At 43.8% G+C, this 128,915-nt stretch overlaps 1 protein-coding gene across 3 annotated transcripts; it reads left to right on the plus strand.

The window, feature by feature from the left end:
* The first annotated feature begins 58,831 nt into the window (after positions 1-58,831).
* On the plus strand, positions 58,832-117,532 carry TSPAN8 (tetraspanin 8). Of its 3 annotated transcripts, none has more exons than XM_073331310.1 (8): positions 58,832-58,994; positions 71,746-71,808; positions 73,909-74,037; positions 75,350-75,424; positions 75,517-75,624; positions 83,350-83,499; positions 85,584-85,667; positions 117,491-117,532. In XM_073331310.1, the coding sequence occupies exons 1-8, from the start codon at positions 58,935-58,937 to the stop codon at positions 117,497-117,499; spliced, it is 678 nt and encodes a 225-aa protein (XP_073187411.1). In that variant the 5' UTR covers positions 58,832-58,934; the 3' UTR covers positions 117,500-117,532. The 3 variants fall into 3 exon arrangements, with proteins under 3 accessions (XP_073187411.1, XP_073187401.1, XP_073187421.1); XM_073331300.1 differs by lacking the exon at positions 117,491-117,532 and adding an exon at positions 88,994-89,227; XM_073331320.1 differs by lacking the exons at positions 71,746-71,808; positions 117,491-117,532 and adding an exon at positions 88,994-89,227.
* Positions 117,533-128,915: the final 11,383 nt, after the last annotated feature.

The raw sequence follows: 128,915 nt of genomic DNA on the forward strand, positions 1-128,915 counted from the left end.
AAACCAGATCACTGACTTCAGATTTCTGGTCTCAATTGCAGTTTGGAATGATATCCTGTTCCATGTAAACATTGTAAGCAAGACATTACAAACTCAGTTGATGGACAGTGCAATCACTATTTCTTTGATGAGAAGCTGCCTTGATTTTATTGTGGCGTACAGAGACAACAGATTTGAAGATGCCATCACTGCTGCCAAAGAAATGGCGGAAACCTTAGGAGTTGAGCCTATCTTCAAGGAAACTCATGTTCATTGGAAGAAGAGACAGTTTGGTTACGAGGGCAGAGATGAGGTAATTGGAAGCTTGGAAGAAAAATTCAAGAGAGAGTTTTTTGGCTTGCTCATTGACACTGTTTGAGTGTCCATAGAAGAAAGGTTTGGACAAAAGAAACACCACGAAAAGAGCAGTGGGGTTTTGTATGACCATAGTAAACTGCTGGCAGACAGGAAAACACTCTTGAACAATAGTACAGACCTTCACCAGATGCTGACACATGGGGAATGTTCAGATGTCAATGATAAAGACCTCTATGTCGAATTGGACAACATCCGTTACATTTTGCCATTTTACATTTTTACATGGGAAACACTCTCCACTCCAAGTTCTCCAATTCATTCATGATGCAAAGCTGAAGGACTCTTTTCCAAATGTGTGGATAGCTTTGAGGATTCTGCTCACGTTGCCAGTCACAATTGTGAGTGGTGAGCGCAGCTTTTCGAAGCTCAGGTTCATTAAAACATATCTTTGATTAATGATGGCCAGTGAGAGACTGACATTGCTTGCTATTTTATCACCTGAAAATGCCATTGGCCAATCTTTGGATGTCTCTGATTCTGTGCTTCAGTTTGCAAAGGCAAAGGTGAGAAAAGTGACCTTTTGAATTAAAGGACTAAGGTTAACATTCTAAGGCTGTCACCTACTGTAACACTATTTAATACTGGTCCATCCAGTGTTGGTGCACAGTTCAATTTCTTGATGTTAGTACATTTCAGTTATTCTTAAAATTAAAAAGTTTCTATAAGCTTAGAGGAAACTAATTTCTTTATTTGCTTATGTATGGCATGAATAAATACAGATTTATGGATCCTAGTTGCAAAGTTATTGTCTCATATGACAGGAATAAATCATGCATGCAAATAATGCATCAAAGTCATGAAATGGGCTACAATTACAATAAAAATAAGGTATTCAAAAGTTTAACAAATGAAGTTAAAATGGGGTGGTGCTGAAGATGCTCCTCATCTGGCATGCCATTTAGTCTAGGACTGGCCCTGCCTGACTGGGTTCCTCTCTGAGATCAGGAGTTCTCTGCAAGTGCACAGAGTGTACATTGGTTAATCTGGGCCTGAAGATTAGGCTGTAAATTCAAACAACTGGGAGTAGAAAGAAGCCCATCCCATCCCTATAGTCATACATGTATCTATTGTGACAGGGTCAGACCAGATGACTATGGGAGAGTGATAGAAGATAGATATATTAGCCCCAGATTAAGCAGATCCCTTTTCCCTGAGTAAGATAACGGGCTGTTCCAGAACAATCAGGAAGTTGCTAGAACCAATTAAGACAGGCTAATTAGGACACCTGGAACCAATTAAGAAGCTACCAGAATCAATTAGGACAGGCAGGCTAATCAGGGCACCTGGTTTTAAAAAGGACCTCACTTCAGTTAGTGAGGTGCGTGCGAGGAGCTGGGAACAAGAGGCACGCAAGAAGCAGAGAGTGAGTAGGAGTACTGCTGGAGGACTGAGAAGTACAAGAGTTATCAGATATCAGGAGGAAGGTCCTGTGGTGAGGACAAAGGTGTTGGGAGGAGGCCATCGGGAAGTAGCCCAGGGAGTTGTAGCTGTAGCGCAGCTGTTACAGGAGACACTATAGACAGCTGCAATCCACAGGGCCCTAGGCTGGAACCTGGAGTAGAGGGCGAGACCGGGTTCCCCCGATCCTCTCAACTTCCTATTTGATATAAGAGGAATTGATCTGGACTGTGGGTCCCACCAGAGGGACTGGCCTGGCCTGACCCCCGACCCATTAGGTAGGCCAGCAGAGACTGTGGGGATTGTTCTCCTTTTCCCCATGCTGGCCAGTGATGAGGTTAGCCAAGTGAATGGCAGATTTGTGCCGCTAACAAAAGAAGCCAAACTGAGGACTGCTGTGAACCTCTGAGGAGAGCAAATCCACCAGAAAGCGCAGAACCCACCAAGGCAGAGGAGGAACTTTATCACAACTGGTGTCAGCAGTGGGATCTAGGTGCACAGCGTGGTGGAAGAAGGGTGTTAAAAAAAGGAGAGGTTTTTTTCCCCTCACCACCACAATGGATGACATAGTGCAGGCACTGATACAAGCCACGGCTGCCCAGCAGGAGGCTACCCATGTCCAGGCAGCCACCCAACAGGATGCAGTGTGGCTGCAGCAAGAGACTAATGGCCTGCTGATGGACTAGACTGCTGAAGACCGTGCTATGTTGTGGGAACTGGTAAACTAGGTAAAGGCCCTTACAGAGCTGAACCGCGGCCATGATGGGACGTGGATCATACGGGCCAGCAATTGGCTGCAGAAAATGATATGGGAGGTAGAGGCATACCTCCTGGCATTTGAGAGGACAGCCTTGCGGGAGGCCTGGCCCTGAGAACAGTGGTCTGGCATCCTCGCCCCATTCTTGTGTGGGGAGGCCCAGAAGGCCTACTATAATTTGCCTGAAGAGACAGCGGCAGATTACCCCCAGCTGAAAGCAGAGATCGTGGCCAGATCTGGGGTAATGACTGCAGTGCGGGCCCAGCAATATCATGAGTGGAGGTACCAGGAAAACAAAATCCCGCTGTCTCAATTATATGACCTCCTCCATCTTGCACGAAAGTGGTTATGAATGGAGTCCCAGAGTCCAGAGGAGATATTAGAGGTTCTGATCATCGACCGGTATATGAGAGGACTACCGTCAGACCTTTGTGCCTGGGTAAGCCAGAACGAACCCTCCACCTATGATGAGGTTGTCACACTGGTAGAGAGGAGAAGGATGGCAAGGGAGCTCACCCAACCAGTTAAGGAAGAGGCACCCTGGGTTAAACTAGCATCCCCAAGCCCCAGAGCTCGGGCAACTGGGCCACCAGGAGAGTCCAGGTGGAAAAAGAGAGGGGCTGAAGGCCCATCGGAGGCCACAAAGAGTCAGAGTACTGAGGGGGAAGAGGATAGTGTCATTAGACTGCCCAAACCAAGAGACCGGGGAATGCCTAGGGCCCCAAACAGATGTTACGCCTGTGGGGAGTGGGGACACATAGCTGCACAGTGTCCCAATGCTGAGGAGCCTATGCACTGTAACCTGGGGAACTGGGCAGACCCATGCTCCCTAATCCACCTGTTGGGGGTCGCACTAACCCCGCATATGTACACCAGACCAGTAAAACTAAATTGGGCAGAGACCACGGCATTGGTTGATTCAGGGAGTGCGATCACGCTTATTTCAAGGAAGCTTGTGAAACATAGTCAGCTGCTGCAGGCAAAGCACACGGGGTGACATACGTCCATGGGACAGTTAGTTACTACCCCACCATCCCAGTAAAAATTGAAATCCAGGGGAATACCACTGAGGTAGCAGCAGATATAGTCCCTAAACTCCCATACCTGGTGATCATAGGGAGGGACTTCCCAAGATTCAGAGACTTACTCCCAGTATGGGGATTGGAGAAAGGGGGAAACCCTGAAGTTAGGGAGACATCCACAGTAGACTGTCAACCCCCAATCTTCTCTGAAATATCCCCAGATGTGTTCTCTACTCCCAGTCAGGGCAGAAAGATGAAAAGGGAAAGAAGGGCAGCTAAGGCCTGGGGGACCTAGATCCTGTCCCAGGGACAGAGGGTCGCCCTTGTGGGCAGGCGGACCAGGGTAGCTGGAAAGGAGGCTTCCCCCGAGGAGGAAGCATCCGAGTCTGACCCCCCACCCTAATGTCTTTGAACCAGGAGAGGCAACAGAGACTGGCCCCCTAGAGCTTGGGCAGATTAGCCCTGGGAGAGATAATTCTGGACGGGACCAAGCTGAAGACCCAAGGTATGACAACATTAGGAAGGAGGTGACAGAAATAGATGGGGTCCCTGTGGAAGGGAAAACCCAGGGACCAGGACCCTACTTCATTATGAAAAAGAATCTCTTGTACCGGATTGCACCAGTACAGGGGCAGAAGGCACAGCAGCTTCTAGTACCTCAAAAACACCAAAATGCTGTATTAAGCCTTGCCCATAGTCATCTTTTTTGGGGGCAATGGGGGTAGAAAAGACCCTGGCACAGCTCCTACGACGGTTCTTCTGGCCCGGAGTACATGAAGAAGTGTGGGGATACTGTGCCTCCTTCCCAGAGTGTCAGCTGCACAGTCCCCATCCTCACTTGAGGGCACCTTTAGTTGCTTTTCCCATCATAGAGGTCCCCTTCAAGCGAATAGCCATGGATCTAGTGGGACCCCTGGATAAGAGGGCCTGGGGCCACCAATATATACTTGTCGTTCTGGATTATGCTACTTGCTACCTGTGACAAAGTGGGAATGTTCTTAATGTTTTCTCTGAATACTGTGTGGGTGCCTCAGTTTCCCCTATGCAGTTCTTAAGTATCTAGGTGGTGGGATAAGGGTGTGTTATTGTTGCAGAGCCCAAGAGGGCCAGTGTGATGGTGTCTGCACAGAGAATGGCTGACACCTTGTCTCCTGGCAACTGATGGCCTGGGCCCCTCCTCTGCAAAGGTGCCAACTGAAGGTGTTGGAGAACAAAGAGATCAGGTGGCCTCCTGGCCTGGGAAAGAGACAAAGGCCAGAGGAGGGGAGGGAGAGTGGCTGGGGAAATGGAGGGAGGCCTAGATGTGGCTCTGGCCTCCCTGCCCCTCAAGACAGACCTGACTGAGGGGTCCTGTTCTTTGTACCTACAAGCTCTGTTTTAGACATGTTCCTGTCATCTAATAAACCTTCTGTTTTACTGGCTGGCTGAGAGTCACATCCCACTGCGGAATTGGGGTGCAGGGCCCTCTGGCTTCCCCAGGAGCCCTGCCTGTGTGGACTTGCTGTGGGAAGCGCACAGTGTGAGAAGGGGATGCTGATTGGTCCGAGGTCAGCCCCAGGAAGATGGAAGCTGTGTAATCTTCTTGCCCTGGCAACAGTCTGCTCAGAAAAAGGAGGCTCCCCCAGAGTCCTGACTGGCTTCATATGGAGTAGTTCCAGAGCATTGCCCGGTGACTCCATGACACTACCCAGAAGCCATCCCCCTGCCTCTAAAATGATAGCCAAAGAGCTGGTGGGGATCTTTGCCCGAGTGGGGCTACCAAAGGAAATATTAAGAGACCAAGGAACCACATTTATGTCAAAGCTAATGAAGGACTTGCTCCATATACATACCCTGAGAACTTCAGTATATCATCCACAGACCAATGGGCTGGTAGAAAGGTTTAACTGAACCCTCAAGGCTATGATAAGGAAGGTAGTAAGTCGGGACAGGAAGGATTGGGACACCCTACTACCTTACCTTATGTTCGCCATCTGGGAGGTACCTCAGGCCTCAACTGGGTTTTCCCCTTTGAATTATTATATGGGTGCCACCCCTGTGGCATATTAGATATCGCCAAAGAGATCTGAGAAGAGGAACCCAATGAGGGGAGAAGTATAATTGAACATTATTGCAGATTGCCCGGGTCACCCTATCGTATGGAACATTTGGAAAAGGCGCAGAAGGCCCAGCGAACCCATTATAATCGCCAGGCAAAAGTCTGACAATTCCAACCAGGGGATCGGGTGACGGTGTTGGTACCCACGGCAGAAAGCAAGCTTTTGGCCCAATGGCAGGGGCCCTTTGAGGTGGTTGAACCCGTCAGGGAAGTAACCTACAAGGTGTAGCAGCCAGGATGCTGGAACCAAGAACAGATTTATCACATTAACCTCTTAAAGCCTTGGCACCAGCGAGAGGCATGTGTAGTGGCCCAAGAGACCCCAATCCAGGGAAATAACCTACAGGAGCCGATCAGGATATCCACTGATCTGACACTGAACCAGAAGAAGGAGGTAACTGAGATGATCAACCGGTACCAGGACGTGTTTTCAACCAAACCAGGCCGGACCACCGAAGCATATCACCACATGATCACAGACCCTGGGGCAAAGGTAACTTTAAGGCCCTACTGGGTCCCAGCGGCAAAAAGGGAGAAGATCAAGACAGAGATAAAAAGGATGTTGGAGCTGGGGGTCATCGAAGAGTTCCACAGTCAATGGTCGAGCCCAATGGTGTTGGTGCCCAAACCCGATGGCACCACTAGGTTTTGTAATGACTTTCGCTGGCTGAACAAGATATCCAAATTCGATGCATGCCCCATACCCCGTATCGATGAGTTAGTTGACCGCCTGCGCGATGCCCGATTTTTGACCACTCTTGATTTAACAAAGGGATACTGGCAGATTCCCCTTGCCAAAAGATGAGACAGAAAAGACAGCATTCTCTACCCCAGAGGATCTGTTTCAATATACTGTTCTTCCTTTTGGACTGCATGGGGCATCTGCCACCTTCCAGCGTCTTATGGACAAGCTTCTGAGGCCCCATACCAGTTATGCAGCTGCGTATCTGGATGACATGACTATCCATACGCCCGGCTGGGAGACCCACTTGGAAAAGGTGGAAGCAGTTCTGGACATGCTAAGACGGGGTTTTTCGCCTCCTTTTCCCCATGCTGGCCAGGGATGAGGTTAGCCAAGTGAATGGCAGGTTTGTGCCACTAACAGAAGGAGCCAAACTGAGGACTGCCATGAATCTCTGAGGCAAGCAAATCCGCCAGAAAGCGCAGAATACACCAAGGTAGAGAAGGAACTTTATCACACTACATATATATATATATATATAATACATACACACACACAAACCCAACTAATCTGCGCATTGCTCTCACAGTTAGTGAGAACTAGAGAAGAGAAGAGTTGTCTTAATGCTGGTGTTGGGTTATAAGCTAATTAAAGGGCTAAAGCTGCTATTTGCTCATGGGATTTTATGTTGTTAGTAAATGTAGTTTGCTTATTAATTTTGTTTTACTGAATATGAACAACACCTGAGATTTGTATAGAGTGCTAGGTCTCTGGTGTGTGAAACGGGTGTTCTGGAACCATTGTTCTCATCATGCAGGTGGCAATGTCATGAACCTGTGGTGATGGCTCTGGCCAACTTTTTCTTGTCAGTACTTCCTATTTTCATGAGGTTGTAGTCTTAAGATTCTGAGTTTTGTGCCAGATTCTCTCACACATTTTTCCTTCCTGTTCTTTCTAGGACTCGCCTCAGGCAGCATAGAGCTCAGAATATCTGTTAGGAAACATAACAGTTAAAAGCGATGCTTCCCATCTTTTTTAGACTCAAACAAGTTAATTTCTCCTATTTCCTAACCAGTGAGAACACAGAACTAGAGAACAGAACAAATCAACTTTCAAGGAAAATAAACAAAAAATAGTTTCCTGGGTGCTTCTCGTGTGGAGGTGCAGGTGTGGGGAGGGCGAATGAAATTTCCTAGTGGCTTCAAAATTAGTATATTTTAAGTTACCGGTAAGTCATGACTTTTGGCATGTTTCTCTTCTCCTTGTTCTTTATTCTTTAATCTCCCAGACATGTCCTATTAGGAATACAATAATTTATTTGATGAAGGTTAAAATTTTCAGCTCCTTTACATTGCACACATTGATCCTGGTTCTTTACTGCCCTGGATTCTGCACAGTGATTTAAACTTCTGCAAATTGAATATAAAATGCTCCAGATCAGAAAGGTAGTTTTTTACACCCTCTTTTGCACTCACTTTCCACAGGTATAAGTGACTATGGCCCTGATCCATAAAAAGTACTTAGGCACATACTTAACTTTAAGCATCAGGAAGTTTAAATCAAAAGAGGAGGTTCATTGTATTGTGTGGTATATAAATATAAAATAAAATGCCAACCCTGCTGTGACGCTGGCAGCCAACTAAAGCCACAAGGCAATTTACTTGTGGGGAATGTCAAAGAAATGTTAAAAGGCCATTGTGTGTTCAAGCCAATTCATTTGTTAGTATAGATCAAAAGAAAATGTTGAAGATATTGTATTCATTTATCTGTAACTTGTTAATTTATATTATGTATATCCTGATATTTAGTTAGCCTTAGATCAAAAGGGATGTTAGTCTCAGTATGAGAATTTACTTAATGTGTAAAACTGCATGAAAACTAATGAAGAATTGTTTCTGGCTATCACATTGTTCATGAAAACTAATGAAAGGTTGTCTGGATGGCTGTAATTAAATGCATTATGTGTGTGTCTGTAATTACATTTCCCATCAAACAGGATTGAAGCCTTAGAACTGCAAATGAAGAAGCATGCTAACTTCATAGTATGGGTCATTGTGTTCAACAATGGGAAATCTACAGACCTATATTGTGATGGGAACACTGGCCAGACTGCTTTCTGGGGAAAACAGCTGTAAGAATGAACTCTGGGAGTGATGCTGTGTCTCTGGACTGACGGATTCTGATCGGGGGCGGACAGACGAATTCTGAACAAGTGGACAGAGATCTCCAAATTTATTTTGGGTAACCCTGAAAGACTTATGGAAATATAGGAGATCACTACATCTCTGCTATGGACTTATAGACTTTCATTCACCTATTAATGTATTTTGCCTGCTTTAACCTCTCAACAACTCTTTCTTTTTTTTAGCTAATAAACCTTTCGTTAGTTTACTAGAGAAATTGGCTCCCAGCATTGTCTTTGGTGTGAGATCCAGAGTATCCATTGACCTGAGGTAAGTGACCGGCCCCTTGGGGTTTGGAGTAACCTAATGTGAGGTGATTTTTTGGTTTTAATAACCTTTCATCAGGTATGCTGGAACAATTTGTACAGTGAGGGTGCTGAGAGCCATTGAACCAAACTGCAAACCCTGTATATGATGGAAACCACTTCAAGCCAGGGGGTGCGACAACACCCCTTGCTCCAGTACCTATGTCTTTCATCACAAAGTCCAGTTTGTCTGGGTGGTAAAGAGGGGCTGCAGAGCCTAAGGGGACTGTCTGTGGCTCCATGGCAAGACTAATAAGTAATCCAAGAGTGCACATTTGTTACTGGCTTGGTGAAATCTAATTATAGAATATACCACCGGTGCGGAGTGTCTGCCCTGTTTTCTGACAATCTGACCTGAGATTGGCACTCTCAGCTATAAGCCATACCAGACAGTGTGACACCTGCACCTAATATCTTAAAATAAAAATAAATGTAATATAGAGGTTCTCATGAAATGTTACATGAAATTAATTCATATTGTCTGGGATAGGAACACTCATATATTTAAAACGAGCTACAAGACTATAAATAGCAAGTGTATAGTGATGTATTGTGGTGGGGTAAGTGTCTCGTGAGGATTGATGTAAGGGTTGATTTTATTTAACATCTTCATTAATGCTCTGGGAGAGTGAGTAAATAGTATTCTGGCAGAGCCTTTGAAACACTATAGTTAAGCTTGAAGCCTATTTTGCACTTAAAGTGGAAATTTGATCTTTTGCTTTCAGTATGAAAAACAGTGTCTCTGTTCTAAATTCTCTGCACATTATCTCAGAGTAAAGCATGAATTTTCTAAGGAGTTTCAAGAAGTTCTAATCAGTTAAAAGTTGGCCCAAAAAAAAAAAGTTCACATTCTGAATCTTGTGATTTTGGGATTTTTTTGGCCCCCATTAGCTTAAAAAACTACAGGCTGGCCAGAATTAATCTGATTTTTCAGAATGGGGAGAAGTCTGGGGGAAGTCTAATATGTTTCTGGTGATGGGGAGCTTGAGTGGGAGGGATGCTGGAAGCCTACAGGGCAGAGTTAAGATTGTGAAGTGGAGTCTGTGGTGTATGCTGGCGGTCTCTGGATGAAGGAAATTTGCAAATGATACTTAATTGGGATCTGTTGTGAACATCAACTAGGAAAATAAATGTAATCTACTTGGATTTGATAGAGGAACTCATGAAACTTTACATAGAGTTAATTGAAATTAGCTGGGATAGGAACACTCACACATTTAAAGACTAGAAGAAACAACAAAAGGGACTGAAAAAATAGAAATGCACAGGAAATAACAAAAAAGGTTCAGTTTATAAAAATACAAGTTAATATATTTAATGTGTGGGAGTGGGTGTGTACAAATAACCCAAAACCATGACATACTCAATGGGAGAGAGGAGCCTAGGGAGCAGATATACTGAACATGAACCATGATAGGATCCTTAGGGCTTGTCTACATTACCCTCTGGATTGATAGGCAGTGATAGATCCAGCGGGGGTTGATTTATCGCCTCTAGTCTATACGCAATAAATCAACCACTGAGAACTCTTGTGTCGACTCCGGTACACCACCAGGGCGAGAGAAGCAGGCGGAGTCAACGGGAGAGCATCAGCCATCGACTTACCGCAGTGAAGACACCACAGTAAGTAAGTCAAAGTACATTGACTTCAGCTATGTTATTCACAGAGCTGAAGTTGCATAACTTAGACTGATCCCCCCCACAAGTGTAGACCAGGCCTTAGGCTATGTCTACAGCAACTAGACACTCACAGCTGGCCCATGCCAGCCGACTTGGGCTCCCGGGGGTTGGGCTGCAGGGCTGTTTCATTGCTGTGTAGACTTCCAAGCATGGGCTGGAGTCCAAACTCTGGGACCTTCCCACCTTACAGGGTCCTAGAGCCCGGGCTGGGGAGCCTGAACCTGGAAGTCTACACAGCGATAAAACAGCCCCACAGCCTGACCCTGAGTCAGCTGGCATGGGCCAGCTGCAGGTGTCTAGTTGCTGTGTAGACATAGCGTTAGAGCACAAGAAGCTAGACATGCATTTGCAATGCAGTATGGAAATAATAAAAGCCAGTGAAATTTTGGACTGCATACACAAAGGAACATTACATCACAGAGTAGTGAGATGATCATTCCAATCAGGTTCTAATGGGAATACCCCTGGAATATTTGTTTAGTTTGGGGTACTACATTATATCATAGGTATTGACAACCTGGAGGCAATTCAGAGAAGAGTAACAAATTCCACAACTGGAGGAATCAATTTGTGAAGAAATATTAAAAGAGCTACATATGTGTCGCTTGGCTATAAGATGACAAAGCATGGACAGGTCCACAGTTTGCAAATATTTGAAAGATGTAACTGTCAGGGATGGAGAGGAAAGTGCTAGGTGCTCTACAGACATGGCACAAAAAGGTAATCCTTGCCCCAAATTGCTCACTGTCCAGGTTATGACAAGATGCCGTAGGTGAATGGGACAACCAGCAGGGGGCGGGGGAGGGGAGAGGAGATGGATAGTGGACAAAGTAACCGTAAAGGGTCCATTTCAATCCCATTAGTCAATAGAAAAACTCCCATTGACTGCAATGGGAGCTGTATCAAGCCCAACATGCACAAGCTATCATGTGGTATGCAAAAGTCTCAGCTGATCACTTGCCTCGCCATTGTAGTTAGCATAACACATGGGGGTAAAACTAAAATCAATTAGCTTAAAAAATGAAAAAATGGTTTGAGGAGTAGGAAACATTTCCTGCCAATGGGATTCATTAGGCTGTGGAACAGTCTTCCAAGGGAAGAGTAGAAGCTTTGTGACTTAAGATCTTTAAAATAAGATGAGACAAAAGACTAGAAAATATACTGTAGGACAGTGGTGCCCAATCTTATTTCACAGGAAGGCCATATAAATCTAAGAATAAGCTTGTCCGGCCAAACAGATTTTACATATTTTAATAAGATATAAAGTCACTTCTATTGATTTATATTTTAAGTTCAGCTTGTTAGATTTAGATAGGTTGTTTCTATGTACAGTATTGTCTCTTTAAAAAAAATAAAGAAATCAGTGCATAAAACGTGTCAGAATTATAGCAAACAAGAAAAAGTTGGCCGTTAGTATATTGTGTTGAAGCAGGCCGTGGGCCTTATGAAATGCTCTGGTTGGCCGTATATGGCCCGCGGGCTGTAGGTTGGGCACCCATGCTGTAGGGAATAATGCTGTCCTGGCGGAGAGATGGATTGAAGCCCTAATAGTGTAGGTCTTTTCCATTGCTAACTTCTGTCATGCTATATAGCTTTGATGAACCTGTTGTGAATTTCCTTACTTTGACTATAAGAACCCCAGTGCTGTTTTTCTTCTGAGACCAGTGTCACGGTTGTAATCTCTGCCAATGTTATCAGAATGTGTAAAGTAAGTTTTAAATTCACCTTCCTGGACCAGAGATATTATTCTTATCTTGGCTTCCTTCGTTAGTTCAGATGGGGAAATATAACTGAGTTTTGGAGACCCTTTTCATGAGATCCAGCTGTGTTCTGTACACAAAGTCCCCTTCAAAGATAGCATTTGGGGCCAAGTGCTTCATTTTGTAATCAGGCACAACTCCCATTGACGTCAATGGGAATTTTGCTTTCGTAAAGCATTGGGACTCAGGATTTGGCCCAGAGGTCTTCATATGTCGGCTCTTCCTAAAACAGTGCCAATATTCTGAAGATCAGTAAGGGACCAGCAGAACTCTGGAGTTGCGAAGTGATCAACATGTCCTTGTCATGGTGCAAAAGGAAAAGGTGGGAGACTTAACTCACTAGTTCTTTCCTGTATTACAGCGGCGCACACTCCAGAGGTAGGTATCTCCACAGAGTGAACATTTTGAATCTCATTTTTTAGAAATGGACTGTAAATCAGACATCTGGTAACAGCTTGTAAACAATAGAAATGCTCATAAAAGCATGATATTCAAGTATATCCACAACGTGAAAAACTTCCTCTAACTCAAGCCTAGAGAAAGTAAATGGTATCCATTTTCACATAACATTTTTTTAGCCAAAATCTTTTAAACATTTAACTTTACAACTTTCATTTAAAAAGGGCATAAAGATGACAAATGTGTTTTGCAATGAATCTGCCACTGATATGAGTGTTCAATTAAATGGACTGTTCAAGAAAGAAGGAAAGATTTGCTACTGGGATGTTGCCAGTGATATCCTTTGACACTTCTATAGTCTCATGTGTTCTTGATCAAGCAGCAGAGAGCTCTGGAAAATCCCAAAACTATAAGTCTGAAACCAGAGTAGTCTGCACACACTTGATACGCAGTCACAAGAGGTTGATTTGACTGGCACTATATTAAGGTGTTATAATAATGCACCCTAAAATAAACCACTTCTGTCCTTTTGCTGAAATAGAACTTCACTAGCTGTATTTATACACTGGCTGGTTGAGTGTTTTTGCTATAGGTAATGGAATCAAACTGGACATTCATAGGGGCAGCCATTTAGAATTCATTCTTACCACTGAGATTCATAGACTTCAAGGTCAGAAGGGACCACAGTGATCATCCTGACCTCCTGCACCTTGCAGACCACAGAACCTCACCCACTTCTGAAATAGAACCCTAACCTCTGGCTGAGTTAAAGATTTCAAGTGACAGAGAGGTCACCATTTACACTAGTTTAAACCTGCAAGTGAGCCATGCCCCACGCTGCAGAGGAAGGCAATTTCCCCCATACCCCAGGGTCTCTACCAATGTGACCCAGGGGAAAATTCCTTGCCCACATACTTAGTTAGACCCTGAGCATGTGAGCAAGACCCACCAGGCAGATACCTGGGAAAGAATTCTCTGTTGTAACTCAGAGTTCTCCCCATCTAGTGTCCTGTCTCCAGCAGTTGTGGATTTTTGCTACTGGTAGTCATCAGTGGGCCACATGCCATAGTAGGCAGTCCCATCAGACCATCCCCTCCACAAACTTTTCAAGCTCAGTCTTGAAGCTAATTAGGTTTTTTTGCCCCCCACTGCGCCCCTTGGAGGGCTGTTCCAGAACTTCACTCCTCTGATCAGGGCCGGCTCCAGCCTTTTTGCCACCCCAAATGGTGAAGGAAAATAAAAAACCAAGCCTGGTTGAGCTGCCGCCAAAGTGCCGCTGAAGAGGATGAGAGAGACTGCAGGCCCGCTGCCGAATTGCCGCCAAAGACCCGGACGTGTAGCCCTGATGACGGACGGAGTGCCGCCCCTTTCTATTGGCCGCCCCAGGCACCTGCTTTCTTCGCTGGTGCCTGGAGCCAGCCTTGCCTCTGATGGTTAGAAATCTTGGGCTAAGTTCGAGCCGAAACTTGTTGATTGCCAGTTTATGGCCACTTGTTCTTGTGTCCATATTGACACTTAACTTAAATAACTCCTCTTCCTCCCTGGTATTTATCCCTCTGCTGTATTTATAGAGAGCAATTATATCTCCCCACAGCCTTCTTTTGGTTAGGCTAAACAAGCCATGCTCTTTGAGTCTCCACTCATAAGGTGGGTTTTCCATTCCTCATATCATCCTAGTAGCCCATCTCTGTACCTGTTCCAGTTTGAATTTACATGGTATTCCATTTCATTTTTTTAAAGCTTCTCTTTTGGGTACATTCAATATTCAGACTTCTGTGAAATCTAAATACAAAATTTGGTAATTTACCATTGACTTAAAGAATCCAGAGAAATATGTTGCTGGTTGTCCAGTTTCTAATTGCCATGTGTTTTGTCCATATCACAAAAGCTTCTTTACTCTTGACACTACTTAGCATTGTTGCTTTCAGTTTAAGGGCCGAATTCACTGGGTGATACAGAGCAGCTGTAGAGACAAGAGTACCAGCTCTGTCATTTGGGCCCCTTTACCTGATGCCTTTCCTCTGTTGGGAAGGAGCTATGTAGCGGTATTGTGGGCCAGAGGGTGTGGGATCAAGTCTGGAAGGATGTCCACTCCTCATTGCTCTGCTCTGCTCCGCCAACAAAGTTGTGGAGTGTTCAGTAGATAAATGAATACTGACACTCTCTGCATTATCTTAGAGTTTGTCTACAGGGTGCAGGAATGCAACCAGTGGGGTGCGAAGTCTAATGCACACCAATGTGCTGTGCACTAACTGGCCCAAGTAGACTCTGTTGGTGTGCACTAAAATTTCCTTAGTGCTCTTAACTGTTTGAAATAGTATTATGTTAACACACACTGTGGAATTTTAGTGCACACCAGTAGAGTCTACACAAACTAGTCAGGGTGCACCACGTTGGTGTGCTTTAGAAGTCAAACCCCACTGGTGAGCATTACTGCACCATGTAGAGAAACCCTTTGTCACTTTCCTCCTCCATGGTGTGGCAGCCCATGAGAAGGGTTCAGGGAGTGGCCCAGGGATGTCCCCTTGCAAACACAGTGCCTACAGCAGCTAAGGAGCCTGAGGCCTGGTCTACACCATGAGTTTATATCAGATTTAGCAGCATTAAATCCGAATTAACCCTGCACCCATCCACACAACAAAGCCATTTTTTCGACGTAAAGGCTCTTAAAACCGATTATTCCTCCCCAACGAGGGGATTAGCGCTGAAATCGACATCGCTGTTTCAAATTAGGATTAGTGTGGATGCAATTCGAAGGTATTGGCCTCCTGGAGCTATCCCACAGTGCACCATTGTGACCGCTCTGGACAGCACTCTGAACTCAGATCCACTGGCCAGATGTACAGGAAAAGCTCCAGGAACTTTTGAATCTCATCTCCTGTTTGGCCAGGCGAGCTCATCAACACAGGTGACTATGCAGAGCTCATCAGCACAGGTGACCATGCAGTCCCAGAATTGAAAAAGAGCTCCAGCATGGACCAAACGGGAGGTACTGGATCTGGTCGCTGTATGGGGAGAGGAATCCATGCTATCAGAACTACGTTCCAAAAGACGAAATGCCAAAACATTTCGAAAAATCTCAGAGGCCATGAGGGACAGAGGCTACATCAGGGACGCAACACAGTGCCACGTGAAACTTAAGGAGCTCAGACAAGCGTACCAGAAAACCAAAGAATCAAATGCATGCTCCGGAACAGAGCCCCAGACATGCCGCTTCTACGCTGAGCTGCATGCAATTCTAGGGGGGGCTGCCACCACTACCCCACCCCTGTCCGTGGACTCGGAGGATGGGATACTCTCCGCCATGGCTGAGGATTTTGCAGATTGGGAAGATGAGGAGGAGGACGAGCTTGGGGAGAGCACACAGCACACCATTTTCCCCGACAGCCAGGATCTTTTTATCAGCCTGACTGAAATACCCTCCCAACCCAATGAAGCCGGAGAAGGGACCTCTGGTGAGTGTACCTTTTTAAATATAATACATGTTATAAAAGCAAGTGTTTTTTAATGATTAAGTAGCCCTGAGGACTTGGCATGCATTCGTGGCCAGTACTGCTACTGGAAAAGTCTGTTAACGTGTCTGGGGATGGAGTGGAAATCTTCCAGGGACATCTCCATGAAGCTCTCCTGGGGGTACTCTAAAAGCCTTTGCAGAAGGTTTCTGGGGAGAGCAGCCTTATTCCGTCCTCCATGGTAGGACACTTTACCACGCCATGCTAGTAGCAAGTAATCTGGTATCATTGCATGACAAAGCCTGGCAGTGTATGGTCCTGGTGTTTGCTAGCATTCAAGCAACATCCGCTCTTTATCTCTCTGTGTTATCCTCAGGAGAGTGATATCGTTCATGGTAACCTGGTTGAAATAGGGGAATTTGATTAAGGGGACATTCAGAGGTGCCCGTTCCTACTGGGATGTTTGCCTGTGGCTGAAGGGAAATCCTCCCCGCAGTTAGCCACGCAGTGGAAGGGGGTCCATTGGCGCTGAGCTGTTCGCATTTGGCTAGCAGGGATCTTCCCTGATACCAGCCATGAGGTGGGGAGAGGGGAAAAGCGATCATCCTAGAGAATTGGATGGGGGGAGGGGGTTAGTTTGGTTTCTGCTGCTGCACGTTAACAGGAAAACTGCAGCAGTAAATGGCCAGCTCAACGGGCTTTGCTTGATATGGGAAAGGAGGGGGCTGATGTTATAGATTCATAGATTCATAGATATTTAGGTCAGAAGGGACCATTATGATCATCTAGTCTGACCTCCTGCACAATGCAGGCCACAGAATTTCACCCACCACTCCTAAAAAAGACCTCACACCTATATCTGTGCTATTGAAGTCCTCAAATTGTAGTTTGAAGACCTCAAGGAGCAGAGAATCCTCCAGCAAGTGACCCGTGCCCCATGCTACAGAGGAAGGCGAAAAACCTCCAGGGCCTTCCAATCTGCCCTGGAGGAAAATTCCTTCCCGACCCCAAATATGGCGATCAGCTAAACCCTGAGCATATGGGCAAGATTCATCAGCCAGATACTACAGAAAATTCTTTCCCGGGTAACTTGGATCTTGGATCTTACCCCATCTAAAAACCCATCACAGGCCATTGGGCCTATTTACTATGAATATTTAATTACCAAAACCATGTTATCCCATCATACCATCTCCTCCATAAACTTATCGAGTTTAATCTTAAAGCAAGATAGATCTTTTGCCCCCACTACTATGAAGGTTGCAGAAGCCGAAAGACTATGGCTTACCATTGTTGCCTGCAAGCTGAATTCTGTTGCCCGGCCCTGCATGTGTGATCTCTAACACCAAAGCCACAGGCTCAATATAAGATGCAAAATGCGACCTTGTACCAAAATCTCATGTGCTATGTAATGTGAATAGTGTTGTTCACTGTGAAAGAGTATAGCCATTGTTCTGTAAAATGTATCTTTTAAAATACTTCACTCCCTTTTTTTCTTCCAGCAGCTGCAAATGTTTCAAGCCTCCCTCCTCCATCCCAGAGGCTATCTCAGATAAGGCGGCGAAAAAAATGCATGCGAGAAGACATGTTCTCTGAGCTCATGCAGTCGTCCAGCATTGACAGAGCTCAGCAGAATGTGTGGAGGGACACAATAGCAGAGTACAGGAAAGCGGCCAATGAACGTGAGGAGAGGTGGCAGCAGGAAGATCAGAGGAGACATGAGGAAACACTGGGGATACTGCGGGATCAAACGGACATGCTCTGGCGTCTGATGGAGGTTCATGAATGGCAGCAGGATCACAGACTGCCGCTGCAGCCCCTGCTTAACCACCCTCCCTCCTCACCAAGTTCCATAGCCTCCGCACCCAGATGCCCAAGAATGCGAGGTGGGAGGCTCCAGGCACCCAACCAGTCCACCCCAGTGGACAGCCCAAGCAACAGAAGGCTGGCATTCAACAAGTTTTGAAGTGGCCTTTTCCTTCCCTCCTAGCCTCCTCCCACACCCCCCCAGGCTACCTTGTGAGTTATCTCCCTATTTTTATAATCAATTAATAAAGAATACATGTTTTTTAAATGATAGTGACTTTATTTCCTATGCAAGCAAGCTGTGATCGAAGGTGGGAGGGCAGGTGGCTTACAGAGAATTAGAGTCAACCAAGGGGGCGGGTTTTCATCAAGGAGAAACAAACAGAAGTGTCACACAGTACCCTGGCCAGTCATGAAACTGGTTTTCAAAGCTTCTCTGATGCGCACCGCTTCCTTCTGTGCTCTTCTAACCGCCCTGGTGTCTGGCTGTGCGTATTCAGCAACCAGGCAATTTGCATCAACCTCCCACCCTGTCATAAATGTCTCCCCCTTACTCTCACAAAGATTGTGGAGCACACAACAAGCAGCAATAACAATGGGAATATTGGTTTTGCTGAGGTCTGAGCGAGTCAGTAAACTGCGCCAGCGCGCCTTTAAACATCCAAATGCACATTCTACCACCATTCTGCACTTGCTCAGCCTGTAGTTGAACAGCTCCTGACTACTGTCCAGGCTGCCTGTGTACGGCTTCATGAGCCATGGCATTAAGGGTAGTCTGGGTCCCCAAGGATAACTATTGGCATTTCAACATCCCCAACAGTTATTTTCTGCTCTGGGAAGTAAATCCCTTCTAAAGACCAGAGTTCCTGAAGATGCGAGCGTCATGAACCTTTCCTGGCCATCCCATGTTGATGTTGGTGAAACGTCCCTTGTGATCCACCAGTGCTTGCAAAGTACCCCTTGCGGTTTATGCACTGGCTGCCCTGGTGGTCCGGTCCCAAGATAGGGATATGCGTTCCGTCTATAGCCCCACCACAGTTAGGGAATCCCATTGCAGCAAAGCCATCTAGTACGACCTGCACATTTCCCAGAGTCACTACCTTTGATAGCAGCAGCTCAGTGATTGCGTTGGCTACTTGCATCACAGCAACCCCCACAGTAGATTTGCCCACTCCAAATTGATTCCTGACTGACCGGTAGCTGTCTGGCATTGCAAGCTTCCACAGGGCTATTGCCACTCACTTGTGAACCGTGAGGGCTGCTCTCATCTTGGTATTCTTGTGCTTCAGGGCAGGGGAAAGCAAGTCACAAAGGTCCATGAAAGTGCCCTTATGCATGCGAAAGTTTCGGAGCCACTAGGAATCATCCCAGAACTGCAACACTATGCGGTCCCACCACTCTGTGCTTGTTTCCTGGCATTCCATGGCATGAGCCTGTCCCATTAACACCATGATCTCCAAATTGCGAGGGAATGCGGCTTTAGAGAAAAGTGTGTTCAGGACCTCATCACTGTGCTGCCGTCACCTCCTTGCCTGGTCTTTCAGGTGCTGGTTCTGCATACACTGCACAATAATGCGCGAGGTGTTTACAGTGGTCATAACTGCTCGGGTGAGCTGAACGGGCTCCATGCTTGCTGTACCATGGCATTTGCTCCTGCCGGGCAATCCAGGGAAAAGGGCGTGAAACGATTGTTTGCCGTTGCTCTGGCGGAGGGAGGGGTGACTGAAACATGGCTTACAGGGTTGGCTTACAGGGAATTAAAATCAACAAAGGGGGTGGCTTTGCGAGAAACAAAATGGCCCCCTCAAGGATAGAACTCAAAAGTGGGTTTAGCAGACTGTTGATTTCACGGAGGGAGGGAGGAGAAAATGAATACAAAACAAATCTGGTCTATTTCTTGTTTTGATCCACTTCATCTATCTTTATACATCTTGCTGGCAGCAGACTGTGCAGTATGACCACTAGCCATTGTCATCAAGTGGGTGCTCGGCAGAAGACGGTGCAGTAGGACTGCTGGCTATCGTCTTCTGCTGGCTGCAGATTAAAAGACCGTGCACTGCCGGTAGAAATGAATCACCATGAGACGAAACTTAAAAGGGAAATGACCTGGCTGAGTCACTCCCATGTTTGCCCAAGCACCCCTGACCTCATGGAGGTCGGTTAAAAGAGCACCCTGGACTACGTCGACGACAGCTACCAGTCATACTGCACTGTCTGCTGCCAAAAGGCAATAAACTGTTGCTGTGTAGCAATGCAGTACTGCGTCTGCCAGCACCCAGGAGACATACGGTGACAGTGAGCTGAGCGGGCTCCATGCTTGCCGTGGTATGGCGTCTGCAAAGGTAACTCAAGAAAAAAGGTGCAAAACGATTGTCTGCCTTTGCTTTCACAGAGGGAGGGAGGGAAGGGGGGCCTGACGATATATACACAGAACCACCCGCGACAATGTTTTAGCCCCATCAGGCACTGGGATTTCTATCCAGAATTCAAATGGGCGGCAGAGACTGTTGGAACTATGGGATAGCTACCCACAGTGCAACGCTCCAGAAGTTGACGGTTGCCTCGGTACTGTGGACACACTCTGCTGACTACATGCACTTAGAGCTTTTGTGTGGGGACACACACAATCGACTGTATAAAAACGCTTTCTACAAAACCGACTTCTATAAATTCGACCTAATTTCGTAGTGTAGACATAGCCTATGAGAAAGAGGGAGCTAGTATGGAGTCGACTTGTCTTCAGACAGCTCATGCCACCCCTGAAAACTTGAGCCTGAGGGATCCACTGGGTTGGGAAAATTAACCCCTCGCTGATACTTCTCATTGGGACAAATCACACCCTTACCCTGACTGAAGAAGGAAGAGAAAACTCCATGAATAGGAACTTATGAAGTGTTAACCCCCTATTCATGGGATTAGCCCATGTAAGGTAAAACAGAACTTTCTGCAAAGAGGCAGTGAAAGAAAAGGGGCACAGAGACCAAGCCCTCTTGTTTGTCTTAGAGGTGGCCCCTTTGGGTAAGTTTTGAAATACAGCATGAGGATATTTGCACCGCTGCCCCCCAGGCTGTACCTTCTATAAAAATGATGGCTTTGCTGGAAATCTGGCACCCTCGACAAGCATTACATTCACTGTGGCCAGGAAGTATGTGAGCTACTAGAAGAAGGATTTGTGACAAGTTAATACAAATTAACACAGAAAACATGCCAATCTTCAGGACAAAGAAATCAAGGAAAAATTAGCTGTGTACTATGTATCTGAGCCATCTGCATTTCTGGTACACCCAGTGTGCCGCTAGGTAGGCACCAACCACACAAGTAAGAATCATACTTATTTTTTGTGTGCAAAGGGTCCTACTCTCCACCACTTCAAGATTCATTTGCTGTTACTTCATAGAGTGATTCTTAATTTTCTTTTCAGTGAGGCAAGAAGTGTCATTTTTAAAATGAAGGACGGTTTGTACAAAGAGATGGGGCTGGCACTGCATCCCCAATGAATATGGCTGTCTCAATGGGTGGTGGATGGAGGGGTGGACTCTAAAATAGCTAAGCCGTAACCCAAATAGGTGTTAAAGATTAGGACTGGCCTTAAGTTGGTCTGGAATTGGGTAGGAGTGAGTGGTACTCACATATTTCAGTGTGAAATGCTCTCATTGGTCTTTCTGGCTTAAATGGTAACCTTCTGAGTATTGTTCCATGCTTGAAATGAGGAAAGTGACATATCAATATCCCTATATATAGGTTAACTGAGGATAGAGAAAGATCTGCTAAGCACAGTTTAGTACACCATTTAGCAAATAAACCTGGTTCCTTAAAAATGTGAAGAAATATATCTCTAATTTTTAAGGTAAAATCTCCCTACTTTCCTTCCATAACTCTGATCTCTTATCTAAACATGAATAATTTACTACAGCTTCCACAAAATGACCTTAATTGAAATGGAACTGGGACTAATTCCAGTGGAAAATTTGCCTTCTGCTAGCCAATGATTTCAATACAATGATTCATCTTAATTGCATCAGAAGTATCCATAAAATTTTCTGTTTTATTGATCTGTTGCAAAAGTGAGGGGATTTTATGGGTTAAATTCTCTTTGTTTCCTTTCTTGTTAGAATGTGTATATGTTTGTCAGTATGGAATTTTCAAAATCCCTGGGTAGGACAATGCATTTAACATTGATATTCAGAACAAAGCATGGAGACTGACAATCACATAGTTCCAAAATAGTGCATCACAATACACAGAAATGACATTAAGATCAGAAAGGAAAACTATTTGTATTTTGCATGTCATTATATAAAACACTCATAGAACCTATAACTTACAAATCCCTGTTCAGGTTGAGTGATGTTAATAAAAAAAGAAAGAAAAGAAAAAAGAGAGAAATTAAAAAGAAGGTCTATTAAACAACTATCCATATATGAGACTATTATTTTTTAAATTATTGCTGATTTCTCATCCATTATCTCACAAATTTCATTAGAGAACACAAATACATAATTGTGTCATATAATTTATGTAATGTCATGGTTCTAGTTTCCCCTATTGTGAAATGTATGAAAAATTATTTGGGATCGTGGTTGCAGCACTTTTTTTTGGCAAAGATTTAATTGTAGAATAGTTTCTTCAACAATTGACTTACCAGTACAGTGAAAACATGGAGAAGCAGGAGGAAGAATTCTCCACTTTTCTCATGATGGAGCATTACCACAAATCATGAAAACGGAATTGCATATACAGCAATCCTGCTCAATACAAAACTCAATAATTAAAAAGTTGTATTTGCATTTTAATAAGTATATTTTCTACATCCGCTGTGGTTTGTTTTTATGTGGATTTGTCTTGACATTTTCCAATTTTGTTAAAGAACATTTTTGGATAAATAATTTAAAACTTTGCAAATACTGGGATTTAAGAAGTAAGGCTCCAGATCTCCAGGAGAACCCCCAGGGGGGACTCCACTCTGCTTGAGAGTGTCTCTGCCACAGCAGGGCCAAAGTGTAACCTGAAATCATGCTCAGAGAAGAATAGTCTTTTTAGGGAATCACTCTGATGGTTTTGGTTTTGGGGACAAATAATTGATGGTGAAATTCACCCATGTGCAGTAAGCTTGCGCAATGCTTGCCTATCACTTAAGCCCCACTTTAGCCCTATTTGACTTAATTGATGCATGGGTCTTATTCAGACCCTCTGCACAGGGGTCAGTTTCCTCTTAAAAATGGAGCCACTGTACAGAGTTTTGTTTACTTTTCAGTAGAGTTATTGAGAAAACTGCCACTGAATAACCAGAATTGAAGGGTGGAAATCTCCATATACTATAGCCACACTTTGAGACTCAAAGACTGTGGGCTAGATCTAAAGCCCATTGAAGTTAATTGGAGCCTTTCAGTGAACTTCAATGGACTTTGGATCAGACTCCGAGAGAAGTGAGGTGCAATGCAGATACATACTTGTGCTTTTTAAATTGGTTTGAATTCAATAAGAACAGACTTGAACTCTCACCCAGAAACTGAACTGAAACAAACTTTTTTCTGAGGGCTGGAAAAGTTTTGATTAATTGTATAATTTTCACATTCCCCATCATTTCCATTTTCAGCCAGGAGCAAAAGTGTACAAGAGACTATTCTTGTGGTATTTTTACTGGCCTCACTGTAACCAAGAGGTATGAGAGGTAATATCTTCAAGGACGTTTGATCTTGCAAGGTTTCCAACTGATTTCCAGAGCCAAGAGAGGCAGATATGTTCAGAAAAAATTTGGATAAAGCAACAGAGTTTCTGCAATGCTAATTCTTTACTAAAAATAAGTAATTGCAAAAAATAACCTCAAAATACAACAGAAAGTACATTCTGAAAATAGTTTGGCTACACACAAGCTTCAGCCTCATTAGGAAGTAAGAATGAGATGGCACAGAAAATAATTAACTTGTCAGAATAGCAATATGTTTCAAAAAAGCACAATGGGAGCACAAGATGTTGCACCATACACTCAGATAAATCAGAAAGCTGTGAATTGTTTTAAAGATTTATTGATTTAATTACCACATCTAACACAATGTGTCTGTGCTAAAACAATCCTGTAAAAAGGCTAAGCAAAATGTATTTATGTGGCTCCTGGATAGAAAAGCAGGTTCTTTGAAACTGGTTACTTATATGGAGTGATCAATGGCTCCATATAAGTTGATAGTGATCAATGGCTCCATGTCTAGTTGGCAGCCGGTATCAAGTGGAGTGCCCCAAGGGTCGGTCCTGGGGCCGGTTTTATTCAATATCTTCATAAATGATCTGGAGGATGGTGTGGATTGCACTCTCAGCAAATTTGCGGATGATACTAAACTGGGAGGAGTGGTAGATACGCTGGAGGGGAGGGATAGGATACAGAAGGACCTAGACCAATTGGAAGATTGGGCCAAAAGGAATCTGATGAGGTTCAATAAGGATAAGTGCAGGGTCCTGCACTTAGGACGGAAGAACCCAATGCACAGCTACAGACTAGGGACCGAATGGCTAGGCAGCAGTTCTGCAGAAAAGGACCTAGGGGTGACAGTGGACGAGAAGCTGGATATGAGTCAGCAGTGTGCCCTTGTTGCCAAGAAGGCCAATGGCATTTTGGGATGTATAAGTAGGGGCATAGCGAGCAGATCGAGGGACGTGATCGTTCCCCTCTATTCGACATTGGTGAGGCCTCATCTGGAGTATTGTGTCCAGTTTTGGGCCCCACACTTCAAGAAGGATGTGGATAAATTGGAGAGAGTCCAGCGAAGGGCAACAAAAATGATTAGGGGACTGGAACACATGAGTTATGAGGAGAGGCTGAGGGAGCTGGGATTGTTTAGCCTGCAGAAGAGAAGAATGAGGGGGGATTTGATAGCTGCTTTCAACTACCTGAAAGGGGGTTCCAAAGAGGATGGCTCTAGACTGTTCTCAATGGTAGCAGATGACAGAACGAGGAGTAATGGTCTCAAGTTGCAGTGGGGGAGGTTTAGATTGGATATTAGGAAAAACTTTTTCACTAAGAGGGTGGTGAAACACTGGAATGCGTTACCTAGGGAGGTGGTAGAATCTCCTTCCTTAGAGGTTTTTAAGGTCAGGCTTGACAAAGCCCTGGCTGGGATGATTTAACTGGGAATTGGTCCTGCTTTGAGCAGGGGGTTGGACTAGATGACCTTCTGGGGTCCCTTCCAACCCTGATATTCTATGATTCTATGATTCTATGATATACGCATCCATCTGCTATGCAAAGCTTCTATAAAGTTTCTAGAAAGAGTGGCAGCATTGACAGAGAATGTAAAAAGTGATTCTACAGGAATATTATAGAAATCCCAATAAAGTTATTTTTGATCTCAGATTATATGAATGTTTCCCTCTGTTTTTACTATTTTTCTCTCTATAAAAATGCTATTATTGAAATCTGCTTAAGCAGCAAAGTAGCATGCTGACCAGGAAAATGATGTGAGATTTATTGTGGAAAAATCTTTGAAACGTTCAGGCTTATGCATGGCAGCATTTAAAAAACAACAACCCTGCAAACCATGTATAAATAGAGAGAGAGGGAAAGAATATAAAGAAAAATATTTGATGAGACTATATAAGTATTTGCTAGTGTTTGGATAGAGTAAATCAGTTAAGCAAATGTTGAGCACTTGCTACATCATAGCCTGTGTCTATGCAGCATCTAGCACACTATGCAAATAGACACGAAGAAGTGGAAAAGAAAGAATGAATTTATTGTTATGCCACTTGTCTCTCCTTCAGCATCTGTGCAAGTGTGGGTTACACAATGGTGGTGGTCACATACTTTTGATGTCCCAACATTTGATTGAACTCAGTGAATGTGGTGAAGCACCTGGCACGTTGAGCAGAATTGGAGGACTCTTTGCCCAGCACCCAAGTTATGCTAGTCATCATGCATAGTATTCCATAGATCTTAACATGTTTTGTAATGGAAAGTGTCTCCATTTTACAGACAGAGAAGCTCAGAGGTGAAGTGACTTGCCCAAGGTCACCTTATGACAAAATCAGAAGAGAATCCAGGTCTCTTGGCTCCTAGTCCTGTGCCAGGCTGTTCACTGGCAAATTAACCCCAAAACAGGGCCTTGAATTTAGTTCTGCCTGATTTTTATTGGTCCTGTCGTGATGTGGTTAACATCATCTAAACCAGTTTAATCCACATCTCCCTCAGAGCAGGAATAAACAGAAATTTTAACAATCTATGAAAATTTTATGAGTGACTGAGCTTTCGTCAGCCGTGTTTGATCAGGATTCTTAAAAACATCAAAAGAACACGAATCAAAACATAACACCATTCCACTCAGTGGCTTGGAGTTAGTAAAGTTAAAAACATCTCCCATACTCCCCTGTAGTTAAAATGGGACTCCTGCCAAGAATACACACCAGTGACAGAGACACAGTCATGTATGAACAATGGCTGAAAAGATCATAACTTCATGGAGCCAAATAGCTCAGATAGCAGCTGTTAAAACTGGGAGGTCATTGCAGCCCATGACTACAACAGGCCTCCCCGTATTCTGCAAATGTATAACAATGAGAGTGGCCATTAATAACCATTAGCTGTCTCAAAGCCCTATGCAATTTAGTACTGCAACCTATACCAAGGCATACCAGGCCGACATTGATTCCTAAGACTTAAGTAGGCATGCAGTAATATTAATAACTCAGCATCTGGGAGGAATACCTTTTCTCAGAAAAAACAGTCAGTCCGGTGCTCGGGTCTCTGACCAGACCATTAGCTCAAAGATGGAATGTGAGCATGACTCATGAGCCATGGTAGTGGCAAAGTTCATACAAAAAAAGGGCATGAATTGATCCCTTTTCATATCTGATGTAAGCAGTGTCAGGATGAGCTCCACCCTGACATCTGGTGGTGAGGTGTGGCAAGTTGTGGAAAAGAACTTCAGGGGCCGATCTCATTTGCATAGGCACACCCACCACGCCTAGAATGAGAACATAGCTGCCCAAATGGTCACTTTGGCTGCTGTGGGATCCCCAGTGTCTCTGTTATTGGGGCAGGAAGAATAAATTGTTATTACCCTGATTATGGGAACTGTGCTTGGAACTGTACGTGACCTTTTGTTATGATGGAGGGATTCACCATCAACTAAGTAGCACTCGCTAGGCAAGGGTCATGGGTTCCAAAACTGTGTGAAGGGAGAGAGGCTGGGGGACAAGTAGTAGTACTTGGTGGCATGGGCCCCTTGGTGAGGGCCTTACATGCTGATTGCACTTCCTCCTCTCTCCACTGTGGAATATCAGAGCTAATTTTGATTTCATTAGAAGTCTAGTTATAGGCTGCTGAGCTCACTTTGGGCTGACAGTGCACCAGCACTGGGGCTCCCCTACTATAAGCTGAATTCACCTAAGAGCTGAAATCACTGAGTGTTGTGTTAAGTAGTGGGGGAGCCTGAAGATATATTGTGGAGCAGTTTGCGGGATGGCTGGTGAAGCAGTTCGACGCGGAGCAGTGTGTGGATGGCAGGAGCTGCTTGTGGGCCGTGGAGCTGAGTGAAGGAGTTCGTGGGGCAGCTGGCGGAGCGGAGCGCAGCTGAGCGAAGGAGTTCGTGGGGCAGCTGGCGGAGCGGAGCGCAGCTGAGCGAAGGAGTTCGTGGGGCGGCTGGCGGAGCGGAGCGCAGCTGAGCGGAGGAGTTCGTGGGGCGGCTGGCGGAGCGGAGCGCCGCTATGGAGCTATGGGGCGGTCAGCTTCAGATCACGTAAGGTGCCTCTTACCCCCGTCCCATTTCCACCCAGGTTGGGAGGTAAAGCTCCGCCGATAAACTTTCGAACTCTGGGGCTGCCCTGACCAGGGACAGAGACTTTTGGGGCATTGGACTTTTGGGACTTTGGGTGATTTGGGGTTGCTGGACTCAAGAACCAAAGGGAAAAGGGCATGCCCCAATTTGCCTGGGGTGGGGTTGTTTTTGCTCATGGGTTGTGTTATGAATCCTGTTGGTGGTGTTTCCCCAACATAATGCCACATTGTTTCTCTCTGTTATTAAAAGACTTTTGCTACACTCAGACTATGTGCTTGCGAGAGGGGAAGTATTGCCTCTTGGAGGCGCCCAGCGGGGGTGGTATATATTTTTCCCAGGTCACTGGGTGGGGGCTTGAGCCGGTTTGCATTGTGTTATTGGAATGGAACCCCTAGATATTGAACCCGGCCCTTGTTGCTGCCAACTCTGACGGGCAGAAGGGTTACACTTATAATTGGACTAAGTGAGATGGGGCCTACCAGATGACAAACCATTTGGATCCATGGCATCTGCCAACCGCTTGCTTGTGTGCCCAATGAATTATACCATGGCCATCGACACTGCTATTGTTTGGAGGCAACAGAAAGGCATTCAGTGTTCTACAGAAGAAAACGAGAGGAGAAAGTAGATACCTGAACCGAAGGTAGAGAACACTGGAAAAGACAGGAGAAATCGCAAGCTAATCTGTCCAGAATTTGGTGAGGACAGCAACTCTAATTCAGGCTGTTCCCTGAGACTCAACCTCAGTTGGCTGTAGTTATGTATGATTGGTGCCTAAAGATAGATACCTAAGTCCATATTGAGGCACTTATTAAAAATGACTTGATTTGCATGAGTGCTGAGTGCCTGCAGCCCCCACTGAAACCAATAACAGTGTGAGTGCTCAGTACCTCTGAAAATCAGATGGTGATAATGATTAGGATAAGTAGTAGCCCCTAGGCATCCCAGTCAAAGATCAGCATCCCAATGTGCTAGGCACTGTGCATTGTACAGGCAAATAACAAAGAAGACAATTCCTGCCCTCTGATGTAGTGGAAACTTGTTAAAATGACAGGCTATCCCTGTAAGGGTGAGGAGTTTCCTGGTGCTACCTGCAGGCAAGGAGGCTCTGGAGGGAAGCATGCAATCTGGGTCTTTTGCAGTCAGTCTGCAGAGAGCCAGACTAAAGTAAAGGGTAAATTGTGCCTTTCTGCCTTAGGAAGCAGCCTGCTTTCTCGGTGTATTTTGGTCCTGTGTGTTAAGGTTCTGGATTTTAAGAAATTGAAGTTGCAACCTTTCAGAAGGAGTATTCTATGTTTTTCTCTAACTTCTCTGTTTGCATGTGATGAACGTAACATGCCCAGAGAGATCACAATCTACATGTCAGTAGGGACATAATAGGTGGATGAAATGGACAAACAGGGCAGAAGCTAAGTTGGGAGGACAAGGCAAGAATAAAGCAAACATAACTTAACGGACGAACAGAAGTCCCAGCTTGCCAATTGCCAATGCAAGATGGGAGTCAATAGATAAGGCGGGGTTAAATGGTTAAGGCCCTAAAGGCAAAGACAGGCTGCTTGTGTTTGATGAGGTGGAGTCTGTGGAAGGATGCAAAGAGCAAGGTGATATGGTCATAGTGATAAGCCAGGAAGATGCTCCTAGCAGCAGTGTTTTGATTGGACTTAAAGGGAGCAATGTGGCTGGCATCAAGGCTAGAGAACAGGTTATAATAAACAAGGTACAAGATGTTGAGGACCTGAATAAGAGCATTGGCAGGCTGGAGAGACAGAAGGGGCTGAATCTGTGAAATATTATGGAGGACAAATCCTAGATGTTTAGTCAAAGATGACCCCTGCAGATTGTGGGAGGGTGGTGGTGTTGTCCACAGTGATGGAAAAATTGTGTCAGGAGAGGAGATCAAAAGCTCAGTTTTAGCCATCTTGAGTTTACGTTGCCAGTTGTACATCCATGAAGAGATAGCACAGAGACAGACTGAGATACCGAGATTGGATAGAGGGAGACACGTCTTTAGTGGAAAGATAGATTTGTAAGTCATTGCAGAAAGATGGTGTTTGAACTGATGCTTTCAGATAAGCAGACCTCAAAATAAGTGGTAGGGAAAGAAGAGCAGGGGATCAAGGCTGAGTCTTGGGGCATGCCCACTGAAAGAGGATGTGAGGAAGAGGAGGAGCTACCAAAGGAGCAATCAGAGTGATAACCAGGAGAGGAGGATGTGATGCTGGTAGACCAGGGACCAGTTCATGCCAAAGCCCAGGGCCTCACTAAACACTGACAAATGCATAGCTGGAAGCCAGTCTGTCTTACCTGTGGATTAGCGTAATTAAAATAGATATTCAGATCATAAGAATGTGTTCAGTGTTTAGACTTTATGGAATGCTTGTAGGATGCTGCATGCATTAATCCTACTTATATCTGTATCCCAGGGGATAAACTTACACTGAGTGTTTACATTGTAAACCTTTGTAATTGTGTAACTCACCAAACCGGAAAGGAAGCATTAATTGAGGTGAAGTGCTCATCCTGCACGCAAGATGGCCCATTGAAGGCAAATGAGGCATTGTGTAGCATCAAAGGACAGAGACCTTGTTGATTGCATTCCTCACTCCCTCCAGGAAGGGCCAGCCTGTGCATGAACTCATCCCACCAGCTTGGATTCTGAGTTGAAGGGGATAAAAATCCCTGACAAGGAGAAACTGGGATCTTTATGCTGTCTGGAGTCTGAGCGGCAAAGTTTCCTAAACATAAGCTAGAGATCGCCATGCTGCTTGGCATGGGATAGCCCTAAAGGACATATAGAGCTATTTATATAGACACTTATATTACCTTTTTATATCTAAGACTGTAATTCTTGTGTGTGTGTGTTTCCTGTTTTAACCTTGTAAATAACTCTCATTTCTTTTCTTAGTTAAAAAATCTTTAGTTAGTTTATTACAGGATTGGCTACCGGCATTGCCTTTGATTTGAGATCTGAGTACAATTGACCTGGAGTAAGTGACTGGTCCTTTGGGACTGGGAGTAACCTGAATATTGTTGTGATTTTGTTGTAAACTGACCATCTATCACATATTCCAGCTTGCCTGGGTGGCAAGATAGACTGCAATACCCAAGGGGACTCTCTGTGACTCCATGATAAGACTGTTACAGTGCTTTGGGAGTTCATACTTGTTACTGGGTTTCTAAAAAAGAACAGGAGTACTTGTGGCACCTTAGAGACTAACCAATTTATTTGAGCATAAGCTTTCGTGAGCTACAGCTCACTTCATCGGATTTCATAGCTCTCGAAAGCTTATGCTCAAATAAATTGGTTAGTCTCTAAGGTGCCACAAGTACTCCTTTTCTTTTTGTGAATACAGACTAACATGGCTGCTACTCTGAAACCTGTTTCTGGATTTGTGAAATCTAATTGTAGAACATACCACCAGTTTGGGGTTTCTGCCCTGCTTTTTGAGAGTCTGCCCTGAGCTAGGCACGCAGAGTCATGAGCCACTCCAGACAACATGTCAGAGGGCACCTCAAAAGCCAGTGGAGGACAGGATTTCAAGAAACAGTGAGTGGGCGAGGGCATCAAAAGCCACTAAAAGGTCAAAGAGGATCAGGAGAGTTGGTAGGCTCTGGAATTTGGAGAGAGCAGTTTCAGTGGAGGGTAGAGGGCATAAAACAGATTGGAGATAGAATTAGAGGAAAAGAACTCAAGGCAGTGATTGTAGATGGCCCTTTCAGTAAGTTTGGAGGTGAACAGGAGAAGGGATATGGGACAATAGTTGGAGAGGCAATTGGGTTAAGGATGGGACGTTTCATGATGAGAGAGTCTAAAGCATATTTGTATTGCATGGGGAAGGCACATCAACAGAGTGTGAACCTGAGAAGAACAAGGGAGGAGTGGTTGATGAGGGAGGAAGGGAGGTTACATCAGATTTTGTCAATTTTCTTTTTGAAAAAGACAGCGAGATCCTGAATGGATGGAATTAGGGGAAATGGGGAGGGCTAAATGGGGGAATCAAATACAAATACATGCTGGGGTGGTGAGATTGGCATTCAATCATTCTTGTTTAGGTGCATAAATATGGAGTCAGGGGCCTAACTTTAGGCACCCATCTTTGAACATTTTGGCCAGAATGTTTAATATACTGTTACAATGAGTTACAGTGATTGTTTTGATTAAATGCATACTGCGCTTAGACCTCCTGGTAATAGGCACCTTAGAAGTACCTAAGATAGACACGTAAAACTGCAGCAACAGTAAATAGGGCTGGCTGGAAAACAGAATTCCATGTCACAAAAAGTTTTGCTTTTCACAAATCAGCATAAAACTTTGAATCTGTCAAAAAATTCCAGACCATGAAGGCAGAGCTGGCAGACACTATGTCCACGCCAGTCCTATCTAAGCCATCTGCTCACCAGCCGAGTTGGAATCCATCGATACGGGACCCTAGGCAAACCATGTCACAGCGACATCCTGTAGGCCCGCTCCCACATCCTACCCCTATGCCATGATTCTGCTCTTCAGGGAGTGACGGTGGCAGGGGCTTCCTGGGAAGCAAGGACAGCAGCATGAGACCCTCTTGTGCTCCCAAGCAGTGGCAACAGGCTCTCCCCACTTACCTTAGGAGAGCAGAAGCAAAAAGCTTATGCCCTCTATAAAGGCAGGAGTGGTAGCAGGGGGAGTCTCCACAGTACTTACCCCAGCAGTCAGTATCTACTTGAATGGTTCAGCTGGGTGTGCTGCACTCTTCTCCTCCTGCCATACACACAACTATCTGCTGGTGTGGTGGTGTGGGTGGAGAGGTGCTCACTACAACACAGGTCTTGGAGTTAACACTTCATTGGGATATATGCAGCAGTTTACCTCTCTCTGAGCCCTTATTTCGTGCTGTCTGCAGACTCAGGCAGACATCTCTGCATTGTTTACATTGGGTCATGTTCTGGAGATTTTCTTTGCAACCATAAGTGCTGGGAAATTACTGGGATTTTAAAATTAAATTCTGAGATTCTGATGTGACCACATAACTCAAGGATCTGAGGCCCCTAGACATGGGCCTATAATGCCTGTGCCTTAATCCTGCTCTGCTTCCCAGAAGTCAAGGCAGTGCTCAGTCTCAGGGTTCCATCATTGCTTCTGGATACCCAGATAAGAAGAGTTGCTGAAATCCTTTGCCGGGTTGTTGGTTGTTCATTTTACATACCAGGGTTTCAGGGCAAGAGGCAAGTGACTGTGCTTTATTCTTTCATTCCCTTCACAATGGACTTCTGTGGTATTTTTCTACCTGAGACTAAATGCTAAGGGAGCACAGGAACTGCTGCTGGCCCAGCATGCAGTGGCTAGCCTATTTATGGAACAGACTCCAAAATGCACAGTGTAGTGGTGCTGTGCAGCCTGCAATAGCTTTCTGTTTTACTGCAGATCTAGTTCAGCCTCTCTAAAGTTTCCAAGGAAACGTATCCAGAATACCTCTCCCACCTTGGCCTGTCACAGCAGCTGCTAGAGACAGGGCCCTTTAACTAGCAGGGTGAAACTCGCACAAGTAGGGCCAGAGCATTCTTGGTAGAAAGTCATAGGCTGTGTCGTTCACTGCCACTGGAGGTCAGGGTGAGCCCACATTTTGTTAGGTTCAGAACATGCTGCAAGACCCATGCCCTTACATAGATTTTACTTCAGTAAAGGAGTGGCAGGAATGTCCCAGCAACATTCTCCTGAGTAACAGAAGCCAACAAACAAGGAAAGGGCGATGATTTGGACAGATACCTGTGATTCTGTCTTCCTACTAATCCTTGTAACTGGTGCCGAGATAGGACAACAATGGGTGCATTAGAAGTGCCGATGGTAGGTAATAAATGGAATGTCTTACAGCTCGTGTTGGTATAAGAGAAAAAGAAAAGCAGCAAGTATTTGTATTCTTGAAATTATTAACAGTGTTCATTACAAAGAGATCAAACTTGTTCAGCTTGTTTTACGGTAAACATTTCTGGGGGTCGGGTGGGAGGGGGGAAATCACACATACCCTTTTTGCAATCTGGTTGGATAGCTGGCTAGAGCATGTGTGAATGAATCAAAACCACACATGTGCACCTAAAAGGACATCATCAAGGTGTTTCAGTGCTTTTTATTGTTCTTTAATCTGCATAATTTTAATACCCTCTTTAGAAGCTTAAAACTACTGTTTATTTTCCTATTGATTTCCTTCTTCTCTTTCCACTTGCCAGATGTTTTTGTTTTGCTTTGTTTTGAATGCAGGTGAAATTAACACAGTTGTTCTTATTTAAAAACACAAACAACTTCAATTTGTACAGCATGTTCACAAGCCAAATCTAGGGAGAAGTAGGGACAGAGATGAATGGTAAATAAAGTGGTCAAGTTTTCTTTTCCAGATTTGTAAGTTCAGGACAGTAGTGGCATCTGTGAGGCTGTTTTCTGGCATTTCGCCATTGCATTTCACTATTCCCTTTTATGGCCACCTATGCATGCATGGGAAGACAGACACGCATGTAGAGGGTCAGCCAATTTGAACATTTTGTATACTCATTTGTTGCCTATTCCTGGGTGAGGCATGAGAGAAATGATGATTTTTTTAAAAAATGGACCTTATTCTCATTTACACTCAGTCCCCTTTATACCACTGTGACAGAGTAAAGGAGTCTGACTGTAAATGAGAATCAGGCCCAATATTTGTCGTCCTTCTTACTGTGCTGCCCAGTGGATATTAATCTGACTTCCTGACACAGCTCATCACGAAGATCCCTCTGTGCCACATGCAATGCTGTCTTCTCAGTTGGTGAGGGGATGTGGTACATAGGTGTTGCAATGAGCAGGCTCAGCACTGCACTCCAGGTGGATGGACAGGTAGGAGCTGCACAGTGGGAGAAATTAAAAACTTCTTAAAACAACAGAAGTCTTGCCTTTCTTTCATTTTCTAGACTATACCTGGGGAAGGAGAGGTGCAGAGCAGAGTCAGCCAGGAGGAAAGAAGGAGCCAGCATTGGGGTTAAGGATCAGCTAGCTCAGTTCTGAAGTTTCTGAATAGAGCATGAGAGGGAGAAGAGAGTATCTGGGGTCACTATGGGAAATGGGAGAGCAGAAATTCAGCAGTTTGTTTATTTGTATTACAGTTTTGCTCAGGGGGCTACAGATAGTGTTAGGAGATATACCTAGATACCCTTCTCATTTTTGTGATTGTCCTGAAGAGAGAGAGAGAGAATTTATACATACTCCTATTCCAGCACAATTCAGTTCTGAGGTTCAAGGATCAGGTGGCTCAGTTCATCCTCGCATGCTTAGTCCCCACACAGAAATTCCTCTTTGCAGTTCCACATGTGATTTCACCCACATTTTCAGGAAAAGCGTTGTTGACTTTGATAACTTTTGTTAAAATACGACTAAAACGAATGGGTTCACACGTTTCTTGGTGTTTTCATCCTTTCTTTTGGCAAACTCCACCATGTAGCAGGCAGTGTCCCCAGCATGCAAACTGATTATTGTAAAAACAGAAGGAAGAGAAACTCTTTTAATGAAAAAAGATTTGGAGGACTATGGAATAATCTGCTCAGACGAGAAATTTGGGATTTCACTCACATTTCTGAGAATGTAGAAGATCAATGTCCCTTGGGACGGTGAATATTAAGAGGTTAACAAAAGTGTAGCATCCAAAACTAACAATACCCCATGACTATGAAAAAACGGTAAAATAAGAAGGTGAAAGGACCCATTCACAGCAGCCTGGTGGTAGATAAAGTTTAATGTTCTAGGGCAGAGTTCAACGTAAACTCCAGCAATATTGATATCCCAGACACACAATGAGTACAGTTTAAAACAACTAGATGAAAAGATAAAATCACAGATAGGTCAGAATTAGCTCCTTCTTCCTTTCAGCCCAGTGCATCTCAGCAACAGCTGAACACCTGTTCTGTTTTGTAATATTATTTCAGTGTTTTCTTCTGCCATCTGTTGCATCATTGCAGTACTGCGGGTCAATTTAACAGATGAACTATTCTATTGTACACCCATTTCTTTGCCACTCACTGGTGCCTGGGCTCCCACCCAAAGGCAGAAGGTTTGGTTATAGTCACCCCCTGGGATGTAACTGAAAATCCAACATGTGTCTAATAGTAATTGATATCTATTTAAATTACATTCTAAAATGCTCTATAAATAGCCTAGTTTGCAATCTACCTGGACACATCAAGATCAAGGAGTGGTGACGAAAGCAACACACCACTATTTTCCATGGTAATTTTCACTCTCTGATATTTTCTTCTTTGTATTTATGTAACACAGCCCCCCATCCGAGGCTCTCAATGTGCATTGTCAAGAAGAGCAATTGTAGCCTCTCAGCCACCCTACAAGGAGGTACACTGAAGAAGGTTACCTCTTCTGAGACACCCAAGATGGCAGACAAACAAGGAGGTGGAATCCTAATGCAGCAGTACATACTCCCCTGTGATTGGATTAGGGGGCTCCCTCCCACTAGGGCTGCATTTTCTTCTTCCCCCTGAAGAAGCTGGTGGCGTGTACACCCCTCCGCCCCCATCAAAGCTGCCTCTCTCTGGTAGGGCTATCCTTCTGGCAGGGCTGGCCTTCTGGTAGCTCTGACTGCCAACATACTGAAAGCGTCTCCTTACTATTCACTGATTTTATACAGGGCACGTCATCCCTGGCTACTGTAGAAGAGGACAAGTAAATGAATTAATTGCTAGACTTCCGTGGGTGTCCAGTGGAGTTAAAAAAGGGACACGAGGCACTCTCCCTTTTTGCACCTGAGCAAAGGGTAACTACAGTCTGTGCCCTGGCACCCTCAGACTGAAAGCTAACTGGATTCTAGTGATAGATACCTCCCCAAAGAGCTGGGGTGATGCCACAGTCAACAGGGTCAGCACTGTGGGAGTAACCACTGCCCTCCCCCAAAGGCTGTCAAAATGTGTTGAAGTGTCTGTTCTATCATACACTCCCCCTTTGCGCCTGAGGGCTCCTGTCCAAGTCAACCAGAAAGTCCTTTGGTGTTTGTCCCTGGCTCAGAGCACCCCTGTCACTGCTGGCTCTGGTGTAAATATTTGGAAAGATTTTGACTATGCAAAATGCTACATCTTTTGCATCCATCTAGCAAACTGTCAGCTGTTCTGCATTGTACCGTACTTTGCATTGGCATTCTGGTCAATTTTATTTTCTTATCAGCTAAGTGAAAACTTTTTCAATTCTTGCGAATGACTCAGCTACAAACTGTATATATGGAAGAGGCGCTCATCGTTGGCACTTGAAGAAACAATAACAGGCAGGCTACCATTTTTTGTTCCTATTCTTTGGCTTCAGCCAGTGGTTTTCAGCCAGGAGTCCGGGGCCCCCTGCGGGGGCATGAACAGGTTTAAGGGGTACAAGCAGGGCCAGTGTTATACTTGCTGAGGCCCATTGCAGAAAGCTGAAGCCCCACTGCATGGGGCTGAAGCCCAGGGCCCTGAGCCCCACCACCCGGGGCTGAAGCTGAAGCCTGAGCAATTTAGCTTTGCAGCGGCCCCTGTGACATAGGGCCCCAGGCAATCGCCCTGCTTGCTACCCTTTCACGCTGGTGCTGGCTTTTGTATGCAGAAAACCAGTTATGGTGGCACAGGTGGGCCGTGGAGTTTTTATAGCATGTTGGGGGGGAGGGGGAGTTAAGAAAGGAAAAGGTTGAGAACCCCTGGTTTAAGCTATTGTTCTACATGAGCAGGTGGAAGGAGCTCTAGTATTATGTGAGTTTCATAATAAGCTGGTTTATCATTTCCCAAACAGCTTTCTTCATCTCCTTTTGGCCCTTTGAGTCGCCTGCCTCTGTTTAGAAATATTGCATTAGAAACATGAAAACAAAAGAGTACATACCTTGGTTACTTCGTGAACTGCTGTGTCTTATCCCATACAATTCTGTTTTGCTTTGATGGGGATTGCTGCTAGTCCCCCCCCACCCCCGCCCCCTTTGTACATGCTTGTTTCTGCTCCATCACACAATGAGTAGTAACTCATGTTTTCTGGACTCCTACTTTCTCTTACCTGCCTCTTGTCCTTATTTCCTTTTGGGGGGTGGGGAATGAAGCCCTTTCTGTTAGGCCTCTCCAATTAGTTTGTCTTTTACATTTTCTAAACAATTACAACTTTCACTGAGTGCTGCATATTTGTGTGTGGTTTTGCAGTGCAAAGGTTTCCCATAAAATTCCTTGAGATTTTACTCTCACCACAAAAATTTAGTTAAGCACAAAACGGACATTTTTTCTAGCGTGTCTAAGGATTATTTTTATGTGTTGTGCATATCTAATCAACATTTTTATTTTGGCAGAACTATTTTTGTCAGAAAATTGGAGACAATAAAAGCTGAATAATCTTTGTCTAGTATCTCAAAATACAGAGGATGTCTTCCTAAGAGGTTGTTTATTTTGAATGGGAAAGGATTTTCCCCACTAATACTTTTCAGACATTCTCAACCAGTGAGGCTTGTTTCCTTGCTCAAGAGCACAAAATTTCTCCACACCAATTGTTAGCTGCTATTTCCATGGGCTAGATTGTCTCTTTAGGCACAGCCCTGAGCCAGGGGTAGTATATAAGATGCACCACCCCAGAAGCAGCCGAAAGCAGCAGTGGGCCTCCGAGAAACTCCTCTGCACCACTATTCCTTCCCTGCTTCCGCCTTGTTCTGGTGGGAGGAGGCAGAGGCATTAATTCTGACCTCTTTAGGGCCAGGATTTCACCCATGATTCTGAACTTTAGACAGGCACAGGTGCCCCAAGACTGTTTGTGCCTCTTTATAACCGTTTCCCCCCCGCACTCTTTATCCGTCTTGTCTGTTTAGACTGTAGGCTTTTTGGGGCAAGGACTGTCTCTTACTGTGTGTTTGTATAGCCTCAAGCACAATGGGTCTCTGATCTCAGCTGTGGCCTCTAAGTGCTGCTGTAATATAAATAAATAAATTAATATTAGAGCTGTTTGGAAAATAGCTGTTTTTCCTTAGAAAATTTTGACAAAAATAAAAAAAAAAGTTTTTCAGCAAAATCTCTTCTCTTTTCAACAAAAAATCAAAACCCACAATAGTTTGCCCAAAACCTGAAATATTTCCGTTCAGAAATGCTGCCACAATCTCTCCTACGAGTTATAGTTAGGGTAATTTGGGTGATTCTTGCTCCCATTTTCCTCTAAAAGTCAGGTTGCTTGGTCAGAATAAATCTCCCATGATGCAGCAGGGTCTCCTCTCTCAGTGGCTGAAGGCATTGCATCATGGGATACCTATGGCTGTAGTGCACCACTGATGATGAAGTCTGGCTGGGAAGCCCAGCCCACAGAAGAGAATGGGGATGTGAGAAAACCATACTACAACTCCCACGTGCCACTATGATGGCATTTCCAAACTGAAATATTTTGCTTTTAGCTTTAAACTGAAAACGTGTACATTTTTGTGCATTCATTTTTTAAAAGGAAAATCAAAATTTTCCATGGAAAACAAACTTTACAACTTTTTTTGTTTAATTAAAAACCCAATTTTCTGCTGAAAAACAGAGGGCAAATTTTTGACTAGCCCTAAATAAGTCTGTATCATATATAACATAACGCTATGTAAGTTGTACCTTTGGCTGGCTGACAATATTCCTCCATGAACATTTCTGTAGCATGTATCTGCCAGGGTGTTCTTTTTTCCTCCTTGTTCTTTCATCAAATATAACCGATTTTTCCTTATCAATAATGTACCAACTACTGAAGTACACAGAGTCACCATACCCACACATTCTTATCAGCTCTCAAGGTGTGTTTGTAGAAAATATGTAATGTGAATGTAGGGGAACTCTCCATCAAAACAAGAATCATACATAGCAATGAATTGTTATCTGAGCAAATTATTTATTAACAGAGCAAGGTGTGGGGAAGACTGAACATAGTTTCAAACTGGGACTTCCATTTTTGAACCTTCAGAATGCATTGTCACATACTGAGAGATATGTGAATGAGGCCAGGCCTTACCACATTCCTGTTTTAATTAATTGTTCTATTACTAAGTCTGATTTGAGCATTTTCAGCACAGGATACTGTATATTTCTGTTTGGGCTGATGTACATAATGGAACGTGATGGGTATTTGGAGACTTCCGTGGGGCATGCTATTTACAGCATAAAATATGTTTTATATGTTCTATTGTTGGGGATAGTACGACAGCCTAGGGGACTCTGGGATGTGCTGCTGGATTAGTGTACACTAAGGGCCACAAGGAAACCAGAACAACTTTTGAAAGCTTTGGCCATTCTAATGATGACCCACAGGTGAAATGGATTTGTGGAAAGGTGTGCCAAATTTGTGTGTGCCTGTATTCTCCAAAGCATGTGGAGGAGAGCATGAATACTACTACCTTAAGACTTGATTGAAGTGGAGGATGAAGGAATGATGCACAATAAGGAAGGAGCATCAAGGAGTGTGCAACTAGCTTTCCCCTCAAGGCCTAGATGCTTATGGGCCAACCAACCATAGTTACTAAGGAGGCACACCTAGGCAAGGATCATTTGATCCCCCTATAAAGAATGGCAGGAAGAAGTCAGGCTGCTGACCCTGCAGAGAGAGAGAGTTCTCAGGAAAAACAGAGTGGGAGTACAGAGGCTTCTGGGAGCTCCAGGATAGAAACCTGAAAGGCCAGGGAGTGACCCAATGAGGAGGCAAATGAATGGACTTGAGACCTTAATTTTGAATGTTTTGTTAATTTAATAAACCAGAACCTGAGAAGAGCTGTGATTGGACAAAAGGATTTATGAATGATTGAAGAAGCCCCTTGACTGGGGAAACAAAGGCAAGGGCTGCTTGCAGAGTGCTCTGAGGCCATGAGGGCATGTGTGGGAAGCAGCTATGCATTGATGGAATGGAAATATGAATGTGTTATTCAGGAATTTTGTAGTTAGGCATATGTGACTTTTTTAACTTCCATACACAAGTAACTTTAAGATATAATGGTTGAGAGTCTCGATTCCGGACAAGCTTTGCCCAGTGCAGGTCCTGAGGGGACAAAGTTGGTTGTATGTCCCCAGTAACCTTGGGGCTGGACATTCAATGTAAAGCAATGTCAAGGCTGCTGTAATTTGTGCCTCATTGCACAACTCCACAGTTGGGGATTGCTGGAGCCCAGAAGCATTCCAGCCATGGTCCATTTCCATTTCCCTTGGCCATGCTCTGACACACCTCCTGTGCCAGAAACTATGATGAAGGTGATGTAGAGGTGACTATGTCAACTCTACATAACTGGAGGGTTTCTCTGTGCAAAGGAGATCTTCAGGTGGCCACTTAAACAAAGTTTAAGTTTTCTCAAATGGGCTAGAATGGCACAAAAGAGATTTAGTGTGGTCAAGTAACTGGTCCAATGATATCACATCTCCACAGCATCAGAAGACTCATAAGCACACCATTAAGCTATGTGCTATGTTGTCATAATCTGGGAGGTGCATCACTTCATATTTGCATATGAATGGCTAGTTTGATGGTGCAAGAGCTCAACCAGATTTATGCACCAGTAATCCAAATAACATTGTTGCAACAGCAATTAGTGGAAAGTTGTCTTCATGTAGCAGTTGGGTTTTCAGTTAGAGGCATGTCTGGGGAAATGTGTATGGGCACACAAATGCCTGTATTAAATGGTACTTTTCCAAGGCATGGGTCTTGTTGCAATGGAGGATGCTATTTAGATACATCTTGATTTCCAAAAAAAATTCTTATCTCTGATGTGTATTTGACATTTTGCAAATGGATGTGAAATGTTAGTTATGAAAAATTGGACCAATTATCAGTAACACAGCTTTTGTGTCTTGTACAAATGTAGTACAGATTGGGGTTTGAGTAAAGGCTTGTGACCTTGATAATCCTCATTTGTTGCCTTTGTTGACATGCTTTGTGAGGAAATAGTTCACATAGATTCTCTAGAGAGGTTTTGGAGTAAGCATCCTACATATATCCATATCCGATGTTTTTCCCCTTGAGCCATTTTAGGATTGGCTTACGGATCATGGTGTTTTTATACTGCAATATTTAGTATTTGGGCCAGATGCTCCTTTAGGGTAAATCATCATAGCTATACTGAAGTCAACAAAGCAGTGCAAATTTACACCCAATGAGAATTTGGCCCTTTATTGTCTATGATTGGCATTCCCGGACTTAGTGAGATGGGCAAATATTTAGCATGGAATACAAAAGGTAGGAAAGCAAGCATTGGACCTACAACTTGGGAAAGTTAAAGGACTCTAATTTTCTTAGTGAATAATGTATATAACACATCCATTTTTTCCTTTCAATAAGTGCTCTGGAGCACAGATTTTCTCTTACTACTCTTGCTATACACATAAAGTATCTAGTAAAATGCCCCCCCATCTTGACTGGGACATCTGTGTGTCATCATAATATAAATACTAAATAATAATACACTATGGATCATAAACTTTATTTTGGTTCGGTACACTGATGGTAGCAGGGATGGATCTAAACAGCAAAGTTCAGAGCTTATTAGAGATCTGAACTTCCCCAATAGCATGAGTGGTGGTCAGATCCAGGATTTTAGTTTGCCTCATTATAGAGACAGGTTCCAGCCATAAAGGTCACATCTTTGTGTCTGATTATCAATATAGATGGAGTATGTTTGGATCCATAGCTTTTGTTCAGGCTCATCTTTGGATATAGTATATATATATATATATGGAAACCCTGACTACAGATATAGATGATCTTGGCAAAGTTTTGGGAAGCTGGAATTGCATGTTTGCGTGGATGTTCCACACTATGTGACACAGTTTCAAGATAAATATTGTTCTTTGTTTGTCGTGAGGAGGTAGTGCCAAAAAAATTCATTCACTTTGATGGGATGGCAACCAATGATTAAGCATAGAGGAGGCATAAAGGTCAACTGCATGCCAATGTGGAGCCTACAGTCTCAATGGGAAAAGCATCCTTTGTTATCCTAACTGTTGAAAATCAAAGCAATTATGCTTAAAGGAGGCATGAAATGAAAACATTCAGGTTTCATTTGATCCCATGATGATTTCACTCTGTTGTTCCTTTCAGCATTATTGCCTTCTTTTTGAAATATTCTTTGTCAAAAAGAATTATTTCCTTTTAGATTTAAGCTGTAAGTTGATCATCTGCGTCAGGGGTGGCCAACCTGAGCCTGAGAAGGAGCCAGAATTTACCAATGTACATTGCCAAAGAGCTACAGTAATACGTCAGCAGCCCACCATCAGTTCCCCTAACCCGCTCCCAGTGCCTCCCACCCACTGGCAGCCCCGCCGATCATGCCTCCCGCTCCCTCCCTGCATCTCCTGATCAGGCGTTTTGTGGCATGCAGGAGGCTGGGGGTGTGTGTGGAGCAAGGGCAATGAATGCTCAGGGAAGGGGGTGGGAAGGGGTGGAGTGGGGGCAGGGCCTGTGGCAGAGCCAGGGGTTGAGCAGTGAGCACACCCTGGCACATTGGAAAGTTGGCGCCTGTAGCTCCAGCCCCTGAGTCGGTGCCTATCCAAGGAGCCACATATTAACTGCTCCAGAGCTGAATGTGGCTCTGGAGCCACAGGTTGGCCACGCCTGATCTACGTGCTTTACAGTTCCTCCTCCCCGTATGTATTCACTGCATGCACCAGAAGCAGTTTAGATGATTCCTGAAATGTTAGCTTTGGTGTTGACAAATGCTTTAGCATGGGGACAGACTTGTAATAGCAGCTATGGTGACAAAAATATGAACGTATCCTTATTTTGGCCTGGCTCATCCCCATGCCCACAGTAAAGGGCAGAGTACTACCTCATGGGACCGTTCCTGCTCCCTGTCCTAGGGCCAACAGAAACTCCTCTAGAACTCTGGATATTTGCAGGAGCTGGGGGGCGGAGAATAGTGTAGACAGCTGGAGGGACAGGTGCACTACACATATTGTCCCATATCAGTTCTTTAGGGAAGGTTTCTAGAAGTGAATGTAGCCCGAAGTTGTGTTAACTTTCCAGCAGAGCGGTGAACTGCCCACTTTAGTGAAGGTTTCATGGATGGTGGCAGTCAGGGAGTCCCTGTTAGTTGATCTCGAATGGAATTGCACTGCCCGATCCAGATTGGACCAGGATGCCCCAGAGCAGCGGAAGAAGGCCTGGATCTCTGAATGGATGACTTGGTCTCCAGGCAGATCTGTGGATTCTGAACCCCCTGTTTCTTCCAGAGGGGAAATCTCCTTCTACCATCTCAATCGAACAATCTATTGGAAACGCTTGCAGGTGGAATGAAGAGAACCACCAGGGTTTTTCTGCCCCTTATCTGTCAGTCTAAGGCACCTTCCACTGTGCTACCTAGTCCCCTGGTCCTACCCAGAGGTTTGTCTGTGCAGGTGGTAGTGATCCCAGAATATTTGTGGTAGGCTGAGACAGTGATGCTATTTTTATAGTGGAAGTCAAAATATTGGGGCCAATCCTGCCTGGTGCTGAAATCCTTCTGAAAGCTGTTGAGCACCCTCTACTCCCATTTAAGTGAGTGGAGGCTGAGGAGGCTTAGCAGCAAGAATGAGCTGCTCAGCATCTCACAGGCTCAGGCTCTTTACAGAGTCTTTCTTCTATGATTTCAGTAGGAAACATGCTCTCAATACTGATGTGAATTACACATGTGCAGTTTAGGCCTGGTCTACACTACAGACTTAGTTTGATGAAAGCCAACTTACATCAACCTAATAATGTCTGAATCTATATTACCAGATCCCTTCTGCTGACCTAACTCGCCTGTTATGTTGACTTAATTACTACACCTCCATGAGAGGTGTAGCACTTAATTTGATGTTGATGCAGCAACAGAAAGGCAGTGTAGACACAGCGTTGTGTAAGTCGACTGAACTGTCCTTCATGAGATGTCCCACAATGCTCTGCTGTGACTGCTTTGGTGATCATTTTCAACTCCACTGCACAGCAGCCAGCTACAGAGGAAACAGTCCCTCCCCTCTTAAGGCCCCGGGAACTTTTGAATTCCCATTTCCTGTTTGATCAGTGTGGAGAGCTTGACAGCCCAGCTGATCATGGCAACTCTACAACCCAAACATGCTCCATCCTGGAGTACATAGGAGGTCAAGTGTTGGTCTGTGGGGAGAAGAGTCTCTGCAGGGTATGCACTGACAATGGTTGCCTTGTGGTTTGCATGCATTGCAATGGAAAGCTTGGCCTTCAGCACAGCCTCAACACCTGCGGAGAGGCTCTAGGAAATTAGAAGACAGAAAGAGAGAACACATGATGACATGTTCAGTGAGATAATGAACGCCTCTGGGACAGCAGACACAGAGCTCAGAGCCTGGAGGATTTCATTGTCTGAAAAACTGGACATGGACATGGAGAGCAGGAGAGCAGCCCACGAGAATGAGCATAACATCAGGATGAGCTGCTGCAGATTGTGAGGTACCAATCAGACATGTTGAGGCACCTGGTTAAGCTTCAAAAAAACAGCTTAAGTCTTGACTCCCACTGCAGCGCCTGAAGAACGGCCTGCAACCATCACTGTACTCCCAATCCCCCTGCCCTAAACATTCCAGGAGGATGTGGGGAGGGAGGGGAAGGTGCAGCATCCCTTCCTCTCGACACCGGGGGAGGGTACAAAGAACAAAAGGCAGCCATTCCAAGGCCTTTGATGGACAAGACTTCTGTGCTTACAGACAAGCTGACTTGGTTTCTCCCTCCCCAATTATCCCACCGTTTGCCCAAGGTTAAGTTATTTCTCTGGTCTTTCAGTTTCTTTATGTTTGTGTAATAAAAGTCAATGTTTCGATAATTAAGCACTCTTTATTCATTGCAAGCTTGGGGGCAGGGAAGGGGAGGTACAGGGAAACTGATGCAAAGGAAGGGATGGTATGGGACGATACATCGGAGATAAGCGGTGCACATTACTGTGGCTCATTACTAAAATGGGTTTTCAAAGCCTCCTGGAGACACAGAACTCCTTGCTTGGCTCTTCTAATTGCCCTGGTATCAGGATGCTCAAAATTAGCTGCCAGCCTATCCGCCTCCACACCCCACCCCTGTGGAATCTTCTCTCCCTTTGCCTCACAGATATTATGGAGCATGCAGCAGGCAGCGATAACAATGGGGCTATTGCTTTCACTGAGGTCTAACCTAGTAAGCAAACTGTGCCAGCAACCCTTTAAACGTCGAAAGGCATATTTCACCATCATTCTGCACTTGCTCAGCCTATTATTAAACAGCTCCTTACTGCCTAGATGGACGGTGTACAGCTTCATGAGTCATGGGAGCAAGGGGTAGGCTGGGTCTCCCAGAATCACTATTGGCTTTACAATGTCATCAATGGTTATTTTGCAATCCAGAAAGAAAGTCCCTGCTTGCATCTTTCTGAACAGACCTGTATTCCTAAAGATGAGTGCAGCATGCACCTTTCCTGACCAAACCATGCTGATGTCAGTGAAACCCTCCCTGTGATCCACCAGCACTTACAACACCATTGAGAAGTACCACTTTTGGTTTATGTATTCTTTGGCAAGGTGGTCTGGTGCCAAGATAGGGATACACATGCCATCTATTGCCCCACTGCAGTTAGGGAACCTCATCGCTGCAAAACCATACACTATGTCCTGGACATTGCCCAGAGCCACTACCCTTCTTAGCAGAAATCGATTAATGGCCCTGCACACTTGGATCACAACAGCTCCCACAGAGGATTGACCAACTCCAATTTCATTCCCCACAAACCAGTAGCAGTCTGGCGTTGCAAGCTTCCACAGAGTGACTGTCATTCTCTTCTCCACTGTGATAGTAGGTCTCATTTTAGACCTGTGCTTCAGGGTTGGGGAAAGCTTTGCAAAGTTCCTGGAAAGTGGCCTTCCGTGTTTGAAGGTTCAGCAGCCACTGCTCGTCATCCCATAACTGCAAACGATGTGATCCCACCAGTCAGTGATTGTTTTCCAGCATCAGAAATGGCTCTCTAGCATGTTCAACTGCTGTGTGACTGCCAGCAGCAACCAGGAATTGTTTCATTCTATGGCTTGCAGCAGGGCTGCTTGAAGGACATTGCAATGTCCTACGTGTCTTCTCCTGTCTCGGCTCTGGAAATATGGCAGGATAAAGCACGAGGTGTTTGTAATGCTCACAACAGTAGTGCACAGCTGAGCAGGGTCCATGCTTCTTGGGCTATGGCAGGAATGCGGATAAGCCAGGCTTTCAAAAAAAGGCGCCAAAAAGCATGGGTTGTTTGCCATTGATATCAGGGCAGGGAGGGAGGAAACTGCATCATGGGAGGTCAAAGCCATGTTCCCATTCCCCCCTGTGACAATGTTTTGGTCCCATGAGGCATTGCAAGCCATTCCGAAAACCTTCTGCAGCTACTTGCACTGTAGGATAGCTACCCATGGTGCATTGCTCTCTGCATCGATGCAAACGCTGCTTTTGAGGACGCCCCCCACTGACACAATGAACATGGTGTGGACACGCCCGCCCAACTTAATTACTGCGGTGGCTGGATGTAAATTTAAGTTGACTTAAGTTTGTAGTGTAGACATGCTCTTATATATAGGATTAGTGCCCTCGGTAAAGCCACCAAGTTTGCTGATTCAGTAGTTAATATAAAGTGTTACCCTTGAACTGAACACTCTTCCTGTCTTGTTGGCCAAATGAAAAACACTGGGAAAGCAAAGTATCTTTCCATGTTTGTGGAGGACAAAAATGACTAGTGCTTGAGAGACAAATATGACTGGGGAATAAAAAGCATGTGTTTGTCAGCAAATGTTTATGAGCTGCAAAAGGTGGAATTTTCCTACTGAAGCTCTTAAAAGAAAAAGCCCGGAATGTAGAAATGAAATTATTGTGTGCAAGGGGGTTGCACTGGGAAAAAAGGGTCTACTATTCCCTGATTCATAAAAAGGTTTTAGTGTCCACTGAACGTGGGAAGTCAGCAAAGTTTAATATCAGCAGGAATGTTAAGTTTAGAGAACAGATAGGTTTGTGATGTGAGGAAACCCCCCTTTGGCCTATGAAAGGACTGCACACATCTGGTAGAGAACTCACGTGGTATTGCTAAACTTGGTATCTTGGGATGTCCCACATATGTCCCATGAAGGGGCAAATGATGTATGGTCTTATTTATGTACAATGGACATCCTTGTTCTGTAAAAAAAACCCTCTCACATTTAACCGTTAGATGGCTGGGTTTTTTACCCCAGATGGGACCTAGGATGTTTAATATATGTTTTACCCCAGATGGGACCTAGTATGTTGGCCCCTTACCAAAACTTAGTGTTTTTTTGGTTGGCCCTCTCCCAATACCAGGAGAAAGTGGATAGGCTGAAGAGGAGTCAGGATCCTGGGTCTGACAGGAGCTCAGAGCTGAGCTGGGGAAAAGTGCAGCACCCCAGAGCCAGAGCAGCAGCCCAAGACTGGGGAGTTGGAGCAGCACAGACCAGCCGAGCCGACAGTGAGCCAGAACTGTCAGTTACAGTGGAGAGCTATGAGACCAGAACTGGGATAGCGAAATGTCCACCATGTGGCAAGTAAACTGGAGCCAAGTGCAGTGAATGGCTAAGGAGAAGGAGGTGGGGATCTGGGACAGAGAGGACCCAACAGAGGGAGATGTCACCAGACAAAAAGGTGTTGAAGGCTGACTCAGAGGTGGGGTGGTATGAACTTGACGGGAGGGCCAATACTGGGGAGATGGGTCCCTGCCACTGAGAACCTGAGGGTGTGTAGCCACCACCAGAGCAGATGTTTTAATCACAGTATCACCACAGCACATCCAGGTCCTGGAAGGAGGCCTGGGATGTGTAAGGAATAGATTGTGGATTTTCTTGTGTTCCAGAGGCTGTTGTTTATGGTGTTCCCCATGGCCATAGTGCAGGGTTCCTTGATACTTTAACCTTCTCAGTTTTTTCCTTATTTGTTTACAGTTGCTGTTTAATAATCATATGTGTTTAAAACTCTGTGTAGTGATGAGTGGGTCAGGAAAGTGGCGGGTGAGGAGAGAGTACTTTGGAGTGGAGACATATGGTCCCTGGCCTGAGCGACCCATGACAAGACTGGGGGTTAAGCCTCCCAGGGATCCTGGCCCACTCGTATTGGGGTTACAAGGACTCTGCCATACAGGAGAGAGAAAGAGGGGCCCTTGAGGCCAGACAGGCATCTGGATAAAAGGGAGCTAGGGCGAGGACTCAGATCCTTTCACCAGGCAGTAGAGAAGCCAGCAAAATTCCACATGAAAGCAGGACCATTCCCACACTTACAAATGGTTTATTTATTTATTTTGCCAAACACAGGTAAGCCTAAATGAAACCTGATATGATCTATCAGCTGCAATGGATGTCGCAATTTGACAAAAGAAATAATCAAACCTGCATTTGCTGTGAAAATATGTTCTATTGTGGCAGATGTTGTGGGGTCATATTTTATTAATTGTAAACATAAAAAGAAATATCCTAAGCAGTGACTCTTCCCCCCGCCCCCCGTCCAAATTGCGTAGGACATGTTTCATAATGTATATTATAAGAATAAAGACCATAATGAAACCTTAAAAGCTATTTAAAATAGTTGATACCTAATAACTTTATAGTTTCAAGCTCTGCTATCTTGTGGTGTATTATTTCCGTGTCTTATAACACCGGAAAAAGGAGCTGCCTAGATTTCTAAGGCTATAAAGATCCTATTTCTGGATCACGAGATTAACAATTCACCTGCCACCGGACCACCAGCCCAGAACTGGAGGGCAGTGGGATTTTCAAGGAGAAAAGGACATGTTTCTCTGGCAGATTGGTTCTCCCTTTCTGAATTCACTCATTGTCTTCTCTTTACAGAGCACTGCTCTCTAAACTTTAGCACCAGATTATGCCACCCTTACAACAAATAGTAGCTTACTCTGCAAGTAGCCCCAATGATTCTAATAGGACTACTCACAGAGTAAGATACTTTGCAGGCTCTGTGGGGGAAGGACTGTCTTTTTGTTGTGTTTGTACAGCACAATGGGGTCCTGGCCTATGTTTGGGGTCCCTAGGAGCTAATACAAATAAATGATAATACTCGATATGAGTAAGAGTGGCAGAATCTGTCCCTTAATAAGAGTATTTTGACGGCAGTGATATTTTGAAGTTCTAGTAAATGGTTTGCATAATTAAGGGCCAGATGTGGATACCCTTCCTCACACTGAGTAGTAACTTACTCCATCAGTAGATCCTCTGAAAGCAATGAAATGTTTTAAATCCAAGATCATTTAGCCTAAATGAATCCTGGCCAGGTCCTGGAAACCACAGAGTCCCCAACTGAGCCTTATATAAAAGAACAGCTTTGTTAATGAAATAGGTAGAAAGGATGTAAAACAGCCAAGGAAGTTAACAGTAAATGAAAAGCCTTGCTGGAGGGTTAAAATAGAAATGTGCAGACTATACTTGGGACTTAGAGTCATAGAGGCTAAGGCCAGAAGGGAGCACCAGGTCATCTTGTCTGACTTCCTGTATATCCCAGGCCACCAGCACCTACACGCTAAACCCAACAGCCAAAATCAGACCAAAGTATTACAGCCCACAGGAGACTAGAATATTACATTTCATAGGCAGAGAACAGAAAGGAGTGAGGTACACCAATACCCCAGGCCCCCCAGTGGCACAGAAATGATTAAGTGAGATATACCCAAATATTTCTGGCAAGTGACCCGTATCCACATGCTGCAGAGGAAAATGAAACCCCCAATCTGACCTGGGGAACAATTATTCCCAACCCCACATACGGCCATCCGTTAGATACTGAGCACGTGAACAAGAACCAGCCAGCCAAGCACCTGAGAGAAACAGAATGCTCAGTGCCACCTCAGAGTCCTGTCCTTCTTCCTCCAATGTCCTATCTCCAACTGTAGCCATCCCTCATCCTGTAAAGGAAGGAGATCAAGTCTTTTTACATTAGTATGGAGCAAAATATCAGCAGGTGTTTCAAAATAATGTTTTTCATTAGAGTTTTCAGCTAAAAGAACTGGGTAGACTTGGGAAAAAAATCACCAATCTGTTGAAAGAGGAGAAGTTTCCTGGGGGAGGAAAGTAAGAGTGGATCATAGATGGACACGCTGTGTAAAGTTTGTTTCCTTGCAGAAGAGTTGTTGCTTAGGCAACAGGAGAGAGAGTGCGAGCACACATTGCTGTTAGACCTCGCAAAGGCAAGGGTGGGAGAGCCGTGGCGGTGTCAGCCAGACACCTCGGAATGCCTGGATTTGGGTGCTGAGTTCAGAGCGGACTTCTGGATTTTTGCACAGGGAACACTGGGCTCCAAGGTCTTGCTACCCGCAGAGTGGTGCAGCAGACCCTGAATTTTGAGTAAATTGACTTCTACTCAGATCCCCCTGTCAAAGAACAGGCACAGGGAACTGAGCACTGGCAAGTTATTCAGATGATTAATTACCATTACTGTTAAAATTTGCTTCTTATTTCTAGTCTGAATTTGTCTAGCTTCAACATCCAGCCATTGGATTTTGTTATATCTTTGGCCGCTGAAGAGCCTTCTACTATCAAATTTCTGTTCCCTGTGTAGTCCCTGTGTAGTCTGTGATCAAGTCACCCCTTAACATTCTCTTTAAGATGAATAGATGGAGCTCCTTGAATCTTTTGGTATAAGGAATGTTTTCTAATCCTTTACTAATTCTCATGGCTTTTCTCTGAACCCTCTCCAATTTTCCAACATCCTTCTTTATTTGTGGCGACCAGAACTGGACACAGTATTCCAGAAGTGGTTACCTCAGTGCCAAATACAGAAGTAATATAACTTCTCTAGTCCAACTCTACATTACCCTGTTTATACGTCCAAGGATGGCATTAACCCTTTTGGCTACAGTGTTGCATTCGGAACTTGCATGATTATTCACCATGACCCTTTTCAGGGTCATTACTTTCCAGGATAGAATCCCCCACCCTGTAAGTACGGCCTACATTCTGTGTTTCCGGATGTATGACTTTACCTTCAACCACATTGAAATACACAGTGTTTGATTGTGCCCAGTTTATGAATTGACCTATCAGTGACCTGCCTTCATTATTTACTGCACCCAAATCTTTGTGACATCTGCAAACTTTATCAGTAATGATTTAATGTTTTCTTCCAGGTCATTTGATAAAAAAGTGAAGTAGCATAGGGCTAAGAACTAATACCTGTGGGACCCCATTAGAAACACACCTGCTCAGTGAGGATTTCTCATTTACAATTACATTTTCATACCTATCAGTTAGCCAGTTTTTAATCTATTTAATGTGTGCCATGTTAAATTTCTATTGTTCTAGTTTCTTAAAATGTTGTGCAGTACCATGTCAAATGCCTTCCAGAGTCAACAAATATTCCATCAACACCATTACTGTTATCATCCAAATTTATAATCTCATTAAAAAAAGATAGAACTATTTTCCATAAGCCCATATTGACTGGCATTATAGTACCCTCATTTAATTTTTTATTACACAAGTCCTATATCAGCCATTCCATTATTTTGCATAGGGACAGTATCAGGCTGATAAGCTGATAATGACCCTTTTACTCTTTTTAAGTATTGGCACAACATTAACTTTCTTCCTTTGGAATTTCCCCAGTGATCCAAGAGTTATTGAAAATCAACATTAATCATTTAGGGAGCTCCTCCATAAATTCTTGGATGCAAGTTATCTGGACCTGCTGATTCAAAAATGTCCAACTTCAGTAGCTGCATTCAACATCCTCCTGAGTTACTGTTTGAATGGAAAGTATTTCATCATCAGCAGCATCTGATATGAATTCAACAGGCTTTTGCCCAAATCCAGACTAAGAAATATTTTTTGTACATTTCTGCCTTATTGAAAATTCTACCATTCCGATTTCCATCTAGTAATGGACCGATACTATTGTTAGGATTCCTGTTGTTCATAATATACTTTAAAACACCTCTTCTTATTCTTATTAACTCTTATAGATATAGATAGCTCTTTGTCTTCATTTGTGTCCTGTATCAATTGTCTACAATTTCTAGCTCTTAGCTGATAGTCATTCATTTATAAACCTACCCCTTTTTCTATTAGTTATATTGTTTTTTTATTTTTATAGATGATTTTAATTCCCTTCTAAGTGAGGTTGGTTTTTAACCAGTATAACCTTCTTTCTTGATTGTGTGATTGTGGTTCTGGGGAATCTGAGAAAATATTCTTGAATAGTTTCCAATTTCATTCACATTTTTTCTGTTTAAATTCTTTCTCCCAACTGACTTGGCTCATAGCTGTTTCCCAGTTTGTGAAACTGGCCCTTTTAAACTTCCAAGTATGAATATTACAGGTCTGGATTTTATTCTGTTTGCACAACACATGTGATCAAGTCATGATCACTTGCAGCAAAGCAACCACTAATTTTTAGTGCTGTGATCAGTTCCTCTTTATTTGTCAAGCTGAGGTCTGATATAGAATTCTCCCATGTTGGATGCAATGTGTTCTCATCTGTACTATTTAGAAATTCTGAGGCTGTTGAGGCCTCCAGCATATGTCACTCAGATTGAAGTCCCTGATAATAATGCAGCTTTCCCCCCTACACATTATAGATAGGTGCTTACGGAGCTGGTATTCTGTTTCACAGTGAGATTTGGTGGTCTGTAGCAGACAACAACTAGTACCCCATTGTGGGCTTTATCTGTTACTACATTGTTCCAAAAGCATTAAAGATAATTTTCTTCTGAGTTGTCAGTGACTTTAAAACATGTAGTGCCACTCCTGTTTTGCCTATTCATTCGATCCTTCCTAAACAGATTATAACCTTTACTTTAACATTCCAATCATGCAAATCTTCCCACCAGGTTTCAGTAATACCAACTAGGTCAAATTTATGCTCATAAATGAGCAATTCCAATTCCTCTTGAAAGAGAGAGAAAATATATTAGCAGTATTGCCAACACTAAGCCCTCAAAACTCATGAGTCAGATCAGAAAAATCACAAGATTTTTAAAAATGCCAATATATTTTTGATTCTTTTTATTTGCCTCCTGGCTTTTGAGCCTTTAGGGAGCATTCGTGTCATGTTTTCTAGCTCCCCACGGCAATCTTGGGGGTGGGGGGATAGAAACATAGTTTATTTTAAAATGAAAGCTGAGATTCTCATATAATCACTCAATCCTAGTAGTTGAGGATAAACTTGTGAGATCTGGAAACACCATATGTGTTCGAACACAATATAATTTTCCAGTGAATAAAGACTATAAAGGGACTGTGGTGTCTCAAGTTACAGAGAACTGTTCTTCTAGCCATTTTTCTAGTGGCTTCTCCCCTTCCCAACCGTGATACATCGTGGTGAGCAGAAACAACCAGCTTGTTCCTCCTCACCACATATCTGCAGCCACATAGTCTAGTGACGCACATTGTCTTGCATGCATCTTTTGCATAGCTGTGCTTTCAAAGGAATGAGTGAGTCAGAGCAGACAGGAAATCCCAATACAGTTCTCAGATTTTGAACATAATCAGTAATCAAATAGACAGGAATATCTCTGTAATATCCAGCCTATATTATGCAGTTTTAACCATATTGGGCAAAAAGTTCATACGGTATTTCATCCTTTTCACCTTGCCATTGACTTAAAACTGTAGTCCAGTGAGCCTGCATTTGAAATAGCATCTTAACTGCTTCTTGGCTAAAATGGCAGTGACTGATTTCCAGTTTAAGTATTATTATTACTAATAATAATAACCTAATAATATCTTATATTTGTTATAGATGGACCCAATCCAAAATCCCAGAGCCAAAATCCATAAAATATTGTAGGTTGTTGAAATCTGAACACAGATCTAAATGTTGCAAATTACTCCATCTTTATAACCAAAATTGTGGATCCAAATCCCACACACTTTGGGGAGTTTGCAATTCAGATCTGATTTGAAACCCATTTTTAATCTATCTTTTATCTTTCTTGATGGACCTCAAAGTGCATTCAATACTGACTATATGTAGAAATCACTTCACCCATACTGATGTGCAGCACACCCTTGGAAAGTATATGGCAGCTCTTTAGTTGTGTACACAATATTAGGGACAGGAAATGAAGAAGATTGTATCCAACTGAAATCCCAGAACAGGGTAAATGCAATGTAATTAACGAAAGCAGAAATAGATGAGAGGGGGTGACTCACACCTTCTGTTGCAAAACAGTGCACTGGGATATTTAATCAGGCCTGTTCATCACAATCTCAGGTTAATCATTCAGTCAAGAGACAGCTGCAGAATACCAGAATTTCACCTTTACTTGTATTTAGCTTTTGCCCTACATTAGCATGCTAGCCTCACCCATTCCCTGCACCCAAATGAGTAACTGGTAACTTCATATGCTAACCTGTTAGGTTTTTCCTTATTTGCAATTTGTATTTTCAAGTCTTTTAACTGGAAAAGGATTGCAGGTGATTTGTGGCAGAGCATTTATTTTTGTACAGATATATAAGGGCCTAAATGTTGAATAAGAGTCTCTGGGATTGTGGGAGCAATTTGGCATGCACAATTAAATATGGGCACAAAACTGAAGGCAGAATTACTTGTGCTGAGAGTTGTACCCATTTAGAACTGCTACGGGCAATTCTGGTTGCACCTACAAATCAGGTCATTTCAGCTCTAACTGCAACTGCAGATAGATGTACAGTGATCAAGGATACTCCAAATCTGCAACTGCAAAGAAAAAAGGTTAATATACAATAGAGCTACCGTCTTCTGCAGACAACTGTCACTAAAAACTTCTCAATAATGGAAGGCACTCACATACTTTTAATCATATACTTCACATTTTTACTTTAAGTACCTTGGTACATAGATATGAAACATCACTGTTATGACAAGTTCATGTAATACATGAAGATTACGTTATAATTAGAATATAATTCACACTGGGAATGTGTTTAACTTTCCCCAATTCCCCTTTTATCAAGTCTCAAATGAGGAATAGCAATCAAGTCATATTAAAGTTCACTTTTGTTTTTTCAGAGAGACCAGGGAAAAAAAAGTCCTGATGGTTTTTACTCCTGGGTAAATGGTCAACAAAAGAGATGCCCCCAGTTCTAGGGAGAACTGGAATCCTCCTGGGACTTGCTTGTCAAATAATTGGTAAGTGGTTCTTTTCTGACAAGAGAAATAAAATCCCAGAGGTTCTGATAAATTACTTCAGCAACTGCAACCTCCAATTGTACCTGCAATGCTGAAAAAATAGGCTGACTAAAATCTAGATCTTAAACTTTTTAAGTCTTCTAACCTCACTGCAACTGTATACACAATAGCGCCAGATCTGCAATTATACTGGTCTTGTGCCCTGCACAACTGAAAACATAACAGAGCGGGAAACTGGCTCTATTTCTGACACACTTTGGAGCAGCCTCCGGCTTGAACTTCATAGAGTGGGGTGAATAACTGATTATATTTTTATTGGTTTGCTGGCAGTTCAAAAATATTGTTTGGGATCAAACAAAACATTGTGTTCAACCTGAAACATATAGATTTCATTTCACTTCTGGCAACTTTAACCTTTAAGTAAAAGCAAAGGGCTAGAGTCACAGAATCGCTGGAGAAGGAAATGATGCCACCATTCCTCTTAACCTAATAGCCCAGTGTTTGAGAAACTCACATGGGATATGAGAGATTCAGACTTAAGTCCCTGCTCCAGGGCAGGGATTATGAACCTGGGTCTCTTCCTTCTCAGAAGCACGTTCTAACCACTGTGATATTGGCTATTCTAGGCTAGGTCTTTCTCAAGTTCTCCTGTTAATGCTGTTCCACTTTGTAAAAAAAAACAAAGAAAGACTCCATAGTCTGGTGGTTAGAGCGCTCTTTTGCGAATGCAAGATCTGGATTCAAGTCCTTATGCCAATGAATAAACTATTTGTCAAAAAAAATTTGCCCAGCTTTAGCTCTAAGTTCTTCCCAACTTCAACAGCTCCTAAAGGGGCCATTCCAGTAGCTGGGGATCTCTGGAGTTAGGTAGCCAGTACACCAGTTTTGTATCTGCTTTGTGCTTCAGAGTGGTGGAAAGAAGATGGGAAGGTGGGGTGGGAGCTAGGATTTGGTCCTATAGACTCCCTTTATAACTTGCGAAATGTTTGCATACTAACTTCCTAGAGAGGGGCCATTCTGTACGTGTTTATCCTTGGTTTCTATATCAAAATGCCTTGCAGTTTATCACATTTCCCCCCAGTGATTTCCTTTCTTTTTGAATGTCTGGTCCAAACATTTCAGATAAAACTATTTTAAAACTTATTAATCGTTAATGGATATCTACTATACAAGACAGTTCATGACTGTGTAATCTCTGGGTACAATATGACACTTTTCTTCAGAGCTAGTCTGATAATAAACCTGCTCTAAATGCAATTCCATGCTTTAACTTTAGACTTTATCTCTTCAAAGCAGATGTCAGCTGTAATTCTTTCATTGCCCTTTATAGAATCTGTCATATAATTTTATATGGTACTTGAACTATTCTCATGATTCATTTGTGGCTATGTAATTTTTCCATGAAGATATATAAATTTATTTACTTGTTTATTTATCTGGGTCTTTAGATCTAAAACATACTACTTTGTTGTTTCTCCAAGTTTCTGAGAAATATGCATTTCATAAGCACAATTATTCATAGGAACATTCTCCGATTTAGTTTGGACATTGTGAAATAAATTAGTCAGAAAGCCAAGCCCTTAGAATCAGAAAAATTGTTACCTCCAAAAAATATGCCATACCTCTGAAATTTGAATATCTGTGAGTCAGGTTAATCACCAGTCATCAGAATTCAGAGCAGGTGGGTCTTCTTAAATTTAGTTAAATAAAAATTATGGGCTATATTTAGCCAGTGTAACCTAGAGCATGTCCCCTTTGTAAAGAGCAACAAGAAGAACCCATGCCCAACAAAATGTATTGGTCCAACAAAACCCAGGACAAGGTTATGTATCCATGTGTGCCATCTTCAGACACCTTGCCTATTAACCATTTACATATACATGTAACGCTGCCTCACACAAGGGTGTGGTGTTGGCAGTGGGCATCAAATCTTGGACCTCTTGAGCTAAATGCATGAGCCAAAAGACGCATATCTCTTAGCCAAGACTGTAGCAATCTCTAGCTGGGTTAGCCACCACTAGAGGGGGACAGAGTGCCACTCCGAGGGAGCAAGGGTTACATATGCAAATATAGAACATTCCCCAAACCACCTTGCTATGCACTCAGAATGGAGATCTGGAGGTTAACAGTAAACACCGCTGACTAAAGAGGGAGGTTGGTCAAGGTGAATGGGACTCAAACTGGTTCAATGTAGCCCATCCCCAGCCTCTACAGGCAAAAGTTCTGTGGGACCATCTGCAAATTAAATCTTTCTTTCCATGGAGAACCCAGCATAACCCCTGCCTGACTTTCATCCCCCTGGGATTGTTTTGTTGGGTTTCCTCTAGAAAACATAGCGATAGAGGAGGCCAAACAATCTGATATCTATAGTCGTTTAATAATATCTTTTTGAGGGCAAACAACGAAACCAAAGTAAAGTCATTACAGTTGTCATTGTCATTTACTCTGGGACAAAATCCTGGCCCCTGCTCTCCGGGTGTAGGGAGTCTCAGAGTGGAACCATGTGACCGCTGTGCTGGGGCAGAAAAAAAATCTGGCAATCTGCACAGGGCCTGTATGCTCTGCACTACAGATCCAAGCTCCATGGGATGCTGTCATGGAGGAAGAGCCAAGAGCAGTCTGGAGAGGGCATTGAGATTGAAGTAATGGTGGCAGATTCCTCTCTCCCATTCCTGTGCAGAGAAAGCCAGCATCCATCCCATTACTTAGGCTGGATGTTTGGAACAGGACTGAGGGGAGGTCTATGAATTCTGGCAGTGTGTAAATAAAGTGATGAAACAGAGCAAATCTAGTAATTGTTAGAAGCATTAGAAGTGCAAGCGTTTAGCATTTAATGTTGGATTCTCTTGAGACTGACCCCATAAACATTTTACATTTTCATTTCCTCTCCTCTACTTTTGATATTATGCCTTATCCTATAGTATCTGTTTACTTTCGGGGTATGGAAAATAAGAATGCAAACATAAAAACGTCCAATCCTGTAGCCAGAACAAGAGAACATGCCTATGCACATATTCAGAGATAACACTTGATGGTGCTTTTGGGTGCTTGGTTAATATTTACCCAGGGCATATGTATTAAGTAAATAATTGTAACTGCTTTCCTCCAAGACTTTTGGTATCAAAGGACAGAACACAGCCTCAGAGCTTTTCGAAGAGTTAAAAAGAGAGAGAGAGAGAGAGAGAGAGAGGAAGAGCTCCTGTAAAAACTCTTTCTTAAACCTTGGTTCCACTAGCTTTTGAAAATGGCAGGGGTGAGCAGCTGCATGAAATATTCCATGTTCATCTTCAACTTTTTGTTCTGGGTAAGTTGATTTTTAAGTTGCTAATAGTGGCATGGGAACCAGAGCCCACCGTATTCAGGGAATATAGCAGCAGCAGTTATAAAGAAAATTAGATATAAATAAAAAACTAGAGTATGATTGGAAATAGGTAGAGCAGTGGGGAGAGAGAATCCATTCAATTTCACTTTATCAGCAACATTAGCTTAGTCTCTGGTTTTCTTTCATTTTCAATGCTTAGTAAATGCCTGCATTTTTTGTAAATTCGAAATTAGAGATCTAGTTCTTGTGACGACATATCACAAGTGCCTTCATTTTGAGGGACATCACTCATTATAGTCCAAAAGTTGCCTATGTTACACATGAACTATCTTGCTTTTACTTTGTAAATTATTTACATCGGGGTTTAGAATAATTTTATAGAAGCATTTTCAAATCTTTTGCAGGAATAATTTGTGTGTGTCGTATTTTGGCGCTGTCTTGCACTGAGTCTCTTACTTTGGCTTTGGCAAGCTGACAGGTTGCAATGGTGTGTATTAGGGATAATTATATGGAAGTGGATGGAGTATGTGAGAGAGTAGAATCCAGGCCTGATGTAAAAGAAGAGCAGCGTGAAGCCTTCTGAGTTTGGTTTGAAACAGATCTCCATACTTGTTGTGTCTACTTGTTTGCAGACCTAGAATTTTTTGAAAGGTTTGAGTCCAAATAAAATCAGCCTTTTCATGGCTGAATCTTGTCAACCCTTAGGCAAGAGATGTAACAGGTTGACAATGGGGACACTGAAACCAGAAGTGGAATTAGTAGCTACACCATGGGACTTGCCTCAGGGAATCTTTCCCAGTGAACAGAAGACAAAACTCAAAAGGAACCACAAACAGTAGCTTCTGAAAGTTTGTGGCTAGACAAATAGAATTTGCAAAAACCTTTCATGCCTTGAGGACACAATAAATAAACTTCTAATGAGCCAGTGCTGGTTTGTGAACTTAGACCTAGCCCAGGCTGATTTTGAGTGCGTTTAAAGTTTAAGGTGAACTTTTTACATAACAGTACTTAAAGGGACATTAATCATAGATGTGACCTCAACAGTCATGTAGTCCGGTCCACTGCACTCAAGGCAGGACTATGTAATAACTAGACCAACCCTGACAGGTGTTTGTCTAATCTGTTTACATTAATCTGTTTACCTATTTACATTAATTCTTATGGGGAAATTGGATTCATGTAACATGGTTTTGCTTAAAGTAGCATTTTTCAGGAACATAACTGCAAAGTTAAGCAAGGAGTTACTACATGCAGTTGATTGTTCTTTCCTAAGTGGAGTACTTTGCATTTGTCCTCGTTGAATTTCATCCTATTTACTTCAGACCATTTCTGCAGTTTGTCCCGATCATTTTGAATTTTAATCCTATCCTCCAGAGCACTTGCAACCTCTCCCAGCTTAGTATTGTCTGCAAACTTTATAAGTATACTCTCCATGCCATTATCTAAATTATTCATGAAGCTATTGAACAGAACCGTACCCAAGACCCGTCCCTGCGGAACCCCATGCAATATGCCCTTCCAGCTTTACTTTGAACCCCTGATTATTCTGGGAATGGTTTTCCAGCCAGTTATACACGCACCTTATAGTAGCTCCATCTAGGCTATATTTCCTAGTTTGTTTATGAGAAGGTCAGGCTAGACAGTATCAAAAGCCTTACTAAAGTCAAGATATACCACATCTACTGCTTCCCTCCATATGCAAGGTTTGTTACCCTGTCAAAGAGAGCTATTAGGTTGGTTTGACATGATTTGTTCTTGACAAATCCATATTGACTGTTATTTATCACCTTATTTTCTTTTAGGCATTTGCAAATTGATTGCTTGATTATTTGCTCCATTATCTTTCTGGGTACTGAAGTTAAGATGACTGGTCTGTAATTCCCCGGGTTGTCCTTATTCCCCTTTTTTATAGATTGGCACTATATTTGCCCTTTTCCAGTCCTCTGGAATCTCTCCCGTCTTCCATGAGTTTTCCAAGATAATTGCTAATGTCTCAGATTTCTCCTCAGTTAGCTCCTTGAGTATTCTAGAATGTATTTCATCAGGCCCTGCCAACTTGAAGACATCTAACATGTCCAAGTAATTTTTAACTTGTGCTTTCCCTATTTCAGCCTCATTTTCACTGGTGATTACTATGTTAGATGTCCAATTGCTACTAACCCTTTTGGTGAAAACAGAAACAGAGAGAGAACAGTGGGTATTACTACATCTTTTAGCCAGTGTTCCCCAGGCACACTCATCCTGGCACTCTCCAGAAGTGTGCAGAGCACTGCTCCCCAGTGTGGGGTAGAAAAATCGAGCTTATAATAGGAAGCTAAGGTAACATCAACCTCAGAACAGCTTCTGCCACTTGAGTACTTTTTAGTATATTGAATTTCAACAAAATCAAGGCAGTGCTTTATTCAGGGCTCTTGTAAGGACATAGGACTGGAAGGGATCTCCTTGGTCATCAAGTCCAATCCCCTGCTATCACAGGCAATCCCATTCAAAAACTTATCAAGCTTCATCTTAAAACTAGTTAGGTTGTTTGCCCCCACAACTCCTATTGGCTGTTCCAGAACCTCACTCCTCTGAGGGTTAGAAACTTTCTGATTTCCAACGTATGCATCCGTGCAAGGGTATAAGGGTGTGTAAGTCTCCTCTTTGCTTCTTTACCCAGGCTGCATACAATGCGAGTAGCAGTGCAGGGAGGAGTGCAATCTCCATGTGATTGCTACTCCCCCACCTACCCATGTGGGTAGGGAGTGGGTGGAGCCCTAGTATTCTAGTTAGACATCACAGTCAGTACATCTGCAGTACATCCATCAAGTGTAGGGCTGGCACAGATTACTGCACTTGACTTTGAAGGAAGGGGGTGGGGAACCAGGCACCAGACTGTGACTCTGTGAGACACAGTCTGGGCCCTGGTCTGCTCCTGAGGCAGTTCAACTACATGGGTGGCTGTCACGGTTCCTCCCCCACTCTGAACTCTAGGGTACAGATGTGGGGACCTGCATGAAAAACCTCCTAAGCTTATCTTTACCAGCTTAGGTCAAAACTTCCCCAAGGTACAAAATATTACCCCCGTTATCCTTGGACTGGCCGCTACCACCACCAAACTAATACTGGTTACTGGGGAAGAGCTGTTTGGACGCGTCCTTCCCCCCAAAATACTTCCCAAAACCTTGCACCCCACTTCCTGGACAAGGTTTGGTAAAAAGCCTCACCAATTTGCCTAGGTGACTACAGACCCAGACCCTTGGATCTTAAGAACAATGAACAATCCTCCCAACACTTGCACCCCCCTTTTCCTGGGAAATGTTGGATAAAAAGCCTCACCAATTTGCATAGGTGACCACAGACCCAAACCCTTGGATCTGAGAACAATGAAAAAGCATTCAGTTTTTTACAAGAAGACTTTTAATAAAAAATAGAAGTAAATAGAAATAAAGAAATCCCCCCTGTAAAATCAGGATGGTAGATATCTTACAGGGTAATTAGATTCAAAAACATAGAGAACCCCTCTAGGCAAAACCTTAAGTTACAAAAAAGATACACAGACAGAAATAGTTATTCTATTCAGCACAATTCTTTTCTCAGCCATTTAAAGAAATCATAATCTAACACATACCTAGCTAGATTACTTACTAAAAGTTCTAAGACTCCATTCCTGTTCTGTCCCTGGCCAAGACGACTACAGACAGACACAGACCCTTTGTTTCTCTCCCTCCTCCCAGCTTTTGAAAGTATCTTGTCTCCTCATTGGTCATTTTGGTCAGGTGCCAGCGAGGTTACCTTTAGCTTCTTAACCCTTTACAGGTGAGAGGAGCTTTCCCCTGGCCAGGAGGGATTTCAAAGGGGTTTACCCTTCCCTTTATATTTATGACACGCCCCCCAAATCTCAGCTAGGGTGAAACACTGGCTGAGATTTCTTCCTGGAGCTCTAGGAAAACAGAGTTAATAAGACACATGCATCTCTAAATATACTACCAAGTACATAAAGACTAACAATATTTTCCACATCTCAAGGACCATTTTAACCAGTTGATTCTGGGAAACTTTCACGGGAGAGTGCATCAGCCACTTTGTTAGAAGCTCCTGAGATGTGTTGGATGTCGAAATCAAAATCTTGGAGAGCTAAACTCCACCGAAGAAGTTTTTTGTTAGTTTCTTTGACGGTGTGAAGCCACTTTAGTGCAGCATGGTCGGTTTGCAGGTGGAAACGCCGTCCCCAAACATATGGGCGTAGCTTTTCCAGAGCGTAGACAATGGCATAACATTCTTTTTCAGTGACTGACCAGTTGCTTTCCCTCTCAGACAGTTTTTTGCTGAGAAACACTACAGGGTGGAATTCTTGATCAGGTCCTTTCTGCATTAAAACTGCTCCCACACCACGCTCGGATGCATCTGTGGTTACTAGGAACGGTTTGTCAAAGTCTGGGGCCCTTAGTACAGGGTCAGACATGAGTGTCGCTTTAAGCTTGTTAAAGGCCTTCTGACACTTTCCGGTCCACTGAACAGCATTTGGCTGTTTCTTTTTGGTTAGGTCTGTCAGTGGGGCAGCGATTTGGCTGTAGTGCGGTACAAATCGTCTGTAATAACCGGCCAAGCCTAAGAAGGATTGAACCTGTTTCTTTGACTTTGGGACAGGCCACTTTTGGATAGCATCCACTTTGGCCTGTAGGGGGCTGATAGTTCCTTGACCCACCTGGTGTCCAAGGTAAGTCACTCTGTTTAGGCCTATTTGACACTTCTTAGCCTTAACAGTTAGTCCTGCCTCCCTTATGCGCTCAAGGACTTTTTGTAGATGTTCCAGGTGGTCTGCCCAGGAATCCGAAAATATGGCCACATCGTCAAGGTAGGCGACTGCATATTCTCCTAATCCCGCTAGGAGACCATCTACAAGTCTTTGGAAAGTGGCGGGTGCATTTCGCAGCCCGAAAGGGAGTACATTAAATTCATACAGCCCGAGATGTACCTTTCCTTGGCAGATTCATCTAGCGGTACCTGCCAGTACCCCTTGGTTAAGTCCAAGGTAGAGATGAACTGGGCCCGTCCCAGTTTCTCTAATAGTTCATCAGTGCGTGGCATTGGATAGTTGTCTGGGCGAGTTACAGCATTTAGCTTACGGTAGTCCACGCAAAAACGTATTTCCCCATCTGGTTTGGGAACTAGAACCACTGGAGATGCCCATGCACTTTCAGAGGGGCGGATTACACCCATCTGTAACATATCCTGGATCTCCCGTTCTATAGCAGTTTTAGCTTGAGGAGACACCCGGTAAGGGTGGACCCTAATTGGGTGAGCATTACCTGTGTCAATGGAGTGGTATGCCCGTTCAGTCAGTCCTGGGGTGGCTGAGAACGTTGGCGCGTAGCTAGTGCACAGCTCCTGGATCTGCTTCGCTGCATACGCCCAAGGGTCATGGAGAGGTTCACCTCTTCCACACCACCAGCACATTTCCCTTCGTAATAGACACCTTCAGGCCACTCAGCGTCGTCTCCTCCCTGGGCTGTAAACTGACAAACCTTTAATTCTCTGGAATAAAAGGGCTTTAGAGAATTAATATGGTACACCTTAGGCTTTCGGTTGGAGGTGGGGAATGCTATGAGATAATTAACAGCTCCCAGGCGCTCCTGGACCACGAATGGCCCTTCCCACGATGCTTCCATTTTATGGGCCTGGAGCGCCTTTAAGACCATGACCTGGTCTCCTACTTTGAAGGAACGCTCTTTGGCATGTTTATCATACCAGGCTTTTTGCTCTTTTTGAGCATCCTGTAAGTTTTCTCTAGCAAGGGCTAAAGAGGTTCGGAGGGTGTTTTGTAGGTTGGTTACAAAGTCCAGAATGTTAGTTCCTGGAGAAGGTGTAAATCCCTCCCATTGCTGCTTCACCAACTGCAATGGCCCCTTAACCTCACGGCCATATACAAGTTCAAATGGGGAAAACCCTAAACTGGGATGTGGTACAGCTCTGTAGGCAAAGAGCAACTGCTGCAATACTAGGTCCCAATCATTGGAGTGCTCATTTACGAATTTACGTATCATGGGCCCCAAAGTTCCATTAAACTTCTCCACCATGCCATTTGTTTGATGATGGTAAGGAGTGGCAACCAAGTGATTTACCCCATGAGCTTCCCAAAGGTTTTTCATAGTTCCTGCCAGGAAATTAGTCCCTGCATCTGTGAGGATGTCGGAGGGCCAACCTACCCTGGCAAAAATGTCTGCTAGTGCCTGGCACACACTTTTAGCCCTGGTGTTGCTTAGAGCTACTGCTTCCGGCCATCGGGTGGCAAAATCCATGAAAGTCAGTATGTACTGCTTTCCTCTGGGTGTCTTTTTCGGAAAAGGACCCAGAATATCCACAGCTACTCGCTGAAATGGAACTTCAATGATGGGGAGTGGCTGGAGAGGAGCTTTGACCTGGTCTTGGGGTTTTCCCACTCTTTGGCACACCTCACAAGACTGGACATAGGTAGAAACATCCTTGCCCATTCCCTCCCAGTGGAATGACCCCCCCAAACGGTCTTTGGTCCTGTTCACCCCAGCATGGCCACTAGGGTGATCATGGGCTAAGCTCAAGAGCTTGGCCCGGTATTTAGTTGGAACTACCAACTGTCTCTGAGGATGCCAGTCTTCCTGGTGTCCCCCAGAAAGAGTTTCCTTGTATAAAAGTCCTCTTTCTACAACAAACCTGGATCGATTAGAAGAGCTGAGAGGCGGTGGGTTGCTCCGTGCCGCCGTCCACGCTCTCTGGAGGCTTTCATCTGCTTCCTGTTCGGTCTGGAACTGTTCCCTTGATGCTGGAGACATCAGTTCCTCATTGGATTGGGGACATAGGCTTGGTCCCTCTGGAAGCGATATAGGGGATGGAGCTGTTTCTGTTGACTGTGAACCGCTCTCCGCTGGTGCACTATGTTGGGATTCAGGCTCCAGCTGAGCCTCTTGTGTAGGGTTATCGGCTGCTGCCAGTTCAGGTTCGGTGGGGCCCTCTGGTGTTGAGGTTGCAAGTACTGGATTCAGTGCTGGCACGGGGTCTGGTGTTGGTTGTTTGGCTGGTTCCGGTTCTGGGACTGGTTCCGTCTGGGTCTCTGGGACTGGATCCACTACTGCTGTTGCAGACATTGGCCTGGGGTCCGGGTCCATCACCTCTGACCGGGCCCTGATAGAAGTTTCCGGAACAGAGCTAGGCCCCACGGCTTGTTTAGCCTGGCTGCAGGTGACCGTTCCCACCCTCTTGGCCTGCTTCACGTGATTGGCCAAGTCTTCCCCCAACAGCATGGGGATGGGATAATCATCATAGACTGCAAAAGTCCACATTCCTGACCAGCCCTTGTACTGGACAGGCAACTTGGCTGTAGGCAAATTGAAAGAGTTGGACTTGAAGGGTTGAATCGTCACTTGGATCTCTGGGTTGATTAAATTGGGGTCCACTAAGGAAGCATGGATAGCTGACACTTGTGCTCCGGTGTCCCTCCACGCGGTGACCTTCTTCCCGCCCACACTCACAGTTTCCCTCCGCTCCAAGGGTATCTGGGAGGTATCTGGGCCTGTGGACCTCTGGTGTGATTCCGGTGCAATGAACTGTAATCTGTTGGGGTTCTTGGGGCAGTTGGCCTTTACATGCCCCAGCTCGTTACATTTAAAACATCGTCCAGCTGACGGGTCACCGGGGCGAGGTGGGTTGCTGGAGAACGAGGTGGTGGGACGATAAGGGGTCTGGAGGGTTCTTTGGGAGGTAGGTGGGGCTTTGAGCGGCCCCCGGTAATAGGGTGTGGTCTGGGGTGGTCCCTTCTGGTCTCCGCTCCAACTGCGACCAGTTTTCTTCTTCTCTGCCACCTCCACCCATCTGGCTCCAATCTCTCCTGCCTCGATTACAGTTTTGGGTTTCCCATCTAGGATGTATCTTTCTATTTCCTCAGGAACACCCTCTAAGAATTGTTCCATTTGCATTAGGAAGGGCAAATTTACTGGAGATTCAACACTTGCTCCTGATATCCAGGCATCCCAATGTTTCACAATGTGGTAGGCATGTCGGGTAAATGACATGTCTGGTTTCCACCTTAGGCCTCGGAACCTCCGACGAGACTGCTCGGGTGTTATCCCCATTCTGACTCTCGCCTTGGATTTAAACAGTTCATACTTGTTCATATGTTCTTTAGGCATTTCAGCTGCCACCTCAGCTAAGGGTCCACTGAGCTGCGGCCTCAGCTCTACCATGTATTGGTCAGTAGAGATGTTGTACCCAAGGCAGGCCCTTTCGAAGTTTTCTAAGAAGGCCTCAGTATCATCACCTGCCTTGTAGGTGGGGAACTTTCTGGGATGGGAAGTGGTACCTGGAGAAGGATTGCTAGGGTTTGTTGGTATATTCTGCTGGGCCTTTATCCTCTCCATCTCCTCCACATGCTTCCTTGCCTCCATTTCCCTCTTGTGGGCAGCCTCCTGTACCTCCTTCTCCAGCCGCATGAGTTCTATCTGTCTTTCATGTTCCCTTTGTTTTTCCTCAGCCTGAAATTTGGCTAATTCCAGCTGTAGTCGAGCCGAGGATTTGGCCATTCTAACCTCTCTGTTTTTAACTAACTTTACACCCGAGGTTTAGAAATAAACAAACAAAACTTGGCTGTAAAATTTTGCTGTGCTGGAATAGAATACCTATTCTCTGATAGTGATTGTCAGCCTACAGAAAAAGACAATTCCCTTGTCTCTGCTCTGGGCCCAAATTAAAGCAAAAAACCTCCAACTACTTGGAAACCTGCTTACCCAGCCCAAAGAAAAAAAAATTCTTTTCAAACCTGTGCTCCTTGTAAAACAAAAAAAAATCAAAATCCTAAAAAAAACCCCTGCCACTTTTGTCTCCAGGCAAATGGGTAGAGCACACACCCCCTATTTACTTTTAGGAAGAAACGAAAAAAAAAAACCTCTGGGTTGGAAGACTGTGAATTTCCCTGCAGGAGTTAAGTACCCTGCCTCCAGGCAAAGAAAACCTGCAATTCACAAGATAATCCCCTTTTGTCTCTGCTTGGCCACAAAGCAGAGAGAAACCAAGCTGCTTTCAGTTCCAAAGCTGCTTTCTGGACTTCCTAAAAATTCCTTTTTAAAATCTGTATTTCTAGTTCAAAAAATCTCAACTGGATCTCAAAATGATTTCAGGTTAATCCCACCACTGTGCCACCATGTCACGGTTCCTCCCCCACTCTGAACTCTAGGGTACAGATGTGGGGACCTGCATGAAAAACCTCCTAAGCTTATCTTTACCAGCTTAGGTCAAAACTTCCCCAAGGTACAAAATATTACCCCCGTTATCCTTGGACTGGCCGCTACCACCACCAAACTAATACTGGTTACTGGGGAAGAGCTGTTTGGACGCGTCCTTCCCCCCAAAATACTTCCCAAAACCTTGCACCCCACTTCCTGGACAAGGTTTGGTAAAAAGCCTCACCAATTTGCCTAGGTGACTACAGACCCAGACCCTTGGATCTTAAGAACAATGAACAATCCTCCCAACACTTGCACCCCCCTTTTCCTGGGAAATGTTGGATAAAAAGCCTCACCAATTTGCATAGGTGACCACAGACCCAAACCCTTGGATCTGAGAACAATGAAAAAGCATTCAGTTTTTTACAAGAAGACTTTTAATAAAAAATAGAAGTAAATAGAAATAAAGAAATCCCCCCTGTAAAATCAGGATGGTAGATATCTTACAGGGTAATTAGATTCAAAAACATAGAGAACCCCTCTAGGCAAAACCTTAAGTTACAAAAAAGATACACAGACAGAAATAGTTATTCTATTCAGCACAATTCTTTTCTCAGCCATTTAAAGAAATCATAATCTAACACATACCTAGCTAGATTACTTACTAAAAGTTCTAAGACTCCATTCCTGTTCTGTCCCTGGCCAAGACGACTACAGACAGACACAGACCCTTTGTTTCTCTCCCTCCTCCCAGCTTTTGAAAGTATCTTGTCTCCTCATTGGTCATTTTGGTCAGGTGCCAGCGAGGTTACCTTTAGCTTCTTAACCCTTTACAGGTGAGAGGAGCTTTCCCCTGGCCAGGAGGGATTTCAAAGGGGTTTACCCTTCCCTTTATATTTATGACAGTGGCCCTTGGTCAGGGCTTGTGGCAAAGCCACAATATAGCCCTCAGTTATTTGCTATTACCCATAGCACTGGTTGGAAATTTTCTGATGGCACATTTTTCCATCCAAAAATGCTGATTTGTCAAAAATGAAACATTTTGTCAACATGTATTGATTTTGACAAAATTTCATTTGGAAAAAAAAAATCCAGAATGGAGCATTCTGGTAAGCTTGAGACATTGTGTTTTGGCCCTCTCAGAATGTAATGCTTACATTTTTTCATTTTGAAACTACTTTTTGCTTCAGACTTTTTAAAAAATTGGGTTTTATAGAAGAAAATCTAAATTGGAAAAAAAATGCGTTGACTTTATCAAAGCAAAACATTTTGATTGACCTGAAACTATTTCTGTGGGTGTTGGGGCTAAATTTCATAATTTTGCCGGAAACTGCAACAATATTTGGTTCTCTTTTATTTTGGAAAGGAAACATTTTGAAATTGGAGTTTCCCACTAAATGGAAAATCTAGTTTGGGCCCATTATTCATTTTATTATTACTGATATATTTCTGTGGCAGTAATTAAGTCATTAATATTGTGGCTCAAATTTTGTTCATGAGTTTAGGCCAAATGTACTTTCTCACAGGAGAAGTGCCACTGAAGTAAACGTGACTAAAGCCCATAATGTCTGGTTCATAACCAAATATTTTACACAGTGACATAGACCAAGGCCTGAACATGGGGTCATATGGTACCATCAGTTTTTACGCCAAAGTCCCCATTCCTTTCAATGGAAGTTCTAGTTAAAATTTGATAAGGTGAGATAGCTGTAGCAAATAATATCCTCTCTTTTTATTGTTTCCTCTTGTTCAGATATAAAAGCCTATAAACAGACTAAATACTAATGTACTTACAGGACTTTTACTTGGAAGCAGAAAAAAATGTAGTGTTCAGGTTTGAGTATTGGCCATGTTCCACATTAAATAATCTGCTAAAGTCATTATGGGATTTGAGATTGAGTATTATACCGGCCCTTTGAGTGGGTGAGGATTTTTTTTAAGGAAAATTGTCTAAAAATTATAAAAATAACAATGTTACTTTAGAATGTCCAGGAATGGTCACAATCTTACTGAGACGCCAATATCATCATCTCTCTCCAAATTTAAAGGTCATCTTCTACCGCCCTTAAATTGACCCCTGACGGGATACAGCAAGGTAGTACTGAACTTGTGTAAGCATGGCAGTCTATCCTTAAATGATTATTCTGTCTCCTTCTCTCCCCACATCCCCTCCATTCTTTCAAGCCAGTACATTCTTTGGATGTGGTTCTCCTCTTACACTGGTATAACTATCTTTATTTCAGTAGTTCTAATCTGAGTTTCATCAGAGTTAGTGAGAGGAGAGTCGGGCCCTTTGCCTGCCTACTTATCCTTCATCCAGTCATTAAGGTCTTCTCTGGTCTGAGGAGGATATCTGATGTATGCTTTCAACTAGCTGGGCATGTCTCCAGTTGGGTACAGTACACCTCTGCTTGATATGCAATGCTGATATTATTCTTGGAAACCAGGATCTGCACATGGTTGTTTGTAGTCAAACATTGCAGCTAATAAAAAACATGGGGTGGGCTGGTCACTCAGGGCCAAATCCTGAAATCCTTCTCAGATTTTACTCAGTCACCAATCAGACTCCCAGGGACATAATTAGAAAAACCATGAAATCAGTGCAAGTTTACCTGAATAAGAAGTGAGGGAGAACTTCAATATTTGATACTTGATCATTAATATTAGGCCACAGTGGGGCCTTGGGAATATATCTGTCCTGCACCCAGAACCATTTCTCACTTCCTACCAGTCTGTGGAGAGCTGCCTGCAGGGTTGGAACCCATTGGGTTGGGTCAAGTATTGGCTAAGCTAAGTGGAAAGAGTGGGTGGGCTAAGGGGGGTGGGGGAATGCACACCATCCCTTCTCTGGTCCTGCAGTACTTACCTGGAAAAGGTAACACAGCTTGGGAAGGCTGTTGGCAGAGGGAGTCCTTGGTAGTGCAGTTTCATTAGAGAAACAGTGCCATGGAACAAAAGGCAGCTGGGGGAAGAGGGCCTCCATGTGGATGGTCCTGATATGAGAAATGATCTTTTTTTACAACTCTGATATACCCTGTGTTCTCTAACTATTATAACATTGTACATTTATATACACCCTCATCCCACCGGATCACAAAGTGCCTCCCAAACCACGTACATAAATCATCACTGAACTGTAGGCACTTCAGGGACTGGAACATCAGGCAGCTGGTGCACAGCAAACTGCACCACTGGGCTGAGTGAGGGAAATTCAGCTGCCATTTATGAAGTTTTCTGGCTGTGAAGCTGTAGGCCGTTGATCTTTCTTTCACTTTGCTGTACAGATAATTTCAGTATTTCTGCAGGCATCTGGTGCAGTTGGGGATGGTAAGTGTGTGTACAGGAAGGCAGTGTAACCTAATGGGCAGAGACTCAGCTCTGCTATTGAACTGCTGGGCAAACATGGCCAAATCACTTCCCTTCTGTCTGCCTCAGTTTCCCCATCTGTAAAATGGGGATAATGATACTGATCTCCTTTGTAAAGCACTTTGAGTGCTAGTGATGGAAAGTGCTATACATGAGAGCTAGATATTATTATTACTGATGTTTTTTCCCTGCAGATATGTGGCTGCATTATTCTGGGGGTCTCTATCTGGTTGCGTGTAAGCAAATCTGCTCAAGAGGTAAATGTATTCTGTCCTACAAAAAACATTTTTTCACCCTAAAATGCTAAAGCGCTGTGTCAGCTAATAAACACAGTCATTTTCCACAGTAATTTCCCTGAGCTTGCTAGCCTTTCAGTGAGGTGACTGTTGTGACTCTTCCATCTGCCACTGGTCAGGAATCTCCCTTAGTGGGAGGCTGGTTCGATAGCACGGTGGGGGTTAGTGGAATAGTAGGCGCTCTGAGCTTTTAAGAGTTACTATATTGATTGGGGGGTGGTGGTGAAACATCCAGCTCCAAACTGTTGAGAAACATAACTCTTTTCCTCAGTGCATGAATCTGGGCCAGAGGGAGATAAATGGGTTTGAGACTTTGTGAGTAATTTTGTTCTCAAAATGCTTCTTGACTGATTCCAGAAGTGAAAAAAAATGGCTATCCATTTTGGAAACAATTTTTGCGATTTCCAGGTTGATTTTATAGGGCTGATTAAAGTGCCAAGATATTTGATTGCCAGTCTGTTGCCATACCATGAGTCAGGGCACTTTTCCCATCAATCAAGAACAATATGTCTTTGATCAACATTTTCACATTTACAATTTTAAAAAAAAAAACAAAAAAAAACAAACAAATCCCAGATGTTGGCGTCCTACCTCTGGTGGCTGGCTGTGTTGCAGCCAGTCAATCTCAGAGTGAACTCCCACCTTTGCCAGAGTGTGGACATGTTATAGAGTCCTCTGGTACAATGAAATATGGCCATATTTTATATAAAGTCATGGGTGGGGGGGAAGTGGAGAGCTTTGAGCTTCTTTATTACATAAGAGGATAGAAGACAAGTTCTAGTTTCGAATCTCCCAGTCTTCCACAGAGGTTCAAGTTGCCACACGTCTTATTGACTTTATACAGTACATTTCCCCAAATGGCCTTGTATACCTGGAACACCTTAATCACAGCTGTGCTCTACAAGGCCACGAGTCAGGAAAGCATTTCTATTCAGGACAGTATTTAAGTGTGTACCTAAGTGCTTTCCTGAATTGGATCCCTAGTTCTAAATAGTTGAACCCCTTCAGTTGCTGCAGAATTAAGAGTTAGAGACCAAATCTTGAAGTCCTTACACACTATTTTCAGTCTTCACTCAGGCAAAGTTCCCATTCAAAGTCAATATGCATTTTGTCTATTTTACTGAGTAACCATTTCAGGATTTGGCTGTAGATGAATACAGCTCTCTAACAGTAAATAGGAGGTTTATTTCACTTGGAAAAGTAAAGCACCCTGCATTCCTAAAATTATACTAGTCTATATGCACCTTCACTGTTTCCATCAGAAGATAAATGTGACAACTTCCAGACATTGTTACTAATCTTGGCAACAGTGAGGAAAATATTCTTTGAAGGTTTCTCCCAATGTTGGCCTACGGCCCTGCTCATGCCCAATGGGAACTGAATAAATTGATATTTAATTATATTGAATTATAGGAATTGTTTGCTTAAATATGACACACATCAAAATACAGACACCATCCCTTAGAGTAATACTGCAGAACCAGTTTAAAACAAAGAGAAGCCTTGGAAAAATGTATCTGACCTTGCCCTCTCGTGTATCCAGTACTATTCTGAATAGTGCTCTCACGGGAAGTGCAATGGAGTAAGTGAGTAAATTTCTGGGATTGTCATGAAGAACTCTTTTTTCCCCCCAACACTAGATTAATAACAAAGAACTTTTCCAGGTAATAATTTTTTTCTACATAAAGTAGAAACAAATATTTATTGGCTGAAAACAGAACAAAACATATTTAAGACAAAAGACCTTTGTTTATTCACTAAGGGTGAAATTCACCACTGTGCAGAGAGCCAGCACAAAGACAATGGACTGCCAATTCCTACTTAAACTCTCAAAATAGGGCTGAAATGAGTGCATAGGCCTTAGGTGTGTCCTCTGCTCAGGAGAGAACATCACCCTGATTGATTAATCCATACATAACAGTTCTCTATCCTCAACTACAAAGTCACCCTCTTTTTTGGGGGGTGGGGTGGGTAAGAAGAGGTAGATCAGGTTATCTAACAAATTACCCTTCTTCTAGAAAGGGTTTTCTTACAACTGACTTTTTGTTTCTCTCTCTACAGGATATCCATTTAGATAGTAGCCTGTTTTCAGCTGTTGACCTGATGATAGCAGTGGGATCCATCATTATGGTCCTTGGTTTCCTGGGTTGCTGTGGTGCAATGAAGGAAAGTCAATGCATGCTGATCTTGGTAGGGTCATGGAAAGAAAAACCTTTGTCTAAACTTTTCAAGCTAAAGTTAGGGCTGGTGGAAAAGTTCCTTGCAAATGAGACTAATTGTAATCTGGCGCAATTCTGTTTGATCAAATGATTACTTGTATTAACTGTTTGGACCCATTCCACGCAGTGCATGGTGGGATGCCTCTCACTGTCTGACAAAGGCAACTTCCATAAGCAGGGTTGGGAGGGTTTCAAAAAACATTAGGCCATATTGTGGCTGCTTAGTGGCCTTCCATGATAGCAATCCCTTCACTCTTGGAACTGCTAACTCCTTCAACCCCAGGAAGAAGTTATCCCAAAGGACAGTTTACACAGAGCAGGGCTGGTGTACGGGTATAGCTGCCAAGTGTCATGCATCTGGTGTGACACTCACATCCTTGCAGCCCTACTGAGAAGTTATTGGTTCTGACAGCTGTGGGAATGGGCCTGAGGCTGGTACTGCCTGCCAGGGGCACCGTGGGCACTCTGCCTCCCATCGCCCTTTTCCCTCTTCTGGATCCCAGAGGGGAAGGAGCAGTTAGTGGGAACAGAAGGTGAGGGGGACCCAGTACTGGGTCCAGAAAGCCCCTAGCCCGCTCCCAGCTTTCTCCCAACCAACTCCCACTCAGCTTCCCCCTGCCAATCTTCTCCCAGCTTCCCACCACTGTCACCTTCCACCCAGTCACCTCAGACAGCCCCCAGGTCACACCTGACTGCCCCCAACCTGCAGCTTGCCTTACCCAGCACCAAGCCATCTACCCAGCATCCTTAACCACAGCTGCTAAGTACTATGCAGCTCTACACCCTACCCTACACTGCTTGGAGTGCAAGTATAGTCCCCACAAATTGAAGATTATGGGATTGGTTTGTCCAAATATGCAAATTAGTTCATTACATCATTTGCATAAAATGTCACACATGGAGCTGCACAAAACATTTGCACTGGGGAGGGCAGCAATCTGTACCATGCCAACGGATAGAACACAATATGCAGCCCCTGTGTGAACTTAGCAGTCTTCAGATAGATTGTGCCTGCCTGAGACATAATAGCTCCCGATGCTCCTCCTGGAAGAGTGAAATACCACATCACCCCTTATGCTGGCCCAGGGCATTTGTGTACAGAAAAAGGCCAAATTTTGTCTCAAACTGAGTTAGGATGAATACTCTGATTAGCTCTAAGCACGATGTAAATTTACTCTGCCAAAGTTTCCATTCATGTAAATAATAATTTGCCACCAAGCTGGAAGAAATGATCTTTTGCTGGTCAAAAGTATTAACTTTTCCCTTCTTTGTTTTCTTGCTAGTTTTTTATTGGACTCCTTTTGATCCTGATCCTTCAGATCGTAGCAGGTATTTTGGGAGCAGTGTATAAGTCTCAGGTACTGTATGGTTCAATCACATTTGCTAAGTTCTTTGCAATATTTTACATAGAATATGAACTATTACAATATAATATCACTTGGATTTCCAGATAGAAACAACACTTAACAAGACTCTCTTCGAGGAGGCAAAGCAGTTGCAAGGCGTCACTTCGGATTCTCATGTATTTCAAGAGAAGTTTCAGAAGTTTGAGAAAATGGTAACTGAAGACAGGTGTTATCTTTTTAGTCTGTTGCATCTGATGCAGAGTTAATCCTTGTTTTATCACTACACTGCCACAAAGTTGAATATCACCCTTCTGAAAAAGCATAAACTGCCCTAAATGCAGCTGAAAAACTGTACAGGGGGATTCTATTCTCCGTGTGTGGCTTGGAGTTCTTCCCTGTGGCGATTTCCCTGCAGCGACATTCATGTAAGAATTGGGGGTAGCAGTTTAGCACAGAGATGACCCGTACCCGATCTCCCGCTGATAGAGGGTGGCGGAGTTGGGGGAGGCAGAGTGAGGGCAGAGGCTTCAGCAGATGCTACTGAGCATGTGAAGTCCATGTGAGCATGCTTAGTACAAGCCAAGCAGCAAATCTGGGGAGACACATGACCAGTGGTGAGCTGGAGCCAGTTCACACCGGTTCGCTAGAACTGGTTGTTAAATTTAGAAGCCCTTTTAGAACCGGTTGTTCCGTGAGGGACAACTGGTTCTAAAAGGGCTTCTAAATTTAACCGGCCAAAAGTGACGTGTTAGGTGCCGACTCCATGGGTGCTCCAGCCCTGGAGCACCCAAGGGAAAAATTTGGTGGGTGCAGAGCACCCACTGGCAGCTCCCCACCCCACCCCCGGCCCTAGCTCACCTCCGCTCCGCCTCCACCTCCTCCCCTGAACGCACCGCCCCGCTCTGCTTCTCCACCCCCCAGGCTTCCCGCGAATCAGCTGTTCATGCGGTAAGCCGGGGCGGGCGGAGAAGCAGGCCGCAGCTTCCCACTGAGGCCCAGGGAGGCGGAGATGAGCTCGGGGTGGGCAGGGCGCGAGGAGGGCCGCCCGCACCACAACAAGTAACCCAGGGTGGGGGGGCGCGCAGGGGAACGCTCCCTGCCCCAGCTCACCTCCGCCACCCTTGCCCTGAGCGGGAAGCTGCGGCCTGCTTCTCAGCCCTCCCCGGCTTCCCGCTGAACAGCTGATTCACGGGAAGCCAGCGGTGATGGTGGGGTGCGGAGCAGCAGAGCGGGGCAGTGGGTTCAGGGGAGAAGGTGGAGCGGAGGTGAGCTGGGGCCAGGCGCGGGGCGAGGAGGTGCCGGTGGGGTTTCTGCACCCAACAAATTTTCCCCGTGGGAGCTCCAGCCCCGGAGCACCCAGGGAGTTGGTGCCTAAGGCGCCACTTTTGATGTGATCAGTGGGGGGAGCAGCCACTCCCCCTGCTCCCCCCTAGCTATGCTCCCCCGCCCCTAGAAGCCAGAGGGACCTGCCGGATGGTTCCTTGGAGCTGCCCCAGGTAAGCACTACTGGGACTCCCCACGTCGCACCCCGGCAGGTGCCTCTGGCTCTTAGGGTGGGATGGGCACCCACTACGGTAGCCCACAAGATCCTTCTGCCCGATTCTGGGGGCAGTCAGGGGACAGGGAAGGGGGGTGGATGGGGCAGGGGTCTTGGGGGTGGGGCGTCCAAGGAACACGGGGGGGTTGGATGGGGCAGGAGTCCTGGGGGGCAGGGGTGGGCAACAACCCCCTCGTGGGGTGAGGGGGGAACCCGTTGTTAAGATTTTGGCAGCTCATCACTGCACATGACCCTACTTGCCCTGCCCCACACGTCGTCTCTTGTTTAGAATATTCACTGGATCCACCACTATGCAATTTCCCCATGCCCAGCGCGCCCCCCCCACCCTGCACATAGGGTCCAAGCCACTGACTAGGGGCTTACATATGAGTCATCCTTTAACTTTCTGAAAGTCTCTTTCTAGAGGAACATTTTGAGGAAGTTTGATATCTCTGTCTTTATCCCACTCTCTTTATTGTATTATCTAAGTACCTGCATGTTGTCAGAGCACAAAGCATTTTTGATATATGAGCATTTGAAGAAAAGAGAGGGTTTGGTAGTTATCTCATTTCTTTTTTTAGGAATATCATATTTGCTTGTATAGAAATTCCAACTTTGTTCTATTCATTTGTTTTCTCTCAGAACTACTGAGCTATATTTTAGAAGGTTTTATGGTTGACTCATTTACTACAACTATTTGAACTTCAAAGTTCCATGTAAAGTTTGTAAATCACTAAAGGACCATGTGAGTTTATAAAGTCTGGATATTATGTATCTAAGATCCATAAATTAAATTGCCTGTTTCAAAAAACCTAAGTTGGAACAAAATAAACCAAATAACTTTGGTTCAAAGATTACAAACTCTGCCCTGTGCCTACAGATACTGTAAATTTCTTCATCCAAACACCCTGACTCAAGAAAATTTGAAGCACCCAGCAGTTCTTGTAAGTAACATAGAAAGCCATGAATAAAAAGCTTTCAAGGTCTTCACATGCTGCCAAGAGAATTTACAAGGTCTGTAGACTCACCTGTTCCTTGAAAGGTCTCCAGCCCCTTCCTGAGGCCCATGTAAGCTCTGCACTTGTTGTACCACTATTGAGCTTACAAGAGTGCAGATTTTATCTATTGAGTTTAGAAGGCCCAGAGGTATTGTCTTTCTTTTGCAGGGTCTGCATACTCATTCCGTTGATTTTGTAAGCTTTATTCTTACTGCTATGGAAAGTACAGGGTCTGCAGCCTATAACCAAATACAGACAATTATAGAGATACCTGAACCAAGCCTCTGAATTTGAGCATATCCAATCTTTGATTCATAGATTCCAAAACCAGAAGGGACCATTGTGATTATCTGATCTCCTGTGTAATAAAGCCATATAACTTCCCCAAAATAATTCCTAAAGCAATCTTGACTTAAAATTGTCAGTGATGAAGAATCCACCACGACTCTTTGTAAATTGTTCCAATGGTTAATTACCTTCACTGTCAAAAATTTATATTTATTTCCAGTCTTAATTTGTCTAGATTCCAGCCACTGGATCATGGTATACCTTTCTCTTCTAGATTGAGGAGCCCATTAGTAAATATTTGTTTCCCATATAGCTACTTACAAGAGTTGTTATAATCCTGGGATGCACAAACTAGGGAATCTCAAGTAGAAAGACAGAGGTTATTTTTGTATTTGTATTCTGTATTTGGAACTGGTGTGACTACTGCTAGAATACTGTGCCCAGTTCTTGTGCCCACAATTAAAGAAGAGTATTGATAAAGTGGAGATGGTTCAGAGAAGAGCCACAAGAATGATTAATGCTTTAGAAAATATGCCTTATAGTGACAGACTCAAAGAGCTCAATCTATTTAGTTTAACAAAAAGAAGGTTAAGGGGTGACTTGATTACAGTCTAATAGTATCTTGAATTTGGATCCAGATCTAAAATTTGTCACTCTGAATAAAGTGAAAGACTAAATCCCTAGATTCAAACACTACTCAAAAACAGGGAAAGTCAGATAAAGAACCAAACTTTGCATCTTGGAGCTGTCTCTATTGACCATTCTGAATACCTCATATAATGCCAGGTTTGTTGACTGTGGTGCCAGTGGACTTTAACTGCTCTGGAGAAAACAGACCTGATTCACATCTATGATTCTTGATTCACAGCAATGGGGACACGAGAGGTGCAATTTGAACCCCCCCGTGCTCAAATGGGGATTCACCCCTAGGCTAGATTGTGATTCTGTCACCACCCTCTAGCTTTAATCTCTATCTATGACTCCATAGAACTTTGATTGGAATTTACCTGTGTAAGGACTCAATAACTAATAAAAGACCTTAGAATCTGGCCAGTGCTGGGAATAAAATATAAATAACATTTTCATTTTCTTCTTAAAAATACTAAAGAAATTCCCAATATAAAAAGTGCCTCACCTTCGCTCAAACGCTGTGGTTATTCTCTGTAGGTGAAGCACTTATCTGTAGCATTTGCATTGCTTTAGACTGGAAATCATTGTTCAGTTTCTCATTTAAGTGATGCCTGAAATGTCTCAATATTTTTCTATGCCCTTCAGAAAAACTTTCTTTCCAACACAAACATGATACAGGAGGATGGAAGTTAAAGTACTTTGTTTTAGCTCAAATGTTTTTATTTCTTCTAAATACTCGACAAAAGAAGGAGCTTGTAAAGGGGCCCTCAGTGGGCCAAGGAGCCTAGCGGTTAGCACTTATTCGGTCATGGGGCAGTGGTAGGAGAGTCTGGGCTCACCCACTCCACTGGGCTCTGATCCAGGGCCCTAGGAACAGGGATGCTGGAACTGGGGGAGAGGCAAGGGGACCATGGCCTCCCAATTTATAACATGGGTGTAGTTTGGGGGCCTCATTGACCCCCCCCCAACTGCAAGTCTTGGCAGGCACCGAGCGGTGGCAGCAGGGGCTATGCTTCATGGTGGGGGGAACTGATAAGGCGATCATCTCCCCTGCTGTCAAGCATAGCCCCTGCCAGTGGTATCAGCCTCTTCCCAGAGGGGATAAGGCTGAGGTGGGCCTCAGCGCCCCCTTGCCTAGAGGCCCAACCCACTGCTCCTCCTCTTCCCTCTGAGGTCCTGTCCCCTGGCCAGGCCGGAAGCAGAGCCGGGCCATGGTAAGAGCTGCCCAGGGAGCCCGGGCTGCTGTGGGGAGCCCCAAACCTTTCAGTAGAGTGCCCAAGGGGTCAGGGACATAGGGTAGGGGCTGTTTTCAGGCACCCTGACCCCCACCCAGGGCAGGTGGAGGGTCTGGGGCTCCCCACAGCAGCCCGGGCTCCCTGGGCAGCTCTTACCACAGCCCAGCTCTGGATTCTGGCCTGGCCAGAGAGTTGGATCTCAGAGGGAAAGAGGAGGAGCAGGGTCAGGGCCACATGGGAAGAGGAGGGGGGGCCCTTGTGGCCTTCCCACTTATACTGAGGTTCTGGCACTCTTGCCTAGGAGGGTCACCAGACCTTCCCTGGGTCTCTTTCTAACACAGTTTCCTTCCCTTAGCTTCTGATCCCAGATAAGGGGAAAAGAAAAAGGAAACCAAAACTGCCAGTCCCAGCTGGGCTGTGCCTACAGCACTGTGCCTTCAGAGAGGCTTCTCCCGCCCCTTTTGGGAGGAGCCTTCAGGGCAGGTCTGCATTCTTCCTCAGCCTCCCCTTTCTGAGCTGGGTTGCTCCCTTTTCAACCCTGTCTGCAGCTGGAGCATGCTCTGCAGGATTGGAGGGGAAGGCCTACCTGGGCCCAATCTAGTCGTTTAACCTCTTCCGTCCCAGTGTGGGATTTGTATACTCCATCACAGAGCTATGTATCACACACCGTTTAGCAATGTTAATTGAAATTTGACATCTTATTTAAAATAAATGATGATGGATCCAAGCACAGCTGGAATGATGACATAATGGGTTTATGGGAGAAAGCAAACATTGTATAAAGACTTTATTAAGGAGGATTCAAAACAAAGAATGATAACATTATAACAAGCTTTGCTAGTCCTAACCCTCCCTTCCTTCTCCAGTCTGGGGTCTTCACTTTACAGGTCTCTAATGAGGCAATAACTCAGAGCTGGCAGACTCCTGCGCCAGGGGAGAGAACGCGCCCAGCATTAAAAGCCTCCCTATCTAAGGGAAGTTCTCTCTGTATCTGGCTGCACTCCCCATTCAAACAAGCTATGGCAGCAACCTAGATATGCAATCTGTATAATCTTTTCAGCACTCAAAGAATGACAGACACTATTTTGTCATGACAAATGTCACCCAGTGACAGCACCACCAGTGAGATAAGACGCTTTGCTTCCAAGCCATTGGTTCCAAACTGAAGAGGTTTTGAAGAAAAGTTGCTACTCCAACCTTTACTATTTTAAAATCATCCACCGGTCTGTAGTGGCAAATTTACTCCTGGGATAAGGGAACCAGTCAGGGACTATGTCAGTCATAAAGAAAAATGACCATATCTTATGGAACATTCACCATGTGTTGCTTATTTGAAATATTTTCTTCCTTACTACAAAGTCATGTAATGCTATATTTTATTGTAAAAGAGAGGGAAATAAAATGAGATAAAAGAGAGGTTCTTCTGCGGGTTTATGTCTAGACTCATATCCATGCATGCCTAACACCAAAAGGTGGAACATTCAAGATGGGTCTGATCCTGAAAGATGCCTCCTGAGAAGCGCAGAATATTTTCAACTCCCATTTACACCAGGGGACAGGCCGCTCACCACAGAGCAGCTGGTGCTCAGAACCATTCATTCTTGTTATGCCTGGGTATGCATTGCTTGGTCCATAGGAGCACATGACTTTAGGGGATGAGCTTGAGGGCTCTTCTTCTGAACACTGCCAGGGATGCTAGTGGAATGGTAGCCAGAAACAGTGTTTAGACAGCTTTTGCTGCCCCCTCCCATTGCTGACCCAGCTCGCTGCTTATGATATCATAGACAGCCCCCAGGAGGGGTGAGGAGTCTCTCTGGAAAAAGTAGAGGTAGAGCCATAGTGGCTCTGTTTTTTAGTAGATCACGATTGTTTTATTATGTCCCATGGTTCCAGCTGCCCTTTAAAACAGAGAAGAGCTAAAGCCAGAACTTTATGTTGCCCTGCTTCCACCCCTGCACTTTGATGGTTTGGAGAAAATAGAACCTGAATCAAAACCACACCTGGTTTAGGTTTTTAAACCCAAAACAAATCCATAGCCTCTCTGGCCCATGGCTAGGTTCACAGGCTACCCATCCATTGAGGGGGTTATTTGTCTAGCTGTCTCATTTTTATATGCCTGTATTATCTTTTTCCAGGTTGGCTTTTTTTCACATGTGAAATACTTTGGCTATGTCTAACATACATATATAAAATGCAGGGAAAAAAACATAATTCTGAAAACATCCAACATTATTACAGGCTATGTTGTGGCACATGCAGTCATTAATCCAAAGCCATGTTACTGATTCTTTCTTATTGTATATTGGAAATCTGTTCCTTCTTCATCCTCTTTATTTATTGACTACAATTCACCTGCCATTCTGATTATTGATAGAAGACATGGATACATGTACGCAAAGGGCCTCTTAGATGTGCAATGGCTTGGTAAGGTTTGCAAGTGTGAAACAGATTTGTGTGACAAAAAAACAAACGGGATGTTAGGAATTGTTAAAAAAGGGATAGAGAATAAGATGGAGAAGATCTTATTGCCTTTATATAAATCCATCGTACGCCCACATCTTGAATACTGCGTACAGATGTGGTCTCCTCATCTCAAAAAAGATATACCGGCATTATAAAAGGTTCAGAAAAGGTCAACTAAAATGATTAGGGGTTTGGAATGATGCCCATATGAGGAGAGATTAGATAGTCTCCTCTTTTCCAAGCTGAAAAGTCCTAGCCTAAGGGGGGATATGATAGAGGTATATAAAATCATGAGTGGGGTGGAGAAAGTGAATAAGAAAAAGTTATTTACTTGTTCCCATAATACAAGAACTAGGGGCCACCAAATGAAATTAATGGGCATCAGGTTTAAAACAAATAAAAGGAAGTTCTTCTTCACACAGCACACAGTCAACCTGTGGAACTCCTTGCCTGAGGAGGTTGTGAAGGCTAGGAGTATAACAGGGTTTAAAAGAGAACTAGATAAATTAATAGACATTAAGTTCATTAATGGCTATTAGCCAGGATAGGTAAGGAACGGTGTCCCTAGCCTCTGTTTGTCAGAGGGTGGAGATGGATGGCAGGAGAGAGATCACTAAATCATTACCTGTTAGGTTCGCTCCCTCTGGGGCACCTGGCATTGGCCACTGTTGGTAGACAGGATACTGGGCTGGATGGACCTTTGGTCTGACCCACTATAGCCATTCTTATGACTTATTTTCAGTCACCATTCTTCCCTTTCACCCCTCCTTTTCTCCTCTTTTACAGAATCAGTGCTGTGGTTTGGTGAAGGGATATGAAGACTGGGGGAGCAATTTTAATCCTCTTTATGGTAATTTTAAGATCTGTGAATGTGCACAGAAAGATCAAAATACAGATCTCTGCACCATTTATTCTAACAGAAACATTTATAAAAGGGTAAGTACGATTTTTACATATTTCACTTTCCAAAAAGAGGTTTAGAGCGAGGTTCTGTCTGCTTTGCCTGGTCATTAAAGAGCCCCTGATACTTTTGAAAAGGAAAAGGGTTTGTTCTGTTTTCCTTAGTTAAATTTTCCTCTCCTCCAGTGGTTGTGAAGTGCAGCATGCTTTTTGGCTGCTGCCTGCTCCCCCTGCCATACCCGCATTTCCACAGTGTGGTGCAGTGCCCTAAGGACCTCTGCAGCCTGTCTGGGTTCCCAGTTTGTGGTCACCAGTGAGGATTCTGAGTGACAGGAGGCCTTAGCAACATCTCCATATTGCTATAGGGATTACTCACCTCCTCTCTCACCCCAGGCTCAAGATTCCACACAATAAAATAACTACATTGTCAGACATGTTTGCCCAGGATTTGACCAATAGCTTTTAAAGTACTTAAGAATATTTCAGGATGAAAGGCTTCAATGTAAGATACTTGTATTGTTAATCTCTTTTAAAAAGGTTCACACTCAGTTATAGAATCCACTGGAAGGAAATGCTGCATGTTTTCTGACAGCACACTTGAGGGGCCATTTCCCCCCAGCTGTACCCCGTGGAAAAGCTTTCAGCATTAAATTAGAACAGTAAGACAGGGTGCATGATGACAGGCAGCAAAGAGAGATTCAGACACAAATTGGAGAATGGGCAGCAGGGAACTCAATTAACCTATTTCAAGATTTCATTGCATGGAAATTAGAACTCTGCAAATCCAGAGAAAAATAGTGAAAACAGGCATAAAATGTCTGCATTTTTAGAAAGTTAGTGCTACGACATGTCTGGTTTTGCCATTATCTACATCCATTGTATAGCCAATTTCCATAAATATCAAATTTTGGGGCTAGATTTTTATAAATATTGAAGTTCATGGCCAGATTCTGCCACCCTTATTTATGCTGAGTACTAATTCATTCCTGCAGTAGTGTCACTGAAGGAAATCTGCTTGTGAATAAGGGTATATTCAGCAGGTGTGTAGGGTGGCAGAGTCAAGACCTAACATTCAAAAATACGAAATGGTATGTGCCCCTTTGGCCAAAGTTTAGTCAGGGCCTAAATGGAACCCACAGAATGCAAGCATGAAAATATAGATAAATTATTGTGGGTGCAAGACAAATTCCCTGTGCAAACCACCAAATTTTATGGGCAGGGGTGGATATTGGCAGGATCCTTGTGAAGGAAACTCACCATTTTGAGACTTGCTGCAATAGTGAGTCAGAGCTAAATTTAAAGCCTTTTTGAGAGAAAGATAAACATGTTTATCATTGGGGAGGAAATAGGGTGAAAGTCCATCCACATGTTGGGCAGGGGATAGTGGTGGCGGTGGTGGAGGGTCCCTGAAGTTTTGATGGCTCTGGGGCTCACTTGGTCTTCACCATGGTTTGCAAGAGCAGTTAGCCACCGACTTGAGCAAATGTAGTCATGATAAGAACAGGCATATGTACATTTATAAAAAAATACAGAGAGGCTCAAACTGGAACTTCAGATCTGAATTGCTCACTCCATCCCACATCCAGCCTGAGCCTGTCGAACATGTGAGAAAGTTTGGATTTAAATGTGACTCCATATCCAATTATCCTGCTCTGAGCCTGTAATAAACCTGACCTGGAATAGCAAATGCAAATATCAGTATAATGGGAAATTGACTCACTTCCAGCCCCGAACTTCACAGCTTTGGCCCCTCGCTAATGAAAAGGGATTAGACAGAGAAAATAAGGGTAAATGATATTTTTATTTCATTTTTCATGTGGCAGTATCACAAACCCTAGATACTGAAGCAGTGTCTTTTATTCTGAAACTTTACCCTACGTGTATATTTGGATACTAGATTCATATTTTGGAACACAAAGAGCAGATATTCCTCCCAGAGCACAGGATGGTTGCAGATGTACTCTTTGTCTTTGTAACAAACCCGAGCAAATTAGAACAGCTTCTCTTGCACATGGTGGATTACCTTTTTGGCCAGTGCTATTCCATGCAGCCAATGATTTTAGAGGCTATACTCCTAATGAGCTTGTATTACTCATAATTAATCTTTTCTTTTCTTTCAGCCATGTGGCGTTGTGATAATTGATTTCTTCAAACACCATATGGTCATACTTATGGGGATCGCATTTGGACTGGCATTTATTGAGGTATCAGTATAAACCATTAAAATATTTACTAGATGACAAGCAAAGTGTTGTATTTGAAATGTGCTGGGACTGGGATTAAAATACCTGGATTGCTCAACTATTAAGCAACAATGAATTGGCTTTAACCTCATCCCTAATTGTACTATCATTTAGTATTTAGGTATATTGCAGTAAGGCTCAAGACCTCAGGATCAGGACCCTTCTGTGGTGGGTGCTGTACAAACAGGTTGCATGTCCCACTTCCTGCAAAGAATTTACAGCCTAAAGGCTTAATCTTAATTTTACAATTGGCCCTGAGTGAGATCTGGTACGTAGCAGCAGCATATTGGGGAGAGTCACAGTCCTCTCCCTATTCCCCCCACTTTCTGGGAGGACAATAGTTTACTTACTGTGCGTCTGGCCAGTTACTAGTTTCTGACTACGACAGAAGTGAGGTTCTGGAACAGCCTCCCAATAGGGGTAATGGGGCAAACAACATAGCTTTAAAATGGAGTCTGAACAGGATTACATGACAGGTTCTTGTCAGCAGCAGAAATAGAGGGGCCAAAAATACAGAAAGAGATGCTATTCTTGTTCTATTTCTGGCCCAACTGGATAAAGGGAATGGTAGAAATTTCACAAGAGAACCCATCCTTATGGGATTTCCAGATGAGCTGGAAGTTGGTCTGAACTTTGGGATGCTCATGTGAATCGGATGGTCACCTTGAACCTTCTCAGTTTCAGTCATTACTACTTGCTGGAACCTGAAATTCAACCTTTTTTCTTTTTTTAAAAATTGCTTTAATGGGCCCTGATTTGAAGTCCGCTGAAGTCAACAGACCTTCCAATGGGCTTTGGATCAGGTCCAAAAAAAACGTTATCAACCTTGTCTTTCTAAATACATTGATTTAAGAAAGCTTTGTATTGTCAAGAGTTCAGGTCAGCTACATTATCTCAATTGTAACTAAATTGCAGCCCTCATATAATAGAGAGATTATGATGTGGAATTATTGTTCTGAGGACACAGTTCCCCCATAGAGGAGATTTAAGCAGGTAAAGAGCAGAATATACAATTGGAATGTTCGGGCTGTTTATGTCAATTGTTTCTTCATTTACTGAACAATGACACAACACATTTTCTCTAAAGGAATGAGCGGGGGAAAGTGATGTTATCTAGTTAACCACCTGACTAATGTTAGGTTCTGTCTATGACTAAGAAACATGGGATTTAATTGCTTTGCCTCATTCCATTATTTCACATTTTTTGTATTACTTCTTTGTAGTTTCCCCCCCTGAAATTAGAGGCTTGAGGTAAACACAGAATGACAAAGTGAATTTTGCAGTACTGAATCCGTAATTCAGACTGAAAAGGTATTTAAATTGTAGCACTGCTTTGGCAGAGAATTATTCTCCCTGCCCTAAAAGTGGGCAGGAGCTCCAGCCTAAAAAATCCACGTCCAGGAAAGTAATAGTAAGCAGGAAAGACTCAGTACAGCTGAAGTGCTTGATATGACTTGCAACTAACCTCTTACTTAGCATTTTTTATAAGACTGTGTGCTCACCACACATAACACACCTTTGTGTCAGGGTGCGATGCTGCACAGGGTACTCGTTTCCAGCACTGCCTACTGACCATCTGCCTCCCACTGTCTCTTCCAGGCCTCAGCCCTCCAGCCAAGTCACATAAAGTTCAAATCCCCTTCAGGGTAACCAAAAGGTCCAAATGAAAATCCAAACATCTGAATAATTCTTCTGCCCTCTTGGGCAACTGAAGTCTTCTGTGCCATGTAGAAACCCTACCTCAGAGCTACGCAACCACAGGAGCCTACTCTGTGGGTTTGTCTCCATAGGAAAGTCTTCTCTTCTCTATGGTCTTTCCCTGGATCTTGTCCCCTTTCCAGGGCCTGCCCCCCACAGGGATCAATTCTATCACTGTCGCTTTCCTCAGTCTAACTGCCCGAACCCCTTCCCATAGAGATTCGGAACTCCATACCTCCTCTCTCCTAGGCCTTCTCCACTCAGCTGTGTTTAAGTAATCCTCTGCAGCTGGGGTCAGTCACTCTCACTCCATTACATCCAGCTGGTATCACTAATTGCCCCTATATGGTTAGATCAGGGGCAAGGTTGAGGGTAACTGCTAGGTCAGAAGCCAGGCTGAACTCAGCTTGCCTATGACAGCTGGGTATTATTTCAAGAAGCTACTTATGGTGGATCACTTAGATGACAGTTGCTTCTAGCAGCTCCCATTGGCCTGGAGCTGCGAACTGCAGCCAGTGGGAGCCACAATCGGCTGAACCTGTGGCCACGGCAGGTAAACAAACTGGCCCTGCCCTCCGGGGTTTTCCCTGCACAAGTGGCAGAACAAGTTTGGGAACCACTGGTATATTCTATATGTTCTCCATTGTAAATTTCTTGAAAAAGTTAAACACTATTGTTTAGTTGCTTCATAAATGACTATTTGGATCTTTCCTGTTTTTACTTAACACTTCAAATACTGATAAATTAAGGCCAAAAGGGATCATTATGATCATCTAATTGGTTCTCAACCTATTTACCATATGTGGCCCGCAATGTGTTATGTGGGCTGCATCAAATGTACCTCCATGGCCCTGAGGATGTCACATGGGCCACAGCTCTGTGCTGATTGGGCTGCAAGTGACCCATGGGCCGCAGGTTAAGAACCACTGAATAATCTGACCTCCTGTATAACCCCAGCCACAGAATTTCACCCAGTAATTCTTGCATCAAAACTTGGCCTTAGTCAGATTTTATTTCAGTCAGCTAGTTCTTTAAGTGATGCAACACTTCTGGCCTGATCAGATTACTGGTAAATTTAAAATATTTGTAATGTGACTATTTAGCACCCAAAATGATAGGGGTGTCTGAGTACATATGCATATAATGTGTGTGTATAGATGTAATATAAAAGCTAGTGAAACACAAGAAAGGTAAAAATAGAAAAGATTAAAGATGTCAAAGAAACTAAAATCTTGGCATACAACAGAGTCTGAGAAGTTATTCCAGTGATTTAGAAAATAAAAATGAATAGCTGCATTTAAAAATCCCACATCTGAAGAAGGGTCTCCCATCAACATGGGTCATCTTTTTTAAACAAAGTTTAAGTTTTCCATTTTCTCTGCAATCTTACCTGTGGTACATACTGATTTCATTAAAATCTCAATACTCTAGAGTCATGCTTCTAATGAAAGGCATTGGAAAAAATCTACTTCTCCACAGATTTATGTAAATCCAAGACATTTGCAAACAAAATGTTTTCACTGTGTATCAATTCTATGCAGGGATTTCCAGGACTGCCAAGTAATACCATAAATATCTTTATTTTCTAGATTGTTGGTTTGGGGTTTTCGATGAGCCTGTACTGTCAGATCCAGAGAAAATGAAACAATGGAAGTGTCAGAACTAGGTCATCAGCCAAATCAAAACTTTTATAGTTAAATTTTGGTTTGCCACATTTAAACAAATACATGTATGTCACAAGCAGCTGTTTTGATAAAAGCAGCAGCCCTGATGAATACAGATTCTTCATGTGAAACAATCTCCTTAAAATTAATGATGTGAATGTGGATTTTTATTTGCAATAAATGTCTGTTTACAACTTTGATGAGCTCATTTTGTGTGTAGATTACTTTGAGTGATGTTGAAATTTTTCATTTACCAGACGATGTGTCTGCACAGTGTTGTGCTAATCACGACAGAGTCCTCGGAAAAATCTGCAAATGACATTGTAATGGTTGGCTGATGCTGTGAATCACATGATTCCAGGAAGTATTTCTTGTGGGGCAGTGTTTCTTTTATAACTAGTATCACAGATCAATTTCGCCCCACGTAAGGTATTATGGAGAAGGTTTGTTATTTTGGGGATTCAATTTTTTCTCAAACAGGAAATATATTATCTCCTTAGGGATGTTTAAATTAGCACCTTGCCAGGTAACATGGACTTTCCCAAATGAGAAGTCGGATTTAGGGACACGTATTTTACAAGTCTGCATAAAGAGTGATATTCTGGTGCCTATTGAAATCAATGGCAAAACTTGCATTGACTTCAGGGGGCCAGGATTTCATCTAAAGTATCTAAGCAAGGCAGCTGGTTCTGCAGAAGCAGGTAGCCAAGAGAAAAATGGGAAAAGATCAATCTGAATGAATGTACGTGAATATACTTGGCATTAAGTAACAGTTTTATAAGGTTATTTAGGTACCTAGAGATGCTGATAAGCACCTGGTGAGATTCTAAAAAGCACCTTGAAATGAATGGGACTGCTAGAGATTGGGCCATAGGCAGTCTGGCCTGCTGGTTAAAGCGAGAGTTTGGCCTACTGGTTAGAGCTGGGTTCTGGGTGAGCAGAGTCCAGGAACAAGCCAAGGGTCAGGGCCAGAGGGACAGAAGCCAAATGCCAGAGCTGGAGGGCAATCAGAGTTGTGGGTCATAGGCTCTGCAGAGGCAGGAACTGAAGGGGAACCAGAGCAGGTTAGGAGCAGGGTCTGGAAGCCTGCGGATACAGGGACTGGAATGGCAGGATACACACTGAGCAGCCAGGAAGCTGCAGCTGCTGCTGTGCTTAAAGCCAGCCAGCTGCCCTTCCTGACCAAACAGGTGATGCAATCAACCAGGTAATGTAGTGCAGGCTAGCTATGCTTGTTGGATTGCCAGGAGACTGACTCTGCTGCAGCCCTAATCCCTGACAGTATCTCCCTCACTACCCTCCTCAAAGGCCATGAGGCCTGGTTTCTCTCAGTAGATGCAGTGAAAAGCGAGCAGGAGGTCTAAGTTATGGACATGTTCTGCAGGTTCCCACAAGCATTCATCAGGGCCATATCCCTTTTAGTCAATTAAGTATTGGAGCCTTCCCTGTAGTCAGCGAGAGTCCAGAATTTGCCAAACCATATATTCTTCCTGACCCTGAATGGTTATTGGTAAGGGCAGGGGAGTGATGCAATATGGGAAGGTATTTTTGGTACGTGGCTTTAACTGGGAGATCTGGAAGATGGGATGGACTTTAAGAGATTCTGGTAACTGTAGCTTGAAGGTTACTATAATAATCCATTTTGTAATCTGAAAGGCCCCCATGTACTGGTGGTCCAGCTTTGCAGATGGGTGAGTAGATCTAAGGTTCTGGGTGGCCAGCCAGACCTAATCCCCTACTGAGAAGCTAGGGGCTGGCCAACAGTGCTGATCAGCATATCATTTGTATGCTGCTTTAGCTTCCTCTAACCAGAGTTTAAACTCTTGGTGTATCTGAAGGATGTGAGTGATGAGGTCAGCAATGGTGGTCACTGGAGACTTGGTGGGGAATTTGGGGTGAACGCAAAGATGGAATCCGTAATTAGCGAAAAAATAAGATGTCGGTTGGATGGAGATGTATGTGGCATTATTGTAGGCAAATTCTGTGGGAGGTAAGCAATCATCCTGATGGTAATTAAGAAAGCCACATAGGTCCTGCTCCAGGACCTGACTGACTTGTTTTGTCTGACTGTTGGTGTTTGGGTAGTAAGTGGTCAAGGAACAGGTGTTGATTCCCAGAGGGCACAGGAAATTACCACCAGAAACAGGAAATGAACTGGGATCTCCAGTCAGACACTATGCTCGTTGGTAACCTGTGGAGGCAAAAGATGTTTTCTTCAAAAGGGCAGGCTTGTCTCTTGGGTGATGCGGAGGCCTCCACATGGTATAAATGCACCATTTTAGTAAGAAGGTACACTGTGACTAGAATCATGGTGTGTCCTTGGGAGGGCGGCAGTTCCATGATTAAGTCCATGGCTGAGATGGGGTGGGCAAGGGCTGAAGGAGATCCAGGGGTATCATATGGGTCAGGGGGTTCTTCGTCCAGGAATAGAGATTGCGGGATCTCACATAAGCTGCTATGGAAGTGCACAGGGCTGGCCACCAGAAGCGCCTAGACATCAGGTCGTAGGTCTTGAATCGTGCAAAGTGGCCTGCCAGAGGAGGGTCATGGCAAATAGTCATAGGATTTGGAGCCTGGTTGTGCCCTCAGGCATGTAGATGCTTCCCTTGCAGTAGAAGATTCCATCATGGAGTGTGAACACCAGTCTGGACTGAATATTGGTATCTTCTAGGGCCCAATGCATTTTAATCATGAATGGATCATTGGGCAGCAGAGATCAGATGGAGGTATTGGTTAGGGACTGTGGTATCAGCAATAAAATTCAAAGGTTTCAGGATCATGCACAGGGTTTCCATGCCAGGCTCACAATACTTGTCCTTTTGGGATAATGCATTCACCTTCCCATTCCTTATTCTCGAGTGGTAGTGATCACAAAATTGAAGTGTGTAAAGGAGACCAGTGGGCATGCCACTGGTTCAAATGCTGGGCTGTCTTCAGGAGTTCCAGGTTCTTGTGATTAGTAAGAACTTGGACCGGGAATTTAGTGCCTTCCAGGAGATGCTGCCACTCCTCGAAAGTCACTCTAATGGCCAATAACTCTTTGTCTAAAGTGTCATAATTTTGTTCCAGTGGGATAAGTTTGCACAAATGGAAGGCAAAAGGGTGAAGCTGACCATTGGAGTCAGCCAAATGGGAGAGGATTGCTCCCCACACAAAGTTTGAAGTATTTTCCCCCACTGTAAATGGTTTGGCTGGATCTGAGTGGATCAATATGGTGGATGATATGAATGTGATCAAATGAAGTCTGTGCTTCTGGAGACCAGACAAACAAGGCTGTCTTCTGTAGGAGAGTAGTATTAGGGGCAACCACACTGGAGAGCCCCTTGATAAATCACCTATAGAAAATGGCAAAGCCCAGAAAGCATTGTATTCCATGGATGTCTTTTGGCGCTGCCCAATCTGCGATGGCTGCCACTTTATTTGGGTCCATAGCCAGTCCCTTAGGCGAGATGACATAGCCAAGAAATTCCACTCTGTCCTGGCTGAACTGGCATTTTTCTGGCTTGGCATAGAAGTAGTTCATGTGAAGTCTTTCCAAGATGCTTCATATATGCAGGTCATGATGTACCTGATTCTCCAAAAATAATAAAGATATCATTAAGGAAATAATGATGAATTGATCCAGCATGTCCTGGAAGATGTCATTAATAAAATGCTGGAAGGTTGATGGGCCATTGCACAGGCTGACGGACATGAAGAGGTATTTGAAGTGGCCAAACTGAGTGTGGAAGGTGGTCTTTCATTTGTCTCCCTCTCACAGATGCACCAGGTTATAGATCCCATGCAGATCTAGCTTTGTAAAAATTTGGTGGAGTACAGGTGGTCTAGGAGCTCATGAATGAGAGGGAGTAGATAACAGTTTCAAACAGTCACCTTGCTCGATACTCAGTGATCAGTGCTCGATACTCAGTGATCAAGGACCCATCCTTCTTCTTAACAAAGAAAATTGGCGCTCCTGCCAGAGATGTGGCTGGACAGATGAACCAGTTCTGCAGGTTGTCTTGCAGATATGTGAGAAGAGTTTGAAGCTCTGGTTCAGAGAAGGCATATATAAGCCAAAGGGAATCTCAGCTGTGGTGTGGAGGTCGATAGAACAGTCACCTTTGTCCATTTTCCCTTTGTCAAAAGCATCAGTGAGATCATGATATTTTAGTGATATCTTGACAGCAGCAGATGGGACAGTGGCAGGCATGTTTAACTGCTGTGAGATCACTTTCTTTGCATAGGGATTCCTTGGGTTGTGGCATGAGGTGCAGAGAATACCAATCCTCTTGCTGACTTTTGGGAGACAGGCTTGACTACAAGTGTCATGTGCACAAAGCCAGGGCAGACTGAGCATAACCGCAGAGTGGTGGTGGTGGTGGTAGGGGGCAAAATTAACCCAAACTTGAGAGCTTCCTGATGTCCCTCTAGATAAACAACTCCTAGGAGAATGGTCTGGTGAGCTACTGGGCCCAAGAATAGGACCAACAATCAATGGTTTCCACTAGATCTGGAGAGTTTTTGCACAGGGTAGGAATCCTTTAGGCCTTAGCAAAGTCCCAGCTCACAAAATTGTCCAAGGCCCCCAGTCAACTAGAGCTTCCAGGTGAATCTGAGGCCTCATAGAAAACCAGATCTGCAGTGACAATCAGAGGTGTGTCGGATGCTGATTTGCAGTTGCTGTTGTCCTGACACTGGCATGTGGGAGACAAGAAGTTATAAAGGAGGGAACAGACTGGTCCAGCGCAGGTTCCTTTATCGAGGCTGTGGCCTGATGGCTTCCTTACCCAAAGACCAACCCAGCCTTTGTCAGACATAATGCTGTGAAGTGTCTAGGTCCCGGACAATATAAGCACAGCACCGATGCTTAGTGTCTGTGGTTTTCTGCTTCTGGTACATGCCAGCTGACCTGGTCATATTGCCTGGGTTCCAGGTCCTGAAGTGAACTGCGCAGGTGAAGAGTCACAGTCCAGGGTGTTGGCAGTTTTTGGGGTGCTGAGCAATGCTCATGGCACTGCTCAGTCGGGGGATGTCAAGTCGAATGAACAAATCAATTAGGTCATCCAGACTGGATGGAGGTTCAGCCCGCACCAACTCCTCTTTAGTGTCTTCATTCTAGCTGGATATGGTGACACTGTGCTGCCTTGTTCCATTCAGTGTCCACAGACAGAAGGCAGCACTTGGTTGCGTATTTGGCCAGAGGTCGACACCCCTGTCATAGAGCCTGAAGTGTGGTCTTGACAGTTCAGGTGCAGTGAGGGTCAGCAAAGATCAGACATTGCTCGAATAGACTCCTCCAACTGGCCTAGGAGGGGGCTGGACTGTTCCAAGAGGGGAGATGCCCAAGCCAAGGCTTCCCCAGTCAATAAACTAACAATAAGCCCAAACCAGGCCTGGTCAGTAGGGAACAAGTGGGGACATAACAAGAACAGGAGCTGGCACTGGTTCAGGAAACCTCTGACTGTTTTATTTTGGGCTGGGAAAGCAGCGCTCCAGCCCACAACACAATTAGAGATAATTCATTCTTTTATAGTCCTTGCCACATATTGTATCCTATACAGATAAAATAGAGTTTGCTGATATAAGAAAATAACTATAAGCCATGTGCAAAATAACATAGGTATCAATCTCAGCAGGAGGACAGTGTTATGGATACATTCTTAAGTCTTTGAAACGATTAGTTGATGCATGTCAGTAGTTAATGATAAATCATACACACCTGACAGATTTTGTATAGTAACTTGCTGGCCAGCTCAAGCTGAGGCCCTGGGCATAAGTGAAGTTAGGACCAAGTACATGTTCACTTCTTCCACACTAGCCTGCTCTTGATCATACTTATCGGCTGTATCATAGCACTGTCTTCTGCAGTTTGAAAAACAACTTTCAAGTGCATAGACATTTGATATTCCCAGGGAACCATTCTTTCATCAAAATAAGAATACACCCTTTAGACTCTTTGGATGAAATTCTTGCCCCATTGAAGTCAACAGCAAATCTCCTCTTGATTTAATGGGGCCAGGATTTCACCCTTGGAGACGACAGTAATGATAACACTGTGTTCAGGGCTAAGGTGAACATCTTCTGTTATTGATTCATGGGAGCTTGCCAAAATTCCTTTCAGGCTATGATGAATATTTACTCATATAATTCATCTGTTGTGATTATACGTTGCTATGATTCTTAATTGGGATGAATCCCCAGATAGCTTTCAATGGATTATCCATCTGTAGCCAAAATGTTATTGTGGTCATCTTTAAAGGCTTGCCAGTTGCCTTTGGCCTAAATACTACTACTTCAGTATTTGTAAGTGCTCCTTATAGCAAATATGGGGACGGCTGCAGATACTGCTAGGCAGTCTCATCGATTTATCTAAGGCGAAACTAGCCAGACATTAAGTGTGACCACTGTAACATATAAGAAACAAACAGATTCATGTCAAGGTTCCTCCTCCACTCTGAACGCTAGGGTACAGATGTGGGGACCTGCATGAAAACCTCCTAAGCTTATCTTTACCAGCTTAGGTCAAAAAGTTCCCCAAGGTACAAAATATTCCACCCTTTGTCCTTGGATTGGCTGCTACCACCACCAAACAAATACTGGTTACTGGGGAAGAGCTGTTTGGAAATGTCTTTCCCCCCAAATACTTCCCAAAACCTTGCACCCCACTTCCTGGACAAGGTTTGGTAAAAAGCCTCACCAATTTGCCTAGGTGACTACAGACCCAGACCCTTGGATCTTAAGAACAATGAACAATCCTCCCAACACTTGCACCCCCCCTTTCCTGGGAAATGTTGGATAAAAAGCCTCACCAATTTGCATAGGTGACCACAGACCCAAACCCTTGGATCTGAGAACAATGAAAAAGCAATCAGTTTTCTTACAAGAAGACTTTTAATAGAAATAGGAGTAAATAGAAGTAAAGAAATCCCCTCTGTAAAATCAGGTTAGTAGATACCTTACAGGGTAATTAGATTCAAAACATAGAGAATCCCTCTAGGCAAAAACTTAAGTTACAAAAAAGATACACAGACAGAAATAGTTATTCTATTCAGCACAATTCTTTTCTCAGCCATTTAAAGAAATCATAATCTAACACGTACCTAGCTAGATTATTTACTAAAAGTTCTAAGACTCCATTTCTGGTCTATCCCCGGCAAAGGCAGCATAAAGACAGACTGAGACCCTTTGTTTCTCTCCCTCCTCCCAGCTTTTGAAAGTATCTTGTCTCCTCATTGGTCATTTTTGCCAGGTGCTAGCGAGGTTACCTTTAGCTTCTTAACCCTTTACAGGTGAGAGGAGCTTTCCCCTGGCCAGGAGGGATTTCAAAGGGGTTTACCCTTCCCTTTATATTTATGACAAGTGCCTTCAGTCAATAGTATTAGAAAGATAAGTGAGTAGCTGGACAGGACCATTTCTCAGAAAGACAAGGTGGGTGAGGTAAAATCTTTTATATTATGTCACCCACAATGTCTCTCTGATATCCTGGGACCAACACAGCTACAACACTACAAAAGACCCTGTATGTAATACCCCACTTGGGGACTCACTAATCCCAGAGTTTGAGGCAAATGCCCCTTTTGCCCAGTATTAATTCAGCCCATTAATATAGATGCTCCTCTGACTAGACATGCTGCTTTGATTACATTGTCCATACTGCAATGTCCCTGGCAGAGCCACTATGTTGCACCAGAGATTTCAGCATCAGCAAAGCAACTCATTTAAATTTCTGCATTAGCAATTAACTCAACTTTTAAAGCAACCAGAGACCAATTGCTGAGGCCACATCCACTGCTTAATCTTAATGTCTGGAATATCTGAAATTGGAATTTGACAGTAAACCCTCAATGGAACAATAAATCAATGTGTTTTTTTGAACAGCAATTATATTCAAGGTCATGGTGAACTCTTATGTTGCCCCATAGAGTCAACTAGACAGAGGAAAGGTACAGGGCCAAGAACTGAGCCCTTTGGAATAGCAGAAAACATACCTGCAAATCATTATAATTTTTCAGTTTTTAAGGAAAGGAATGGTAAGAGGAAAGACAACAAATCCCTGCCTTTGCCAGAGGAAATAAGTCACAACTAACAGCCATATCTGTTTAATATAAACTGGTCATTTATCATGTCAAAGCCAAAAGAAATATCTAATTGCCACATCCATGATGTTGAGTATGGGTCAGACTATGTCCAAAGCATAATTTGTTACACTAGTTAAAGGGATTCTAGCAGAATGTACTGTTCTCATAAGGAATTAACATTTGTGGGGGAGAGGAGGAGCAATACCAAACAAGAAAAAGAAAAGGTTTATAGTTCATGGTAAAATCTGACACAGAAAAGCCTTGTCGGGAATGTTATGAACAAATAAGGGATCATTAATATGTCCACGACTGGAAAGCCAATCAACTGGCAAAAAAGAATGTAACAACAACGCGACATAAATGCTGACTGTGGAAATGAAAGGAAAGAAAAATTGAGCAACCGAAAAAGGTCAAGTCCTTTAAAAAAAAAAGAGTCAAGATATGGGGACCACATCCTCAGCCTTGCCAACGCTCATCTCAGTGTGCAGAAAAGTGGGCTTTAAGACACCTTTCTGGTTCTGTGGTCCCTAGAGATGTTTGGAGCCAGTTCAACCCACAGCTTAAGTTAGTGCAGCCTGAGGGCTGTCCCACATTCCACTGGCAGCTGAGGATCACAGCAACACTCCAGTCTTATCCCAACATCACCCTTTCACCAGGGGTTGAGAGGGAGGGGGTTATAGAGTCAGCTGTGCCAACTGTACGCCATGTCCAGAGATACCAGGGGAATCCCCAGGTAGCTGGAATCACTGGGTTTCCAGCTGGAATGGGGACTAAGGATCTGGAACCACTATTTAAAAATGGGATTGAATGAGGCAGCAGACTTTATTTTTAAATTAATGTGGAGGATTAGCAGCTCCTGAAATAGGATTGAAACCACAAAATTAAAAGCCAGATCCCTGGCTCTGCTTAGGTCCCTTCATGCCACTAAACCTATCCTAAATGTGCAGCCAAGGATTTTCTGGCATGGAGGAATACTCAGCTGATATAAAGCTAGTGTAGGTTGGATTTCAAACATCCCCAATGGTTTGGGGCTGTTTAAATTTGAGTTTTTGGTTCAACCAGTTCTAGAGAAAGTTCCTTATCCAGTTGGGGAGTCTAATTTGAAATCTTCCCCTGCAAAAGTTCAGATTCAGAAATCCACCTTGGATCAATTTCTACCAGGAAGTGACAGAGATATGTGGAACTGGGGAAGTGTTCAATCTGGATTCAGTTCAAGATCTGACTGAAGGTTTGGATCCCTTCTGATTTTATCCAAGGCAGTTTGATTATAAACCAATGGACTGGGAGGTTTTTCCACCAATATCAGTATCCTGAATTCCAATGCTCTTTCACTGAAGAGCTCTGGTTTTTGTGCAGTGTTTTTTGATTTACCAGCTGTTTGTTCTTTATTGAGATCTCTTTGCAGCTGAGAGATGACAATAGGTTTGATTTTTGCAAGTGCCCTTTCCTCCCTTTGATTTCTTTGGGACTTGGAGGCACTCAGTGATTTGCAGGATTGAATCTTCTTTCTATTTGCTCTTGGAAATTGTATACAAAGGGGAAAATCATGCCCCCAGATCCCAGTGCAGACCACTTCCTCTTGCACAGGGTGGAGACTCAGCCTCCTCCACAAAAGTAGCCTTCTCCCATTTTTCCTGGAGTCTGTGAAGGCCTCTCAAAAATCTTGAAACTGGAAATTGTCCAAAATCTATGCAAGGAGGAGAGCAGGAATTGAGCAGGGTGGAATAGGAGGAAAGAGGTGACACCGGGTCGAGGGAAGGGATACATATTTTCCCAACCACAGCTGCCTGGAGGTCACCTGGAGAAGGTAATAACAACCTGTAAAGCATATTTCACCTCAGGTGCTCCAGGTTCTTCACCCATGCTAATAAATGAAACCTTCCCACACCTACGTGAGGTAGGGAAGGATTGTTAGATCCTTTTTTCAGATATGGAAACTGAAGTTGAAAGGGGGAATTAACTTACCCATGGTTTCTCAGGAAATCAGCAGCAAAGCCAGGAATAGAACCCGGGAGGTCAAATCCTGGCCCCAGTCACTTCAACGGAGCCAGGATTTAACCCCACAGTTCTGCTGCTCAGGACCCTGCTTAATTAATTAAGTAAATTAATAAACTAACTCTTTCTCTCCCTCCTCCCCCATCCACCCCCTTTAATATATTTCCACACTTCCTTTCAGGAAATAAATCTCAAACTTAAATCTCATGATTTCATGATGTATAATAAGGGTAATTATCAAAGTGATTTCCAATGAATGCCTTTAAAGGATTGCATCTAAATCATCACTGATTGTTGTTAATATATATAATAGTTTAACAGGTTTTCTATTTAATAAGTCAAATAGTTTCCATTGTCCATAGGCTTGTTCACTCTGTGGTTGTCTAGTGCCTGGTACCTTCATGGTTTGTCAGATAAGAGAGATCCAGGCTGAATCTGTAAATATGGACTTTGTTGTTTCAATGTATTTTCTTGGCAAAGGTTTTCCATGCATCATACTCCTTTCCTGTAAGACAGGTGTTTCTAACAGTCCCTGTTTCATTATAATCATGAATTGCAGCATGGGTAAATTCTGAAACATCAAAGCCATCAACATTCGACTTATTGGTATGAATTTCTCTGTTCCTAAAGCTAAAATAAGACCAGGAAAAAAAATCTTCTGTAGACTTAATTCAACAGTTGAATAAACAATGTATTGAATGAACATCACCTTTTGTCCTATTTACGAATTGTCTGCAAGCAGTTTGCAGTTTGTCATTTTAAAATATTTGTCAAATTATTTCTTTAGCTAATTCTTGGTCTGAAGATTGTTTGCTAGTGGTTTGTTATGTGTAGTGAAGATCTGAAATTCCAGCTGTATTGATGAGTTTTGACTGTTCACATGCATCACATTGTTTATTTCTGCTCCCTGACTGGATTAGGTTTCCCATGCACATGCCTCTGTTTACAAGGTCAACATTCATTTTCTATCAATATTCTGTAGTGTTTGCTTAAATTTCACTGTTTCTATAAATATATCTGCCAGGAGACTGGGTCACTAGAATAGTCACAGAAAGTGGTTATAAAAGCAGAGCACATATCAGTGAAGCACAACTTACACTCTCCTATCAAATAGGAAATGAATTGCAACCACTTTCCTCACCACTGAAATTAGGAGCTGATTAGATACCATGTTGATATGTGCCTTTGATATACCATAGACAGACAGACAAACAGATTGATGGATTAGACCACGTAACAACACTTCAGAATAGGAAGTGAATATGAATATTATATCTAATTGCAATTACAAGGGAAAGAATGGTTTCAGAGTAGCAGCCGTGTTAGTCTGTATTCGCAAAAAGAAAAGGAGTACTTGTGGCACCTTAGAGACTAACCAATTTAAGTGAGCTATAGCTCACGAAAGCTTATGCTCTAATAAATTGGTTAGTCTCTAAGGTGCCACAAGTACTCCTTTTCTTTAAAGGAAAGAATGTAAGTTACTTGAACTGGAATGTGTCCAGGCATCAAGATGAAGGATTCAAGACCCAATCTGGTGGGAAGTGCTATGGGACCTTGGAATGCCTTGCATGTTGCATAAGGGTTTGAATGTTTGTTAGCTGAAATGAGAGACTGCAAATGGTTTCACACTGACAATTACAGTACCACAGGGTGCACTGTCTAGGAAATGAGAGCTGTACTATGGTGGTTACATTTTAATGGTTTTGAAAGATATCCCTCAGTCAAAGGGTATTTCCTATGTTAAAGACAGAAAATGATCTCTTGGATATAGACCTTTTTAAGGGTGACCCCCATACAGAGGATTATTTCTGACACGTTTAGTGCGACGGCACAAATGATCACAGTGCCTCACCTGCTCCTCATGAATTACTGCGGTGTTCGCCTCTCATTGTACACATGGAACTCCTGCTGATGCCTATGGGAGGTTAGCCACCGCTGCCCTTGTTTGCACTCTGTGCAATGTCTCAGCCAGTGAGGGAAATGAGACCTACCAACAGACACACTGAGGCTTACATTTGTTAAATTGCTTCAACATAAGTTGTTAAATATATATTCGAAATACAATATATCAGAAAACCGTTTACCTATAACTTTAATATAGTGCGTATGCTATGCAGATAGGCAGAGGATTTACAAAATTGTGGACAAAAGATTTCACAAGCACTTTCTCAGAGTCAAAATTGGCTCTTTTTCAACTGCTCTTGAAAGGACAGTTTTTGGATGGAAGTTGATTTTAATAATGATTGCTCTAGCTGTAATAACCACAACAATGTTATGGGAAGGAAACGATTGCCATGGATTTCATGCTGGTATGGAGAACTCTGTGATCAGGTGGAATGTATTTTATATTTTCCAGGAGGGACATTTGACTTGTTTTTGGTCATATGGCAGCCATTCATGGGTTTTAAGACAATAGGTGATATAAGCTTTTTATGATTATAAATCTGCTGTTTTCATTTATTTTTGTAGTCTGTGATGGATATTGCTGTAACTTACACTGGAAAATAATTGTACTCAAGAGCCAATGGCCATGTAGGCAGAAACCAAAAATATTTATAGAGCATTTTAACCAAAATAGAATTTTAAACAATTTCTCAAGATGTTCAAACTACCACGGTGAAAGTTTGTTAGATCTTTCTCTAGGGAAAGTGGTTCATGTGCTAAACTACATGATTATTGATGATTTCACAAATGTGTTAGTGCATCAAATATTATAGTACATGTTGCTGTATATTGTTAAATAGCTTCTTTGTTCCATTCTGGACTTCAGTTGAGCCACACCCATTTATACTAGATGAGACTCTGTCCTCTGATATCCAGAAGGGAATTTTTCTCCTTCTATCTATCAACTCTTCTTTTTCTAGCCTTTGACCCTTTATATGGGTCATCTCTTTGAGCCCTTCTTCTCCATTCTAGTCTGTCTTGAAGCAGTTCCTTGGAAACTCTGCAGCTAATCAGATCCTTTTGTATGACCTACAAACCATCCACCTAGTTATGAGTCTTCCAACACTTCTCTTACCCTTGACTTATATGTTTAGCTCTCCCTTTCCTATACATCCTTCCAATCTTCTTTTCATATGAACAAACCATCTAAGCCTGGGCTGCCTCAACTTTTTTTCTAATTGGTACCATCTTCATTTCATGTGTTCTGAACATAGCCCATCCTTGTAACTCCAGTTATCCACCTTAACATTTTCATTTCCACTGTATTCAGGATCTGCTCCTATTGCTTCCTCAATGCTCAACAGTTGAGCCATACCAAAGCACAAGCCTGATTACAGTCTTGTAGGTCTTTTCAGTTTGATAGGCATTCTACTATCACAAATCACTCCATTCACTTCTCTCCATTTAGTTCACGTCTTCCTGTTCTGGTTATAAATTCATCATTGAGTTCACCTAGGTGCTTGAACTTCCGAACCTACCTTCTGTTTATCAACTACCTGGATTTTTCAATCAGCCAATCAGGCTATTTGTTCTTGTTATAAAGCAGTGGTTCCCAAACTTTAACAGCCCGCGAACCCCTTTCACTAAATTGTGAACCCCCTCCTAAAAATGAATATTTCCAGGGATTTAAGTTTAAATTTCTTCAGTGTGATGGATGCGCTTGCTTTGCTGTGCATAGCTCTTGGAAGTCTGGAACCACTGGAGAAAGATAAAGTCTTGGGTCTGGTTTGGCATCAAGTCTGTTTCTGTATTTGGTTTTCAGATGTGCATATGAGGAAAATGCTTTGTCGCATAAGTATGTTGTTGAAAATAGTAACAAAACTGCAGCAGCTTTTTCTGCCAGAAGGGGGTACTCGTCTCTTAAACTCAGCCAAAAGTTGATCAATGACAGATTTCTGAAACTCCTTTTCAGTTCGTAATCACAGGAGATCTCAATCAATGTCTCTTTCTCCTCAGTGTTCAGTATCTGGGGTTTGGGCTGCCAACTCCCCCGCTCACGGGGGCAGGGCTCGGGCTGCCAGGCCCAACTGCCCTGCCCCGCTCTCCTTGGGGCTCGGGCTGTCTGCCCTGCAACCAGGTCCTACCTGCTGCCTCCAATGCCTGGGGTCCTCTGGCCGCCATTCGTGTAATTTTTCTGGCGAACCCCCTGTAACGTTCTGTGAATCCCCAGGGGTTCACGAACCCCAGTTTGAGAACCACTGTTATAAAGGGGGGGATCATTGTGTAGAAAAGTTAGAGGAAACCTGAAAAGTTAATTTGTTCTGGCAACAAAACTACTGTGCCAAATTCTGCTTAGTTACACCAGAGTAAATCCAGAGCATGTCTCCTTCAGTAAGAGATACTCTGGATTCATAGTTAATAAGAAAATAATTTGTTCCCCAAGGTGCATGGTTTAAAAATTGGCATTCATACCAAATAAGGGTATTTACCTTAAATAGTTCCATAAAATGGAACAAACAGAGTTTTAAAAAATCATATGTATTTTACATGGATTTTAGTATAGATTCTTTGCCTTTATTTGGGATGACTGCAGAGATTTACAGTTGTTGCATGTCAATACAGCTGCGTTTCTTTGCTTGGAAGCTCTGTGTGAGGCAAAAGCTGAGTTTATGACTTCTTAATAAAAATGAAGGGGTGGATCTGCAAAAGATAAAGGGCTGTGACAGTGAACTCTGTGAACAGGGGACAGGAAGCCGCAACCATGAGAGTTCCTAAAGAACTTTTGAGAGCCAAAAGCACCCAGAACTTGATAAATTCCAACAAGTGAAGAAAGATACAGTACTTATGGCCCTGTCAGGGAGCCAGCTGCAGAAGGGGCAATGTCTTAGCAACACACTGGACACAGCTGATCCTAATAGGGGCTGCCTGATTGACTGCACTTCCTGAGTCGTGGAGGGGCAGAGCTAACTAGTATTTGTTCCAGCAACAGCCAGTACTTGCTGGCTGCTCAATGCATTCTCTGCCCACCCTTGCCCCACCCCCACCTATTCTTGTGCCTACTTTAGCCCCTCCCCTTCTCCATTCTTGACACCCCTGGCTCTACTTCATGACCAAGTCTCCGGCTCATCCATTGACTCTGGCATTTGGCTTCTTATCCCTGGTTCTGACTGTCAGCTCTGCTCTCAGTGATGTCCCCAGGTGTCCCGTGGCTCTGCTCCTTGATTACAGCTCAGCTCTGCTTTAACTTCCAGGCATGGCTACTCCCATGGTTTTGGCCATTAGGCCTGACTGCCCACATCATAGTTGTGTTCTTAACAGGCCCTGATTCAACACTGTACTTAATCATGTGCCTAGTTTTAGCCCCACTGACTTCATTGGGATTGCTCATATACTTAAAGTGAAGCATATCCTTAAGAATTTGTAAAATCGGGGCATATGTTGAGTAGCAACTATTAACATGTAGCTCTTTTGTGGCAAGTAGTATTATAGTATATATGTAGCAAATTTGAAGAAGATCCCGTGCATGGAAACAGGATTTTATAATCTCTTACTAATTTATTTCGATTTTTCCATATATTTTTACAATTGTTAGGGAACAAAGTTAAAATTTGACATTGAAAGCCCGGTGGGGTGATAGTGGGTGATGCAGGATTACAGAAGAGCAAGAAACTAGTCAGTTCTCTTAATTGTTCAGTTCCAGACTTTTTAACCATGTGTTTTTTTTAAAAGGTGTTGTGTTTTTTATAAAGAACGTCATTTTGAGGGGTGTTAGCTGGACTCCATAGAAACACTTTTAACATTTATGCTTTTTTAACAAAGTTTCATTTGGAAATTTATCTGCTTTTCTAACGAGTGCTTAAAAGTTTAAATTGGTTGGCATATAAGGTACATAGTGATGGCAGTGGGGTGGGGTGGAGATGCGGGCATGGTCTGACAGAGCTTATGACTATGTACAGCCCTATAGAAGTAACTGGACACAGTTCTTCAGATGGTGCTGTACCATGATACTGTATAATGGTATAATTTCTTTTGCATCTTTTGCATCAGATGTTACTGGCCATCCATATAATAAATGAGAAATAAATGTATTTAAGAACAGTGGTCTGTAATGAGTCATCTCTGAGCCTGATGAGTACTCTTTGAGCCTGCTTACCTGAGGACTTGTAATACCTCAATCAACCAAGGCTCAGCTAATCCACAGGTGAAGGTCTAACCAGGTGACTGCAAGGCCAGGGGTATAGGCTTCCAATGAGAGCAGCCATGCCAGTTTCTGACATGGCCCCAGTAATAATTTCTGAGGCATGTCCCTATTAACTTCATGCCATTCTATGAAACAGGCATTCACTGACACTCTATCATGTAAAAACCTCTCTTTAACCCACAATAAGATATTGGGCCAGATCCTCAGCTGGTTTAAATCCACATAGCTCCATTGATATTGCCATAGCTCTATTGATCTCAGTGGAGCTATTGCCAGACCACACCAGCTGAGAAGCTGGCTCATTGTCTTTTACCTCTTAGTTACTGATTTGCCTGACAAGTCTGTTAGGAAGGAAACTGCAATTTAATTTGTTTCCAAAATTTCATGCAGATTTTTCCCCCTTTTTGTTTCACTTAGCTTTGCACATCCTTAATTTGCTTTCACGAAAGATGGCTCTTTTCCACAAAAGATATGTAAAGCCATAATTGTTCATAATTTTAAAGCACAGTCCCATTTCTTTTCAAAAACGGACCCATTTCTTTAAAAAAAATACAGGCGTCGATTTTCTTTTGCAGAACTGTTCTCTCTTTTTTTAGTTCATCATGTAATGGGGAGAAGCTTGAAGCCCAAGTCGTTTTGCACGTTATTAATAACATTTCACACACATCTGCTTTAAACACCTTACCTAAATATTTTTGAAAATCCAAGAGAATCACGTCATCTGGGCACCTTCGTTACTGTTCGAAATAATTTTTCTAACTGGTTAGAAAGGCATGTTCCTTTTTCTTTTCAGAAGTTACATTAATAAGTGGCCTGGCTTAAATTTACAAAATTCAAAGTTTATTCCTACTGACTAATAGTTTCCAATATTAGGTTACATTGTTTTATAACCTCAGAAAGCAGCTGATCTTACATATCATATAAACTATGAAGCGCCTACATGACAAAACAACTATAAGGATCATCACTTTTCATTATGTACAGCATCAACACCACTCTACCTCCACAGTTTTGGGAGCTGATTAGAATAGAGAGATTAGTATATTTCTTTCTGGCATGGTTGAGTTTCTTGGTTATCTTGTTTACTGCATACTTCTGCCAGTCTCAGTATTCCATTTTTATTAAATGACATGCTAAATAGTTGATTGTATGCTGCTGGTCAGAAGAATATTCTGATTTATATTTGACACATTAGGCCTGTACAAGCACATTGTCACAGAGTGGGGTGGCCCCTTTAAGTGAGCTGAGCAAAGTCTCACCTGTGATTAGCTAGCTGCTTCCTAGGGTGGTGAGGTACAAGCCCAACAAGTAGCTCAATTGATGGGAGACTTGCAGGAGACCCTGGGTTGGAAAAAGGACCTAAAGGTTGAAGGACTTGGCTGAGGATTTGGGATGTGTAGGCAGCAACAGAAAGGCTCTGAGGCAGAGGTTTTGAGAGGAGCCAGGGGACATGGGTGACCTGTTATGGTTGATGTTGAACTGTGATAGTGTTTGTGATAAATGAAGTGGGGGTAGCTCCCTTTTATGTACAGCCAGCCAGCCAATTAGCTATAAAATCCCCGTTAGTAGCTGTTCTCTACTTGCTTTACCTGTAAAGGGTTAAAAAGTCTGACTGCATGCATAGGTAAAGGGAAGTGAGTGGGCACCTGGCCAAAAGAGCCAGTGGGAAGGCTAGGACTTTTTAAAATTGAAACAAGACTCCCCTTTTATCTGTCTGTCTGGTTGTTCTCCTGGAGAGGAGACACAGAGCAGCAATGATGTAAAAAGCTTTGAGCCAGGTATGAAAAATTATCAAATCATACCTAGAAACTACTCATTAAAAACCCCAGATATGTAAGTAAATCAGGAAATGTCTAGGAAGATGCAATTAGGTTTATCTCTTTTATTTCTTTATGTCTTGTGGACTCCTCTGTGCTAACCCCAGGTGCTTTTGTTTTGCTTTAAGCTGGACCTCAAGACTTTAAGCTGGACCTCAAGAAAGTTATTTTGGTGCTTAATCCTTATAAGTGGTTCTTTTTAAAATCTAGCAATAGTCTGAGTTTTTAGATGTCTTTTATTCCTTTTTGTTTTTAACAAAATTTACTTTTTTTAAGAACAAGATTGGATTTTTGTCTCCTAAAAGGTTTGTGCACATGTTGTTTAATTAGCTGGTGGCAACAGCTGGTTTTGTTTTCTTTCTCAGCTCTTCCCCAGAGGTGGGATGAAGGGGCTTGAGGGTACTCCACAGGAAGGAATTCTCAAATGCTTCTTCCTGGGTTCTCAAAGGAGGGTTTTTTGTACTTGGGTGGCAGCAGTATCTACCCATCCAAGGTCAGAGAAAAGCTGTGACCTTGGAAGTTTAATACCAGCCTGGAGTGGCCAATATTAATTTTTAGAATTCTTTCAGGCCCCACCTTCTGCACTTGAAGGCCAGAGTGGGGAATCAGCCTTGACAGTATATGAACAATAAATAAAAAGGGGAAAAAATACTGAGGCTGGTGAAAGCTACATTAAAGCACTGGGAGGGGAGTTGGCCTGGCTTCCATGAGAGTGGGGAACCTGAGGTAGAGGCAGGGTCCGATGTCAGGATTGGGGTGATCCCTGTTACAGGTCCCCATTCAATGCCACCAATATGTCCCATTCAGCACACTCATCAATGTTTGCAATATGATCCTAGTTCCTCACTGACACTAAACTGTGGTCACTGCAAGACACTTCAACTGGTTCTTGATTGGAGAACTCCTTAATTAGGACACAGGTATCCCTTGCTTGGCTCACTTTGCCACCACTTTTGATTGGCATCATACGCACAAGCAGGGGAGAGGTACATGGGGAGAGTATAATGGATCTCAGGACTTGTCTATGCTGGAAAGGGTATTCCCACCTAGTGGAACCACATCTTATACCCGCAAAAAAGTTTGTACTGGGATAGCTTATACCAGTTCCCTGAACAAAACTATTCCAGCAAAATGACTTTTTTGGCCAGCCTAACTGCACCTCTACTAGGGCTTTTGTCAGCAGAGCTATGTGAACTATGCCAGCAAAGATGTTAAGTGCAGACTAGGCCTCAGAAACGCGCACAATACCTCTTAAGTGTGCGCCTTTTATTTCCTGAGCAAGTCCTACCAAAATACTGCATGCTTTTTGTATGGGCTCAAGACATAGTCATGTACCCTGAAAAATTGCCCAAAGGAAGGACTTTAGAAACAGCAGGAGGACAGGTTTTGTTGGTGTGCAGTGAAAGTAGGGAGAAAAAAATTAACCAAATGTTTCAGAATTCCAGTACGGTGTTTATTTTCCACTATGGTTTGCTCTGAGTTCTTCACTGTTTCCAAAGGTTTGTGTACTCATGACAGAACTCTGGTCTGGTTTAATATCAGCCAGAAAGAACACTATCATATCAATATTAATAGTCAGTTAAGTCATTGCTCATGCCAGTACTGACAGTCACTGTATCATTTACAATCTCTAAAAGTAAATTGCTTGCTATAAAAACATTACAAGATCCTATTAGAGCTTGCATAGGCTGCTGAGAAGTAGTAAATCTTTTAGAAATTTGATCTTTGGGTTCCATTAACTTAATATAAAATCAAAGAAAATTTTAGATATGTAACAGGCATGAGTAGTTTCAAACGTTTCAGACAGTACAGTACAGTTTCACTGATTAAAAATACCTGGGTCTCTTCCAAACTTGTCGTCATGTTGGCTATATGGCTGTTACAAGCAGCCTCCCACAAACAGACAGATCTGAGAGTTCAAAGCTTATTTAGATTGAGTGCACTTGTAAAAGGGAAAAAAATGCCATTTGTGTTTGGAATAGTGGCTTGTAACTTCTCCAGGGCTATTTTTCATTAATATCACCTGATTCTGATATGTATGCTACACAGCAGACTCTAAATAGGAAATCTGGTACCTTTTGGCCTATTATTCCCATAGCATCTGGCTAACAGGTACCATACAGGTTTTGTAGTGTGACACACCAAATGAAAAAGTCTGATCTTTTTAAAACCACAATAAATTTCCCAAATGGCTTCGTGTGAAATGTTTCAAAGCAGAAGATAGAGGGTTTGGGTTACCTTGCCTTTAATTTGAAAGGGGGAATAAATGGAGCCAGGTGGGATACTTATACTACATGGCTGTGCCAGTTTTTTGAATCTGTGAACGTCACACTTGGATACAGCTGGAAAGTGGAATCAATAACTGGTTGTTATAGAGACTTGATCATCCCATAACACACAGAAGATGGACCATTTGCAAGGACTCTTTGAAAGCAGGATACTTAAGTCTACATTGGGGCAGATGTACTAGAGTGGCAACACGCTAGATGTCATGTGAAAGGAATGAAACTTTTTAATTTCACTGTGATATACAAGAGCACGATTTCTCAGGTCACTGCATCCTGGCCTCTACCCACTGTCTGCTAAAAGTTGGTGGGCTGAGAAGCTCGTAGGACTACAGCCTCAGCTAAGGCACTTACCACAGGAGCCTGGATTGGAGGATTGCCCAGCCCCACTGATCGGTCCAACCATGCTATTTAAGGCAGAAGGAGGCACATGAAGTTGTCTGAGTAATAAGGTGATTTCCTCCTGTGGCTGTACTGGACCCTACTCCTGACTGGCTCCTGTCCCGTGCTTAATCCTTGTGTCCCATTCCTGCCCTTACGCCTTGCTTCTAAATGTCAGTTCCTAGTCCTGCCTCTGACCTTCAACTTTAATTCCTGGCTGACTCGGGTGTGATCCCTGGCTCAGGTAACTGGCAGTTGACTCTAGTGCTGACGCTTGGCTTTGTTCCCCAACCTGGATGCCGCTCTGCCCACTAGACATGACTACTAGGCAAGACTGCTTACATCTTGGCCCATAACAAAAGTATTTTTAAAAATGTGGGTTTTGTTTTCTTTCCTAATATGGTCAGCCTCAGCATTTCTCTCTTTGGTGGTACAGGGCTTGCAGTGAGCCAGTCCTACTGTGAAGGCTTCTAATTCTTCATTCTGGTTTATTTTTATACTGTTTGCAAGGTGGGCCTCAGGGTCCAAGGCCCAAGTAGTTCTCTTGAGCAAACAACAAACTCACAACACAAAGAAATCCATTTCCTTCCCCCCGCCACCCCCGGGAGTGTTGTCGTATGCTGTCTTATGGTTGCCAGCCCTTTCTCAATCAGAATTAATCTTGATTGTTTCCCCTATAGGAAGGAGAACAGCCTTCTATGTAGGAGAAGCCTTTTCTCCCTGCTGCTGCTTGTTTCTGTTTTAAAAGATCACTGGCTGTCCATAATTGGATTTCAGGTGTTTCTAATTAACCTGAGGTAACCTCTTTTCAGTCCCTAGGGTAAAGGGCATTCACCATTCTTGGACTGATATGCCTGTCTTCCTCCATTCTCCTATAACTGTCTGGTCTGACTTTGTGACACAGCGCATTTCCAGCAGTCAGCTGGCCATCAGCCAGAGGTGGGTGTCATGAAAGACCAACCTAAAACAAAGAGGTTGGTAAAGTCTTTCTTCAGATTTCAAATGCAAGAGACAATTCAGGAGAGGAAATATCATAGTAACCCCTCACAATTAACGCCCCCAGACTCATACACAGTCTTAGTCATTAAAAAAAAAAAGCAATATTTTAGGATCTTCTGTGTAATCCAAGTAAGCGAACATATAAACAACTGATGCCTATTCTTTAGGAAAAATTCAGCAAGGTCAGTACAAGGTATTATGCCTCATGTAAGTCCCATTTAAGCCCTATCTTGAGGTTTTATGTGGTGCATAGGCCTTTGTGCTCTCCCTTAGATCCTAAGTGAATTTCACCCTTGATGAGACGTATTTGCTGTTCTTAGATTTAGTCCACATTATTTGTGCTGCATTCTCCTTCTGCCAAACATTTTGCCATTATAATAGCCAAATCAGCTCAGATCATTATGAAACTTCAGACTTTTAAAGGTATTGAGGCATTGAAATCAATGTTTTAGGTTCCCAAATGTGGGCTTAAGTGACCATATTACAATGCTGTAATTAATTGAAAGGACAAAAAAGAAAGTTTGGGGATGGAACAATAAGGTTCCCATCCATCCTCTAGTCATATATATTAAAGATTGGGGGTTGATCAAAACAAGGAGCTGGAGAAGCAGGGCTGCCTTAAAAAACACCACCCCCCCACAAAAAACAACCCCCCCCAAACACCTTCAAAATGTGTGTGAGAGAGCTGCAAATTACCCCTTGTAGATTATTTAGGATCAGATTCTGACACTGTTACACTGAATAGCAATTTACTCTTCAAGACCTGATATTGACCTCAGTGAGCTGTCCTGTGGAATAACGTGTACTGTACTCAGCATGAGTAAGGGTTTCAGAAGAAAAAATTAATAAATTTAAAAAAACCCACAAGAAATGGATTTGATCTTCTGATCATGAGCAGTAAAATAATATTTTGGCTATTTTTTTTTTCATATTGAATTGGTGAAAATGCTGCAATTTAAGGATAATTTTTGACCTCACTTAGAAAATGTCAGTTTCATAACAGCTGTACATGTTTGTTCCATTTTGGGTATTGATGCTTTTTACCAGCTTAAATATCAGTACTAGTTATAAACTAATAGACAAATGTCTAACAGATGTACAAGTGCACATCAGAATGAATACAAAATTCACAGAGAAAAATTCTCCCACCCTCAGAATTGATCTGCAAAGTGAATATGAGATATAGTACACTTGCTTCTTTAGCAGTTAACTCGTTTGTACTGTGGGAGACTCCTTGATTCCAGTGTGCTCTTTTTCTCTTTCATGTTTTATGTAGCTATTTGGTTCTTTTATAATTGCCTCACCAGAATTTTTTTAGCTCCTGGTTTTGTAGATAACTTCCTTGAAGAGCTCTCAGAATTTCTTGAGTTTCCTCTTCATACAGTACCATACTATACTGATTACTTAATGAAATTAAACTCTCATCAAGAAAGGGAGGAAGAATGGTCTTGTACTTAACTAGGTTCTCAGGAGATGTAGGTTCAATACCTGCTTCTGCTATACTCTTCCTTTGTGACCTGGGGCTAGTCTCTGTAGTTGGAAGGAGCAATTGCAACCCATGTAGGCATGATCTCTGAAAAAGCCATAAAGGGCGTGGCAGCATGGACTAGCTGCGTGGTACATACCTGCCTGGGACTCTGAGTATGCCATAGATTCACTGCTATTTTTTTACCACTCTAGCTCAAGTATGCCTGTGCATGCTGCAGTCACGTCACCAATGGCAGCACGGACACCCCCTGCCACTCACTGCCCTACCTGTGACATGGGGACAAGAATACTTCTCTTCTCCCACCCTTTGTCTGCTTTGTAAGCTCTTCAGAGCAGGGATTCTCTCTCACTATAAGTATATATAGTGCTAGGCACAATGTTCTCTCTCACTATAAGTATATATAGTGCTGGGCACAATGGGGACCCAATCTCAGCTGGAGATAGTAATATTTACAAATAGTAAATAATAGGAATAATTAAGTAGTGAAAAGAACAGTAGTGAAATCTGTATTTACATAGTGAATCAGCTCATTTATTAAACAAAGACGTTTCTATAACTATATAAGGTTGGGAAAATATTTCATTCAATTGCCCCAACTCTCATGCTAGGTTGCCATGTTAATATTATTAATATATAATATTAAAAAACCAAGAATACTATCTTCATGCCTTTTTACAGAGATTTCTCATTTATTTCTTTGTGCCCTTATTTTCCAGGGATTTCTCTGATGCTGTAGTTGTATTTAGCACATATAAACTACTTAGGATTGAAGTAGTGAGGTCCCCAACTGGTGCCCAGATCAAAACCAACAGTTCTCTGGAACCACCACAAAAGGGGACTAGCATCTCTGCGGTCTACCAGAGGCTTCGCCCATGAAGCTCCTGATTGGAGCAGACATCCAGCTCCACCAACTGACCCAGATGCACTACTGAAGCCAGAAGGAGGCACAAGAAGTTGTCTGCGCGAATTCCTTATTCACTGCTGTACTGGACCCTGACTCTGGCTTGACCCTTGGCACTGTTCCCTGGTTTCTGACTGACTCCACTCCTGACCATCACTATGATGCCTGACACTGATCTCAGCTCAATCTTTGGCATGGCTCCTGATCCTGACTCTAGCCCTGACCCTGGGTGTGATCCTGGCTCTGGCTCTAGCTTTGGTTCCTGGCTTCTGACCCTACCTCTGACCATTAGGCCTGACTGATCACATCCTCGTTCCTAGAGAGGCTTAGTTCCATTTGGATAAACACTGAAATGGTCAGACCTTATTCTTACCTGAATTCTCTACCACTCTGACAAGCACCATCCCCAGGCCCTAATATGCTACACAGGTCCTTTCACCAATCCCTTCCCTACAGACCTTTTCCTCCCTCTCACCTGAATCCCTGTGGGTTTTTGCCCCCACTACAGTTGCAGTGCACAGTTACAGCAAAAATCCCCAGTGGCTGGAGATGGGACACTAGAGCGGGAGGGCTCTGAGTTACTACAGGGAATTCTTTCTCCGTTATCTGCCTGGTTGGTCTTGCCCAGATGCTCAGGGTTTAACAGATGGTCATATTTGGGGTCAGGAGGGAATTTTTTCCCCTAGGTCAGATTGGCAGAGACCCTGGGGGAAGGTCATATTCCTCTTCAGCATGGGGCATGGGTCACTTGCAGGTTTAAACTAGTGTAAATGGTGCATTCTCTGTAACTTGAAGTCTTTAAATCAGGATTTGAGGACTTCAGTAACTCAGCCAGAGGTTAGGGGTCTATTTCAGGAGCAGGTGGGGGAGGTTCTGTGGCTTGTGATGCCCAGGAGGTCAGACTAGATGATCATGATGGTCCCTTCTGACCTTAAAGCCTGAGTCTATGAGCTTCTGTACTGTGACAATAGTATGATTGGAAATCTCCTGCTGTTTGGGCCAGCTTCCGCTGGGGAAAGTTAGAAGGTGGATGGGTGGAAGGGAAATGTCGGCCCCAGGACCGACCCTTGGGGCACTCCACTTGATACCGGCTGCCAACTAGACATGGAGCCATTGATCACTACCCGTTGAGCCCGACAATTTAGCCAGCTTTCTACCCACCTTATAGTGCATTCATCCAGCCCATACTTCCTTAACTTGCTGACAAGAATACTATGGGAGACCGTGTCAAAAGCTTTGCTAAAGTCAAGAAACAATACATCCACTGCTTTCCCTTCATCCACAGAACCAGTAATCTCATCATAAAAGGCGATTAGATTAGTCAGGCATGACCTTCCCTTGGTGAATCCATGCTGGCTGTTCCTGATCACTTTCCTCTCATGCAAGTGCTTCAGGATTGATTCTTTGAGGACCTGCTCCATGATTTTTCCAGGGACTGAGGTGAGGCTGACTGGCCTGTAGTTCCCAGGATCTTCCTTCTTCCCTTTTTTAAAGATTGGCACTACATTAGCCTTTTTCCAGTCATCCGGGACTTCCCCGGTTCGCCACGAGTTTTCAAAGATAATGGCCAGTGGCTCTGCAATCACAGCCGCCAATTCCTTCAGCACTCTCGGATGCAACTCGTCCGGCCCCATGGACTTGTGCATGTCCAGCTTTTCTAAATAGTCCCTAACCGCCTCTATCTCCACAGAGGGCTGGCCATCTCTTCCGCATTTTGTGATGCCCAGCGCAGCAGTCTGGGAGCTGACCTTGTTAGTGAAAACAGAGGCAAAAAAAGCATTGAGTACATTAGCTTTTTCCACATCCTCTGTCACTAGGTTGCCTCCCTCATTCAGTAAGGGGCCCACACATTCCTTGGCTTTCTTCTTGTTGCCAACATACCTGAAGAAACCCTTCTTGTTACTCTTGACATCTCTGGCTAGCTGCAGCTCCAGGTGCGATTTGGCCCTCCTGATAACATTCCTACATGCCCGAGCAATATTTTTATACTCTTCCCTGGTCATATGTCCAACCTTCCACTTCTTGTAAGCTTCTTTTTTATGTTTAAGATCCGCTAGGATTTCACCATTAAGCCAAGCTGGTCGCCTGCCATATTTACTATTCTTTCGACTCATCGGGATGGTTTGTCCCTGTAACCTCAACAGGGATTCCTTGAAATACAGCCAGCTCTCCTGGACTCCTTTCCCCTTCAAGTTAGTCCCCCAGGGGATCCTGGCCATCCGTTCCCTGAGGGAGTCGAAGTCTGCTTTCCTGAAGTCCAGGGTCCGTATCCTGCTGCTTACCTTTGTTCCCTGTGTCAGGATCCTGAACTCAACCAACTCATGGTCACTGCCTCCCAGATTCCCATCCACTTTTGCTTCCCCCACTAATTCTACCCGGTTTGTGAGCAGCAGGTCAAGAAAAGCACCCCCCCTAGTTGGCTCCTCTAGCACTTGCGCTAGGAAATTGTCCCCTACGCTTTCCAAAAACTTCCTGGATTGTCTATGCACCGCTGTATTGCTCTCCCAGCAGATATCAGGAAAATTAAAGTCACCCATGAGAATCAGGGCATGCGATCTAGTAGCTTCCGTGAGCTGCCGGAAGAAAGCCTCATCCACCTCATCCCCCTGGTCCGGTGGTCTATAGCAGACTCCTACCACTACATCACTCTTGTTGCACACACTTCTAAACTTAATCCAGAGACACTCAGGTTTTTCTACAGTTTCGTACCGGAGCTCTGAGCAGTCATACTGCTCCCTTACATACAGTGCTACTCCCCCACCTTTTCTGCCCTGCCTGTCCTTCCTGAACAGTTTATAACCATCCATGACAGTACTCCAGTCATATGAGTTATCCCACCAAGTCTCTGTTATTCCGATCACGTCATAGTTCCTTGACATCACCAGGACCTCCAGTTCTCCCTGCTTGTTTCCAAGGCTTTGTGCATTTGTATATAAGCACTTGAGATAACCTGTTGATCGCCCCTCATTGCCAGTATGAGGCAGGAGCCCTCCCCTCACAGACATTCCTGCCTGTGCTTCCTCCCGGTATCCCGCTTTCCCACTTACCTCAGGGCTTTGGTCTCCTTCCCCCGGTGAACCTAGTTTAAAGCCCTCCTGGGGCCGGTTTTATTCAATATCTTCATAAATGATCTGGAGGATGGTGTGGATTGCACTCTCAGCAAATTTGCGGATGATACTAAGCTGGGAGGAGTGGTAGATACGCTGGAGGGGAGGGATAGGATACAGAAGGACCTAGACCAATTGGAAGATTGGGCCAAAAGGAATCTGATGAGGTTCAATAAGGATAAGTGCAGGGTCCTGCACTTAGGACGGAAGAACCCAATGCACAGCTACAGACTAGGGACCGAATGGCTAGGCAGCAGTTCTGCAGAAAAGGACCTAGGGGTGACAGTGGACGAGAAGCTGGATATGAGTCAGCAGTGTGCCCTTGTTGCCAAGAAGGCCAATGGCATTTTGGGATGTATAAGTAGGGGCATAGCGAGCAGATCGAGGGACGTGATCGTTCCCCTCTATTCGACATTGGTGAGGCCTCATCTGGAGTACTGTGTCCAGTTTTGGGCCCCACACTTCAAGAAGGATGTGGATAAATTGGAGAGAGTCCAGCGAAGGGCAACAAAAATGATTAGGGGACTGGAACACATGAGTTATGAGGAGAGGCTGAGGGAGCTGGGATTGTTTAGCCTGCAGAAGAGAAGAATGAGGGGGGATTTGATAGCTGCTTTCAACTACCTGAAAGGGGGTTCCAAAGAGGATGGCTCTAGACTGTTCTCAATGGTAGCAGATGACAGAACGAGGAGTAATGGTCTCAAGTTGCAGTGGGGGAGGTTTAGATTGGATATTAGGAAAAACTTTTTCACTAAGAGGGTGGTGAAACACTGGAATGCGTTACCTAGGGAGGTGGTAGAATCTCCTTCCTTAGAGGTTTTTAAGGTCAGGCTTGACAAAGCCCTGGCTGGGATGATTTAACTGGGAATTGGTCCTGCTTTGAGCAGGGGGTTGGACTAGATGACCTTCTGGGGTCCCTTCCAACCCTGATATTCTATGATTCTATGATTCTATCAAAACTTTTTTAAACCACTGCAGTCATTTAGGTTTTAGTTTGACTTAGGGATGGACAATAGGTGATTGATTGTTTACCCACCAGATCCCCCCTCCCTTAATTATAACAAAGTTTAAAAGGACTCTTTGCCGCTTTTACAGATCCAGACTAACACGGCTACCCTTCTGATACTTGAAAGTTTAAAAGGTGTTCTTATATACAGTATGTCAGTGAAATAATTCTTGTAGCATTCAGCAATGATGGGATTCTGGGGCGGGCGGGATGGGGAGGAAGAAAATGGCTCTAGAACAGGAATATTAGGCCATGTTTGCAGTAGGTTAATTGAGAAATAAATTTGCACCCATTCAGGTACCATAAGTGGGAGCCCGTGACTTGGTGTACAAAGCCTGCACCCAGCAGGAAGGGGTTAAAGAATGGTTTTGGGCTCAGGCAACTCACCTCACTGCACCTATGAGGCCTCCCAGGCTTGGAGGAAGATCCTTAAAAGGGAAGGAGCCGGCTTTGGGAGATGGACAGACTGCTCCCTGTTGATGTCCAGAAAGGAGTATGGAGGACAAAGCTGCTTGAGTCTTCCTGTGAACACTACACAAAAGTTTTGAGGCCTCTGAGCTGGGCTGCAGCTCATTAGGTATCTCCTGAAAGGAGGGAGGCCAGAAACATGTCTGGACTATTTTTGTATTTTGCCTTTCCTTTGTTATCTTTCCTCTGAGGCAGGCTGGGGAAGAAGGCCTACGGGGGGCTGCAGTAGGAAGCAGTCCAAGGAAGAAGCTGGAGGTCTGAAGTTCTAGACCTTCAATACCTGCTACAGGGGCCCTGGGCTACAACCCAGGGTTGAGGGAAGGACTGGGTTCCCCTATAGTCATCAGAGAAAAGAATGGTGAAGACTGCGGAGATAAGTTGTAAGGACTAGTTGGGCTACAGACCTGGTAAGACATTGCCAGACTGTTGTTGGACTGGACACTTGCCCTGAAGAGATGGGACCGAGCATGATCTGTCTGGATGGGGCTGAGTTGACAGACAGAGGGGACCACCACCACCAGACCTAAGTGAGTGGCTGGCAAGGTGACAAAAAGAGCAAACTCCAGTGCTGTGTCCGCCACAAGGGGACATGCTGGCTGGTGAGTCACTTTGCAAGCTGCTGTGCAGACATACCCAGGTATAATTCCCAGAATGGGTCGATGTACATTTGCTAGCTCTGCTCGAGCAGCATGGCCGTGGTGGCACAGGCAGATGCTCCGGGTAGCCACCTAAATACAGTCCTGCCTGACCCTCTAGGTATATACTTGCTCAGCTAGCCTAAGCTGCTTTGGCCATGCTGCTATTTGGTGCTAGCTCAAGGAGAACTACCCATGCTGGGAATTACACCTCCCACCTGCTGCGTAGGCACATCCTTTGTCACAAAGCCCTACTGCTCAGCTGACTTCTGACGTTTCTATCAGTTCGTTTTAATTGACATAGCGGTTAAACCACTGGAAGATGCCAGAATCTTAGCTACATCATAGCTCTCATTGGCTTAGTGGCACCAGTGGTAGCTCCAATGGGAATTTCTCCCCAGAGTTCCCTGTTATGGACACAGCCTATGGCTTTTTCTCCTCTGTCAAAAGAAACAGTTAACGTGATGGTAAATCTGCCTTCTACATTCTCAAAGTGTAAAGTTATATCACATCTGTATGATTTTTTTTAATCATCTATTGGATTTGTTTGTTCAAGTTAATCAAAATTGTGTGTTATTGTTATGCAGTGATGCCAAAACATTTCACCAGAGACTTCATCAATATGTTTGGTGCCTTGCCCAGTTTCATGTGGTTTTACTTTTCCCCCCTCTTGTGGAAGAAGGCACATAGTGATCTTAAAGGGTTTTAATGCAACCAAAGATCAGGCCTTAGAAAGATTCCCTTAACCAACGGAAAAAGAGATAATAAAGACTGCTGAGGACAACTGGGGTTGGGCTCTTGTTTGTATGGCTACTGATGAATTCTCATTTTCAAAAGGCCCTGGCTCATGTTGGTGGGTATTTACTCTCCAACTGAAATCAAAGGGACTGCTTGTGTGGGGAAAAGTACTCCCCCCAATGAGGAAGGCAATCACAATTGAACTCTTTCAGTTTCTCATCTCCAGAGCATTATCATTTGTTTGTGGTGGCACCCCGAATATGCTAAGTAGCTTCCTCCATTCAAGAGGAGTAGATGGTCTCTTCTCCAAGGGGTTCACAATTTATAGACCAGAACAGTCAAGTAACTGCAAGGGAAATAAATAAGGAAGTTTTATATAACTCTGCTACAGTCTCTGCAGGCAGTAAGGCACAAACAGATTTCTAAATGCATCTCAGATTTCTTCTATAAATACAAAAGGGGAGAGTAGTTTTTTGTTCTGTTTTTTTTTTCCAAAGGGCACATGAACTGTGTGGCCAAATCCCATCAACTTCTGGAAAGATCTAGGTCAGACAAGTATTTATTGCCAAAAAATCTCCATGCAACAACAGTCTATCACTAGCAAACTGTAATTGTGCACTAACTTATGTCTGGTGCAAAAATTAATTGCAGTGGGATTGCGAAGGAGAAGGGCTTAGGTTGGTCAAGAATCTGTCCCACAAAAGATAAATATATTTACTCATTTAAAATTAGGGGTTGAATTCTGATCTACTAACCTTGTGTCCTGCCTTTGTGACTTGGCTGGGTAAGTGCCAGTTGAATGAAGGGGTAGGAAACATGTTTGGTGAGAGGGAAGGTGGCCTAGTGGTTGAGAGGCCTAGGAGTTAGGACACCTGGGTTTCAAGTCCCTGCTCCACCATACACATCCTGTGTGACCTTGAGAAAGTCAGCTAGCCTCTGTTCCTCAGCTCCCCAACTGCAAAATGGGCTGTCTTGAACTGTCTGGCAGTCTGGATACCAAAGCCAAGAACTCAGAAGATGTTGGCTCTATCCCACTTTAGTGTTGGAAACAGCAGATGATGATGATGATAAACTTATGTGGTATTTTGAGCTTTGGAGTAGTAAAATATGTCCCAGTTACAGTCTGAGTCACCTTCCCCCGTCATTGACATTAGTGGCAAAACTCACTGACTTCAGCGGTGCAGGATCATGCCCTTAAGCACTATTTAAGGCCTGAACCTACTCCCATTGCATTAAATGGCAGCAGCTAGCCAGAGCCACTCACTCATGAGGTTGTGTTCGAGGTATTTTAGGAAAAGCACCTGGAATAATTATCAGCTAGAGTTACCATATAGATAGTAATATGAAGTGAGTAACAGACTAGAAAGGGTGGAAGCACAAGAGGTGTTTAAGATAATTTTACTGAATAAGAACTGTCAGTATGAATGAAAAATTGAATGTCTTCCAAAGCAAATCTAATTCAAAGAATTGACATTGTAATCCATGAAGGCCTTTTTCCAGAGTACCTTCCATTTCCTCACTAAGCTTGAGAGATGTACAGCGGAGTCATATGTCTTTTTTTGTCCCATGCCTCAGCCAAGCTTCTGCATATGCAAATTAAGTTAGTCTGGATTGTTTGCAGAGCCAGAGGCCTGAACACCTTAACTCCAAACAGAGAGTAATATGACACTCCTTGGTAGCTGGACACTAAATTGATTCCTTCTTCTCACCTGTTATTCTCCAATGTATAGCAGGAACCTGCTCACCAAAGTGGAAATAACTATAATAAAGCTCAGTATATTTAGGAATGGATGAACTTTGTAGAGTTCAGTGTTTTGTGAACCCCTCTAACTGTTTTGGGGGGGTTGAAAAACTAGTTCAATATTGCTAACTCTTCCCCCTCTACAATTGACATGCTTGTTTTGTCCCCCCTTCCTTCCCTTCAAGGTTAACAATGAAATTTGAAAAAAATGAGCTTGTTTGTTTCCTTTGGAAATCTGTACTACATATTACTTGGTTTAGAAAAGACCCCTGCCCACCTACTGAAATCTAGACTTATGTGCCCTATCAGACCTATTTTAAAATTGGAAGTCCCCTCTGATCTCAATAGAGAGTTCTCTTTAAAAAGCAATGGAAGGATATACAGCTGGCTGAAAAATTTCCAATGGAACAGTTTGCCACTGGAGAATGCTGTTCTGTGGGAAAGTGTAAATACCGTGAAAACTTCTGATAGAAACCAGGCAGGCGGTGGGCTGCTCAGGATCCCCCAGGTAGCCTTGCTCCATGCCCAAATTATATGGAAAAATTCTGTTTCAGTTCTTCTGAAATGGAATTCTTCCAATATGTGTGTTCAGGGGAAAATTTTGCATTTCTAACTCTTTGTTCCAATTCAGAATGGGGGAAAAATAGGAAATACAAAATTTCCCATGAAATGGAAATTCAGTTGCTGCACAGCTCTTGCAGGATATGACATGCTGTATTTATTTCGCTTTGCTTTAGGGTTTTTCTTTCTGCCTCTCTGCTCCTTTTGTGCAGCCTTTTGATTTTGCTTTCACTTCCTCTTTTTCTCCATTAATTGTTTTCTTGCTCCCTGCCTTGCAATCTTTTTTTAAAAATTGTCTTTTTTAAGTCAAACATGAGCCCGATAACATCTAAGCTGAACTTACAAACCCACATCATTTGAGTAGATTTGAAATTTGGCTCGACAGGTTTGCTCATACCTACTTACTAAGATCTATACCAGTGGTTCTCAACTCTGGTCCACAGATTGTTCAGGGAAAGTCCCTGGTGTGCCGGGCCGGTTTGTTTACCTGCCGCGTCCGCAGGTTCGGCCGATCGCGGCTCCCACTGGCCGCAGTTCGCCGCTCCAGGCCAATGGGGGCTGTGGGAAGGGCAGCCAGCACATTCCTCAGCCCGCGCCGCTTTCTGCAGCCCCCATCGGCCTGGAGCAGCAAACTGCGGCCAGTGGGAGCCATGATCGGCTGAACCTGCAGACACGGCAGGTAAACAAACCAGCCCGGCCCTCCAGGAGCTTTCCCTGAACAAGTGGTGGACCAGAGCTGAGAACCATTGCTCTATACTGAGGCTAATGTTAAAACTTCCTGTTTTTCTATGCTACATATTCTCACTTTTTTATTATCTTTACTTAGTGTTATATGCAAAATCTTTGACTAATGTAAAAACAATGTCATGGATTGCCTGGCCTCCTTCATTCACTGTAATGAGGGAGGGTTATCTGACGCATAAGTCCACAAACTGTGAACTGGCTTGTATATTTGATACTACTACATTAAATTACAAGAGTTCCCTTCATACACACTTTTTCCCTTCAGCACAGCAAAAGTTTTAACTGCTGTTATTAGTTTCCCTAACAGTTGCACGGGTTGTTTTAATATTGCTGTTTGTAACCTACTGTGACTTATCTGTGAAAAGCCCTGTTGTTAGTGGAACACAATAAAAAGAAATAGGCTTCTCAGAAGGAAAGGGAGTAAAAGAAAAAAAAAACAAGATTTTTTTTACACAAACAAAGTTTTATAATACAGCCATTAAATTATCCTTAGAGGTGTGTTTTAAAAAGTCTTTGAGACAAAGTCTGAAGTATTTGTTCTACATTTATTCAGGCCTTTCTATGGCACTGAAGAAAATGGAATTTGCTTGATTGAAAACTAAGGGTAACATTGTCAAAAGTGTCTAAGTGATTTAGGAGCCTAAATACCATTTTCAAAGGTGACTTAGGCCCAGATACTCAAAGATATTTCTGGGCCTAAGCCACCTTTAAAACTGAGATTTGTGGTAATTTTTTCCAAAAGTGCCTGTAAAAACTGTGGGCCAGATTCTTTCCCCTGATCCAAGGCATGGGGAGTCCTCAGCTGGCATAGAGCTGATGTAGCCAGCTACCCTGTCACTCCTCCCTCCCCCAAAAGTGCCCAGTCAGGGTATATCAGGTAGTCTAAAGTATGCAAGAGCCAGCACAGGACTGGCTGCATTGTCCGGTCACCATGCTGACTGACATACCTTGCTGTCTCTAACTGATCCTGACTGCAACAAAAGACTGTGATCCTGTGCATCTGAATCTGTTCTAATTTACACTGGTAAGAGCAGAATGAGACCCTCAGTACAGAGCCTCAGAATTGACTCTTGGCTGCTTTGTGCCTTGAGATCCAAGCACTGACGAACAAAGGGACTTTCCCTGGACAAGGAAAAAAGCCAATACACAGCAATTGTGGGCTTGTCTACACTGGCAAGTTTTGTCGATGAAACTAATGTCAACAAGGAAAAATCGACAAAAGCAAAGTCGCCAAAGCGTGTCTACATTTGCTCCCTCTATCAACAGACCATGTCCACATTCAGGGCACCTTTGTCAACAGCGAAAGCAAAGGACTGTGGGTATGTATCCCACAGTGCCTGGCTACACCATCTGTTCTGGGAATGCGGAAACGGAGCACGGTGCATCCTGGAATGTGCAAAATGTACCGTCGTGCATCGCTTTGTGTCCCAGCCCTCCAATGGTTTCTGGCTTCTTTTTGTGCTATTTTTCCAACTGTCATTCTTTTGTAGTGCGCGCCAGCATCTGCTGTGAGAGAGGATGGATCCCTCACATCTCTCCTATGCTCTGTTAGCTGTCATGAGGACACCGTGCACAGCAGCACATTTACTTGCAGAGTTACTGACAGAGGATGAATCGCAGGAACCAATGTGTGATATGGACGGCAGCAACTTATCAGTGGTTTATGTATTCACAGAGCAGTTGCATATGGTAGACCGTCATTTTTGGGCTAGGGAAACAAGCACTGATTGGTGGGATCGCATTGTCATGCAAGTATGGGATGATGACCTGTCATAAATATAAAGGGAAGGGTAACCACCTTTCTGTATACAGTGCTATAAAATCCCGCCTGGCCAGAGGCAACATCCTGTTACCTGTAAAGGTAAGCCAGGCAAGGCAGATTAGTTTATCTTTTGTTTTATGTGAATTTTCCCTGTGTTAAGAGGGAAGTTTATTCCTGTTTTCTGTAACTTTAAGGTTTTGCCCAGAGGGGGATCCTCTGTGTTTTGAATTGGAATACCCTATATAGTATGTTTCATCCTGATTTTACAGAGATTTTTAACCTTTCTTTTTTTTAAATAAAATCCTTCTTTTAAGAACCTGATTGATTTTTCCATTGTTCCAGTGGTTTGGGTCTTTGATAATTTTGTAACCAATTGGTTAGGATATTATTCTCAAGCCTCCCCAGGAAACGGGGTGTGTAGGGTTTGGGGGTATATTTTTGGGGGAAGACGTCTCCATGTGGGCTCTTTCCTTGTTCTTTGTTTAAAACGCTTGGTGGTGGCAGCATACTGTTCAAGGACAAGGCAAAGTTTGTACCTTGGGGAAGTTTTTAACCTAAGCTGGTAAGAATAAGCTAGGGGGTCTTTCATGCAAATCCCCACATCTGTACCCTAGAGTTCAGAGTAGGGAAGTGACACGACCAATGGGTACAGAACTTTAGGATGCATAAAGCAACCTTCATTGAGCTATGTGCTGAGCTGTCCCCGACCTGCAGTGCAAGAACACCAGATTGAGAGCTGCCCTTTCAGTAGAGAAGCATGTTGCAATCACTGTGTGAAAGCTGGTGAATCCAGATTGCTACTGGTCAGTTGCAAATCAATTTGGAGAAGGAAAGTGCACTGTTGGGGCTGTATTAATCCAAGTGTGCAGGGCAATAAATCGCATCCTGCTGCGGATGTGACTCTGGAAAATGTGCATGGAATAGTGGATGGCTTTGCAGAGATGGGTTTCCCTAACTGTGGCGGAGCGATTGATGGCACACACATTCCAATTTTAGTGCCAGATCACCTTACCTGTGAATACATCAGTAGGAAGGGATACTTCTCCATGGTGTTGCAGGCACTTGTGGATCACTAGGGGCATTTAACAGACATCAGTGCAGGCTGGTCTGGAAAGGTGCATGATGCATGCATCTTCAGGAACAGTGGCCTGTACAGAAAGCTGCAGGTGGCGACTTTCATTCCAGACCACAAGATCATAGTGGGGGACTGGAAATTCCCATAGTAATCCTGAGAGACCCAGCTTACCCCTTACAGTCCTGGCTCATGAAACATTACACAGAGCACCCAGATAGCAGCAAGGAGTGTTTTAACAACAGGCTGAGCAGATGCCGCGTGGTAGTCGAATGTGCCTTTGGTCGCTTGAAAGCTCGCTGGAGGTGTCTCAATGGCAGGCTAGACCTTACAGAGGATAATATTCCTGTGGTCATAGCCGTGTGCTGCATTTTGCATAATCTGTGTGAATCTAAGGGTGAAATGTTTGCTCAGGTGTGGAGCACTGAGGCAGAGCGCTTGGCTGTACAGTTTGAATAGCCAGATGCTAGGGCTGTCAGAGGAGCCCAAAGGGCTGCTATTAATATCAGAGAGGGTTTGAGGAACCACTTTGACAATGAGGGGCAGTAACACATGTCTGCTTTGGAGTTGCTTCCCTGGTGCATCCATGAACAATTTTGGGACCCAAGATCCATGCAACAAAATGCCTTAGAAGCCTGTTCCCGAGCGTGAATTGATTGCTATATGCTTTTGTAGAACACAGAATAAAAACGCTTTACCATTAAATACCTTAGCCTTTATTTATTGTTAAAAAGGGTAAAACCTCACAACTGTGTGTGTAGCTCCAGCAATCATTGTGCCAGCTGTGAGAGGGGTGGAGCAATGGGGAAACTCAGGAGGGCTGTGAAAAGGAAGGTGTGGGCATAGAGGGGGGTGGGATTGGCAAAGAATTGTACATCTGCATGTGCTGCAGTGGAAGTCAACCATGGATCTGCTCAGTCTGCAGCTGTATCAAAGACTTGAGCACCTCTGTCTGATCCTCCATCACTTTTATCATCCACTCTGTCGCTTGCCTAGCAAATGCAGCATTCTCTTTTCTGTCCTGCCTTTCAGCTACCCAGGACTCTTTGCGTTCCCTGGTCTGTCTCTCATCGCGCTGTAGCACCTCCTGGAACATGTCTTCTTTGCTGCGCCTAGGGTTCCTCCTTATCTGCCGAAGCCAGTCCGCAGGGGTGTGTGGTGTGTTCCTCAAGGTCTGTGCTGAACAGAAGCAGGATTGTTACATTCCAGCAAATGATTGAAACATTTTAGTAACACGGGCCTTTTGCTAGTAGAAGTCACTTTCTCTCTGAGACTTTAGGCAGGCCCACAGCTCCACGAGCACCCCAATCATGGTGAGTGTCGGGAAGGCAGTTGGGCGTACAGACAAAACAGTTACGGCTTCCAGGGCAGCTTTGCAGGGAACTCATTCTAAAATTATCACACACTTTTTCACAGGCGGCCAACCTGCTGGCTGACATCTCGCAGCCGCGGGTTACCAGGGAAAGCAGGGCACAACTGCTGAATGCTTGCGGCTTTCACCTCGGTCTATATGCAGTTCAGCTATGTGCTGCTTTGCACCCAGATCCGGTGATTACTAAATGGCATGGTACAGTTTCCTACAATGGGGGAACTAACAAGGCCGTAATCCCTTGGAATCTGCGGCAGAGGATTAACAAGTACCTCTTGGAAACTGTCCAGAGCCTCTCTCTGGAAGATCCTCTGCAAGTCTCGATGTCCATCGACACTCTGCTTGGCCATGCAGATTAGCTACACCAGGCAATGTCCAGCTCACAGAAAACACTACCTGCCTCCCACGTTTCAATTCCCTACACAAGCCATAGTAACTTACCCAGCGTCTATTCCGCTTCCTGCTCCTCGTTGAGCACTTCTGGAGAGGAGAAAAGTTCCTGGCGGCCTGCCCCACTGGGCAACATTGCTGGGAGCACCACATCCTCTTTTAGCTCAACTTCTTCTTCCAGAATTTCAGCCTCCAGGTTACCCCCTCTTTCTGCTGCCCGCGATGTACCCATGAGTCTATCGGTGATGGAGGTGGGGTCACCACCAAGGATAGCATTCAGCTCCTTATAGAAGTGGCAGGTCTTAGTGCACAACGGGCGCAATGGTTCACCTCCCACACTTTACGGTACGCCTGCCTCAGGTCCTTTATCTTTGCTTTGCACTGCTGCGTGTCCTGATCATAGCCCTTTTCACACAAGCCTCGAGAAATTTGCCAATATCTGTCCCGATTCCTACGGGTCATTTGCAGCTGTGACAGAACAGACTCCTCTCCCTATATGCTGATCAGATCCAACAACTCAGCAGTGGTCCGAACGGGAGCGTGTGTGGTGCGATAGCCAGCCATGCTGACCTGGGAAGCCACCTGGAAAGCTCCTCTGAGAAGCCAGCAAGCAGGAATTGAGATTTAAAATTCCCAGGGCTTGCAAGGGGGAGGGGCGGGTTGACTGCAGGGCAGCAGAATTCAAACCGCTGACCAGAACGGCAGCAGGGGAATTGAGGGACACTTTCTGGAGGCCAATAAAATAGAAGAAAAAGCTGTGGTGTCTACACTGGCTGTTTGTCGACAATAAAAGGAGGGGAACCGACAAAAGTCTCTTGCAGGGGTGTAAACTTTTTGTCACGAAAACTAGGCGTTGGTTTTTTTTTTAAAAAAGTCTCATTGCCAGAGAGCATCATGACCTTCTGGTATCATTGTCCAATCTCCAGAAGCTGCAAGTCACTGGAAACTGAGGCCTTGCATACATCACTTGCACCCCAAACCATCTCTGATGTGTAGATGAAAACGTGAGAGGCATCAACAGGCAGAAAACTTTGGGTGAGTGATTCTGAAGGGGACCTTCTGTTAATATAAATAATCCAAATCTGTCCGCAGTGAGGCAGCTACTAGCAATTATACCTGGGTTCTTCACCAGTATCTGTTTAGAATTTCATAAAAGACATGAAAGAAGCAGACATCTTCCAGGCCTTTTATGATCCTCCTGGCTCTTCTTCCTGGAGAAAGCAGTGCTATGTCTTGCGAGTCTCATGGAGTCATTCTGTTTGTCTGCCTCCCCCAGATGCTGGAATCTCAATCTGAGCAGCTGAACACAAACCTGAGAAGTTTCAGAAACATTGTTCGGTAGCTGGGCCTGTGTATGTTGTGGTACCATGGCTGAGATATTTGCAGTGGAATCCACCTCTTGCTGCAGAATTGTGTTCCTGACTCTAAGCTTCCATTTATTTATTTATTTTCTAGCCCTCATGGGTATGAAGAAAACCTTGAGAACATGAACAGGTCGGCGTTACTGATTCAGTGTTTTCTTCCTAGGTCTACAACAGCCTGAAGCAATGTCTCAGGGATGTGAACAGCCCCTCCATCTCACTAGGTTATTGACTCTGAATTCTAATGAAACCAATTTAAATGTTAAAGTTTAACTATTTCACTGTTCAGCACTTTAACCGAGTGGTCCAGCTGATGTGTTAATCCCAGAGTTTTAAACTATTTTTCATTCTTCTCTGAATGTGAAAGGATCCAACTGTCCCTTATTCGAAAGCAAAACCAGAGAGTTTCCCCCAACAACTTCTTTGATGCAGTTGTATGAAGTAATACGAACGCATGCAGCATATTGAAAACTAAAAGTGAGGGTGCAGCATAATAAATTAAACACAAGATCTACTACACTGGTTCTATTGCTGATGTTCCTATTTAATTCATTTAAAACCTCAGTTTTTAAAACTGAACGAATGCTGCTGCTGTCTTTCCCGTCTGCCACATTCAAGTATAACAGAATCCAGGGAATTTGCCACAGAATCTTGCCACCGAATATACAGAGTCTTGGGGATTAGCAGTGGAAGAGTATCTTTAATTTGCTGGTGCTATTTTTGCGAGTAGACCAAGACTGCAAAACTCCCCTTGTCTCTGACAGTTGGAGCAGTGGGGCCCTGGTTATGAAGCAGCTGGTTAAAGTTCAGCCAAGAAAAAGGTAGAGGTTTAAGATTGTGCTCTTGCATGCTATGAAAAACTACTTGTTTTTGAGCCATCA

The sequence above is a fragment of the Lepidochelys kempii genome, chromosome 1, assembly GCF_965140265.1.
Source record: "Lepidochelys kempii isolate rLepKem1 chromosome 1, rLepKem1.hap2, whole genome shotgun sequence".
NCBI lineage: Eukaryota > Metazoa > Chordata > Testudines > Cheloniidae > Lepidochelys > Lepidochelys kempii.

Excerpts from the sequence above, each read along its gene's own strand:
- TSPAN8 (XM_073331300.1), top strand. The coding sequence starts at position 58,935 with ATGGCAGGGGTGAGCAGCTGCATGAAATATTCCATGTTCATCTTCAAC. Across the intron at positions 75,425-75,516 it reads GAGCAGTGTATAAGTCTCAG|ATAGAAACAACACTTAACAA; the intron begins GTACTGTATGGT and ends TTGGATTTCCAG. Across the intron at positions 83,500-85,583 it reads ACAGAAACATTTATAAAAGG|CCATGTGGCGTTGTGATAAT; the intron begins GTAAGTACGATT and ends CTTTTCTTTCAG.